A 121,896-nucleotide genomic window follows, 5' to 3' on the forward strand; every position below is an offset into this window, starting at 1 on the left:
CACTTTTAGAATGATTTTCATTAAAAATACACAGTTAATTCTGGGGATCTAATGTACAGCATTATGATTATAGCTAATAGCACTGTATTGTATACTTGAAAATTGCTGAGAGTAGATCTTAAATGTTCTCACCACAAAAAAGAAACGGTAATTATATGATGTCACAGAGGTGTTAGCTAACTCTACTGTGGTAATCAGATTATTGCAATATATAAGTGTATCAAAATTAGCATGTTTGTGCACCTTAAATTTACACAGTGTTATATGTCAGTTATATCTGAATAATACTGGAAAAAAATACACAGTTAAGAAGCTAAGGTTCAAAGGTACAAAACGTTTTAGTTCCTGGAAGAATTCGGGCATGGGACTCTCATTCTTTTGTGCTCCTAGGTAAACGAGGCTCCCCTCCCCCCACCTGTGCTTTATGAACTTGCGTGGTTTTTAAAGGCCAGTTACAGGATTTGTGCATGTGCACATATGTATCTGCTCAGAGCTGCTCTCCACCTCTCCCTACAGACCTGGAGACACAGAAAGACCCCCTGGGACTGGTGTCACAGGGAAAACCCTTCATTAACCTGCTCCCCTTCAGAGGAAACCGAGAGGTGCTCAAACCCCATTCCAGCCAACACAATGCACAGAATGAAATTGGTAGGACTCCGTTTATGTAGCATTCCTGAAATAAGACAACTATAGAGATAGAGGACGGATCAGTGGTTGCCAAGGATGGCGGATGGGGGACAGGGGTGGGTATGGCTGTAAAAGAGTGGCATGAGGGAGGCTTGTAGTGGTGGACTGTTTCTGTATCTAGAAGCTACACACGTGATAAAATGGCATGGAACTACACACACACACACACACACACACACACACACACACACACACACACACACACACACACACGGAAGCACGTGAACTCTGAATAAGCTGTGTGGATTGTTCCAGTGTTGGTTACCTGGTTTGGGGTTGTACTGTACTTACGCAGGATAGGACCTTGGGGGAAACTGGATGAAGGGTGCATGGAACCTCCCTGTACATTTCTTTGCAACTTTCTGTGAATCTGTAATTATTTTAAAATGTTAAAAAGGAAATTGGAAAATGAAGGAATCAAGCAGAGATCTAGTTATTCAGTTTTTTTTTTAATATTAACTACCTCCTTTCCTTTAACTCACTTATTTACATTTTATTCTGCTTTTTCTGTACAGTACCTAGCACATAGCAGGTTCTCAATAAATGTTTGTTTCATGTAATTATGCCTGTAGAAACAGGTTTTATTTATTCATAATGATAACCTTGTATTTCTGTATTTCACTTTCTCATATATTCTAGAGTTCTCAAGAGCAGAGCCTTCTTGCCAGCTGTCAGAGCCCCTATTTTGTTGGAGTGGCCACCCTTGTCTTGACTCAGGGAATGTGACCCTCTCAGCAGCTGCTGGTGAAGTCTTTTTTTTTTTTTTAAAGGAATTCCTTTATTTTTATTATTTATTTATTTACTTATTTTTATTTTTATTTTTTTATTTTTTAATTAATTAATTTATGGCTGTGTTGTGTTCTTCGTTTCTGTGCCAGGGCTCTCTCTAGTTGTGGCAAGCGGGGGCCACTCTTCATCGCGGTGCGCGGGCCTCTCACTATCACGGCCTCTCTTGTTGCGGAGCACAGGCTCCAGACGCGCAGGCTCAGTAGTTGTGGCTCACGGGCCCAGTTGCTCCGCGGCATGTGGGATCTTCCCAGACCAGGGCTCGAACCCACGTCCCCTGCATTGGCAAGCGGACTCTCAACCACTGCGCCAGCAGGGAAGCCCCCTGGTGAAGTCTTGATGGCTCTAAGCCAGTGGTTCTCAACTAGGGGAGATTGCCCCCCCTCAGGAGGCATTTGGCAATGTCTGGAGACATTTTTGATTGTCACAACTGGAGGTGGGTATGGGGTGCTACTTGCATCTAGTGGGTAGAATCCAGGAACGCCGCCAGATATTCTGCAAAGCACAGGATGGCCCCTACCACAACAAAGAATAATCCAGTCCCAAATGTCAGTAGTGCCTCAGGTGGCTCTAAGCCAGTCATAGAGCAGCTAGGCCTGCAGTTGGCAGAGGCAGGAGCACATGACCCAGAGCCGTCCAGCGAGCTGGGAGGGGAGGTCTGAGACAGGCATGGTTGAGCAGAAGGCTCCTTGTTCCCATAGACCTACATAGAAGTAACTCCTGCCAATTAACGTCCTGTCTCCACCTAAACCTGCAGCCAGGCAGCCAAGCTGCTGCCATAAAAACCAGCAGGGAGCTGCTGAGAAACCGAGGGTGGTGGAGTGGAAAGGCTGTATCTTTGTTAAGGTGGGTGGGTAGACAATATAAGGTTCTGGAGCTGCCTGCCTGCAGCAGCTTTTCGTATGTGAAATGTAAAATAGCAAAGTCTCCTTATCTTTTAAAGCCAGTTGAATTGGGGTTTCTGTTACTTGCAGCCGGCAAAGGCATCCTCGCTTCTGTGTCTCTATCCCCCGTTGCCCTGTGTTCTCACCACTGGCGTTCTTCTTGGAGGCATAAGCTGCCACTGAGCAGCTGTGCTGTCGTTTATTAAATATCCCTCTGTTTTCGACCATTTAGATTATCCCTGATCTGTATGATTATATAAGTACTGTAATTATTATGCTGCTAATGTGCAATTATTTTGTCTGTAGTGTTTTTTTTTTTCTTTCCATATTTGCCTTAAGAGATCTAGGCATGGGATAAATGCAATCCAGTGGTCGTTGATTTGCTGGAATACACTTCTATTTTGGAATGTTTTAGAATTACAGAAAAGTTGCAAAGATAGGATAGTTTTCCTCACTGTTACTATCTTATATTAGCATAGTACATTTGTCAGAACTAAGAAGCCTACCTTGATACGTTACTATTAAGCAAACTCCAGACGTTATTTGGATTTCACCAGTTTTTCTACTAATGTCTTTTTTACTATTACAGTGTGGTCTTTGGAACTGTGAAATTGTTGATGTTTATATGGTTGAATTCTAATATTTGTTTTTCCTTCATCTCTCTTTTGTGAGTATTCATATGTCCTTCATGCATTTGACAGACTTGGTAGACGTGCTCTGAGGCTGGGTCGAGTGCAGGAACTCTAAAGCACTGGGATCATGGGCCCCAGGAAATCGGACACAAGGTAGAGGTTCTGGGTTTGGAAACGCGCAAGCACACAGAAGCTTGCATATGCTTTCAGGAGGATTGCAGACCTCTCGAAGCCCATCTCTGCTTCCTGGAATAACAGAGGCTTCGTTTGAGAAGGGCAGACAGCCCCAGAGGTGCCTGCCATGCACACTATGCGTGTCGTTGCCATAAGGGCTGCATGCTCATGTGTTTGCTATCACTAGCCCAGGTACATCATACAGCAGCCATTGTACAGTGATTTGTGGAGAACCTTCCACATGCTTTCTCTAACTCTTCCCAGCCTCATACCCAACCCAGCATTAAACTGTGGTGTGCAGTCACTAGATATGAGCCCCAAGTACTGGGTAGGTTTCACATGAAAAGGGAGGTGATGGATGAACCTCAAAGACACTGTGCTAAGTGAAAGAAGCAAAAGACAACACGTTGTATGATTCGACTGATAACACGATGTCCAGAAAAGCCAAATCCATAGAGGTAGAAAGTGGATTAGTGGTTGCCTGGGGCTGGGGGTAGGAAAGGGGAGTGACCGCTAATGGGTACCAAGGGTGTGATTGGGCTGATGGAAATGTTCTAAAACTGGATTATGTGTTACACAACTAAGTAAATTTACTAAAAATCATTGAAATTACACATAAAATGGGAAGATTTTATGGTTTGTAGATTATACCACAATATAGTTGTTTTTAAAAGTCTTTTAAAGTGACTCTGTTTTTAAATTCAGGTGGTTGCCTTGTCTTGGTAACTGGACAGACCAGGCTATGTAAATTAGACTTAGCAGCCTCTAACCGTGCAAAAGGCTTCTGGGCTTCTTAAAACGTTCATACAATCGCCAGGGACACTTACCAAGAAGCCACACGTTAACATTGCCCAGGAGTTTGGCCAACTGTAAGGGGAGAGTACTACCATGTTACAACCTGGTAATCATTACTAGGTTAAAAATATAGTTAGTTTCATGAAGGAAACTGCCTCTCTCAGAGGAATTTATCTTATAGAACGACTTAGTAGCACTGCTGTTTGTTTAGAAAAGTTGATGTGATATCTGATTATGTGGCAGCCTTTGGGGTAAAATGAAGTTTGTGGATAAAGGACCAGCTGATACCTGGGCCTTTCAATATCAGCATTTTTATCTTTCACACGTTTTTGAAAGAACCTCTTAAAATTGTATTATATGCTTTTAATTTCTTTTTGGATATACTAAAATGTAACATTTTCGGGACTTCTCTGGTGGCGCAGTGGTTAAGAATCTGCCAGCCAAAAAAAAAAAAAGAATCTTCCTGCCAATGCAGGGACACAGGTTCGAGCCCTGGTCCAGGAAGATCCCATATGCCGCGGAGCAACTAAGCCTGCGCGCCATAACTCCTGAGCCCGCGTGCCTAGAGCCCGTGCTCCACAACAAGAGAAGCCACCGCAATGAGAAGCCCGCGCCCCGCAACGAAGAGTAGCCCTTGCTTGCCGCAACTAGAGAAAGCCTGTGCACAGCAACGAAGACCCAATGCAGCCAAAAATAATTAAATTAATTAATTAATTAATTTTAAAAAAATGTAACATTTTCTTGATAGTTAAGGTTTGTATGCATGAACATGGGCATTGGTATGTTCTTGGAATGTACCAGTAACCACAGGGACCACCCGGATGTGGTTAGCCTTGATTTTAGGCATGGATGGTCTTGAGTCTGACTCGAGGCTCTTCTGTTTCACCTGTGCCCTAAGGCAGCATTTGGACTCCCTGAGCCTTGGTTTCCTCTTTTCAGAAAATGGGGACACTAAGGTCAATGTCTAGTGTGTAGTAGACACTCATATTTTCATTGTTCTTGTGGTCGTACAGAATAAATAGTCATTCAGCTTAGTGATTCTTCAAGGTCTTTTCTCTTCTGCCTGTCAGATTTTCCTCCCTCCTTTATGTCACTTCTGCTTCTGAATTGCTTCCTTAGTTTCCTCCTACTTGTGTAGCACTGGAGACTCACCAGTGTAAAGAAGCACTCAGAGTGCATGGTGACTGTTTTTCCTCTCTGCTTAGAGCTGTTCTTTGCATTCCCTTGGTTTTGTGGCTGGGTACATGAAGTTGCTGGAAATGAAATGTTATGAACAGATTAGAGCAGAGCCATCGAGCTTTTTGGGTAAAGGGCTAGGTAGTAAATATTTTAGGTTTGGCGGGCCATAGGGTCTCTGTTGCAACTGCTCGACTCTGCTGTTGTAGCTCAGAAGCAGCCATAGGCGATACCTAAATGTGGATGTGCCCGCCTGCGTTCAGTAAAAACTTATTTACAGAGACTGGAGGCAGGCTGGATTTGGCCCTTGGGACTTAGTTTGCTGACTTGTGATCGATGTCATGCTTGTTTGTGTACTGTGTTAACACCACCAAAGCGTTTGCATCTTCAGCTTTCATTGTAGTTTGTATTAGCTAGGATGCAAACCTGAAAACACCCCAAACATGTACAGAATTATTGATTTCCAGGTATGGATGTCATCATGTTCCAGAATTTGGTATTTGTAGTACCCAGTGATGTTAGAGGTTTTACAAATTCACGTCACGTGATTAGACCTTGTTCCATAATTAATAGACACTTAATACTGGGCAGATGTTAAGAATAAGAGAAGTTGATTCAGGGTCAAGATCTTCAGCTATATCTTCTTGGCTACCTTGTGCGATACCTACAAGACAGTTTTCATATGTGTATTAACAGCTTTTGGATGTACATTTAAAGGCACAGGTGAACTTACTTTTGGGTTGAAGTTAAGTTGACCCAAATCATTGTGCTGTTTGGTCTTGAAAGGGAGCTCTCAGAACGCATGTCTATACTGATGCCCCTGGAAAGTCCTCGCTCTTGCGGGGCTCGCATGCCAGTGGTGGGATATGGGAAAGTTGCTGAAACGGGGTTAGGAAGGTGGTGAAAGACGTTAAGTCACTTCAACAGTTAACTTAAAGATTTTCCTAGCAGCCGGTGCCCGAAGCTGTAAGAGAGATTCCCACCCCAGGTTCTCGGATTCCACTCCAGCAGTGGTTCTCAGCTAGGGGCGACATCTGGAGACTTTTGGTTGTCACAGCTTGTGGGGAGGGCTTGGTACTGACATGTAGTGTAGTAGTGGCCTGTCTGCTTCACCCTGCCTCTGGATCCTTGCGGGCTGGGGGAGTTCAGGGTTCTGCCAGCATCGGCACAAGGGAGCCGGGCCTTTTCCCTGGACTGTCCTCAGCTTTGCTGACGGGGCTGCGAGGAGTGCCATGGAACGGGAACCACTGTGCAGCAGATGTGCTTCGTTTTTGTTATTTTAGCAGCTGAGCGGTGTGTTTAAATAGTATGTCTTTAGAGAAGATTTACATATACTTTTGGAATGCCCATACAATGTTGTAAATTCTTGTTTTAGAGTTTTAGAAATGAATTTTTAATTATTATTATGACGAAAGAAAAAAGTGAGTAGTTACTTCCTAATGGTTGGGTGGTTTGGGATCTAAAATGATGAGGCTGGAGCCCACAGTGGCCAGCTCTGCAGAGCTCTTTCACATTGTGACTTTTCCTCAGGAAAGGCACGTAGCCGACCTGGCAGTGCTTTGCTGGCCGTGGATAGACTGACTGCTTCAGAAGGCATCTCACATAAATCATTCTGTGATTGGTCCGGCCCAGGTCAACCCGCGATTGCCATCTCATTCACCTCAGCAAGACACCGGAAGCCAAACCGTCTCCCCTCCAATATCATAAACCTCCAAGATGTCACCATGCAGATGGCATTTGACGAAAATGTCAAGGATTACCAAGAATAGCTTCTTGCATTCCCACGTACTTAAGGGAGAAGGACAGAGTACCATTTGCATTTTAAGTGCCACCTCGGTGGCCAGAACCAATAATTCCTGTTCGAGCAACTCTAAGCTCTATCTTGGGGCTTTAGACATACTTTCCATTTCGAAATAAGAACTCATGTACTTATTTTACCTTGAAAATTATTAATAGAATTCTTTTTCTTATGCCATTTATCACCTGGCTCCTTTAAAACTATGGATCACTATAAAGTTTTATATGAACATGTAACTGATAAAATCCTTGTTTTTCCTGAGTCATTGTCAGCATCTCAGTTGTAAATCCAGTGCCAACTCAGTAAATATTTGGAATCCAAAGTCTGCATTTCCTTCAGCCGAGCTAACTTTTATTTTGTTATGTAAAGTAGAGAAACAGAGACGTTCTTTCCGTCTGTTTGGGGTGCTTAGTAGCCACTCTTTCATTGGTTGGAGTGGGTGTCATCCCTTTTTTTGCACCAGTGAAAATAACACCCTAGCACGTCATTTCGGGGAGGAGTGCTACTTCTATCATTTTCAGTAAAACCATGTGGATTAATCCCAACCAGGTTGTGGGGTAGGAGGAGGAGCTAAGTTCTTCCTGGTTTTTCCACTGTCCTGAGCTGCGAGGTTAGTTTGTGGCCTACTCTCCAGACTTGTGGGTAGTTCAAAGTCAACTTGGATTCCACAGGAGCTCCTCACTGATTGTGGACCAGAAAACAGAAGCATGCCTTTGCGTCTTTCCTCTCTTTCCCGTGATCTTTTTTATGTTTCACTGGTGTTTGGTTGCTTTACCTCTCCACCTGGAGTTAAAGAAGGTGCCTTGACCTATTCCAAATTACTAAAATAAACAAAAATTGGGAAATTTTCCGAGAAGCAAACCAATGACATAACGGTACCGCAGGCATACGAGTTACTGGAATTGGTTTTGTGAAACAGTTGGCTGGTACTGTTTGCAAAGCTGGGTTTTTTTTCTCACCAAAAAGGTAGCCCTACGTAAAGTTAATTGTTCCCGTATTAAGTTCTTTTTTCCTCCCTTGAAAGTAAAGGTGAAACAGAAGTGTGACCTTTAGGCCATTGTTCTTTTGATAGTCAGGTCTTAGACTTACTGGAAAGATGGATCAAAGTCAGAACTTTCCAGAAGCAGGGAAAGGAAGGTGCTGGAGAGTGTTAATTGTAGCACAGTTTGTTTATAAGGGAGCAAATGAATACTACGTATGGTGGTCCCTCCATGGTAACTACCTCCACTCCGGTGGAATTGTGCAACGACACAAAACGTCACCATCTCCAGTCAGGATTACTGAAGCCAGATTTCTTTCTTTTTTAAAAATATTTATTTATTTATTTTGGCTGCATTGGATCTTAGCTGCGGGATCTTTTAGTTGTGGCCTGCGGGCTCCTTAGTTGCGGCATGTGGGATCTAGTTCCCTGACCAGGGATCGAATCCGGGCCCCCTGCATTGGGAGCATGGAGTCTTAGCCACTGGACCACCAGGGAGGTCCCTGAAGCCAGATTTCTGAAACACCTCCAGGAACTGTGAACAGCGTTGGAACATCAGAGGCTTGAAGCCACAGGCAGCATGCCTGTTCCGAGGGGGGTCTTGCACCTCACGCTCCCGCAAGCATTGCAGCCTGAACGTGGGCCGTCAGCAGTCAGGCGGCCGGGTCCCTTCTGCCTGATGACATCTCTGACCACGGAGTGCCAGCCAGCTCAGAGTTAGATCGTTCTTTCTTTTGTTGAGCTGGCCTGGGGGGCAGCTTCAGTTTCACCTTTCCCTCTGGTCCTTGTCAGCTCTCATTAGGGTCCATTAACATTTGCCCTTATTTGGGTGTCCATAATGAGCACACCACAGTCCGGTGATGTTGAGGTCACCTCTCCAGTTTGTTTTGTGTTCATCTCTGCGGACTACACTCTGGGTCCGTCCATCATTTTGGGGGCGTGATTTTGAATCCGCACACCGTCCTGGTTCCGTTGCTCTTGAGTGCCTCGTTGCCATGATTTTGTCATTATTTTCGTTTTCTGAATGTTACACATCTATTTATGCTGTTTTTTTAATATATATATATATTTTTTAATTAATTAATTAATTAATTTTATTTTTAGCCGTGTTGGGTCTTCGTTTCTGTGCGAGGGCTTTCTCTAGTTGCGGCGAGCGGGAGCCACTCTTCATCGCGGTGCGCGGGCCTCTCACTGTCACGGCCTCTCTTGTTGCGGAGCACAGGCTCCAGACGCGCAGGCTCAGTAATTGTGGCTTACGGGCCCAGTTGCTCTGCGGCATGTGGGATCTTCCCGGACCAGGGCTCGAACCCGTGTCCCCTGCGTTGGCAGGCAGAATCTCAACCACTGCGCCACCAGGGAAGCGCTATTTATGCTGTTTTAAAAGGCATAGTTTTGGAACTTCCCTGGTGGTGCAGTGGTTAAGAATCTGCCTGCCAATGCAGGGGACACAGGTTTGAGCCCCGGTCCGGGAAGATCCCACATGCCACAGAGCAACTAAGTCCGTGCGCCACAACTACTGAAGCCCGCGCGCCTAGAATCCGTGCTCCACAACAAGAGAAGCCACCGCAATGAGAAGCCCGTGCACCGCAATGGAGAGTAGCGCCCGCTCGCTGCAACTAGAGAAAGCCCGCACGCAGCAACGAAGACCCAACGCAGCCAAAAATAAATTAAAAAAAAAAATTCTAAAATGCATAGTTTTCTTCAGAGAGAGGGAGGGCAGCATGTCATACTCTTTACCCATGATGAGTATAACATCAGGTAAAACCCTGAGGTCTTAGCCACAGAAATGCTCTCGGTTTTATATTAATTTAAGGTGGTATATATATATATGTCTCCCCACCCTAGGAGATTCTGATCAGCAGGGCCCAGGAAGCCCCGTGATATCCATTTTCTTCCCATTTTTAAAGATTGAGGTAAAATTCACATAACGTGAAATTAACCACTAACCATTTAAAATGGTTAATTCAGTGGCGTTTAGTACATTCAGTGTTGTGCAACTACTACCTCTGTCTAGTTCCAAGATATTTCCATCACCGAAAAGAAAACCTTATACCCATTAAGCAGTCACTCCCCATTCCTCCCTCTTTCCAGCCCCAGGCAACCACTGATCTGCTTTCTGTCTCTCTGGTTTGCTGATTCTGGACATTTCTTATAAATAGAATCATAGAATGTACGGTCTTTTGTGTCTAGCATAATGTTTTAAGGCTCAGCCATGTGGTAGCACGTATCAGGACTTCATTCCTTTTCAGGGCTGAATCCCATTTCATTGTACGGATAGAGCACGTTGTGTTTATCCCTTCCTTTGTTGATGGGCATTTGGGTTGTTTCCACCTTTTGGCTCTTGTGAGTAGGGCTGCTATGACACGCGTGTACAAGTGTCTGTTGGAGTATCTGCTTTCAGTATTCTTGGGTATATACCTAGGAGTGGAATTGTTGGGTTATATGGTAATTTCATGTTTCATTTTTTGAGGAACCATCAAACTGTTTTTTTCCACAGCAGCTGTACCATTTTACATTCCCACTAGCAGTGCATGAGGGTTAGTTTCTCCACATCCTTACCAACACTTGTTATTTTCTGTTGTTGTTTTTTGTCTGTTTGCTTTTTTGAAAAAACGACCATCCTCGTGGGTGTGAAGTGGTATCTCGTTGTGGTTTTGGTGTGCATTTCCCTAATGGCTGATGATGTTAAGCCTCTTTCCATGTGCTTTTTGGCTGTCTGTATATCTTGGAGAGATATCTGTTCAGTTCCTTTGCCCATTTTTTCATTGGGTTGTTTGCCTTTTTGTTGTTGAATTTTAGGAGTTATTTATATATAACGAATACTGGACCCTTGTCAGGTATGTGATTTGCAACTGGTGTCCATTTTTGAGACGTTCTCCTGGTGAGTTCAATAGCAACCAAGCTCAGGAACCACTGATCTGGACCAGTGATTCTTGGGGCTTCCTGCAAAACACCTGGGAAGCTTTCTGAAAACAAACAAACAAACAAATGCAGCCCCTTGCCCCCTAACCATGGGGTTCTGATAAGCCCCCTTTCCCCCGCAAACAGACAACTACCTGGTGAAGCAGTAGTTTAGCTAAGGTGACTGACGACCTGACTGAATGGTTAGGCGTCATCAAAACAGAGAATCCAGCAGCTCCATAAAGGATCAGCCGGCATCAGCTCCCTGCTCCCCTTTCTCCAGAATGTTCTGTGCAGAGCATCACGCTCACTCACATTACAGGATGGCCTGGCCTGCCTGGAGTACCACCAAGACTTGCCATGTCGTCAGGCCTCTCAGGAGGTGACATGTCATCCGCCTGTTTCTCCTGTGCCCATGGTAAGGGCACCTCAGCGTTCGTGTGTAAGATGCTGAGCTGTGCGCTTACTGTTTCTTTTTGGTTTCTTCTGATGGAGAGAGCACGATTGGTGCTTGCACGCGGTGTTTCCGCTTTAATCACGGTAACGTGGAATGTTGCAGTTTTCCACTCTGAAGAAAGATATCGTCGGTCTGTTTTCCCCCTACCTCCTGACCCTTAATTCCAAAGGAGGCTGAGGGCTTGGCTCAAAACTGCGAAGGTGGGATGGTCGTGGGGTGGTTGGTGGAGCTTTCTAGTCGAAGTTCTCATCTGATAGGAGGCTGGGCCTGGGGGCAGGAGAGGGTGTGCTCCCTAGGGTTCTCTGCGTCATAGGACTCTCTTCTTCCGCTGACCTGGCATTGTTTCCCACAGCATCCTGTATCACTCTGGCGGGTCCCTTCTCGCCCCTGGGTTCCTGGGGGCCGAGGCCCCGCCCCGTTCTTCCTTCCTGCACCTTCTCCATTCCGCCCCCTGGCCTCCCCCGCCCATGTCTCCAGCTGGTCGAAAGTGACTTACTTCCATACACACTTTGGGAACAGCGTAGGGACTCCTAAGAGCAGGTTTTGATGGGCAGAAAAGCAGAAGAAAAAGGTCACCTCAAAGGGATTCAGTTCCATAGAAGTGCGCGTGTTTTATTAAATTCCAAGTTAGGGCACGTGGTATATTTTGCTGGGCAGTTTCTATAGGATCATTTTACTTCAGTGCTGCATCACATTCACCCTTAGAAAGAAGGCAAAGGAAAGTCTGTTTCGAATAATCTCCTGGTCAGCTGTGTGTCTCATGCTTAGCACGTGCTCTGTGTACCAGTTTTAAAAATTGATGACTGTTTTAGAACCACCGTCTCCCTCCGAAAAAGGAGAAACTGACCCTGGGATGAGCGTGGCATTTTACTCTTTGCCACGTGCAGAAGCATATCGTCGTGAAATGTTTTTAGTGCATGTATTTGGCTGGCAGTTTTCCGTTCTCTCCTCTTTGCCAGACTGTACACTGTCTGGGGCCTGCCCTCATCCCTCGTGTTTCCCAGAGCTTTTCTTGCACTTGCCAAGTGGCAATGCCATCACCCACCCCTGGGCTGAATAAATAGAGTTCTAAAGATATTTTCAATATTCTAGGTGGAATTCTCAGTTTGAAAAGCAGATGCTGCTTAAAGTAACTGATCGTGTGCTTCCCGTATATAGTTCCTGACTCCGCTCACCTCCCATCTTCCCTCTCTGTGGAGATGCCCCCGCCCCCCAGGAGCCGGATGACTATTTACCTGTGAGAGCTTCACTTATACAAGTTGGCTCAAGCCAGACTTCACGTTATAATAATCTAAAGAGCATTTAAAAACTACTGCTGCGGGCTTCCCTGGTGGCGCAGTGGTTGGGAGTCTGCCTGCCAATGCAGGGCACACGGGTTCGGGCCCTGGTCTGGGAGGATCCCGCGTGCCGCGGAGCGACTGGGCCCGTGGGCCACAATTGCTGGGCCTGCGCGTCTGGAGCCTGTGCTCTGCAACGGGGGAGGCCGCGATGGTGAGAGGCCCGAGCACGGCGATGAGGGGTGGCCCCCGCTTGCCGCAGCTGGAGGGGGCCCTCACACAGAGGCGGGGACCCAACACAGCCAAAAATAAATAAATAAATCCAAAAGTTAAAAATAATAATAATAAAAAAAAAAAACAAAAAAAAACTACTGCTGCTCGTGCTCCCCCACAAGTCAATGAGGTCCAACTTCCGGGGTGAATCCAGACGTCCCTGGTGATTCTCCTTGTGGCCAGTGTGGAAATCCGCTGTCGTACGGACCCCATCTTGTTCACGGTAATGAATGATATTTGTTGATGATTTCAATCCCATGATAAAACTCGGGCAGATAAGCCTTGACGTTAGAAACCAGAAACATTGAGGTTTGTAAAGGGGAACGAAAGGTTGAATAGCTAGCTATAAATGCCGTTGTATTATTGCTTTGGAGCAGTGACGGGGCCTCAGGGTTTGATGTTCTGCTGAACCTAAAAATCACTTACGTTTATGTTGCATCGCTCCCTCCTCTGAGCTTCCATCGCCCTCTGCGTGCCCCTACCATTGAGGGAGCTTGTCAGGTAGTGGCAGTTTGTTACTTATTTGCTCCCTGGCTGAGCTGAATTCCTGGAGGTTAGCTCCTGGCACTTGGCATCTCAGATAGCTTTCCTGTAGTGAGCATTGAAACAAATGAATAGCCCTTTACAAATTTCATAGAGCTTCTCCTGTGGTGGGGTCCCCAAGCTCTCTTATCCTTAGCCAAGATTACCTGCCTGCGACCACGGGCACCATTTATACCAAGCCTCGTGCCTAGCTCTGCGTGGCAGGAGCTCCCTGTGCATCCCGTCTGTTGGCTGGGCCACGCTCCAGGAAGGGTTTGCCCACCTCTGCACCTCACCTTGGCGTGGTGCCTACAGCCTCAAACACCCACCGGGGCTGAGCCCCCAACCAAACTGCCAGATGTCAGAGGTCACAGGGGGTGGTGGGGACTGTGGCATGCTAGTGAGTGGCCCTTCCTAAGGGGATGGCCCTCATCAGCTTTAGCCATTTTTGTCTTTGGGGACTCTTATCCCCATGTGCCAGCTCTTCCGATTTCTAAGGGAGTTAGAAATTCAGGTATTTGAAATGAAATCTGCTGAGGTTAAATGTTGGAAATCCACTGGGGTTTCGGTAGAATATCCGAGGGCCAACACTGCGAACCAGATAGAACACAGCTGCAGGCCGAGTTGGCCCTGGGACGGCCTTGGAGTCATGTGCTTCCAGCTCTCGCTGTCTGGTTTGCCCTTCTTCTAGACAGAGAGAAGCAGGAACCCGGGAAGAATTCAGTGATGGCCGCACGTGTCCGATGGGATCATGGGGAGAGGAGAGGAGAGGAGGCCACTTTGGGTTCTGGGTAAACGCTCTCCCATACAAAATGGCTTATTTTATTTGTATAGACATACCACAGCCCCCTCCAGCTCTCTACCTACAGTTACTGTTGTGTTTGAGTGTCTTCTGTATCTAGTCTTTTTTCTTTTTGTAAGTAAAGAAACCAAAATGTGGTGATATATCAAGTAATTTTATAGCCACCCTTTCTCCCTGACCAGTAACCAAAGCACTTCCAAGTTATTCCCGTGTCTTATTAAACACACTTTAAACATTATCCCAGGTAGACCTCACAAGGAGGGGAGTTCTGTTTTGCTGTTTGCTCCCTCGTCCCCAGTGCCTGAGCAGAGCCGGGCATGTGGTAGGTCCTCAGGGACTAACTATTGCATGATTGTTGGTGGGCAGTAATTTATTGGGTCCCATCCTTATTGTTGGCCATTTGGCTTGCTTCCTTTTTCCTGTTATTGTACCTAGTACTGTGATGCCCCTCTTTATACATTAAGCTCTTCACCTATTTTAGGTCATTTTTCATAGGTGTTGCTCTTGACATTTGGGCGTGGGTGCTTCTTCGTGGTGGGCTGTCCTGGGCACTGTAGGATGTTTAGCAGCGTCCCTGGCCTCCGCTTACCAGACCCAGCAGCACCTCCCCTCCACCCTCGTGACAACCAGAAATGTCTCCAGATACTGCCAGGTGTCCCCGGGAGGCACAGTGGCCCTTGGTTGAGAACCACTGTACTAGTGGGATTAGTGAACCAAAGTGTCAATGTATTTTAAGATTTTGAACCTTAAAATATATGCTGCTCGGAGAAAGTGCTTCAGTGAGCTGTTGTCCGCTGCCTCTCTCTACCCCATTTCACCCAGCCTCCTTCCCCTGGGAGATCAGCATCCTCCCACTTCCCTGTGACTCTCTGGAGCAGTGCTGTCCGATAGAACATTCCGTGATGATGGACATGGTCCACGTCTGCCCTGTCCAGTATGGCAGCCACGAGCCACATAACATTTCTTGAGTATTTGAAATGTGGCTAGTGCAACTGAAGAATGAACTTTTAATTTTAGTTAATTTAACTTTAAATAGCCACATGTGACTAGTGGCTTCCTCAGTGGACAGTGCAGGAAAGCCCCTCTCTGTGGCACCCCCAAATCACCCACCCTTTCTCAAAGTGGCCCTGATGAGAATCAGATCAATAGCAAGTCTTGAGGTGCCTTCTCCTTGGTTGGTGTTTGGTTACTGTTGAGTTCAGCTCCTTCTTTTGTTACCTTCCAGCATCCCAGTTAGTTAGGAAAGCAATCTAAGGAAGTAAAGCCTAATTGAGATATGAAGGAACTGGGCTGCCCTCTGGCCCCCTAAGCCTGCCTGGAATGTGTTTGCCTGTAAATCCTAAGGGGCCTGATTTGGGAATTCTGACTTGCAGGAGAGACCCGACAGGAGGATGGAGTTTTCCCATAACTCAATCTGTTTGCTTCCTACTTTTCTAGAAGTTTCTTCCCCACTGGCCTATATAGATGAATTCTTCACCTCTTTATCCCTCCCTTTCGCCCTCCATCCTTCTGTCCATCCTTCATCCATCCCTCTGTCCACCTGTCCATCCCTCCATTCTTCTGTTCATCCTTCATCCATCCATCCCTCTGTATATCTTCTCTCCCCCCTCCCTCCTCCCTCCCTTCTCCCTCCCTCCCTTCCTTCCTTCCTTCCTTCCTTCCTTCCTTCCTTCCATTGACCCATCTACTGATCCAACTGTTTATCCGTCTATCCATCCCTTCATCGATCCCTTTGTCCATCCTTCAGTCCATGCATCCCTTCCTCCATCCATCCTTCTCTCTGTCATTCTTCCCTCCATCCTTCCGGCTCTCCCTATCACTCCATCCCTCCTTCCATCCATCTGAGCACAGTGCACTCCTGCTGTAGGGTCAGGGTCTGTGCCAGGTACTGGGGAGGCAAGACCTCTAGGATCCTTGACTTCATGATGTGCACAGACTAGTTGGGGCGTCTGAAGACACTTGCCCTTCGATGAAGATTCAGAGCAGAGTCTTGGGAGCAGGATTGCCTGGGCTTGCGGTGAGGTAGTCTCTGCAGGGAAAGGGGGCTGTGGACACTTGGAGTGAGATGAGTCAAGGTCACTTCAGGGTTGAGAGCACTGGGCTGGTTTGGGGAAGGATAACAAAGACAGAAGGCCTGCGTCATTGCAGGTCATTCTCTGCGATTGGATTGCTGGGCCATGATGTCCCAAAGCCGGACAGGCAGAGCCCTTTAGTCTTCCTTGGTTTCTGGTCCTGGGGAGAACTCCTTCCTTCACTTGTGTCCCCTCTGCCATCATGAAGCAGACCCCAGGCACATGAGGGGAGCAGTGTTCCAGCGATCGAGGGGCCAGTCCCGTTTACCTTAACGGCGCTCTTTGGTGACAGTTCTGAGCTCTGCCCAGGTGGGCTCAGGTGCCGAGTGCTGGTGGCTTGGTCTTGGGGATGTGCACCGACAAGTTTGACAGAACAGATGTATTTCAGAAAAATCGCAGGTTACTTGTTCTAGGTGTTGCTTTCCATTTTGGACACAGCAGCCAGCGGTCCAGCCCAGCCCGACGACCCCTGCTCCCCCGGCCAGGGCTCCAGGGGGGCGCGTGCAGCAGCTGTCGGTGTCCCTGTCAGCAGGGCTGAGGGGACGGTCCCACGGGCTTCCTGGTGGTGGGAGGAACCTCGGGAGAGGGCTGGAGCGTGGGTTCTGAGGGAATGAGCTGGAACCCAGCCCGCGGCCGGCCTGGGGGCCTGCACGTACGTTTCAGTGAGGGCACTTGAGAGGCTCGGTATGGATGTTAATGGCCTTCTAGAGGCTTTAGGGTCCAGAATGTTTAGCCAGAGTGGCGGGGGCATGCGAGGAAGGAGCCCTGGCGCTGGCGTGCGGATGCTGACCGCTCCGGCTTGTGGCCACGCGGTGGGAAATTTCGAGTCACTGTTGTCACGCAGTGTATTTACTCAGCTCCTCCAGGTGGGAACCTGGCTTCTTTTCAGTTCTGAAGGAGAGTTTGGAGCTCACTCTTAAGCCACTTCAGGAGGCTGCCCAAGTATTGTTACCCACAGTTCCGCTCTGAGGAGGTTTTAAACAATTCTTATGACTTGATATTGAGCAAAATGACAGAGTCCCTGCTCCAGTGCCCGCAGTTTGGAGGGCAGCTTCCTACGTTACGGGACATCCTCACTCGAGCCAGTAACACCCAGCCTGCCTCGCTCGTGCCTGTGGTCCCCGCCCGAGCTGGCCCGGTAGGGAGGCTGCCGCAGAGGCAGCGATGACCTGTCCTGCCTCCTTGGACAGTCTCAGGGGAGCCCTGCGTTGTAGAGCCTTTACAGTGAGAATGAGTTTCCTGTCGGGCGGGCCCACGTTAGTGCAGAGGTGCCCCCCAAGACCTTAAGCTCACCGCCTTCCTGATGTCACATAGAAGGCAACCCAGCAGGGTCCCGGAAACGGCAGAAGTGGTTACTCCTGTTACCCTTCCCAGAGCGTTCAGCTCAGGTGTCCCCTCGCCATCAGCACGGGCCTGGTGAGTGTATTCACTGCGACTCAAGGACCTGCCCCCGTCACTGAGGCCCAGCGCTCCTCGGGCCTCGACCTTTCCTGCCCAGCCTCTGCTACCCCGTCCTGCTGTCCACTTTCTCTGTAGCCCGAGGGACCTTCCTCCGAAACATATCTGATGCCCGCGTGCCCGCCTCCATTCCGCAGGCCTCCCTGCCGCCTGCAAACTGCAGCCTTGCCCTTTGTCAGGCCGGCCCGTGCCTTCAGGGGGCGGGGGGGGGGGGTGGAGAGGCTTCCTTTCGCCTCACCTGTTCTCACCCCTACTGCGTGAGGCCTGGGCAGGTCCCCTGTCCTCCCTGGGCAGGTCAGAAGCGGCCTTGGTGCTCCTCTCTCTTGGGCCTTGAACCCACCGCCAGTGAAACCGGTCCTTCCTCCAGGGGCTGTGTGTGCTCTCTCCCTGGTGCCTCTTGCCCTGGGCAGGGAGCTTTGGGAACAGGGTTCCCGAAACTGGACTTCCCGGACAGGCAGCGTTTCGTGTATATATGAGGGCAGCATTTTGGGTATATGTGTAAACATGTTTTTCTAGGGAGGAGATCGATGGCTTATCTCAGATTCCCAGAGAGATCCAAGACCTAAAGGAACCGCGAGCACTTGCCATTCCCTGCATCCTTTCCTGGCACATGTTTCTTCATCAGAGCTTGATGGGTGTCTGAATGTCTTAGATGTTCAGGTATTTTCCCCTCTGCTTTTGTTCATGGATTCAGATGGCGATATATGCAAAGAGGCATCTGTAAAGAATGGAATTCTCATGCCCAAAAGAAAACAGATTAAGTGACTGCTAAAAAGTTGTGTGTATGTCTGGGTTTTTTTGGTGGGGGGAGGTAATTAATACAAAAAAGGGCGGTGATGAAATCCTTTAGCTCTTACTCTTAGAAGCCTGGCACAGGACTTCTGCAGCTGGGAGCAGTACGCAGGGGAGAGCTCGACCTCGGCAGTATTTGCAAAGCTGAAATTGAGATCACAGAGCCCAGAGTTCTGTGCCGTCTCTGCCGCTGTATGCCTGTGTGCCGCTTGGCTGAAAGGATGGCCAGACTGTTCCGGGTCGCCTCCCCCTGTGATGCCATTTCTAAAGAATGTTATTGTTGGGCCTCTTTGCTCTCCTTGGCCAGTGGGGTTTTCCTCTCCTATTTCAGTTGAACTTTCTTCTTCCGTCAATTGTTACTATTTCTTTTTTTTTTTCCCCCAAATCCTTCCTTAAAACCTCCCCTTTTAATTTTTAAATATCCCTTCCTGTCTGTGGTATTCAGTAGTAAGTTAAGAACCAAATTTTTATAACACTGTATTTTATTCTTAAAGGAGTATTTTAAGTCCCTCTTCTATTGTTTTGGCCATATTAAAAATAAGAAGATGGTCAGTAACTTCCCAAACTGTAGTCTCCTCTGAGTTATCATCATTAGCAATTTGTCAGGAGAGTAAGGAGGATAAAAATTATTTAAAAGCGGAATATGGTACGTATATGAGTATTCTTATAGCAGTAATACAGCATCTTTATTTCCACTCTTTTCCTCAGGGATGGTGGCAGGAACCCTTTCATTTTTGCCTGGAATCCCTCCTCCGAGCTCGATGGGAGTGCAGAGAGCCGCTGGTGACCCGAGCAGGCTTTTCCCCTCTGGTCTTGCCACTTCTTAGGTGCCCGTCCCTGAACTCAGTTTCCTCCTTAGGTAAAGTGGGGGTGGTTATGAGGGACCCACCTTTTTAAAATTGTCGTGATGATTAAAGAAGTTTCTCCCGTCCCTCTGAGCACAATGCGGGCTTTGCCCTGGGGGCTGGCGGCTGCGACTGCACACTTTCAGCGGTGTCTGCAAAGCCTACAGGTGGTAGGCGGCAGCCCTGTGCAGTAAGCACGGTGGGCCTTGTGTGACTGGATGCAGCCACCTACAGGTATACCCTGGAGCGTTGCCTTGCCAAGTGCTGCTCCGGAAAGTAGGAGACCATTCTGCATCACATGTGCAATGGAAAGAAAAGTGTCATGACATAGGATGTACGTCCTACCCTTGTGAGGTGTGATGTGCTCCAGTATTTTCTTTTTAAACCAAACCACTGATTGGGACCTACTCAATCAATTTCACCGCCCAATAATGGGCTGTGGCTGTAGCATGAGAGCGTGACGTAGAGTAATGTGACAGATGAATGCAGAGGGTTGGGAATGATGGTTTAGAGAATGTTTCAATATGTGTCCAGCTATTTGGAAGACGTCCGGGACATTGATCAGCCATGACTTAGAATTTGTGGAGCAGAATCGCCAGATGTGTGTTTAACAGTTTAACGTGAGTGAGATGACAGTCACCTTACGTCCTTGGATTTTGTTTTCTTCTCCCCAGTGTTTCATATGACTTGGAGTCCTGACATTGTTTCTTCCTACTGTAAATGAAGTACTTATTAGGAATCTCAATGCGTGTGTGCATTTTTTTTAACACAGCTTTTAGTAAGGTGTAATTTACATCCCACAAAATTCACCATTTTAGTGTAGTTCAATGAGTTTTAGTAACTGTATACAGCTGGACGACCATCACCGCAATGTTCGGTTTTAGAACATTTCCACCTCCCATCCTCCACTTTCCCACTCTGGTCCCTGACAGCCACTGATCTGCTGATCTGCTTTCTGCCTGTGTATTTTGGAATGCCTGCTTTTCTGGTTCGTCTTTGTAAAAGGCGGGTTCCAGAAGTCAGACTCTCCTGGGAGTTGCCGTTTCTCCACCCACCCCTGCTGAGAACCGCATTGGCTGGGGTTCTCCCTGGTGGCCAGTCGGCCTGGTCGGGAGACCAGGGAGGAGGAGCCGTTGGGGTCCATCGGGAGGGGGCTAGGTTCTGAGGGCTGGTCTGTGCATGCTTGGGTGGGCGCGGGGGCTTGGAGGGCAGCTGCGGAGTATTGGGAGGCCCAGAGCTGACTCTGGGTCTCCTTGCGAGGGCCCTCCAGCCTGCACTGGCTCTCCTTCCTTAGCGCTGTGCATCCAGGATGCCATTCGTAATGCGACAAGCCAGCCTTTCCTATGGCGCTGGTAAACAGATCTCGAGCACCTGTTCCTCCCGTCCCCGAAGAGGAAGCGATGCATCCGTCACGCAGCAGCCCACTTTCTTGGATGCAGTCTCTCAAGCCTCAGACCTGCACACCTGCTCATGAGCATATTCTGTCGAGGCAGAGACGTGTGAGAACAGCTCTAGAACTGCCGTAGACACGTATTTGGTGGCAGGCTCCATTCGCCCTTAATCGGGTCGTGTCTGTGACTCACCCTGTGTGTGCAGCTGAGCATCTACTGGGGTGCGCCCTGGAGCTCTGTGGGGGCAGGTCAGAGCGGGAGGAGATGCCATTCTTGCCCGGAAGGAACAAATGCTATGGGAGATGCGATGTGAACAAATAACCACGTTCTGCTTAGAGTTTTAATAACTGTCCCAGGAGGAGAGAGAAAGTGCTGAGGCTGGCCCAAGAAAGGACAGCCTACTTCCTGCTGGGGTGGGCTGGGTCTGGACAGGAGGAATCTGGGCCAAATCTGGGAAGACGCATCAGGATTTGAACAGGAAGGGGGCGGGAGGGAAGCATGGGAAAGGGAAAGAACGCTCCAAGTTTGGGAATAGCTGTTCCCGCGGGGCTTGCTGGGAAGGCGGATGGGCAGCCAGGGGCGGAGGGAAGGGAAACAGTTCCCTGCGGGATGTTTTGTGGTCTTAGAAACCTGACTCTTTCCAGATCCCCACCAGGGGCTTGTAGAAGGCGGTGTCTCAGGCTGGCTGTTTCTTAAGCGGTCTCAGCCTCAGCCAGTGGACTTTGCCGTGGTCCTTCGTAGAATCAGACTGTCAGAGAACGAGGTGAGGTCCCGGAGCTGTGCTGTCCAGCGTGGTAGCCACAGCCAGATGGGCAACTGGGCACTTGAGATGTGCTCGCAGTGTAAAACACACACCGGCTTTCAGAGACTTCATACCAAAAAAGGATGTCAAATATCTCATTTATAATTTTTATAATCATTACATGTCAAGTTGATAGTAGTTTGGATGCACTGTGTTAAATAGAAAATATTATTAAAATAATCTCACCTGCTTATTTTTACCCTTTTAAATGTGGCTACTGGAAATTTTTTTTTAATTAATTAATTAAGTTTTGGCCGCGTTGGGTCTTCGTTGCTGCACGCCGGCTTTCTTTTTTTAGTTGCCATCAGCGGGGGCTACTCTTCGTTGCGGAGTGCGGGCTTCTCTCATTGCGGTGGCTTCTCTTGTTGCAGAGCACGGGCTCTAGGGTGCAGGCTTCAGTAGTTGTGGCACGTGGGCTCAGTAGTTGTGGCTCGCGGGCTCTAGAGCGCAGGCTCAGTAGTTGTGGTGCACGGGCTTAGTTGCTCCGCGGCATGTGGGATCTTCCCGGACCAGGGCTCGAACCCGTGTCCCCTGGATTGGCAGGCGGATTCTCAACCACTGCGCCACCAGGGAAGCCCTAGAAATTTTTTAGTTAAGTATGTGGTCCTCATTGCAAATATTTCTATTGGACAGCACTGCCCTAGAGAATTCTTTTTACTAACTGGGCTGAAGTTTGTTTTTATTTTAGTCTAAGTTGTATCATTAGAGCCTATATTTGAGGTGAACAAAGTGTGTTCACTTATCTCAGGATTGTGCACTTGATGGGCTTGATGAAAAATTCTTTTTCTGTCATTTTCAAGGTGGAAGACCGTCCTGGATGAGGTGCTCAGGCAGGTGACTGCGATCGGGTGCCCCTCTGGCTGTGGTTTCCTTTGGGTGGTAGACTTGCATCTTGGCCTGTGGGCAGCTTGCTCAGCCCTGCATTCTAGCATCTCAATCCCAGGCTTTTAAACTGTGTTCCACTCGTGCAGTATTATACTGCTACATCAGAATAACACTGACATTCCCCCAGTTTTTAGAGGAAAAAATAGCATGGAAGGAAAATGCATGTTTATGGAGTATGTAGTAAGTCCCCAAAACCTTGATATTGGTTACAGCCTTTCAGCCCCACCACCCCATAGTAAAGATGAGAAAACTGAGGCACAGCCAGACAGTCATTTGCCCAGGCTCCTCCTCACTAGTAAGTGCTTAAAGTATAGTTGCCTCAGTTGCAAGTTTTTCCTCCCATGACGTTTTTACAAGTTGTTGCAGTGTCTGTCCATTGTCAGCATGATTCAACAAAACATACACTGTAGGACTTCACACTTATTCAGTCACCAGCTCGTGGTCTTTGTCAGGTGTTGTGACTTCGGTTCACCAGTGTCTAAACCCGTGTGAGACCCGGTAGGATCGCTGGTGAGGTGGAGCCCCCAGGAAGTTTGCTGGTCATCCGAAATACCTCCTAGATTGGTTTACCTTTGGACACTTTATTCTTTGCTGGAGGAAAGAACATCTTGCCAGGATCTCTCCCCTGTCCACCCTGGTCTCTCCCTTCCTGGTGGAAAGGCCCACACTCAGGAAACCATAGTGTAGATGAAAAGTGGGCTTGGTCGGTAGAGGATCAGAACAGAGGATGTGGGAGGTCTTCAGGGACATTTCATCACGCTCTGTGAACCACCTTTCTCCCTTGCTAGGAGGTATCTGCCTAAGGAGAGCTGTTCGAGGGAGGGATGATCCCGTAGCACCTTGGCCTACTGAGCCCTGTTTTTCTTACAATTTAGGCTTTGAAAGCTCAGTCAAATTCTAGTCTGCCCTCTTCCAGTTGTTCCTTGACTACTAGTTGGCTCCGTTGTGGTTTTTATATGGTATAAGTTTCTGAAATTGGCCTGATTAGTTTATCAAACAGTTTAATGAAGGCCTGTTGTATGTGAGGGCTCTGGCTCTCTAAAAAGATGAATTAGAGAAACAGCATCCTTTTTCTCAAGGAACTCACAGACCAATAGGGGAGGCAGGCATATCAAATAATGATTACAGAGTGATAAGTGCTGTCACTTATTACAAAGTGATAAGTACGCGGACTTCTCATTGTGGTGGCTTCTCGTTGCGGAGCTTGGGCTCTAGGCGCACGGGCTTCAGTAGTTGTGGCTCGTGGGCTCTAGAGCGCAGGCTCAGTAGTTACGGTGCATGGGCTTAGTTGCTCTGCGGCATGTGGGATCTTCCCGGACCAGGGCTCAAACCTGTGTCCCCTGCATTGGCAGGCGGATTCTTAACCACTGCATCACCAGGGAAGCCCCCAGACTGATAATATGTAATTAAAAAAAAAAAAATTCCTAAGAAGACAGTCTTTTCACACGGAAACCACAAATGTAATTCAAGAACAATTCTAAGACTCAACACTAAAATCGGTCACTCATGCTACAGTAATACACTGAAATGTCAATGGCAATGTTTAGACTGAGTTCTAGGTGTGATTACTCTTTACCCTAAATTCTAGAATTGAGACTAGATGACAATTGCCAAATCAAGTATATGCGTGTTCTATAAATAATAAATGTGATTATTTGAGTGACTTTTCAGGACTAATGTGGCAGGCTTGTGGTGTATTCGTTGCTGTTTTAACCTTGCTGTTTTTGTGTAATTTCAGGGAGTTCAGGGACCCACTCACTGCTAAGTGAGAACCCAGCTCTTGGGTGTCAGTGTTACACCATTGAAGTTGGAGAAGCACTAGCGCAGCAAACAGGGTCTAATTCACCACGTAAATAACCACAAACAGCCTGGGGTCCGTGTTCTGGCGGGCTCTGAAACTCGCTGTGAACCAGGTGTGTCAGAAAAGGTGAGGGAGTCATCATAATTTCTTGAGGATTAGTTTGGAATGAAATTGAGATGAATAGTATCCTCTCTGAATTGCATATTAAAAATAAGCGTGAGTGGGAAATATAGAGATTATCTTGTTCCAGGAGACTGGAAAGTATAGTACAGGCACCATAGGATTACCCTGGCCTCCTTTTGATAAAGAAAATGTGTTCAGAACCAGTGTTTACACGTAGACACAGAGAACAGAGTACTGGTTACCAGAGGGGGAGGGTGTGGGGGGAAGGGCTAAATCACAGGATGTCAACTGTATGGTGATGGATGGAAACTAAATTTTTGGTGGTGAGCACGCCGTAGTGTATGCAGAAGTCGAAATACGTTGTACACAGGAAACGTAGTGTTATAAGCCAGTGTTACCTCAATTAAAAAAAAAGTCTCACCATTAGAAAGATTGTGTATCATCCAAATAAATTCATTTGCCTTCATGGATTGAATAAAAAGAATCAGTGCTCATACTTTGCTCTCTTCTCTCTGCTCTCACCTTCTGCTGCCCACGTTTACTTTTCTGCAGTTCAGGGTAGTCAGTGTCAGATATTCCAGCCCCCTGAGCGTGGCCGGGACGGAGGACATGGGTTCTGAGGCACTGGGCCACTGCCGCCGGCTCCACCCGCTCTCAGCCCTGCAGTCTCTCGGTGGCTGTCTGCTCGGCAGAGTGACGGCCTCCCCAGGTGTCCACGTCCTACTCCCTGGAACCTGTGAATATGTTACCTTCCATGGCAAAAGGGACTTTGCAGATGTGACTAAATAAAGGATCTTGCAACGGGGAGGTGATCCTGGATGATCTGGGTGGGCCCAGTGTAATCTCAAGGGTCTTTCTGAGTGGAAGAGGGAGAACCAGAGAGATGGCATCCTGAGAAAGGCTCTACCGGCCGTGGCTGGCTTTGAGGATGCAAGAAGCCGCCGCGGATGCCAGTAGTCTATCACGGACGCTGGTTTTAGTTCAGTGAAATCAAACGGACTTCTGACCTCCGGAGCTGTAAGGTGACAAATGTGTTGTTTCATGCCACCAAGTTTGTGGCAATTTGTCACAGCAGCATAAGGAAACTAATAGGGTCTGAAGCAAGTCTGTTGCAGGTTGAGGGGGAAGCAGGAAGGGGAGTGGATGGAACTGGTCTCCATGCTGTAACTAAAGAGGCTGCACCCAGCCAGCATGACCCCGTGAGGTTGGTCGGATCACCCCCATTTTTTTTTTAAATGTTTATTTATTTATTTGGCTGCACCGGGTCTTAGTTGCGGCGTGCGGGATCTTTAGTTGTGGCATGCATGTGGGATCTAGTTCCCTGACCAGGGATCGAACCTGGGCCCCCTGCATTGGGAGCGTGGAGTCTTAGCCACTGGACCACCAGGGAAGTCCCCACCCCCATTTTAAAGATTAGGAAACTGAGGCAGGCCCAGAGAGAGAAGGAATGACTCATGCAAGGTCTCATGGAAGTAAATGGCTCTCTGGGAACTGGTACTGGCTGAGATGGCCCAGTGCCACTTCTTAAAGAGCCCCGCAGGATGCAGCAGGCAAAAGGGAACAAAAAGAAGCCCGTGTCTGTGTCCTCCAGCATTCTCTCCCTTCTTATGGACCAATTCTGGTAAGAACGGCCAGCAAACCATATTCATGTCCTCTGCTGAGGCCAAGAAGAGCCGTTTGTGAAGCGGGGAATCTACGGTGGGAAGATCTGTGCGGGGCGGTTGCGGGCAGGGAGAGCTGGCAGCTCCGGCTTGGTGTTGCTCAGATAGGAGGAGACCGGTGAGAACTGGCCGCGTGGGGGCCTTCACGTCCCACTGCAGAGCGGACTTTGCTGCGGGAGGACACTGGTGCCCGGCTTCTCAGCTCATCGCACCCTTCCCCCACAGCCTGAAAATGCCGGGGAGCTTACGCTGCACTCCCTACCTGCTTGTTCTTTGAAAGTGAAGCCCGCTCGTGCCATGCAGATTTGTCCCGAGCCCTTGAACAAATGCATTCAAGATATCCCCAGAGGGTGATGAGAAAGGCCGTCTCTCACTTCACTGGTAGGAGTGTGTGCTGATGCTAAAGCACCTTGGCAGTGTACATCAGGTGTTTGCTGTGAGCTCACGTCCGTCATTTACAAGAAAGAGCAGAAAATTGGAGCATACCTAAATAGATGACTTGAGGTGCCTGGTAAAAAAGTTATGGTTTACTGCATGTGACGGAAGGTTCTAAAGTGATAGAAAGCGATGGTGACAGAGACTTAAAGGACATGAGGAAATACACAAATGAAAAAAATTAGTGTGTGAAATTGTATCTAGTATGATATCAGCTGTGGAAAATTGTAGGAAAATAAGCTAAACCATGAATCCAGGGCTTCTGGATTATAGGTGATTTTATTTCCTATGCTTTATACTTTACTGTATGAATTTTGTACGTTGACTTCACAATAAGGAGAAAAGACCTTCATATCCTTCAACCCTGTAAATTTACTTCTGAGAATCTTTCAAAGAAAATAATTGTAAATACAGATTACGAGCTATATGCACAGAGATGTTCCTTTCGTCATAGTTTTTTAAATTGAGATGTAATTCACATATACCATAAAAGTCACTATTTAAAGCATGCTGTTTACTAGTTTTTAGTATAATCACAAAGTTGTGCAACCATCATCCACTATCTAATTCCAGAACATTTTTATCACCCCCTAAAGGAAGCCTAACCCCTTAGCAATCACTCCCCATTCTCTCTTTATCTCCAACCCCTGACAACCACTGATCTACCCTCTGTCTCTATGAATTTGCCTGGTCTGGACATTTCTTGTAGATGGATGCATACAGCACGTAGCCACTGTGTCTGGCTTCTGTCACCCAGCACAGTGACTTCAAGGTCCATCCATACTGTAGCATGTGCCAGTACTTCATTCTTTTTTTATGGCTGAATAATATTCCATCGTATGGATAGACCATGTTTTATTTGTCCATTCATCAGTTGATGGCCCTTAGTTGTTTTCACGTTTTGGCTATGGCGAATAATGCTGCTGTGGACATTCTTTTGTGTGGACATATGTTTTCGTTTCTCTTAGGTATACACCTAGGTGTAGAGTTACTGACCCATATGGAAACTCTGTGTTTAACTATATATTTGAGAAATTGCTGAACTGTTTTCCAAAGCAGCTCTCATGAATATTTACACTAGTGGAAATTAGGAAATAGTGTAGCTATCAATAGTAAGAGAGTGCTTAGGTAAAACATATTAATCCCCTTAACGAACTGTTTGTAAAAATGCAAGTTATTTATTCTTAGACCGGGTGCTGGGGGTTCAAAGGCAGCTGAGACAGGGTAATTGTTCTCAAGGAGCTTTATCTATTCAGTTGTTCCAGGTGATGTTTACAAATAATTTATAACAAGCGGGGACAGAATACTTAGGCTATAGTGTTAGGCCATCTTGAGTAATTTTTGGAGAGATTCAAGGTATGAATTAATAAGTAAACGTGTTACAAAGTTAAGTGGAAAAGGCAGGGGAGAAGATTGTGTATACTGTATGATCATGACTATGTCAGAAAAAGACGAATAAAGAGAACACATAGAAAAAAGATGGAGGAAGACACATCAAAATAGGAATAATGGTTGTTTTTGAGTGGTGGTGTGCATGCACATTTCTCTCCTGTTTAGGTGTATTTCCTAAACTTTGTGTAATAGAAACAAAAATACCCCGGGGTCTGTGTGTGGTGACCGTGGGAAGGAGTTGGTGGGAAAAATCTAGCATCAAGTTTTTGGGGAGATGAGAACTCAAGAGCCTGGACTGGCGTGCCTGTGGGTGACAGGACAGTAAATTTAGATATCCTCGATGCTCTTACTGAAAATCATGCCAAAATTTGTCTACATACAATGAAGTTACAGCTATCTGGAAGTCTGGAGGGTGTGTCATCCTGATAAATAGGTGGCTGAAGCAGAAGCGCAGCGTAGATGTTTCACGGTGTAATGGATGAAGCCAGGGAGTGGGTGTTTCTCCCTGCTGTCAGCTGCTTCCTTTGCTGCCTTCTTCCTGCCCAGGGGCCCCCTGTCCTTGCCTTCTAGTTTACCACTTCTGTCTTTTGGGAGCTGGAAAACTTCTTCATTGAGCCTGTTCGAACTGCTGTCAAGTGAGTAAATGGTCTCCAAGTGTGAGCCCTGTGGACAGAGGAGATCAACAGCAAGGACTTGATAACTTCTTGCTCGTGGTGCGAGCTGGACTCCGGGAGGCGTGACTCCTCATCTGCTTGCTTCGAAGTACTGATTCTGTGGGTGATCATGCGAAGTCCATGCTCTGCTTAGAGAAGTGGAATCAGAGACATACGGATTCTATATCAGGCCAAAGTAAAATTTACCAGAATGGTAGATGTGTCAGTTTATTTTTAGAAGAAAGAGTATGGAAGTGTTACTTTACTTACTTGCGTTGTTTATTGGATAGAAAATTGAAAACTATGAACTTGCAATAGTTTTATAACATTTGTGAGTTGTAAACTAAATGAATTGGGCTCAGCGGCGCTAGAAGGTCAGGCTTCCCACATATATATATACATATTTTTAATTAATTTATTTTATTTTTAGCTGCGTTGGGTCTTCATTGCTGCACACGGGCTTTCTCTAGTTGTGGTGAGTGGGGGTTACTCTTCACTGCGGTGCGTAGACTTCTCATTGCGGTGGCTTCTCTTGTTGTGGAGCATGGGCTCTAGGTGCGCAGGCTCAGTAGTTGTGGCTCACGGGCCTAGTTGCTCTGCGGCATGTGGGATCGTCCCGGACCAGGGCTCGAACCCGTGTCCCCTGCATTGGCAGGCGGATTCCTAACCCCTGCGCCACCAGGGAAGCCCTTCCCACCTATATTTGTCTAGTAAATGAGATCATGTATGTCAAGATGCTTAGAACGTGCCTGTGCTTGGGCATCTTTCTCTAGGCTCATACGTGAATCTAGAATAGCAGAGTTGTGCTCGGGACTCAGTTTATCTTCAGGTAGCGTTTGTTGTGGCTTGGTCCCATTCAGGACTTGAGTCGCGCACAGCAACCTGCCGTTAGCTGTTTGACTTGGAACCACGCCGCCACCACAGCATTCCTGACCTGTAAAGGAACTGTGCTGCGGACGCTGGTGTTCGGGGCTGGGACCGACACTGTGCAGTAGGCTCATCTTGTGATGTCCTGGCGTTTGGAGCACATCGTACTTGAGAGGATTTGCATGGTGTGTTCTACCTTCTGTATATGTATTTCTGTTTTGATATTGACTCTGACTTCTTAAAACCATTATGTTTAAAACGAGGATGAGTTCAGTCAGTGCCGTTCTGATAGTGTTTATCAATTTCTAAAAGCTACTGGGAGAGACAGCTTTGTTGTCGAACCAGTTTGGGGAAATAGCATGTTCAGAATTCATACTGGCCTTGTGGGGCTTGGCGTTGGTTGTGGTGTCTCACTTTCCTGGGGCCAGAGACTGGAACAGAGATGTGGGAAGACTGAGGTAGTGAAATTTAGGTTATCAGCTTCCCATGCATACCAGTCAGTGTGCATTTATAGAGACAACTGAATACATAGCTGCCTGGGCTCAGACGATTATAGGGGCGGCTTGTTTCATGCCACAGCTGTCTTGTCAATCAACGTGATCATGGGGTGTAGGGGCGGGGGAGGTTCTACTTAAACCCATCTGGAAAACCTTTCCTTTATCTATCTGTGTCAAGCCAAGCTTTCCTTGATCAGATTTACTTCAAGGAGAAATGTCTGTAGACAATGTGCTTTTGTTGTTTTTCTCCAGAAAACAAAGAGGATCCTTTGCAGTTTCTGATTCCTACTGTGTAAAGAATACAGGCAGTATTTAGTAGGCATCTCCTGGTATTGTCACCATGCTTGTTTGGCTTTTTGCCTTTGGTCAGTGGTTAACATTTAACTCCTTCACTTATGACCACTGGTAGATGAAACTTACAAATACATTTTAGATACATTTAAGCTGTAATGTACAGAAACTGAAAGTTGTGAGGGGGGAACATTTGTCAGGGAATGAGAACAACATAGGTGCTCTCCGGTTGTTGTGGCAGAGCGACATTCCATTGTCATCACCTCATTAAACATACAGCTTGGAAGAAGATGCTTGTTTTACCTGTTTTGTAACTGTCAATATCTGTTTTTGCTGGTATTTAAAGTTGCACTGTGAGATAGTAATGCTTTTAACTGTGAGTGTACTGATATTGTTACTGATGATTATTTAGGCAAAGCCAGTGAGTTAGTTTTCCAACCAAATAGTTGGAGCAAAAGCAGTCAATTAGATAATAATCTTGTATTGAAACTGAATTCTAGAGTCGATTCAGCAAACTTACATGAAATTGACCTCACTTTCAAATTTGCTTTCATAATTTTATTTTGCAGGATAACAAAGCCATTGACCTTTGCCGATTGTGTTGGGGATGAACTTCCTTTAGGATGGGAAACTGTATATGATAAACAAATTGGAATTTATTACATGGACCACATAAATAGTAAGTAGAGTGCCACACTTGAGTTGTTACATATGAATGACTTTTCACATTGATCCCAGGGATGCTAGGAACTCTTTTTGTAGAGTGAAACAATTGTTACTCTCCAATGCGGCATTAAACTGGGTTTTTATAAATGTCATCGGAAGTGTTCATTAGCTGAGTTCTTCAAAAAGTGAAACAGTTGTGTAGCTACCTGGCTTGTGTGTTGCTCAGGCCTGCATGGAATATGTGGAATGCAGAGTTTGAATACCTAATAGAAGGAATAAATTTCCCAGGCAGTTTCAGTAATAGAAATCTCTCTCAAAATGGGAAGGGTGTTTCTTGCAGAGTGAAGTTTACAAGTTCTTGGAACAATAAATGCCCAAGTGGTTACCTTAACTTCACTTTGTCTTATCGCTTTGATTTTAACTTTAATATACCAAACCTTTTGGAGCTTTGTGAAGGGAGAAAATGATGTAAAGACCACAGCTAAAATAATGGGTCCTTGACCATCCAGCCTTCTTGGTAGAATTGTTGGGAGCAGTGGTTCTCATCTGGGGCCGGTTTTGCCTCCCAGGGACACATGGTAGTGTCTGGGGCATTTTTCATGGTCACGCGTGGGAGAGGTGCTCCCGGCATCTGGTGGGTGGAGGCCAGGGATGCCGCTCACCCTCGTGCCGCGCCCAGGATGGCCCCCCGAAGAGGCTGAGCCACCTGGAGTGTCAGTGGTGCCGAGCTGACGCACTGCTTCACGTGCAGCATTTGGTTCCAGGCCTTCTCTGCCCCGCGCTCCTTGCTTTCTGCCGCCTCCTCAGCCTTCCTCCATCGAGGACCAGCTGGGGACCCATTTCTCTCTCAGATTCACATTTCTTCACTCCCCCCTTTTCGTTCTAGCTGCCTAGTGTTTCTGTCATTGTCATTACTGCTGGGGATACGAAGTTCCCCTTGGTGTGCTTTCTGTCCTTCAGTTTGTTGAGTGCCGGGGAGGCCAGGGGCGGGGTGCCCAGCATGTGAGTGACGAAGCTCCTTCCACGCTCAGTCCCACGGCTCCTCCTGTCCCCTTAGTGTGATCGACCCGGGCTGGTATCTCTAGGGCTGATTCCTGCATTGTCACTTGCCAGCCGGCCTCCGGAATTCAGCATTTGGAACCCTGAATGGCGCGGCGTCCTGGCTGGGTCCTGGGGCAGGGGAGTTTCCGATCCGTACACTCAGCCTTCACGTGACTGCGGCTCTTACCCAGGGATTGGGCAGGGGGGTGAGTGCCGCCCTGGCCCTGCTGCCCTCCCCGGCGGTTATACCAGTGGCAGGAGGGCTTGCGGGTGTGTCCACCGCCCTCCCTCTGGCCTGGCTGGCCCGGTGCCCCTGGGCTGTGTGCGGCCGGGCTGTCTGGCCTTCTGGGCCACCTTCCCCGTGCTGTGGGCCTCTCTGGGCCCGGGCGGCAGCGCTGAACGGCACAAGCATCCGCCTCACACAACCTTTTTGGAAGCCGCCTGCCTGCCGCCGAGGCCCAGGACTGACCCGTCCTGGCTCGTCTCTCGTAAACCCCGCTTGCTCCTCCCTCTGTGTCCCCTTCTTTGCCGCTGGTGTGCCTTGCTCTCCTGCTGGCTGAGTCACAGCAAGTGTCACAGAGCACCTCTGTGTGCTGTCCACTCTTGAGGCCCTGGGGACACAGGAAAGTGAGACCCAGGCTCCACCCTAAGGATTCGACATGACACGCTAGACTTGGCCATGAACCCGAAAACCGAATAATCACCACGGACTTTCTTCCGGCCCCCTTGAGTATAACGGATGACCCAGCACCGTGGGGGATGTGGCTGAAGACATCAGCTCCAGGGTCATACCACCTCCTGCCTCTGAGACCTTCAGGGAACCCAACTCTTTTTTTTTCCCCCAGGAACAAAAAAGATTATTATTGTAACAATTTGTACATGGGCCAGAGACCCCATTCCAGAAAACTTGCTCCTGAGAATCTAACTCTCGATAGCACAGCTTTAAAGCTCTCTAAAGGCACAGAACCTGAGGAGTCAAATATTAAGTTGGAACTGTGCAGATTGACGGTGAGGTGAGGGTACCAGAGGGGCCCTGCGTGGATCACCTTCAAGGTTCCCAAGACTCTCGGGTGCACTGGACAGAGTGCGAACGATGCCTGTCGGCCGGGGCGAGTTTCATGGCTGAGTCAACGTCAGAGACATCCGGGCACTTATAACAGCTGTGACTCTGCCCGCGCCCCCTCAGCCCACTGAATCTGGACTCCCGGGCTAGGTCAGGACCCCGATTTTTGTTGTCTTTGTTTCTTATTTCCCCATGGGAGCTTTTAAGGCCCAGAGAGGCTTTCTAGGAGGGGCCCTGGGGTAGCAGTGTGAAGCGGGGTAGGGGATGTTGCTGGGAGGGGGTTTAAAAAGGAAGGACTTACTTGAAACATCCTAGCAGGTGCTCTTGTGTGTATGGGGCAAAGATGACCTAAAATTTACATTTTTAACCATTTTGATGCACAGAACCATTGAGATGCACAGAATGTAAAATTCACCGTTTAAAAGTGTGCAGTTCAGTGGCATTTGGTGCATTCACAGTGTTGTCCAGCTACCACTTTTATCTAGTTCCAGAACATTTCATCACGCCAAGGTACAACCTTGTGCTTTAAAAAAGGCCACGTGTTAGAGAATCGGAGGCAGAGTTGGGAAGGTCACTTTGGTGAACGCACGGAGGATGGCTTTTGGTGGGATGAGGCAGGCAGCCTGCGTGTTTTTGGAGAGAGATCGTGAGGGTCTGATTGAACTAAGGGGAGAAGGAGAGAAGGCGTATGTCAGCCACTATTATACGCAGGGGCGGGAATTGCCAGTTCTGGATGACCCATGGAATATTCTGCGTGGGGAAAGGAGCAGGAGTTCTCTGAGGGCGAGTCCCAGGTTGGCTCAGTGGGTAGATCCAGATGAAGGCGCTTACTCCGAGGGGCAGGCGGGAGAAGCAGGCGCTCGTCAGCGTGGCTTCCTTTGGTTTGCTTTGGTTTGTGTAGTGAAAGGGCGCTGTGTGAGAGTGAGTTCTGCTTTGGACGAGTGACTCAGAATTACTTTGCGTCCGTCCAGGTGGAGGTGCCTCTAGGAGGGAGGAGGAGAGAAAGGATGGGCGCTCAGGGGAGAGGCTGGAGCCGGAGGTGGGCATGAGCCCTTACGGGAGCTGGTAGAGTGAGAGAGCCAGAGCGGAAAACGGGGGATTTCTGGGAAGTCCACGAAGAATGCAGAAGGACGCCGTCTGGCGTGGGAGGTGGGAGAAGGGGAATGAGCCAGTCATGGGGACAGCAGAGCCCACAGCAGCCCGGCTTGAAGAAGGCAGGGAGAGGAAGGTTGGACATGTGTCTTAGTTTGACAGGGATGAGCTCCTTTGGGTTCATGTCCACCAACATTTACTTAGAGTGTGAAAAGTTGCCTGGTACCGTCTTCCCCTCCATGGAGCTATTGCCGTGTCTACAGAGCTTTCTTCTCGTCCCAAGCATGGGTGTGTAAATAGGAGGTGATCCACATTCTGGGAGGTTCGTTGTATAGACGCTTCCATAATGTACCTCCTGGTAGTTAATTAATTTTCTTATCGACGAGTCACCTAACTGCATGATTATTGGTCAACGTAAAGATTTTACTTTGAAGTCCCCTATGTTCTTACCCTTCCAATTTCAGAGCTTACCCAGATTGAGGATCCCAGAGAACAGTGGCGGCGGGAGCAGGAACGGATGCTGAAGGAGTATTTAATTGTAGCCCAGGAGGCCCTCAATGCCAAGAAAGAAATCTACCAGATTAAGCAGCAGCGTTTCGAGCTGGCCCAGGAGGAATACCAGCAGCTGCACAAGATGTGCGAGGACGACGGCCGCTCGTACACCAGCTGTGAGTTGACCGTCCCCCGCGGTTAACACGCGTGGCTTCCAAAGCCGTCTCTCTGCTAGGCTTTCTGCAGACACTGAGCTTGAGTCGGGCAAGACAGCTTCCTAAATTTTCTAATTGCAAACTGTTAGGTAGTCAGCCTTCCATGCTGGAATCCGGTGGTCATTCACTACCGCTACTTCAGCAAATGTTGATCAACTGCCCACCTTGTGCCCAGGCACTGCAACACGGGGGAGCCCAAGAAAGGAGAGGCTTCCGTGAGGGTGGGGAAAGGAGAAGATAAACAAGCACGTTTCAGGTAGTGACACAGAACAACCTCCTGACTTCTGTTTGTCAGCGTGGAAAAGGGCTTCACCCAGAGATCTCTGCCGTTATTCCTGCTTGTCTGGGGTGATCCCTGGGAAGTCCGTACGCTGGTTTTGTTGGTCCTGGATGGAAAGATTCAGGAGCCTCCACACATGTCAAGCCCCTGTCTCTTTGTAGCATACTTTCTTGGGCAAGACACTGAAGGTGGGGGAACTCAGTATAACGCGGGGAATCAGGGGAACTCAGAACTCACTGTCTGCCCTTCAAGTGAGATGGGTGCACACTGACGTCTTCCAAAGGGAACCCCTCCGAGTTTTGGAGCCTGCCAGACGTGGCCTCCTGTTTCAGGAGGACTCAGCAGATGCTCAGGAATTGAAGGAATCAGGTGCCGTCGCAGAAGCCAAAGCCTCTGGTTACTGACCCAGTCAGTCACTGCCTGAGCCGGTCCCTTCCCGACAGAGTTGTCACGCTTAACCGCCCACTGCAGGTGCTTGCGGCCATGACTGTCCCGCGTGCCGGTGAGCTTGGGGAGAGCGTATGAAGTTGGTACTGCTAGGTTTTATTGTATAAAAACCTAAGTCTGGTTGAGACATGGAGGGACTTACCTGTGACGTGACTGCCATGTTGCAGGCTATTTGGCTCTGGTGACACAGCTTTGAACGTTAAAGATGTGGTCAAAGCTTTATCCCGTTTTGCAGGTCAGAATGGAGTTGAGGCCAAGGGGTCAAACATCTTTTTCACTGCAGCATACAAGCTGTGAAGAAGAGAGCGGTGGGGGTGGGCTTTGCCCCCTGTAGCAGGAATTGAGATAGCTGTGTCTCCATGTGCCATGAGAGAATGCAGGCTCAGGTATGATGGTATGTTGTTTCCAGGCTGCTTCATCTCTTGTTCTTCAGCTATTGGTATGTACTAGGTTTTTTTCTTGTTTGTTTCTTTTTAACCGTCCATCAGAATGTGATGGGTCAGCTCAGTGCTAGTTTTTAGAAAAGTCTGGTCTCTTCCTAGTTTTCTTTACTTGTAATGTCTTTCTCTGATTTTGGTATCAGGGTAATACTGGCCTTACAGAATGAATTGGGACGTGTTCCCTTCTCCCCAGGCTTTGGAAAGTTCGTGTGGGATTGGTATTAATGCTTTCTTAACAGTTTGATAGAATTCACCAGAAGAGCCATCTGGACCTGGAGGTCTTTGTGGGAATGTTTGTAACTACAAATTCAATACCTCTAATAGATACAGGGCTAGTCAGATTTTCCTGTTTCTTCTTGAATCAGTTTTGGTATTTGTGTGCTTCAAGGAATTCGTCTCTTTCATCTAATCCAAAAATCAGTAAGCTTTTCTGTAAAGGATCAGATAGTGTTTTAGGCTCTGTAGGTCATATGATCTTAGATGCAGCTACTCAACCCTGTTGTTAGACTGCAAAAGCAGCCAGAGATGATACCTAAGTGATGTGTGTGGCTTGTTCTGAGAAAAGTATAAAAACAGTAACAAGTTGGATTTGGCCCACGGGGAATCCGCTGAACGCTGATCCAAACTGTCAAATTTATGAAGTTTTTCGTAGAATTCCTGCATGATTCTTTCAATGTCTGGACGCTGAGCTGGTGTCCTTTCTCTTATTTGTGATACTAATAATTTGTGTCTTAATCACCACAGCTCAATGTTTATCGATTGTGTGTAGCATTACAGCGAACTGGCTTTTGGTTTTCTTTTTTTTCCCCCCTATTTCTTGTCTGTTTTCTACTTTATTGGTTTGTCCTCTTTATTATTTCCTTCTTTCTACTTAGTTTGGCTTTAATTTGTTCTTCTTTTTCTACCTTCCTAAATTGAGAGCTTACACCATTGATTTCAGGCCTCTCTTTTTTCTCACATAGCCTCTAAAGGTATAAATTCTCCTCTAAGTACTACTTTAACTGCATCCCACAAATTTTGGTATTTTCATTTTCAGTCAGTTCATAATATTTTCTCATTTTCTTTGTGATTTCTCTCTTGACCCATGGGTTTTTTGAAAAGTAAGTTGTTGGGGGAATTCCCTGGTGGTCCAGTGGTTAGGACTCCTCGATTTCACTGCTGAGGGCCCGGGTTCAGTCCCTGGTCGGGGAACTAAGATCCTGCAAGCCGAGTGGCATGGCCAAAAAAAAAAGTAAGTTGTTGGAACTTTTTAAAGGTATCATGTTGTTGATTTCTAATTTAATTCCATTGTGGTCAGAGACTAGACGTATAAGATTTCGATCTTTTGATATCTATTCAGATGACTTTCATGGCTCAGCATATGGTCTCTTTTAAGTGATCTCATGGACTTGGTGCCTCGAGGTCACACTTGGCTAAAGCATTGGCTTATAACTGTTTCTGAAAGCATATAGTTAGCGATTCTAAACCTTTCCAAAAGTTACTTGGTAGAAGTAGATTGAACCATATAAAATTGTCATTTTTGTAGCTTAAAAAGGCCCAGGGCTTCCCTGGTGGCGCAGTGGTTGAGAATCTGCCTGCTAATGCAGGGAACACGGGTTCGAGCCCTGGTCTGGGAGGATCCCACATGCCGCGGAGCGGCTGGGCCCGTGAGCCACAATTACTGAGCCTGCGTGTCTGGAGCCTGTGCTCCGCAACAAGAGAGGCCGCGATAGTGAGAGGCCCGCACACAGCGATGAAGAGTGGCCCCCACTTGCCACAACTAGTGAAAGCCCTCGCACAGAAACGAAGACCCAACATAGCCATAAATTAAAAATAAATAAATAAATAAAAATTAAAAAAAAAAAGGCCCAAATATTGGCAATTTCATATGATTCAACCTAATAGAGTATTTCTTCCCAGTAGCCTGTAGGCACCTCATCTGTTCCATGGTCAGGTTTGGTTAGGTCTCCAAAGAGGCTTTCCAGTCAGTCTTTCTAAGATGGGAGAAGCACATATCAGAAAAACCTGGCAGGAAGTTTCTTGCCAGTCATTGAAAGGACAAATTTCATCAAGAGAAGGTGTGTCTTATGTACTGGTTACTGTACTGGTGCAGCCAGGACTTCAGTTGCAGTGAGTGTGGGGACTCGGGACTGGAGCGCTTGAGGATGCAAATACAGGAGGACGTAGTTGCAGCCTATCAGATTCTATGCCCAGCCCGAGGGGAGGAGTCCCATAGCAACGTGGAGCCTAGAGGGTAAGGGCATCCAGAACTTATAGTCCCCTGGAGCTGGGACTTCCCTCAGCATCAGTTTTTGTATTTCCACGGGCTTTTCACTCCATTGACATTTGGGCAAGTAGGGAATTGCACTCAATTTCATTCTTCCTGTGCTCTGTAGAATTTTATTAATGCCCCGTAAAAAAGAAACACTTGAGATGCTGTCTTTGAAGTCATGTATGAGGAAACCTTGAGTCAAGGAAGGTGATGACTCTGTGGTGTTGACCTGAGATCCTACCATGGGACTCCACTCCCCAACCCGTGAGAGGTCCCTGCATAGACGCGATCTCTGCCTCTACTCGTGCAGGTGGCATTGGAGGCTAGCTTAGGCCGTTTTCATGAAGGGCTGGAGATGCCAGTGGCTCTTGCTGGAGCCTGTCTCCTCAGGGAGAAAGACTACGAATGGAAGCTAGGAACTAATTCAAGCATTTTATCAAGTTGCTGCTATCCCTGGGGTTTTTGATCAAGCTCTTTCAATTTGCCATGTAACCTGAACTTCATTGAGGATCATTCTGTTAGATATGACTCAAATGAACTATTTCTGGCCACAGGCTGAAGTTCAAGACAGTGATCCTGGTGGCTTGTGCTCTAACAGATGTCTCCTACGGAGGTCCGGGCCCACATCAGGAGCTGCTGGTGGCAGGATCCATGGCACACCTGGGCTCCAGTTGGCCACCTGGGTCTGGCACCACCCAGATCGCTCACATTGTTAGTCATCTAAAGCAGGGCTCCTTGCTCGGGTACTGGGAACAGAGGGAGATTTGGACTTATTTCCCATTACTTCCTTCATTGACAGTGACTCCGAGTGAAGGGAGCCAGCATCGAATGGGCTAGTGTTTTCCTGCATTGTTGTGATTGCAGCATCGTGAAGCATTGTAACATGGTAATGTTATTTTCGGTGTACACACAGAAACAATATTGGGTAGGCTAAGTTACTCCTCGAAGGTTACATCCCTAGTAAACGGTAGACCTTGGATTTGAACCCAGATCTTTTTGTGTAGCTAGCCTTCAGTGCTGTGAAGTATTTCCGAGACAGGGAAGAGTCAGCTCAGAAGAACTGATCGTGGCTTTGGAACAGCCTGCCCTCCCATTGTTCAAGTTACCTGGAAATAAGGACCCATTATAAATTGACAAGTTGTCTGGCAATTTTACAACACTTGAAGGGGCACGTGGAAGGCAGAACGCCTTGTGCTTCTTGATTTTCTCGTGGCCCATGGTGGGATCACTAAACTAGTCATTTAGTTTTCAACAGATATTTCCTTAGCGCCTGGTGTTGGGGACACGATTTATCCTGAACGGCTGATTGTAGGGGAAAATGAGGCAATAATTGTAAACAGAGGAATTCACTAGAAAGTCATTTCCAATATTGGAGCAGAAGGGCGTGGGGGAGGGCAAGGGGAGGGGAAGTGCTCTCTTGCACACCTTTCACAGATTTCCCCCTGAGTTATGGAAGTCATCAGAATAAAACTCTGTTCATTGGAGAGGAAAGATTTTGTGTCAGTATTGGGCCATCTGGTGCCTGAGAATATCCAAGCCTTAACTTTTTTGTCTCTGACCAAAACAAAGTCATGCTTTGCTGGATTTGAGCACACATATCCCCATGAGACTAAGACCCCAACTCTGCTTTAGTTCTGTTCGCTTATGAGCTAGCTGCCTGGGGCCCAGTCCTGTCCAATGCTCTGTAGAACCCTGGCATGGAACTCTTCACTACAAAGGACTCAGTCTCTAAGACACACCCAGTACTTTCTCTGCACCTCCATTTTGTAGAGTTTTCTCCTACTTTCTTCACTGCAATATGTTCTTCTGTTTGCCTTCTTTTTAAACACTGAATACATTCGTTATTTCAGAAACTTTTTTTTCATTGTTCCTGAGAAACTCTGGCCTCCAGATGCGTTCAGATGAAGTATATGACCAGTTGCAGGACCTTTTAGAAGGAATTCTTGCTTGGGGTAAATTATAGTCTGAACCACAGGTCAGCAAATTTTGGCCCGCAGGCTGAATCCTGTCCACTCTGGGTGTTTTGTAAATAAACTTTTATTGGGACCTAGCGAGGTCCATTCACTTACCCATTGTCTGCAGCAGCTACGGTGGCAGAGTCGAGGAACTGAGACAGAGAGTGTATGGCCCACAAGGCCAGAAATATTTACTCTTTGGTCCTTTGCAGAAGAATCTGCACCAGTGGTTCTCAACCCTGGCTGCACTGGAGGAATCTCCCGAAGGGCTTTCGAAAACTCTTCTGTCTGGGCCCCACTGCCACCCCTGGAGATTTGGGTTTAATTGGCCTTGGCTGGGGCCAGACACTTTTTTTTTTAAAGCTCCCCAGGGGATTCCCAGAGTTGCGATCCACTGATTGTGATCCTTTCTTCCAGCAGCAGGAGTATGACTTTGTTACCCTGGCTCCTGGGAGCTCCCAGAAGCCTACAGCCAAAGTCTCTTCGGGTGCCTGGGAAAGAGTCAGCCTTATCTCCGGTGAGAAAGCGCTGACCCGCCCTGCATTCCTGGCCCGGGCTGGCTCGGGCGGTGGGGAAGCTTGACCTTATCAGTCCTCTGTCCGGCCGAATTCTTTCTGAGGCTCCAGGCCCATCCCACAAAGACTATCTTCCCTTGTTTCCCTGGTGAAGATTTCTCATCTCCTGCCTAGCTGAGGATAAAGGCCACAGTCCATCCATTCAGCCCTTCGTTTTCCTGCACACAGGCATGTTGGAGCAGGCAGGAAAAAAATGGCTCACGTAGCATCTTCCCAGGTATTAGTTGGCAGGACTCAATCTCGAAGGTTGTCGCAGAGCACACATTTTTACCACATCTCCTCATCTGCCCTAGAGAGGGACTTCTTGGTTTGGATTTGGTGGGCTCTTGTGTTACTTCTGTAGGTTACCTCTCAGTGGGCTAGTTAGATTTTTTTGTTCCTTTGCTTCTGGTGCCTTTAAAAAAGAGGTCATGCCCTCTTTAGTTGGCCTCGGTTGTTTACAGGCATGCCTTGGTCGGCTCTGGTAATTAGTACCTGTCAGCACGGAACTGTCCAGGCTTGCTGTCCTCTGTGCCGGAGTCCTCCTGGGCTCCCTCGAGCAGCTCCGTGCGGTGCCGACGCCTGGAAGGCGCACACCTGGTCCCAAGGAGCCGTCTGCCTGCCCAGAGGATGCCTTTGGAGAAGGACTACCCTCTTTTAAAGCATGTCATCCGCCTGGGGCGATCTTGGGTTCTCACGGTCCAGAGGAGGCCTGTGTGTAAGAGGAGACGGAGACAGGGACAGACATGGACACATTTCCCCCTTTTACTAACCCATAAAATCGAAATCCAAAGTAATTACTGGGGTCTGCAGCATTTTGAGTGCTAAATAACACAGATTGAGTTCTCCTGTTGTGCACCGGGGAGCCAGAGGGCCATTTCTTCTTAAGTTGGAAAAGCTAATCTGACCCACAGGAGCCCAAGTTCTAGACAGAAGTCCCTCTTTGACTGATGGCACAGTGTAGGTCAAGTCACTACACACTGAGCCTTCATTTATAAAGTGGGGAAACATAATCGTCATCTCTCATAAAGATTTTATGAGGATAGATGAAATAAATGTGACAGTTACCCTATAATAGCAAGGTATAGTAATTTACATTGGTGAGGTCCAGTTAAGCTATGACCTTCTTATTATATCATCCAAAGCCAATGCTGTATGCCTGAGCGGCCTCCTTAAGCTGTTTAATAGCTCTGCCCACTCAAACTCTTCAAGTGAGAAGAAAGCTTCAGAGGTGAAAGTCTCGTATTTATCCTAAACCTTGAGATTGGAGACGTGTCTTAACGGAGGAAGATGTTTCTTTTTCTAAGTGTTGTGGTGTACGTGCCATTAAAAATGGGGTCCAGAGTCTTGAGCTTTTCCTTGGACTCCACAAACGGGTTCCATTAGACTTACTGGCAGACATCAGGAACTGAGAATTTGTCTTTATAAATTGAATTATATCATTAGAAGTTCTGCCAGTGTTTATCACTCTCCTTAGCATTTGAAGATAAAATGTACTCACCGTCTTAGGTACTTGAGTTGCCTTTTCCCTCATCCCGGTCCTGGAATTTTATAGCTTTAGAGACCGTGGCAAAGGTGACATGAATGGTATCAATAAGTAAAACCTTTGACCATTTAGGATGTTTTCAGCTATAAGTAGCAGAGAAGACTAACTCCCCTCGGCCTGGACAGTAAGGCTGTCGTTGTCACTAGCAGCGTCCTCCAGGGGGTGGTGGGCCTCCCCGTTGGTGGACCGGGCAGCTCAGTGATGTTGTGGTTTATCGGGGTCCCCCTCCGGGACTGGTCCAGGCTGAGTGTCCTGGGGGAGAGGCGGATGCCCAAGTGCCTCAGGGCTCTGTTAGTTACGCAGAAGAACTGGGGGCAGGGTGCCATGTATCTGTCCATCTGTACCCACTACACCTCCAGCGTGCACTTCAAGGCTCTTTGCTCATTTTCCCTATGAAACTGCACAGACAGAAAGTTTTGGCAACGATTTCAGATCATTGTTACTGATGTTTAACGTTGCAGTTAACTTCCCTGGACTTTGGTGGTGGGGTTACTTTCTACCCGGAATGGGAAAGATCCCAGGTGGTAACTGTTGGCATTGTCTTCCTCAGCTGCAAGGTGACAAGTGGCCCCACGTGGAAGGAGTCAGCAAGCCCTAGGCTTATTTGCATGTTGTCTGGGCCCCAGTGGAAGCCCCTTAAGCTCAGGCTTGGGAAACTTAAGTCCCAGGAGTTTAATGTGGAGATTTTATAAGTTATTTCAACTTCTGCCTCTTAAGGGCATTGTTTGAGGTGTTGCTTTCATTACTGGTCTTAAATGAGACCAAAGAGTCAGGCAAGATGGAGGTTCTAGGATTTGGAAATAAACATTCTTCGTCTTAGAAAGAATTCTATTTAAAAAACATTTTACTCTGTGTTTTTGAGAGATTAGAATTCTAAATATAAGAACATTTGAGATAAATTTGGCAAACAGCTCCTCCAGATATTTATTTGCAGTAGATTCTAGTAATTTGAAATTCTGACTGGGGCTTAGAATAGTAGATTTTCCATAGAACTGTATTTTTTTAAAAACAGGAGCTATCTGAACAGCTCACATTAAGTTGGGATGTGGTTCTATTTGAGGATATTAAATGCTCTTGCTGTTTAAACCACTTGATGGCTTTCTAATATAAATTTATTTATTTATTTTTGGCTGCGTTGGGTCTTCATTGCTGCACGCGGGCTTTCTCTAGTTGCAGCGAGCAGGGGCTACTCTTCGTTACGGTGCGCGGGCTTCTCATTGCGGTGGCTTCTCTTGCTGCGGAGCACGGGCTCTAGGCGCGCGGGCTTCAGTAGTTGTGGCACGTGGGCTCAGTAGTTGTGGCTCGCGGGCTCTAGAGCGCAGGCTCAGTAGTTGTGGTGAAAGGGCTTAGTTGCTCTGAAGCACGTGGGATCTTCTCGGACCAGGGCTCGAACCCGTGTCCCCTGCCTTGGCAGGCGGATTCTTAACCACTGTGCCACCAGGGAAGCCCCACTTGATGGCTTTGAGCCAGCTTCTCCAATATGAAATCAGGAGATGATTGTAAACTAGTTTCTAGGTGTTGACATGTAAGTTACCTGTATGACAGCCTTTGGTACCCAGATCAAAGGAGTAAAAGAATGGATGCTGGCCCTGCTGATGGGTCTTCTGAGCAGGTGAAACTAATGAAAATGACCCGGAGGCAGATTACACCAGTGTGGGGTGACTCTCAGATGAAGAAAGAGGAGCCTCCACAACTCAGGAAGGGACGGGAACCAAGTCACTGCGGCTCCAAGGCCTAAGAGAAAGGAGACAGAAGCATCAAGAAAAAGGGATGCAGAGAGGTGGATGGGGTGATAGAAATTAGACATGGCGGAAATGGGAAGGAAATCCAAAAAAATGGGGATATATGTATATGTATAGCTGATTCATTTTGCTGTACAGTAGAAACTAACACAACATTGTAAATCAACTATACTCCAATAAAAATTAATTTAAAAAAATAAAGAAAAAGAAAGAAAAGAAAGGGAGAAAGAAACAGCCGCGAGCTGCCCCAGTCGCTGAGACAGTGGAGAGGGCTTGGCTGACAGTGCTTAGCACACAGCTGGATGGCTGAGCGCACCTCATTCACCCCCAGGTATTAGCCGTCTGTAATCACGATGCTGCGTCTGTCAAAAGGCTTTAAATCATGTGTGCTGCACCGCTGAAGAAAGCATTTATCTATGAGATGTGATTTAGCTAAACATCCCTCAAAAACAAGCTGCTGGGCTTCCCTGGTGGCACAGTGATTAGGAGTCTGCCTGCCAATGCAGGGGACACGGGTTTGAGCCCTGGTCCGGGAAGATCCCACATGCTGCGGAGCAGCTAAGCCCATGTACCACAACTACTGAAGCCCGCGTGCCTAGAGCCCGTGCTCCACAGCAAGAGAAGCCACCGCAATGAGAAGCCCGCGCACCGCAACGAAGAGTAGCCCCCTCTTGCCGCAACTAGAGAAAGCCCGCGTGCAGCAACGAAGACCCAACGCAGCCAAAAATAAATAAATAAAATAAATAAATTTTAAAAAACCAAAAAACAAAAAAACCAAGCTGCTTAGAATAACAGCGTGGGTGCTTTGCTTCAGCTTTCGGGGAACCAACAACGTGGAAGAATTGCTTTTCCTCAAGCCTGCCAGATACTGATACGTGACTAGAAAGTTGTCTTTTTCATTTTACAAATCTGTGGGGTTTTTTTCTTTCTTGTGTCAAAAATCGTTCATGTGGAGACTATAGATATGAAGAGAGTGAATATAAAATCTTTTGCAATGAAACCATTGAGAATAGCAGTCAACTTTTGGGTTCTTTTCTTCCAGTGACTTCCATGGGTGCGTGCATTTTAAAAGGAAGTAAAAATGGGTTCATACTGTATGTACTGTTTACATAGTTAGAATAGTTTTCTATACCATAACCGTACCCCTCCCCCCGTGTGTATATGGTTTTTAACCCTAGTAGTCTTGCAGTTGAAGTAAACAGAGTTTTGATTTACCTATAGCCATATATTTTATTATGTGGAAACACGTAGAAGGGCCTCATGCAAAAATCAAACATCAAGATTCAAGGTTGTAAAATGTTAATTCTTCAGGAGCCAGCGCCAACTTGGAAGTCTGAGACTGAGAATTAACTACTTAATATGGTGAATCAGAAGTTCGTATCTATGTGTATTTATTTACTTTAAAGGATCCATTATAAAATAAAATATTTTCCTTCTGTTTAGCCTTCTTTGGATATTCAACAAATACAAAGTACGACCCATACCAAATTAAAGCAGAAATAGCAAGTCGTCGGGATAGGGTGAGTAAAACGAATATTTTCACAACTAGAAGCCCCGTATGTGTTTTTATGTAACATCACTTATCATGGTTCATTTTATGGTGGCCAGTGTGTATAACACCCATATTTTAGTAAGATTTTCCATTTCATGAATTATTACCACATTTGGTTTTACTTTCCACTTTTTTTTTTCCGATAGGAAGGGAAAAGTTTCATTTTAAAGCCTCAGCCCATCTAACAAAAAATCACCTGTATCCCTCAGTGTGTTTCATGGGGCTAGATTCACCCCCCGTTTGGATAGATTTGGTGACATCGGGGCCCGACCTCAGAGGGCTGCTTCCCTGTATTAGTGGGCTGCCAGCCCTGTCCCTCAGCAGCTTTAGCATCTGCTGTTCTTCCCTGGTGGCTGTATTCCCAGAGAAATCTTGCCTACGATGGCGTTTGACCAGAAGGTGCCGGTGCTCCTTGCCAGTGGTGCCGGGTTCTTTGTGTGCCACCATGTTCCATCCCTTCAGCCCCTTGTCTTGGGTGTCTGGGAGGGGGGACGGGAGACATCTTAGAGGCCAAGCCTCCCGTCCTGGTGTCTCAGTCCCTAAACCAGGGTGTCTCTTTTAGTGCCGTGGTTCTCACATTCTAGTACACCAACGAAAAACACGTGGGGCATCAGTTCAAAGTGTGAGCTCCAGACACCCCCCGCCTCGCCCCCACCGAGTTTTAACAAGGCCTGGAGTGGGTCCTAGCACCTGTTTAAATAAGCACTGCAGACGACTGACTTCCAGGTAGTGGGAAGCCATGCTTTGAGCAACAGGGTTTCCTAGGTGGGATCTGTGGGTAGTAAGCAGAAGAGAGGATGAAAAAAGTATGACAAAGTTTGCTCATTGCAATGTGTAAATCAATACCTTGAAAAAGAAAATCATTGCTGGTTCCAGGGCTCCACGTGTTAGAAAGCTGTTCGTGACCCGGACCTTGTGGGTCTAAGCGAGCCGGCCCCTCTGCCAGGGCTGTTTGATATGCCAGGGCTGTTTGATATGCCAGGGATGGAAGGCCATGGAGAGAATGGGTGACCCCGTGAATTGCAAGGTAGTCAGAAACTTAGATGACAATGCTAACAACTGTAGAAATCATTTTTCACAGCTTCTTTATGTGGAAAAAAAAATGTAATTTGTCTTTAGCTTTCCAGATTAAAGCGAGAGCTGACCCAGATGAAGCAAGAACTGCAGTACAAAGAAAAGGGGGTGGAGACCCTGCAAGAGTGAGTGGCCTGCAGTGACAGAGGGAGAGTTTCCCTGCGATTTCCTGTTTGGTGCCGGGACATGTGTCCTAAAGCTTCTTGGGTGTTCACTTTTATGCTTTTATTTATGCTTATTATTTGCCAATCCTAAGGATCAGATCTCTCTTTTCCCTGAAGATACTTTGTTCTTGTTTCCTTGGGAAATAAGACCTTTATTTTATATTTACGCACATTCTTGACAGCTGTGCTGTCTGAAACACACATGGCTATTTACATTTGAATTCCTGTTTTGTTAGTTTTAGTCTCTTAAATTTTTTAATTCTAAAATTTAAATTAATTGAAGTTAAATAAAATTAAAATTTTAGTCCCCAGTCTCAGTAGCCACATCTGAAATGCTCAGTAGTCACATGTGACTAGTGCAGGTTTTCTCCACCTCAGTGCTCGTGACATTTTGGACCAGATAACTGTTTGTGGTGGAGCTGTCCTGTGCACCAGAGGTTGTTTAGCAGCACCCCTGGCCTTGACCCCCTAGATGCCGGTAGCACCCTCTCACCCAGTTGTGACAGCCAAAAATGTCTGCAGATATTGCCAAGTGTTTCCTGGAGGGCACGTTTGTCCCAGGGTGAGGACCACTGGGCTAGTGGCCACTGCATTGGGCAGCACAGATAACATTTCCATCCTCACAGTGCGTTCCGTTAGGCAGCCTGCTCTACGGGTCTTCCTCCTATCAAATTGACATCTTTACAGTTAGAACTTGATCCCTACTAGGAGTTTGGGGATGAAGTTCTTATCATTTGTGAGTGATATGAAGTGAGCAAATTCAATGAACAGAAGTTATTTTATAAATGGTGACATTGGTGGTCTGAAAGAATTAATTTTCCTAAGGAAGGGCATTGTATGCTTGTTGGTCCAAAGTATCTTCCCTTTTGATTCAGAGCCTGGTTTCACTTGCTGAACTTGGGCTTGTGCTTCATACCTTCTGTGTTGACTCTTCTCATGTGTCAGTGGGGACTGTCGTAGCTCGGTTGCTCTGACAAAATACTGTAGACTGAGTGACTTAAAGAGCAGACATTTACTTCTCACAAAATGGTGACATTGGTGGTCTGAAAGAATTAATTTTCCTAAGGAAGGGCATTGTATGCTTGTTGGTCCAAAGTATCTTCCCTTTTGATTCAGAGCCTGGTTTCACTTGCTGAACTTGGGCTTGTGCTTCATACCTTCTGTGTTGACGCTTCTCATGTGTCAGTGGGGACTGTCGTAGCTCGGTTGCTCTGACAAAATACTGTAGACTGAGTGACTTAAAGAGCAGACATTTACTTCTCACAGTTCTGGAGGCTGGAAGTCCAAGGTCACGGCGCTGGCAAATTCATTATCAGATGACTGCCTTTTTGCTGTGTCTTGACATGGTGCTGTTTTTGGGTGCGGGGCTCTGGTCTCTGGTGTCTCTTCTGTTTCTTTAAGGACACTAATCCCTTCATGAGGCCCCACCCTCATGACCTCCTCTAAATCTAATCACCCCCAAAGGCCCCATTTCCAAATACCATCCTATTGGGGGTTAGGGCTCACCATATGAAGTTTGGGGGACATGAACATTCAGTCCATAGCAGTGATCATTGGGCTAAATTGTCCGAGGGCAGCACCAGTGCCTGCTACATAGTCAGCCTTCAGCAAATGGCAGGAATCCGAGTGGCTACGATTTCTTGGTAAATGTGGGCAGCGTGCCACTCTCTCGCATCCTGTGTGCAGACACAATGACAGTGTGTCAAATGTGATTGCAGTATTACTCTTTATAGGGAGGTAACACAGAGTGTGTTTGACAGAGGTAATGATCCCACCTCATATAAAGGGTAATTAACGGGCACGTCAAACCCTGTTGTTTAACACGAGGTTGAGATTCACTTTGTTAATCACCCAGGATTAGTTTGGTTGACGATTCGTTTGTCCTCTTTTTATTAAGGACATATTATAGACACCAAGGGAGACACAATAGAAAGGTGAGCTGGGTCTTGCCTGGAGGAGCTTGGCTTTTCTGGCCCTGAGACACTGCCATGCCCCCTGCAGGTCCCCCATGCGGCAGGGTTTGGTAAGCTGTCCATGTGCTTAGCATGAGCTGCAGGCTTTTAACCTTACAGTCAGCTTTTTGCCTTCTCTACCACTACCTGTAGCAGCATGTGTGTGTGCGCATGCGCACGCATTCTCTGGTGATTTGGATCTACAATGGGAGTTCCTTTAATTATCCCTAGTCAGTACAGCTTTTTTTTTTCTTTTTTTTTTCTTTTTTTTTTTGCATGACAGAGAGTCTTTACTTTTAAATGATTTTCAGTACACCAAGTAGTAACATGTAACAAGTTCTTGAATTCCATCATCTAGTAATCTTTTAAATTTATTTTTTATTGAAGTATAATTGATTTACAATGTTGTGTTAATGACTGCTGTGCAGCAAAGTGACTCAGTTATACACATATATACATTCTTTTTCATATTCTTTTCCATTATGGTTTATCACAGGATATTGAATATAGTTCCCTGTGCTATATAGTAGGGCTATCATCTAGTAATTTTGATTAAGAGAAACTAAAAGCAGCCCAAACAATGATACTAGTATCCATTATTCTAACTCTTAGCCGGAAAGGACTGTTTTAAGGCTGGCTGCTGCGTTACATAGGTTACAAATAACTATTTACTACTTTTTCATAGATAAAGCCCCTGACCTTCAAGAAAGATTTAGGGGAAAAAAATTCATCTCTTTCTTTCTTAAGAAATTTTTTTTTTAACTACATCTAAGAAAGAAAAAGTCAGTATTGATATATATGCTGCTTGAGCGAAAAGGCATAGGAAAGAAGACAATGTATACCCATTACATTTCCAAGAAATATGAGGTAACAAGATAAAATCTTGGGACTTCCCTGGTGGCGCACTGGTTAAGAATCCACCTGCCTGGCACAGTGGTTGAGAATCCGCCTGCCAATGCAGGGGACACGGGTTCGAGCCCTGGTCTGGGAAGATCCCACATACCGCGGACCAACTAGGCCCGTGAGCCACAACTACTGAGCCTGCGCGTCTGGAGCCTGTGCTCCGCAACAAGAGAGGCCTCGATGGTGAGGGGCCCGCGCACCGCGATGAAGAGTGGCCCCCGCTTGCCACAACTAGAGAAAGCCCTCGTACAGAAACGAAGACCCAACACAGCTATAAATAAATAAGTAAAATTAAAAAAAAAAAAAAAAAAGAATCCACCTGCCAATGCAGGGGACACGGGTTCGAACCCTGGTCCGAGAAGATCCCACACGCCGTGGAGCAACTAAGCCCATGTGCCACAACTACTGAGCCTGTGCTCTAGAGCCCACGAGCCACAACTACTGAAGCCTGTGCGCCTAGAGCCCGTGCTCCGCAACAAGAGAAGCCACCGCAATGAGAAGCCCGCGCACGGCGATGAAGAGTAGCCCCCGCTCACCACAGCTAGAGAAAGCCCGCGCACAACAATGAAGACCCAACACAGCCAAAAATAAATACATAAATAAATAAATTTTAAAAAAAAGATAAAAATCTTTGGATAAGCTCTAAGTTTGTACAAAGAAGCTAGATTTGCTGTTCTGCAAAAAGTGAAGGGACCTACTATATAACATACAGAAATAATTTAATGACTTTTCGCAAGACTCTAACTCAAGCCTTGCTAAAGCTTCATATTCCATGAAGGGATTGAAAATGCCAATCCGTGCAACAACAGGCGGGTTTTTTTCTTCCTTTATCCGTTTTTGTGGTAGTTTTTGTGGATTTCTGGCTGGATGTCGCAGACAAAGGCCAAGAGGTTATCCAGGACTTCATCCCTGTTCTGCCGGAAGTAGGTCTGGAGGATGGTCATCTTCTCCTGGGGGTCCTCCCCTTCAGTGCTGCAACTGCCATGGGATCCCAGAGCCGCGGCCTCCTTGGCCTTGAACTCCTTCTCCCTCTGCAGGCGGTACCGTTCAGTTTCAGCCGGGCTGCTGCTCTGGCCTGCTTCAGCCTCCAGTTCTTTTGCTTGTGGTCCTCGCCCACCTCCTTGGCGGCCCGCTTCTCGGCCTGGAGCAGCTGCTGGATGCCCTGCAACCGACTGGCCGTGGTGGCGGCGATTCCAAGGCGGCAGAGAGTGGCCTAAATCGGCTCGACCGTCCCCTCGGGTCAGTTGACCCAGCCGCCCAAGCAGTACAGCTTTTTAAAAAAGTTTTGCTTAAACAAATCAAGCTGCATTTTCAGTATCGGCTACTGGTTTTGTTGCTCATTTTGTCCATCTGCTGTGGTGCTTCCTGGCGCAGCAATACCTGTTCTGTGATTTTACGCCATACAGCCCTGCCCGCCTCCAGATGCTGCCATGCCTGCTGGGTGCTTCTCTGTGCACTGTGGCCGTGCCCTCCTGTGTCACTTCTGCTAAAGGGCTGGATCAGAAATAAGCAGAAGCAAATCATTTAATTTGGCAGGCCTTCACAAGTTGCTTGGACTGTCCAGTTGAATTGCAGGTTGATTTCCTTCCTTCATTTGGCCACACCGTAGCTTTCTCTCTTCACCAGGGTGAATCAAGACTTCCCAGCGTCTCTAGATAATACTGACTTTTCATGCTGGGCCTCATGCAGTTAATTTAAGTCCCACTCGCTGAAGCTCTGGTGCAGATGATCGGGTTTCAGGGCGGTTCAGGAACACTGAGGTCACGCGGGATCCCCGAGCCTCAGAGGGGATCCCCGGCCGGCACGTTTCCCCACTGGCTCTGGCTTCTGTAGCAGGATTGCTGGGCCTGGTGCCTTTTCCTCTGCTTGGCCTCCATCACTCTGGCCACCTCCATTTCTTTATGTGAAGACAATGGTTATATTGCAATGTCAGCTTAAGACTGAACACTCTCAGAAATCAGAGATGTCAGGGCTCAGGTGACAGAGAAAACCCCTTCTTCCCCTTAGCATTGCTAGGAAGTAAATTCATCTCTTGTAGTCAAGGTCATTTTAAGACTAGGAAAAGGCGGCCTCAGTTTCTCCAGGTTTATTGGACGGGAAGCAGAAGCCGGTCTGGGAAGAGTTATAGCTTTACACCTGCAGCCGGAGCGGAGTATGAGTTGAGCACTTGCAGAGAGAAGGGCCAGTGCTGTTTGATCTTCTTTCTGCTTTCCATAGCAAGAATCCTTAGTGATGGTAAACAAGCCCCTTGCCAAGGGGACGGTCCTCACTCCGTGCTGGATACCCACCCTCCCCAGTGGAGGCTGAGGGGTGGCCTGAGGGAAAGTTCTGGACCTGGCCTTGGTCCTGGGCGACCCAGCCCAGCTTTCCAGATGGAGCTGCCTCGAGAGGCAGCTTCTAGTTGGTTGCTGTGTTGTCACTGCAAATGGTCGGTCACTCTGTGCTGTGACACGAGCTCACGGGAAGGAGAGGAAACAAGGGTGCTTGTGCCGTGCTTAAAACGCTTTGCCGGTGAAAAGTAGACTGATACCTTCCTCTGAGTTACACAGGCCATGTGTGAGATGAAAACAGCCTCTTTATTTATCTGGCATTACAGATTGGCTCTTGTGTTTGGATCAAATCATGCAGACAGGTATTATTTATTGAGAAATTTGGAAAACCTCTAGTAAGCATCGATAATGTGATTACCCCACCCCTACTGTAAAATCCTAACTCTGAGCACAGATAATACGTGAGCTGTTACATGTAAATGGGCTTCTCAGATATTATTGCCAACATCGATTTAAGGCAGGGACCCTAGATTTTCCTCCAGAAAATTTTCTGCTGTTCTTGCTTCCCAGAATATCCCATGTATTTTTTTCCAGAGCACCTCACCGAGAGTTTGGCTACTTATAACATTTTAAACTCGACTTGTTTATCTTGGTGAACTTTCCTGGCTAGCAAGGAAATCCATCATTACGCTTGGGTCCAAGTGAGGAAAAAAGAACCTTTTGTATTTATTTTTAAGTCTATGTATGTTGTTAATTTTTGTAGATGGGAGCTGGCCGTGAACACATTCTCTGGGTTAATGATAGAATGCGTGTGTGTGTGTATAATGTATATAAACTTTTAATGATGGAAAATGTCAAATATACACAAAAGTAGAGAGAATGGTATAAGGGAACCTTTCTGTACCCCTCACCCTGCTTCAACAACTAACCACACAATGGCCAGTCTTGTTTTGTCTGTCACACGGCCTCATCGCCCAAGCTCTTACCGCATTATTGAAGCAAATCCCAGAGTCATATTTCATCCATAAATGTCTCTCCTAAAGTAACGGACTCCTTTTGGAAACATAGCTATGATACCTGTGCCGCTTAGTAGTAATCTCTTAATACTGTCCTTTGTCCAGCAAGTGTTCCCATCTCCCTGCTTTGTTTGGGTCCGGGTTCCGACAAGGTCCCCACCGTACGTTTGATTAGTGTGTCTCTTAATCTCTACCCTCCTCTCCTTTTTTCTTTTTTCCTTCCTTTCTTCCTGCTGACATCTTATTTGTTGAAGAAGCTACTTTGCTTGTCCCAGAGAATTGCCCTGATACTGGATTTTGCTGCGTGAACGTGCGCGGCGTCATTTAACACGTCCCCTGCTATTTATGTAAACGGGTGTCATTAATCCGAGAGGCTTGATCTGACTCAAGTTCAGTTTCATTTTCTTTTCCCTTTGGTCAGGAGGTGCACACTCTCTGGTTGTGTCTTTTTTTGTGTGGTGTGAAGATCATCAGTGGGGTCTGGCATTGTCAGCCTGACAACATCCATTTATAATGTTTCCCGTCAGCTTTTCACCTAATGCTGTGCACGTGTAGACACAAGAGGTTTCAGGATAAGTTCTCGAAGGTGGGTTTGCTGGGTCACAGGGTAAAGGCATTGGTCGTGTTCTTAGATATTGCCGAGTTCTCCTCGGGAGGGTGGCACCATTTTGCATTCCCACCACTAGTAGATGTGTGTTCCTGTTCCAACCGCGTGGCCAGCAGAATGCGTTGTCACTCACGCTTTTGCATTTCTACCAGTCTTATGGGTGAGAGATAGTGTGTCTCAGTGTCGTTGTAATTTGCATTTCTCTTGAAGCCCTTTATAAACGTCCTCAGAAAACAGGAGCAACGTTTACAAGTCATGAAAGTCTTCAGAAAAATCAAACTTTTCCAGTGAGAGAGCTACTGGGTATCGCGGCCCCAAGGTTTCTGAAGCTTGTTTTGAAAAATTATCTTCATGTAACTCATGGCTAGCACCCAGGGCGAGGGGGGAGGAGCTAGAATGAGAATGTCCGCAGCTTCCCAAATGGGTGATGCCCAAGGACGTGCTGGATGCGCCAGTGGGTGGGGGAGAGCTCCCTCTTTAGTGACGCTAGACCTCCTGGGCGTCTGGAATGTTCCTCCTGTTCGACTGTGAGGTGTCCTGCAACCGGGAAGCTCGTTGAACATCACTTCACCCTGAGTTGCCCACGCTTATGTGCCCCTGGGGCTTCTTCCCGCCGTGCCAGCTGTAACGTCCCCGAGTGCTGACGTGGTGGCTCCTCGTCCTCACAGCAGCCGTGGGGGATCTTGTAAAGTGTCTCCGCTGCGTGGCCCCTGGTGGCTCTCTCACTTAGAGTATGATCCAGACTGCAGATGAGTCGGCCCCCGTCCTCACCTCGTTCCCCCAGTCTCCCCCTCACTCACCTGCGTCACCCCGCGCTGGAACTCGCAGCTCCTTGTGCCTGAACTCTCTCCCCAAGTCTCTCGTGCCTGTCCCCTCCCTTCCATAGTTCTCTGGACGAATGACATCTCGCCAAGGTCCCTGCTCACCACTGTATCTAAAAAGCAGCCCTCTCCCCACCCTCTATCCCCGCACCTGGCTTCGTTTTCCTTGAACCACCAGTTGCTGCCTGACCCGGTGGTTTCTTTGTTGTCGTCTTGTGTCCTCGCCTAGTGTCACGCTGTGCGAGGATGCGGACTTGGCCTGGTTCCCTACTCGGTCCTCGGGGTGCAGCCAGCTCCGGGTGCAGGGCAGGGCTTGGCGGGGTGAGGGGACCAGCCCGGGGGCCGTGCGGCACTGCTCCTGGGACACCGGGACCCCCTGGGCCAGGGCTGCGAGCATCGGGGAGGTCACTGCATCGGCCCAGGCGCCTTCTTATTAACTGCCCTCTAGCGTTTCCTTCTCTGCTTCTTACTGTGTTACATTGTGTTTTAAGAAATCCTATTTCTATCACTGCTGCTCAGATCACAGAAAGGGGTGCTCGTTAAACGTGCCAGTACCCGCTTTCCGTGAGGTGTGTTCTTAGCCCCTGGCTCAGCCTCTTTGCTTTGAGCCTTTTAATTGCTTGAGGACATTCTCCCGCTTTGGGATGCTGTGATGAAGTTAAGCCCGTGCGTCTCCTGCAGTAAGAGAGAGTGACTGCACGCTGCGGAGCGTCCGATACCCCACGAGGCAGCATCAGATCTCGGAATTAGCATTTTCTGTCCGAGGGGATTTAGTGGTTTCAGAAGAGAACGGGATTGTTCACAGTTAGCGCAGGCTTAGACCAGCAGTATCCCATTACCGTGGCACAGAAGCTACAGCCCGTGCTAAAAGGCCAGCGCTCCTCACATAACAGTAAAACATACAGAAATGGGGGCGGAAACAAAAAGAGCGTTGTTCCCGTCATGGGACGGGTCTGGCGTTCCACGCAGGACCGGCTGCTGATAGAAAGCTGCCGGAAGCTTTGTGAGGTTCGTCCGAGGCCCCCTGCCAGGGCTGGTGATGTAAAAGGTAGAGTTGTAACAACACTTCTCATTCTTGGGGGTTGTAATGTGTGGTATTAACATGGAATATCTTTCGAGGCCTGGCAGCCCTTTTCTTCAAGATGTGGGTTTAAGAATCCATTTGGTTTTACTTTTGTCAGACCAGTTCTCTTGACATCTTTTTTTTTTTAAATTAATTTATTTTATTTATATTTATTTTTGGCTGTGTTGGGTCTTCGTTGCTGCGTGTGGTCTTTCTCTAGTTGCGGCGAGCGGGGGCTACTCTTGGTTGCGGTGCGTGGGCTTCTCATTGCAGTGGCTTCTCTTGTTGCGGAGCATGGCCTCTAGGCATGCGGGCTCAGTAGTCGTGGCTCACGGGCTCTAGAGCACAGGCTCAGTAGTTCTGGCGCACGGGCTCTAGAGCACAGGCTCAGTTGTTGTGGCGCACGGGCTTAGTTGCTCCACGGCATGTGGGATCTTCCCGGACCAGGGCTTGAACCCGTGTCCCCTGCATTGCCAGGTGGATACTTAATCACTGTGCCACCAGGGAAGCCCTTCTCTTGACATCTTAAGTTGAACAACAATTATGGACACTTGAGGGCAGTGGGAGGGGGAGGTTGATGAGAATCATCTTGAAGATGCCTTCTTAGCGGTGTGCGGTCAGCATTTGAAGCTGTGCCTTCTTTTCTCTCTAACCGTTTCTTTCAAAGGCAGCCAGTAAAGAGCACCAGTTTACTTTGGGACAACATCTGACTGGCTCTGTGGGTGGCCCTCAGATCTGACACAGTGTGAGTTTGGAGGCCTTGACCCTGAATGTACTGCTAGCCCGGCAACAGAAGCAGATGAGTGTGGTGTGAGGGGCCTCAGTGTGAAGCTCACTGTGCCTCTTACTGGCTGTGTGACCTTGAGCAAGTCACTCAACCTTCCTGAAGCTGCTGCAGAATGTTGAGGGGTGAAAAGTAAAGGCTGTGTGGTCTGTGTCCTGGGGTTTTTTTTACACTGGGTCTTAGTCCATTCAGGCTGCTATAACAAAGTGCCATAGACCAACTGGCTTATAAACAACAGAAATTCATTTCTCATAGTTCTGGAGACTGGAAGTCCAAGATCAGGGTGCCAGCATGGTCAGGTTCTGTGTCTGGTAAGAGCCAGCTTCCCAGTTCACGAATGGCCATCTTCTCGCCGTGTCTTCACATGGCGGAAGGGGCAGGGGAGCTCCCTGGGGCCTCTTTCATAAGGGCACTGATCCCATTCATGAGGGCTTCTCCCTCATGACCTGATCACCTCCCAAGGGCCCCGCCTCCTGATCCCGTCACCCTGGGCATTAGGATTCCAGCACGTGGGTGCTGGGGGGACAGAAGCATGCACATCACGTCGCACTGCGTAATAACTTGTGTTCTTACTAATGCCACCTTTTGTTGAGCCCTTGTCAACTTTCCGTCATCTTACTTGAGATGTATAAGCACTGTTTTGAGCTCTTAATTAAAATTAAAAAAAGGAAAAGCTCTTTGGCAGTCACAGATGTTATGATTTTCTTCATGTAATGGAATATATTGATATTTTAGGAAGTACCAAATCATTGAGTATATCCTCTGAATTTGACCAAAGTTTTAGAGGGAATTTGGAAAAAGGGAGAAAACTCCCAAATAAGTGAATTTCGCAGATGCAGTGGAAGAGGGTTCCTGTCCTTTGAAGTTTTTGTTACATGATGAAGCATATGGACCCTATCTTGGCCACTCTGAGCAAGAGTGCACCCAGGGGGTAGCAAGGGCCATCGCTGCACCTGGTGATCCAATTCGGACTTGACAACTGGGAGATGTAGGTTTGAATCTTGGCTCTGCCAGATCTTAGCTTGTCCTCTTGGGACATTATAAAGTCTGAGAAGATTATGCTCATCTCATAAAACTGTTGAGGGGATTAAATGAGATGACAGACATGAAGCATGCAACAAGACTCTGTCACCTAGTAGTGGGTGCTTGATACACTGAACTATTTTAATATGCTATTTATATAATTATATAATTTAAGCAAATAATATGTACTGTATAAAATATGGCTATATAAGGTTATATTTATATAATAATAACTTTTTACATAATTATATATTCTACAATAATACATAACTGTTTTTAAACAATAGTGTTTCAGAGATTCCTAGAACTTTGAGATCATCTTCTCTAATAGCTTTCACACTTTCTAACAGTGGAGTCTTTTCCCCTTTCCTTCCCCTCAAATGACACCTTCTGTGGAAGCAGACTGTCTGAGACGGAGCACAGGGAGGGGCTTGCCGCAGCAGGGGTGAGGGTCCCCGAGCCCTGTGTGGGTTCTCCCTTTACTCCAGCTCACCACGCCAGGACACCCTCGGGGCAGAGTGAAAACAGCTGCTCTCGGTCAATCTTCATTCCTTTTCGAGGTCTCAGAGCCACCTGGGTGGAGCTGAGGTCAGGGCCCAGGTCCGTGGCCTTAACGTTGAACTTTCGCTCTCCGAGGCGCTTTGCAGTGTCTGCCGATGAGGGGCATTACAGGGTTGCTGGTCCCTCTCCCTGACGGGAATCGGGGCCCGTTTTCCTCCAGGTAGCGGCCATTCCCATTGTAGATGCTGGTGCCTTGACAGGCAGCTGGCGCAGTGCCTGGCTTTACTGATGGCTGCACTTAGGCTCTGTAGCTGCTGAAAGCTATAAGGAAGTCACAACACCTAAGTACGAAGCTGGAGCTGATGTGGTTAGCATCTTACGTTGCGGCCTTAACAGTGGGTGTGTGTCTGTACTCTGTGACCATTTGATTCGCACTGATGGTCAAGGAATTGAAAACATTTTGTTCAGCGCAGTAGAGTTTCATTTCTCTACGTGGGTGTCAGTGTCAGGTGACGATCCGTTTGCTGTATTTCTCCTTCTGGAGGAGCCAGTAGGCCTGGTTAGCAAAGGCATTGGTCATTAACTGTTACAGAGAAATCACACTTTTTTGGCCTTGGGTTTTTTGTATGGAAATGATGTAACCCTTTTCTACAGACTTCATCAACCGATGTGGGTTGTGGTTTGTGACATTAAATGAGATGTATTGGAAAGCCTTTTATCAGAAGATGGATATAAGGAGATATTATTACATAAATGAGTCTAGATTCTCTCTGCAGGAAAAGCTGGGCCGCTTCCTTAACAGATGCAGTGCTGGGAGATGGATGGCCTTTGTTCCTGCCTTGCATTAGAGACTCCTGGTTCTCCATAGAACAGCCAAAATGGAAAAACACATGGCCAGGCCATGTTGGGATGTAGGGGTGTCACCATTCAATGTGTGGGGTCCCCCAGTGCATCTGTATCCGCTCTCCAAGGAAGAGGACTCGGGACCAGTTTTCATAACTATTTTGTTTGTTGCAGATGGCAATCATAGCAGTGCTGTTGAGCCCTGAAGCCCTATTCCAAAGGGAGGGAATGATTTCCTGCTTGTTCTCTCATTCCAATGGTGCTGATAGCTCAGATCAGCTCTGGTGCTGAGTTTTGCTGTGAGTTGTGACATTTGTGGCCAGGAATTTGTTAATGATAATCAAGTACTGGAGTTGGTGAATTTTTTTTTTTTAATTAATTAATTAATTTATGGCTGTGTTGGGTCTTGGTTCCTGTGCGAGGGCTTTCTCCAGTTGCGGCAAGTGGGGGCCACTCTTCATCACGGTGCACGGGCCTCTTCACTATCGCGGCCTCTCTTGTTGCGGAGCACAGGCTGCAGACGCGCAGGCTCAGTAATTGTGGCTCACGGGCCCAGCTGCTCCGCGGCACGTGGGATCTTCCCAGACCAGGGCTCGAACCCGTGTCCCCTGCATTGGCAGGCAGACTCTCAACCACTGCGCCACCAGGGAAGCCCTGGAGTTGGTGAATTTTTAACTTTTTCTCCCATGAGTAAGTAGACTGAGCATTATCCTGATAATAATAATCAGCACAGACATTATATGCCAGGTCTCTGCCAAGTAAGCCCTTTTCTTACATTTCTCATTAAATGGGAGGGACATTTTTAGTGTCTTCATTTGAGGCATGAGGAAACTGAGGTTTAAAGAGGTGACGTGTCTTGCCCAGGGTCCCACTGTAGAGCTGGAGTGTCACTTGTACTCACCAGCATGCCAGGATGCTCTTGTGAGTGGAACATAAAGGAGTTTGGGCTGGCCGTTAAGGATCTGGATTTTCGGGTAACGTGGGGGAAGCAGTTTAGAACTAGAATCTGTGTCATGGTGGATCTGGAACCTGAAATGCAAGCTGGTGACTTTCCAGAGAAGGAGTTCATTCTGTTTCTGGACCAAAGTCTCTTCTTCAGCCCCGAGGGCTTCCAAGGCTTAGGACTTAGGTATGGACGATGTGACCAAGGACGAGCTACAGGAGGCTGCCTGCTCTTTGCAGGCCAGAGCCAAGCCTAGTCTCGGTCAGCGCTCTGCTTCCACCACCCAGAACCAGGCCGTGTGCGCCCAGGGGTGGGCTGGCTGGAAGGAAGGATGGATGGAAGGAAGTTAGCTTGAATGGGAAGCATGAAGGAAGGATGAATGGATGTTTGAATAGAAGGGGAGTAGTAGATTGAGAGAGTGATAAATTAGAACCAGAATAAAAGAAAGAAAGACAGAGGAGCCATAAGAGTTTCCAGCTTTTGTACAGGGTGTCCCTGTTGAAAGTTCACTACTTTTTGCTGTTTCCCATATATTCTTCTTGTACACAGATTTCATTTGTATGTTTATTTGATAGACATTTTTGACCACTAAGCCAGATGCTGGGGATAAACGAATAAGACATGATCCTGCTGTCAGAGAGGGAAGTTTAAAATTTCAGGAAATTTTTAGGCCAGTGAACTCGTTGCCTAAGCATTAGTAGAGGACACGGGAACCCTGCCTGGAACGTGCTCACCTGCAGAGGATATGCTCGTGGCGCAAAGGGAGCCATCCACCACCAGTCTCATCTGGTGTTCACCACAGACAAGGAAGGTCTTATGGGATCTTTATTTTTCTTTGTCAAAACATTGTTTTTAACTGCTTCCCACCTTTCTATGAAGCTTTTAAGTTTTAGGTTGTTATTGTTTAATAGAATGTTGTAATCTCGCATAGAATGACTCATATTTCTTTTCGAACCAGGATTGATCGTAAGATGTCAAGTGCTCACACCAACTACAAACTGGATGAGGCGCAGGCTATAATGAGCGAGCTCAGGACCATCAAGAAAGCCATTTGTACAGGCGAGAAGGAGAGGCGGGACCTGATGCAAGTAAGAGGCCCAGGTGCCCTTCAGAGCCCACGTCTGTCTGTCTGCCCACCTGCTTGTCTCTTAACTTTATTTAAAAATTTAAAAATATATATATATGTATATATTTACTATATATATTATATATTTATTATATAATCATACATATTTTAAAGACATACATGTATGTATAATATATATGTATATATGATATCTTCTGTATATGTGTGTGTACATATTTATAAATATTTTAAAATATGCGTATTAGTTTCCTAGGGCTGCCATGACAAAGAACCACAAACCAGGTGGCTTAGAACAACAGAAGTTTATTCTCTCCGAGTCTGGAGGACAGAAGTCTGATAGCAAGGTGCGGCAGGGCCGCGCTCTGTCTGAAGGCTCTAGGGGAAGCTCCGTCCTTGCCTCTTCCAGCTCCTGGGGGCTGCTGGCAGTCCTTGGTGTTCCTCGGCTTGTAGACGTATCACTCCAGTCTCTGCCTTTGTCATCACATGGTTTCCCCTGTGTCTCTGTGTATGAATTTTTTTCTTCTTATAAGGACACCGATCATTGGATTAGAACCTGCTGTAATCCAGCATGACCTCATGTTAACTTGATTCCTTCTGCAGGCCTTCCTTCCAAATAAGCACACATTCCAGGTTCTGGGGGTTAGGACTTCAACATATCTTGTTGGAGGACACAGTTCAGGCCACAACAATGGGTGATACATTTGTATTGTTAAATAATCGAAATAATTCAGCGTCTGTTGTAAGAGTCTTGCTGTCACCCCGTTCTCTCACCTCCTGTAGCTGCTTTTATTAGCTTCTTGTACACCCTTCCAGTGTTTATACAGACATTTGAAAGTGTGAACACGTGGCCAGCTGCCCTCGCAGAAAGCCGGGCCTGTGCCTGCTGCCCCGCGGTAGCTTCCGCACCTAACTCTTAGGCCCTGTACCTTTTCCCGTCTCTGCACTCAGAGTTCCCTCCTTCCTGGATATGGCTGCACAGTATTCCACCATGAGGACAGACTTTTTTTCATTGTAGCTTTATATTGCTTTATTTTTTTGCCCCTTGAACTCCTGTAGTTTCTGTTATTTTTAGAAAAAGCTGAGTTTTTGCAGAGACCCGTGCCGGGCTCCTATGCCGGGCTCCTGCTCCGTGCCGGAATGCATCTGATGCTCTCTGTTGTGGCTTCTCTTTTCGGCTCAGCACACCGAGTGAGCACCTGGTGCTGGGAGGCATTTGTCTCGATTCTGTAGCACGTAAGACACAGAAGGACATGGGAGCAAAGCTCAGACTCGTAGGCCGAGTGCAGCAGGCGCGCACATGACTGCCTTGCCCGGCGGTGCTTCCTGACGTCACGGGCGTGAGGCTGGACTGTCCCTAGGCTGCTCGTTCAATTGCAGAGTACCAGACCCTACCCCAGGTCTCCTGGATTAGACTGTCTGGGGTTGGGACCCAGAAATCTGTATTTTCAGATGCCCTGTATCTCCAGGTCATGAGAGGTCAATGGTCAATTGTTAGATTTTCTCCGAGGCCTGGTAGCAAGGAGAACAGCTGCCGTCTGCCGAGGCCTCTGTGTGCCGCGCTGGGCGAGGCGCTCTGCGGACATCACCCATGTGATCCAAGCCCAAACCCTGGCGTGAACCAGGTGGTACTTCACCCCAGGGACACGGAGGCCTCGCCCGGGACGTGGAGCTGGTGTCCCTGCCCCGTTCTTTCTGAGAGTGCAGAGCTGGCCAAGCCACCCCGTTGCCTCGAGTGGGTTCCCCACCACGGAGGCTGGCGATAGAATTTCTGGAAGAAGCTTCAGACCCCAGCATCTTCTCTGAGACGCTCCAGGGAGACGCACAGGCAACGTCTTCATCTAGTAAAATCAAATAAGTTGTTTCATATGACTGTAGCAATCTTGGCCCATTCCAAGACGCCTTTGTCTAGATCCAGAGGCAGCTACCTGGGGTACACTGCACGTGGGCGTCTAGCGTCTGCAGGAATATCTGCTGAACGTGAATGCATTCCCAAGTCTTTTATTTAAAAAAATTTTTTTTCATGTTTTCCTGTTTTTTTTAAGATTTCTTTTTATGGGGGTATAGTTGCTTTTCACAGGTCTTTTAAAAATCTTAGAATATCTGATTTCTCTTTAACTTTCACCCAAAAGGGTTCCCTGTACCAGAATTTATGCTTACTCTAATTTTTGGCAAACTGACATCCATATAAGATGACTTTTGACCCTGTAGCATTACGACTGAAAAGCCAGGTTATAAGAATATGTAAATATCGTCTGGGAGCTGTTTTCACATTCTGTGTGGTACTAAAGATCTCAAGGCGGCATTCATCTCTGTTGGACTTATTTATTGATAGACTATTTTGGATGGAAATACTTTCCCCCCTCCCCTTTGCTCTATTGAGGTACACTTGACAACTAAAATTGTATAAATTTAAGGTGTACGTGATGGTTTGATATACACATCTATTGTGAAATGATTGCCACAATAAAATTAGTTAACACATCCATCACGTCACACGGTTACCTTTCCTTTTACATGGTGAGGACTTGTAAGATCTACTCTCTTAGCAACTTGCAAATATGCGCTACAGTATTGCTAACTATACTCACCATGCTGCGGACATGAGGTTCACGAGATCCGGGGACTTATTCCCCTTACAGCTGGGACTTGGTACCCTTTGACCAGCGTCTCCCCATTTCCCCCAGCCCTCCAGCCCCTGGCAACTGCCTTTCTACTCTCTATTTTGAATTTGGCTTTTTTGGAGGGAATGCTTATTTTTTCTTTAGGAAACACAAAGGTTTAAAAAACAGTAAAAATGGTACCACAGTTGTTCTCTATATTATTCACATGCTGCCAGGAGGACTCAGTTGCCGTCTGATTTAAATTACTACGAGCTTCATGAAAGGTGCATGTGCTGATCGACATTTCTTTTTGAATCTCATGAGAATGGAGTTGGGGCCGGCCCGCTCTCCAGTGATGAAGCTGCCGACCTGGAACAGGAAGAAAATGACCGCTGTGAAAGGGAAGAGAAGCGTCGCCATCGCTGCTCAAGTCTCTTGTTTCATTCTGTTCCAGAGCCTGGCCAAGCTGACCGATGGCTTCAGGAATAGCTGTTCTCTTACCGACCCTCTGCAAGAGTTCCCTCCCAGTGCAGGCGCGCTGGGCGAGTCTTTGCCTCACCAGTTCTGCGATGCTGGGTCTCAGACCGAGGTCATCGGCGAGGTACGCTCATTGGGCAAGGGGAGGAACCGAGTGTGCCCAGAGAGAAAAGGACTGCTTTCGTGTGGCCGTCACCCATTTCTTTAAATTTTCCACTTTCCCTTCAAAAATGTTTTGGCTTTTGTGCCATTAAGTTTGAAGAAAGAATATTGTTTTTCACATCCAGCCATCTTGAAGGTTCAGGGGCCTGGGAGGCAATTGAATGGCTTGTTACCTCTATCCTTGTGATTCGGATTCTTAAAAAAGGCAGAATCCTTTTGAGAGTTGAGTCTAGATGTTTCTTGGCAGACATATGACTTTTTAGAGCATGGATCAGCTAACTTTTTCTGCCAAGGTCCAGATAATAAGTGTTTTAGGCTTTGCTGGCCATGCAGTCTCTGCCATAGCTACTCAGCTGTGTTGTCATAGTGCAGAAGCAGCCGTTGGCCATATGTGAACGGGTGGGTGGGGCTTGTTCCAGTAAAATTCCAATAAAACTTTATTTACAGAAAGAGGTGGTGGGCCGGATTTGGCCTTCGGGCCATAGTTTGCTGAGCTTTGGCTTAGACCAGTGATTTTCAGAGGCTTTGTGGCTATGTCACTCTTGGGTTATACTTTGATGCTATTTCTTATTCTTCTAAGAGAATGTCAGGAAATTGAATTGAATTGAAATTAATTTTGTTTGGGACTTGGAAGAATTTCATAATGCCCCTTTTGATAATTAATAAAGCCTGGAGTTAGCCACAAAAACAAAATTGGCAACCATCATTTGAAGCAGGGTGGTGACTACTTAAAGACACTACTGTTGTAATGTCATTGAGTGAAGTTTTACATTTATTTGTTACAAATGGAAAAACAGTTTGGATGGCTTCTTTTTCTTAGGGCTTACTAAATAAAGATGAAATATCAATGGAATGCAGAATGCCTTCCTAAAATTAAATAAATAAAAAGAAACAAAAAGAAAGGAAAACCATTGACTAAAAAACTCTGGATTTTAAATAATTAGCTGATATTTTAAAATGTCGACAAATAGTGCCTCTTTGAGGGGAGTATAATATAGGAAATAATGCCTCTGTGTCTTGGATGTCCTGAACTGCCCTGTTTGCTGTGTTCCCCTCATTGTTCTCAAAAGTACACTTGGACATTTTTTGACTAGGTATCTTTGGTTTAAAACAGAGAAGAATCTGTAAGTCAAAAATATCTGGCAGTTTTGCCTAAAGATTTTGGCATGAGAGAAGGAAAGAAGTATGATACTTATTGAATTCCATGAATAATTCATTGCTGCTCAACATAAGGTTAGAATTAGAATTTTTAGAGACTCTTAACTAGTTTGAGAGCAACAGGTAAGATCGAAGGTTCTGTAATGATTTAGGTAAGACTTTCTAAAAATGTCAGGTGGGAAGTGGCTGGTTATACAGCTATAATAACTTCAGCAGTAAATTATCATTGTTTATGAGTTTACTGGGACTGGCCCTGGCAGCTTCATGGCTGTTACCTCAACTTAAGTAGTGGTTTCCATCTTCTTTTGACTGATGAGGGGGTCAAGGTGCCAGGTTACCTAAGGTCATGTAGCCAGGAAGAGGCAGGTCTGGGTTTGAATCAATGTCTCTGATCCCTAAACCTCTGTGTTTTCTACTACATCATGTTATAGAAAAATATATCAAAAGGGTATAACTGCATTAGTTAGCTATTGCTGCATAACAAAACATCCCCAACCTAGCATTTTAAAACAGCACACTTTTATTATCTCACATTTATACTGTGGATCAGGAAACTGGGCTGTGTCCTCTGCTTCAGGGGCTCTCAAGTAACTGCAGTCAAGGTGTCAGCCAGGGTTGCAGCCTCATCGGAAGGCTTGACTGGGAAGGGTCCACTTGCAGGCTTACATGATTGTTGGCAGGATTCAGTTTCTCACAGGTTGTTGGACTGAGGGCTTCTGTTCCTTACCATATAGACCTCTCTAGCACGGCAGCTTGCTTTGTCACAGTGTGGAAGCCAAGAGAGTCTCCAGCAGGAAGGAAGTCACAGTCTTTTGTAATCTAATCACAGAGATGACTTCCCATCATCTTTGTTGTATTCTGTTGGTTAGAGTCAAGTCATGGGTCTAGCCCACTCTCAAAGGGAAGGGATTTCACAGGGGATGAATCCCAGGAGGTGAAGGCCATTGGGGGCCATCTTAGACGTCTGCCTACCTCACGTAGTTATCACTTTGAGTTAGTTTTGTGGGATGGGCATTGATGGAATCAAACATGCTTTTGGAGCCCACGGCTTTGCAAGCACAGATTTGTAAGCAGTACAAGCCTAACGTTGGAATTTAGCAGTTGGAATACATGTTGTAGGGCTATGTAGGATCCATGAAGCAGGAACCTGTTGGATCTGTTTGGCTGTAGGCTTTTTTTTTAAGTTAAAATGTCCATTTTATTCTCACAGAAGAGTGCAAAATCAGAGCTTAGAGGTTCATAAATAGCATTGAGAAGAGGTTTAAGAAATGACATTTATTTGTCTTGATGATGAGTCAGCTTTAAGGGTCTCTAATGAACAAGGTGACAAGTAGCTCATTTCCATTGTAGAGAGTTTCTGCAGATGCGGTGCTGCAGCCTAAATGCATTTATATTGAGGACACTGTGGAGAGAGGCCTTGGGTGAGGCTACTGAAATGTGTAAAATCGTGACACATCTCATTGGCGAATGCTTAGTCTCGTATAAGGCATTTCTTCTTGCCATTCAAGGCGATAAAGATATAAGGAAATTCCCCATTGACCTGTCTCAAAACTCGTGTCAGTGAATTCATCGCCACTCATACAAGTAGAATATTTCCAAATATTTGTCGACACGAGGTCATTTAAAAAAATAAAGACTTAGTGGCCATAAGATATGGCCGAGTAAGGCCAGATCTACAGATGGAGCCGATTTATTGAAACTAGAGTCATATATTTCCAGGAATGAAGGAAGAAGTAATCAAGGTGAGCTGCAGTTACCTCTCATACAGGTCTTGTTTGTTTTGTTTGGGAATTTGTTGGCTTCAGTGTAATTGGTATGAAAATATTTAGGTACAACTAGTGATCGCATCAGAGCTCCTCATTTCAACTCTTGACTCCTCAGGTGAGGCGTCCAGTCCCAGGCTTTTCCGTGCCTTCCTTCCGTCCTTTCACCTTTGATTCTTTGACGGACTGCATAGCAGTCGAAGGAGTCCCGTAGCCAACAGCTCACACAGCTAGTCTGTCTTCTTCAGATCTTGTGACTTTTTAGGAGAACACCATTGTTTTTTGTTTATTGAGGAATGAGAGCATATACTACACTAGGCGGGATGAATTTTTTTGCTTTTGTATCAACTTTGAGGAATTCCCTATTTCTCTTAAAGCTTAATTTGTTGTTGTTGCTTGGAATCGCACAATAGATGAATATACTTCCACTGTTTTTTTAAAAAAAATCCACCAGTGTTGGGACAGCAAAAGTCTTCCCAGCCCCACTCCCAACCTCCACTGACCAGAGGTGGCAGCTGTTATTTGGTGTGTTTCCTTCCAGACCTTTGGAAAATGGAAATTGGGAGGCAAATTAAAATATTCTTCATTGTTGCTGGAAGTTTAAGTGAATTTTCTATTTTGAAAATATGTTTTTAATGTGTCTCCCCCATTTTTTTCTTTCTTCTGTTCCACAAAGTTCGTCTTTGATGATAAAACAAGGCTTGTGGACCGAGTCAGGCTTAACTGGCAGTATGAGGAAGCCAGAAAGAGGTAAGAAGCTCCTTTTTCAAACCTTGCCTCCTGCTTACTTCCTTTCTCCTGTGGAAAGTGGTTTTGCGGAGTTCCAATGTGTGATTTATCCACTTCTTATCAGAAAGCAGTGTCTGATAGAGTACAGAATTAAGGTTCCTCATTTATGTGTAGCTTCTGAATACATGTGACAAAATTTCATGTGCATTAAAATGTGAAACTCTCAATATTGCAAACAGTTATGAAGACGGGATTTAATAAAAACAGAGACTTTTCCGGCTCTCCTTATCCTCTCAGGTAGCTCAGAACCCCCTCCCTGCCTTCCGACTGAGCATCAGTCCCTCAGACCAGCTTAAGCAAACCTGGTTTTTGAATATGTGGCTGCTTATTCCATAGGTCAACAGAAAAAGCCACGTATCTTGGGTTAAAAGACAGTTTAGAAAGGATTAGGTCAACGGGTGATAGCGGTACCTAATCTACATCACTTTGATGGAGAGAATTGAAAGTCAGTCGCTTCTGTTGACCTGTGTTGTCCATCACCCGCCTTCTGAAAATCGGGACTTGACCTTGTTTGTGCATTTTCAAAATGTGTCTTTCCCTCCCTCCTGGTCTCATCCGGGATTCATGGGCGGCACTGCCAGGCGGCTGCCGGCCTCGCAGGCACAGTGTTTTCAGCCTGTCACCTTTCTCCCCATGTGCACCGTGTTCAGTATTCTGACCCTGCCCTAGCTTTCATGTTCTTTTTTTAGGGACTTTCTCTCTTTTGTGCCTTCTGGAAAGAGTCTTAAAACCAAATTATTTCAAAATATGTGCTTCGGAAAGCTGTGAAGCCTATCTTTTTCAAAAAGTTTTTTTTTTTAATTCTTTTTTAAAAATATGGAACGCTTCACAAAAACGTTTCTTTAGTCACATATGAACTGCTGTCTGGGGGCGGGGGGAGGAGGCACGAATTCCAAGCAGGGTGAGGGCGTAGTTCTGGAAGCGAAATAGTCGGGCCCGCTCAGTATGGTGTATCATTCAGGGATGTCTGGAAATCCGCTTTGTTACCTTTTTAGCAAATGTAAAAATAGCAACAGAAGCAGATCATCTGACTCCCTGCTGGAGGGCCGGCTTGAGCTGCTGCGGCCTCTGCCCAAAGCCCCTCTGTCCGGTCCTCCCGGCTCTTGTTCTTCACGATGTCCTTGATGTGCTCAAGGCGGGCCCTGCACTTCCACGCAGACCGCTTCCCCCCGCACCTGCTTCCCCGGCCTCACGCATCCCTTCTCAGGAGCTCGCTGGCTGGCGATCGTCAGCCGCTGCTGTCTCTCCTCAGTATTCCTCGGCTCCTTCCTGCATGTTTCTGCTGCATTGTGTGGGTATGGGAATTTGCTGTGTTGTATTAAACTGCAGAAAATTGACGGTTGCTACACTTAACATCATTGTTACTGTTCTGCTGTGACATTTACCAACCACAGCAAGTGATTTCTTTGTTTTCCAGAGATGTCGGTACAGAGTGAGTAACTTTTTAAATATCGAGATAATACATTTGGGGGGAAAGTCCATTATTTAAGAAAATTATGCAGGGGAGGACACTGCACTTCATCAGTATCTTCTAAATGGAAGGAGTATTTCAAGGTCACCAGAACCTTGTTAGGAAATGCACTGCAGCTGCAGAGGAGGGTCCTGTCCCCAGCGCTTCAGCCTCTGTGGGACAGTAGGGGCTTCTCAGAAACGCCTTTCTGGGCTGCGTTGGCCGCATTTAGAAATCAGAGATGCGTTGTAAAGACGTCCTGGGTTGGCTCACACAAGCACTGCCTTGTTCTTTTCCCACTAGCACAATGGTTCCCAATTGTGGGGTGGGGAATGGGGGAGGGGTACGACGGCCCGACTTCACCCCCCCGCCCCACCGGTGGACTTCTGGCCATGTCTAGAGATGTTGTTAGTTGTCACAGCTCTGGGGTGGGCGCTCCTGGCATCTAGTGGGTGGAGACCAAGGACGCTGCTCAACATCCTACAGCGCACAGGACGGCCCCCAGCAGAGAGTCATCCAAATTCACTAGTGCTGAGGCCGAGGACCCCTGCCCTGTGCTGGAGGACTGTGACGTCTTAGCCGGGCCATCTCTGCCTCATTTCCCCATGGCAGATCTGTGTGGGTGACCCCAGCAGCTTCACACACACCCCGCAGCAGTGGGCAGAGAAGCTGCTGGAAGGCTGGGAGATTATACTTCTGCCCAGCACCTGCCCTGTTCCAGGTATTTCAAAGAAATTCTGGGTTTATGTGATGTCATAAAGACATATGGTCTTTGGGACTTCCCTGGCGGTCCAGTGGTTAAGACTCCATGCTTCCAGTGCAGGGGGCGCGGGTTCAATCCCTAGTCGGGGAACTAACATCCCACATGCCGTGCAGCTCGGCCAAAAAAAATTTTTTAAATATGGTCTTTAACCTGTTTGGGAGATAAACTCCCCCACAGCTAACAGAAATATGTGAGGATGCCAGTGGTTCTGCCTGGGGGTGGGGATACCCCAGGCAGTATCTGGGGGGGGGGCGGTGTGCACACACACTACATATATGTATAGACACAGGGTTCAGAAACATGCACATATATGCTTATACATCTATGTACACATAAATAATACATGAATACATTGTTTTTGTCAAAGATGCGATCACTAGACACGTCCCATCTTATCCTCCTCTCTAATCCTACCTCTCACCATTAATGATTTGCTGTGAAACCTTCCAGTTTTTACCTAAACATTTAAATAAATTAAGCTCAATATAGTCAAATACAGTATATGATGCATAGCTTTTATAACGGTTATAGCCGTCTTCTACGGATGGACATCTAGATGATTCCAGTTTTTCCTTTTCACAAATGGTGCACATCTATTTACAGTCCCTAGCCTTGCAGAGATGGCTGTTTCCTTCGACAGATACATAGCAAGGAAATGTATGGGTCTAAAGACATGTACATTCAAAGTTCGGATAGATACCAGTGAATCGTCTTCCAAAATAACTTATACACTTTACACTGCCACCGATGGCGATTGAGAGCCCTGATTTCTGTGTCTCCTCATCATCGTTAAATATCACCATTCTTTGTAAATTTTACTGGAGTGATGGGCAAAGACGTTCTCTCAGTTGTCATGTGCTTTTTCCCTGGTGAGAATGGTGCACTTTTGCAGTGATGGTGCAGTTCAGCATAATTTTGTGTGACTTTTGGTTAGTTAAATTGCCAGGTCTGAATTTTTTTTCAGACAAGTGCTCCTTTCAAAACATGTTAGATCCCATCATCCGCTCAGGGGTGGGGGCGGGTTTTGCGCCCCCTCGGGGGATGTTTTTGGTTCTCGTGACTGGAGAGAGGGTACTGCTGGCATCCGGGGGGGGGGGGCCAAGGACGCCGCTAAACAACCCACAGTGCACAGGACGGCCCCCACAGCAAACATGTGGGTGGCCCAGAGTCTCTTTTTGCCTTCGAGAAACCGTACTCTTGAGCTTCTTATCTTGCTCCGAAATCCCTACTGTGTGTGGACATCAGGGGCTCAGGAGCAGGTCTTCCACTGACTCAGGGCATTAGCCTCGTCGGCCCCCTTGCATGCCAGGCCTCAAACCTGCCAGGCACGCTCCTGATTTAGTGCTTGGAGTTGGCAGAATAATGCTGCCCCAGATGTCCTAATCCCCAAACCTGTGACTCTTTGCCTTCCATGGCAGAAGGAACTTTGCAGCTGGCCTCAAGCTAGAGATCTTGAGATGGGGAGATGACCCTGGATTATCTAGATGGGCTCAATGTAATCACAAGGGTCCCTATAAGAGGGAGAAGCAGAGAAGGAGATGTGAGGGTGGCAGAGATCAAAGTGATTCAGGGCCTCGAGCCAAGGAATGTGGGCAGCCCTTGGAAACAGCTGCGAAATGGATTCTTCCCGAAGCCTCCAGAAGGATCACAGCCCTGCTCGCCCATTTTTGACTTCTGACATCTGGAACTGTAAGGTAATCATGTGTGTGTTGTTTTAAGCCACCAAGTTTGTGGTAATTTGTTACAGAAACAAAAGGAAACTAATACAGTGCCCTTGGCCCTCGCTGTTTCCTCTGCCTGCAATGGAATGCTTTGCCTCAAATGGTCACGTGGCCTCTGCTCTCCTTCTGGTCACTGTGTCAGAGACACTTCTCTGATCATCCTGAATAAAGTTGCCCTCCATCCCCACCCCCATCACCCTGATTCTCCCAGCAAATGTAATCACCCAACCTGTTCTGTACTTATGTGTTTGCTTTTTTATCGTCTGTCTTTCCCTGCGAGAATGGGAAGCCCATGAGGGCAGGGGTTTTTGTCTGTTTAGGTCATTGCTATAATTCCAGCAGCTGAGTACCTGGTGAATATTTATTGAATGAGTAAACAGGGGTCTGCTTTGGTCACACTTAATCTTTGGCCTTCACCCCTGCGAGTGGGCGAGTGGACAGAGTCCTGGGGCCCAGTCAGCTCCAGGCCAACTGCTGTGTTCCTGGCTCCCTTCCCCAAGGCCCTCGTCCTGGTGTGAGCCTTGGGATATTTCCCCTTGACTTAAGAGGAGAAAGGGCATCTAGACATGCATGTCTTTAGGGATCTGACGGAGGCAGGGCACAGTCACCTCATACATCATCATTCCAAGCTCGGCTTATGCTTCCTGGGCCTTCATGGTCATTGGAAAGGGCTTGTGGTCTTGGACCCCCCTGTAATGCGTCCTGTTCTTGGGTGTTGGAGAAAATGGCATTGGAGCTGGGCCCTGAGGGATGCTGGAATTCCGGCTGCCCATACGTTGAGGAAGGGCTTTCTCAGTCCAGGGGGAGCAGGGATCAGGGCGGAAAGTTGTATAATGGCAAGTTTCTTAGGGGTCAGGGAAGAACGGCCCCTGAGAGAGTTCTCTGGGGCTCGCTTTATGGTCGACCACTTAGAAGATGGATCTCAATTTTTGATAATCAGTTCGGTGCTTTCATTGGACCTTCCCCTGCTTAAAAACATCCTTGAAGCGTTCTTGTTGTTGCCAAGTCGTTGATTACAGCACCCTGTGTTTGGCAGTCTGGATCTGGTCCCCTGACGTGGTGGCAGTACCTGGCTCCAGTCCCCGTGGGGTAATCATATTTGGCCTCCAGTCACTGAAATTGCTTACAGTTAAGGCTTAACTGGAAAGTGAGTGAGTTCCTGACTTGTAACCTACTCAGCTGTGGTCCTACAAGTGCCAGCCACATCTGGCAAGACGCTAGACTCAATACCCCTTGTAGTGTGGTCAGGACAACCCTACGATCCCCGCTCCTGGTATACATGTGACAGTTAGGGAGGGTCAAGGTCATAAGGTGTCAGGAGCATAGCCACCCAGCACCAGGTCAGGGATTTTATTCCAGTTGCCTTTTCTGGGTGTTTTTTCAGACTGCCTCTAAATGAGACACATGATTAGAACAGCGTAGACTTGGGAAGGGAGCAACAGCAAGCAGGTCTTTGCCAAGAACTAAATCTAGAACCAACGTTAATGTTCCAAAACCTGAGTAATGAGGACCACAGTCAAAGCACAGTGGCTTTGAGGTTCTGTCCAGGGACTCTCCACATGGCCACCTCCATGACCAGCATCATTGGAGAAGGGTGTCCCACATACAGGAAAGCATCATGTCCCCCCGTTCACCCACCAGTGCGTGGAAGAGAAGGCGTCACTTCTAAAGGCAGTGTTAGCACAGAAAAACGCATCCTTCCCTGCTCTTCCACTCCAAGGCTTTCATTATTTTAGTGCCACGTTCAGCGTTCTGTCTTTTTCTTCTGCTGCCCCACCCTTAGACGTCAGTCTCCCAGCTCCCATTTCTGAAATCATTCCATCCTGCGAAGTTTAGCTTTCCTACCCTCTGCAAAACCTCCTGGGCTTTGCTACTTCTAAGTGGAGAGAAGTTGAAGCACTTATGTATTTCCTTGTATATCTAGATTCGAGATTGTTTCTCAGAGTTGGGAAATCGTCAAAATGCAATAAATGTTCTGGACAATGAGGGCTTCATGTACATTCAGATTTAAAGGAAGTTTATGGAAGTGGAACTCATAATTCCAAGCAGTGGTATGATTTCTAGAGAATTCTCTAGACCAAACCACCACTATCATGGTGACTAGTTTTGTGTTTTCAACTCTAGGTCATGTGAAATGTACCCAAACAACTGCTTATTCCTTTCCCTTTAGGAACATGGCTTTGGATTCCCAAGGCAGACCTTATGATAGGAATGTTTTCACATTATTGGTTAAAAATTTGAGAATTTTTCAAAGCCAGTTTGGAGGAGCTAGTCTTCTTGAAGCAATCCTGATGACGCAGATGGCTCCTTATTTTTAACCTAAGAGCACTTGTTCCAGAAACTGGAACTGTACAGTGCACAAACTAGCTGTTTCCATGGAAACACTCGCGTTCCTGATAGGAACAAAACATTCGGCCCGTCCGGTTTCTCCGTGTCTCAGTGTTTGTTGCCAGGATGGGCCCTGCTGTTCTTCAGTTGTCACTGGTGTAGTATTAGGGTTCCAGCTGAATTTGACCAGTCCCTTGGATTTTCCCTTCATTTCTCTAGTGACTGTGTGTTTGGGTTTGGGAGTGGGGCATGGCTGTGAGAAACAAAGGAACGCATCTTCTCCATTCAGGCCAAGAGAAAGAAGCCTGGAGACGATCTGCTTTTCATTTAAAGAAGTCGCTCTCTGAAGATCTGTTCGTTCAGAGGGGACAAGATGTGAGGGCAGGGAGGGATGTTGGGGTATTCGTAGGCCCTTCTTATGCCACACTTCTAGATTCAGACTCCGTGAATCTCCAATGTAGGATAAAGAGTTGAGCCGAATGGACACTGGTTTATCGATATTTACTTCAGTGAGCTGAAGTGATTTCACCGTCCATCTGACTCAGATCTCAGCTGAGACTTTGGTGAACTTTTGCTTTTCATTTGAATGGATATTTGCAAAAAAAGAAAACTAAGGAGAGAAAACATAAAAGTATCAAATCTGTAGCTGTAACTGACATCTGAAGGCACGAGGCTCCAAGCTGGCACCGTGTCCTGGAACATGGCATTGGGATCCACCACGTGCCATCACGACCAGTCAGGGCCGTGGCTTGCCTGGAGTTCCATTTCTATTCCAGAAAGCAGCAGTATTTTAGGAACATGCGAATTTATATTGTAGGTCACAGAATTTAGGTATAAATTCAAATACCTGGGGATTACTCTGGATATGTAAAATATGCCTCAAAACTGTGTAATGTTAAAAGTGCATTTTCTTCTTCGAAAAAGAAGTCATATTTAAGATTTCCATGTGAATTGTAAGGGTCTGAGCAGTTTCTGCGGCATAAATGCAGGTTTCCATTCATGGTTTAATGGTGCCTGGGTTGTAACAGAAAAGGTGTTTGGGCAAAAATAGTAAGGGAAAAATGATTCATATTTGACTTCTGTCTACATTAGGCCTGTTCAGGGGGATGGAATTTAGAAATCACACAATAAATATGAGACCAGAATGCTTGATTGAGGACTTGCTTTCATTTCTTCACTATCCTGAGCACAGGGACATGTGTTTTAAAGCCTTTAAAGGCATTTGTGAGAGGATATATATATATAAGCCATAAAAGGGATTACCTATCAAAAATAAGAATCAGTAAAGAATACAGCTGACTCGCAGGGAAAAAAAAACCCTTGCCAGTTTTAAATTGATCTCGGTTCTCTTTATTATTTTTTTAAATTTATTTACTTTTTTTTTCTTTTAATTGGAGTAAAATTGCTTTACAATGTTGTGTTAGTTTCTGCTGTACGGTGAAGTGAATCAGCTATATGTATACCTATATCCTTTCCCTCTTGGACCTCCCTCCCACTCCCCCCCATCCCACCCATCTAGGTCGTCGCAGAGCACCGAGCTGAGCTCCCTGTGCTATACAGCAGGTTCCCATTAGCTATCTATTTTACACATGGTAGTGTATTTATGCCAAATCTAACCTCCCAGTTCGTGCCACCCTCCCCTTCTCCCCGTGTCCACGTGTCTGTTCTCTACGTCTGCGTCTCTATTTCTGCCCTACAGATAGGTTCATCTGTACCATTTTTCTAGATTCCACATATATGTGTTAATATACAATATTTCTTTTTCTCTTTTTGGCTTACTTCACTCTGTATGACAGACTCTAGGTCCATCCACATCTCTACAAATGACCCAATTTCATTCCTTTTTATGGCTGGGTAATTGATCTCGGTTCTCTTTAAAAATGAACTTGGGGAGTTCCCTGGCGGTCCACCTCTTAAGCATCCAGTGGTTAGGACTTGCTGCTCTCACTGCCGTGGCCCTGGGCTCAGTCCGTGGTCGGGGAACTAAGATCCCGCAAGCCGCGCAGCACAGCCAAAAAAAAAAGAACTTGGAAAAGAATTTTTTTTTTAACAAACTGTAGTCGTGACCTTGCTTTGTTTCCATGTATTTAATTTCCCTGAAAAGATATTTCAGAAGACAGCCTTTCTGGAAATGGTTTTTCCTGTATTACCCAGAATTGGAGTGATGGCGCTTGCAGGAGTGGGGTTCCAACCTGCACTACGCATCAGCTGTTGGGCGTGGGTGTAGAAGGAACATCGTAACTGCACATCTGTGTGTGGTCTGAGGCGGAAGGTCTGTTCCCTGCAGTAACCCTAACACACGAAGGGTCCGCCTTGCAGGTGGCTCGTTTCCCGGCCAGCAGCACGGTAGACAGGGCTTATTGTTTTAAAGGTAAAGCCATCCCACCTATTCCTTGGCAACTGTACTAGGAACCGCTGAAGGAATCCTTTTAGAGCTTTTGGCTCCCAGTACAGACAGACAGACAGACAGACACGTGCTTCTCTCAACCTGGCTGAGAGCATAACCCAAATGTCTACCTCCGGAGTATGGATCTAGAGGAAGAAACTGCACTTTCCAATATATGCCAGTATCCTTCTAGATTCTTAGGTACCTCTGAGATGAGTATGCAGTCATTCACATTGTTGTGAAATTTAATTATTAAAAGAGCACTGTTCTTAAGCACAGTGTGCTTGCCTAGTACTCAGTACAGCCCAAACAACTTCTCCAGATGGGTTACATGAAGTCAACTTCATCCAGATTGTTTCTGCTATAGAAGTCATCCCTCACCATATGTCCTTATGTGTTTTTCTTGTGAGCTCTGGAAAGTTACAGTACACTGTTTAATTCTGGCCACTGTACTATTTCTTTTATGCTCACAGTGGGCAGACCTTTTGAAATTTGCCCTTTGCCTCTCCTCCCTCTCATAATTCAGTTTTTTCCTTATTCTTTTTTCTGATAGTGGATATTACCTGAGATTTTCCTGGAAAGAGTAGGACTATCTAGGACTGGATCTCCAGCCTCCCTCAGCAACTTGAATGCCCGTGAAATGGCAGCTAACCTGGAGCTGGCCAACTCAAATGGAATCTTGATCTCCTTACATGTAAACTTCAGAAAACTCAAAAGGAGTGCTTTTAAAAACATGTCTGCTTGTAGTATGAGAATTATTAGTATATATTACCAGGTAATACTGCTAACTTTAGTTGGGCTCAAATAGGCTTGCCTGTGGATCAGATACATTGAAATGAAAAATTATGAGGACCCAGTGCATTTGCTCATTGTACATCTCTTTTATATTTATTCCTTACCTTTGACTTGGCTTGATCTACAGTAGAATGTTCCAGAAATTTCACTGGGTCTGACATCTGATTTGGCGCTAATTTATGAGTCTGCTTGGAGTGTTTCCTTGGGCTTCAGTTATATGCCTGCCATAAATTTAAATTACACTAATTGGACAGAGGTGGACGCTTAAGCCCAGTTGGATTCCTAACCCTGTTCAGCTGCATCTGTCATTAGTTTTTTCAGTGACATGATTTGGCACCATTTTCCAACACATTTTCAGGAAATTAGTTTTAAGTTAGAAAAGAACTTGCCTAATAAAGCTGCTGACATTCAGCTATTTTCTTTACCTTCTTGGGGAACTGGGCTTGAGTAAAATGTGTGCATTTAAACTATAACTTGTATATTCTTTTCTCTTCATGACTGGGGGTTATCCGATTGGTTTGGTACTTGAAGAAGGAGTCTTGCCCAGTCCTACAGCCAGGCTGACTAGTCCCGTGCTTATGTCTAGTTCAGGAAGAGCGTGGATTGGTGCAGGGCTGGCCGACGGCCCTTAACACGTGGACCGATGCCAGCTGACTGGCAGTATCTGCAGGAAGCACAGTGTTGAGAAGGATTCTGAAGTCTGGACCCAGCAGGAAGGATGCCAGCTTTGATTAGTGACATGTGCCCTGGGCACGGGACGGCGCAGTCTCAGAAGCACTCTTGCCATTCCTGTTTTAGTGAGGATCATCCCATCCGTGCCTGATGCAAGCCTCTAAGAGCTCCAAGGCCAATTAGCATCCTCCAGACCAGGCTGCACTGCCTGAAAGCAGAGGGTGTCAAACAAGCATCAAAACTCCTAGAGGGCTTGTCAAAACCCAGGTTGCCCAACCCCAGTCCGCAGAGTGTGGCATTCAGCAGGTCTGGGGTGGGGCCTGAGGCTTGCATTTGTAACAAGCTCCCAGGTGATGCTGAGGCTGCCAGTCAGGGACTTCACTTTGAGAACCGCTGCCTTAGAGGCTAGAGGGCTATGTGCACCTGCCACTTAGCTGGCCTCACAGCTCTCTGTCACCTCAGAGAAGTCTTTGGATTTTGGTTTTGGGCCCTTGTGCCAATATCTGTCCTCCACAGCGGTGGGTTCTGGTCAGGTCTGGAGTTCCTTGTTTCTGCCCGGAAACAGCCCTCATCCTTAGCCACATATAAACTTAAAGGGCTTAAAACATTCTACTCCTCCTATGAAAGGATGCTCTGAAAACACGTCACATCTCTTTCACTTACTCTGCATTCAGCACCACCTCAGGGCACCAGTCTGTCTGCCAAGCGGGCACGCGGACATTTAGGCACACGGGGAGTGACGAGAGCCATAGTTTTACACCTTGAGGATGGTCGTGCTGACACAGTGCAGCTGGCCGGTTTGCATCCACGCAGATTACCCCACACCACGTCCACTCTCACCAGGGCTGACTCCCATTCTTTCATATACTTGCTGGCGTGTTTATTCTCCGTTTCATGCATTTAGCTTTTGTTGAGTATCTGCTCTCTGCCAGGCGTTTTGAATTTCATGCGTGGTCAAGGCCTCTGGCACTATACAGAATCCAGTGATGGGCGCATTTCTCTCCTGGGGTTTTCTCAAGGCGGGCTCAGGAATTAGGCACGGCAGAGAAGGCAGGAGGCCAGAAGCATCTCTCATGTGTCCAGCACGGTGTTTAGCTACTGCAGAGGGAGGGGGCACAGAGAGAAATGAGCCGGCTCCATCCCGCTCCAGAACGGTACACAGAGGAGACAGCACCGTGCACGTGGGCGAGTTGGGGTCTGCCAGCCTTTTGGTCAGTTCTTTGAAACAAACATGATATGGTTACTGTCATCCTGAATCTCATAGGCTGGGGCGTATGTCGCAGAGGACTTACACATCATTTTTGTTACACCTCATTTCCAGATCCTTTATTTTTGTCGTGTGAGGTTTTACTCAGTGCAATCATTCCAGTATTTATCGGACTGAGTTTCTAGAATCCGTGTGATGGTGCTGAGGATGTGTGAAGACGATGTTTTTTTCATCAAGTTCATGGGTTTTTCTGTGTCCCTCTCACGCAGAGTCTCAAATATCCAGCAGCAGCTGGCCCAGTTTGAGAGCGAGTCCTGGCCGGGCATGGCCGAGGCCGACAGGGACCGGCTGCAGCTCATCAAGGAGAAGGAGGCCCTGCTTCAGGAGCTGCAGCTCATCATTCAGCAGAGGAGGCCGGCGGAGGACGTGGCGCGGCTGGAGGAGGAGCGACGGCGCCTGGAGGAGGAGATCCAGCGCTCCCGGGCCACGTCCGTGCAGGGCGCCACGGAAAGGTGGGCTGGCCGGGCAGGCGGGGCCGGCTTCCAGCGGAGGAGCAGCTGGCAAAGCCGAAACCTTGTTACTCAGGCAGCCACGGCCCGGCGGAAGGTGGAGGGAGCCGGTGCCTGCCGTCCGCAGGGGGTGCCCAGGGCGCCTGCCGTCCGCAGGGGGTGCCCAGGACTCGGAGGCTCCCGGTCCCTATTACGAGTGGGAGGTGGTCGAGAACCGGATGGAGTAGGGAAGACCCGGGAACCCACCACTTAGACCCCGCCCACTCCCGCTGCCGGTGCCGGGTGCACCCGCCCCCTGTGTTTTCAGGACAGCGCCCGGGACAGGTGTCGGGTCTCCAGCCAGCAGGGGCCCGGAGGCAGGTGGTGGTCGGCTCCGTGACCACAGAGGAACCTCGTTCCTGACGTCAGCAGCATCTCCGTTTCCGCAGTCTACCTCTTACTTTTATCTCCGACTTTGATTTCTCGCCAGCAAAGCCTGCCCTTTTGGCAGCAGGAAGTCTCCGCTCTCTCGCGTGTCTGTTTCTGAACGTGCGTCTCTTCAGTTGGTCTTGGGGCTCTTTCCCAGCGTGGGACACATGAAGCCAGCACAGTTCCTTTGTCCTCTGTTGCTCGCCCTTTCATTGTGTGCCCTGTCTCCTGGTTTGCATTTGCTGTGTGTGATCACAGATTGTTGTGTGATCACGGATTGTGTGGAAGGCTGGGTCTGCTTTCCACGTTGCACAGCTGTCAGAAGTTTGGGGATATTTGCTGAGCTTTGGAAGGCCCACCGCCCATTTGATAACATACTGGCTCCTTAAAATTCACTGTGTTACGAGGATCATAAGCTGTATCTCTGTGAGCATTCCCTACGTAGAGTTTAATAGTCACCTGAATTATTTGGTCAGTACAGATGCCCTTATAACGATTATTTCATCGAGTGTTAGGACTGTCCTCTGTTTTTGCTGGGGGTTGTCTCTGCTTGGATATTCATTGTTAATTGACAGACAGACAGGTCTGTGTTGTGTCCTTAGGGGCTAATGTCAGTGCTGGAGGGAAGCAATGGTGATTGGAGAGTCCAGTGCATAGGAATGGGCGGAGAGCATGTTAGTTTGCCTGACGTGGTGGAGTGCCCCGTCACCTTGCTCAAAATAAACCCAGAGTTTATCGCTTCTGACTCTGCAACGGGACTGTGAAATGGAAGTTTCATCTGTGCTCTTGTGCTTTTGTATCGTTTCAGCTTAACATCACCTTCCGTTCTCCCCATGCTGTTTTCTTGTGTATGTTTCGGGTCAGAGGGCCTGAGAGTTCTGGTTGGTTTTCTCTTAAGGGGCGTGGATTCGGTCCCACGAACACCGCATGTCCACCACATGTACCAGGACCCCACACCCATGTCCCCTTGAGTGTTTCTGCCCTCGCCACGTGGAAATCCAGAGTGCAGGAGTGCTGTGGTCCCAGGGCACAAATCCATGGAACCCCATGGAGCTGGTTTTACCCTGATGCCTGGGTTCAGGGCCTGGGTCACCCAAGCTCGTTCACCTGACAGGGTCTCTTGTGGAACCAGCCTGGGAGCTGCATCCTGGGGCGCAGGGCCCTCAACTGGGACTGAATTGGCCCCAGGTGTCTCCTGAATCTGGCACTACATGGCCTTGGGCAAGGAGGGCCGTGCACAGGTGCTAATAAGCACCTTTCTGGCCAGGTGATGGGGCCAAGTGCCCCATGAGTGTTCCCTCGGCGGTGACGTTCTGGGCCTAGCGGATGCGGGCCCGTTTCTTCCTGCCGCTTGGGGCCCGGAGGCGGGGGGCTTTCCCTGGGAACAGGCTGAGGGCGTTAGAAGAGACCCGGTCTGGGAGGAGGGAGCCAGGCAGAAAGGTATGGAGGTACGCATCTCAGGGCTGACGTGTGCCAGCTGTTTGGCCAGGCCCAGTCTTTGCCCGTCTTGGTTTCAGTGGCATCATTGTCAGATGGAAAGTTTGAGCCAGGTTAGTGAGTGTTACTGGGGATTGGGGGGATGCAAGTTTTTTCCTCTTTCAAAGGAAAGAGCAATTGTTTTGTAGGGTGCCTACTTGGCCATGTGTTAAACTGCCATCATTTTGATTTGTAAACGAGAACTGCTTTGTTCTAGAAGCAAACATATTCATTTGTACATTCACTTAATAACTATTTATCGAGTGCCTATCCATGTCGGGCTCTATTCTAGGCAGTGGGCTTAGCGCTGTGGGAAAAAATTTCATTTTAGAAAATGAAGTTGAAAAAAGTAGGAAGAAAACTACCTCCAACACTGTGGCGGTTGCTTTTTTATTTTATTTGTGTGTTTTTCTGTTTTGTTTTTTTTTTTCACACACACACACACACACACACTGTATTTTATTTTTACAAGAGATAAATAGACTGACACCAAGCATTGTACATGGATGACCACAACAAAAGCAACAATGATTGCAATTACCAAACACGAAACACACTCATACTATGTCATAATATTGACATTCAGTCCAGTAATCCTCCACTGTAACAGCTCCTTTACTTTGCAGTGAAAATTGATTTCTATATTCTTTGCCTCTGAGTCCTTGTGGGATTTTTTTTTTTAATTCAGACAGAAAGTCACAAAAATTATACTCATCCTCATCAGTTCACTCAGTCCCATGTAATTAATTTTTTTTCATCTTGATCTTTTGTTAGCACTTTTATGAGTTCATCAGTTTTTCATTAGAGTTCTGAAAATGCTTATTCATTCAGTTCAGCAGTACAGTCAGTTACCAGAAACCTGTACTTGTCAGAGTCTTTTCCATGAATTTCTTGAAGATGAAAGCCTTTTATAGGAACATATTTGCAAAAGCATCAGAGTACACCCAGAACTGTCTGTAAATGACAAAAGACTTAAAGATGACCACTGTTAAAGATTTGATGAAAGTTCATAATAATGCAGTTGACAAGAAAATTAGTTATTTTTGAGATACACATTTTAAAGTAATAACTAGGATTATTACTTATAACATTATACCAGAACATATAAGATTTTTAGAAATTTCATGTAATGTCTGAAACATTTATATTAACATATTTCCATACAAATACAAATATAAGATTTTTAGAAATTTCATATAATATCTGAAACATTTATATTAACATATTTCCATACATATTTCCATACAAATACAAATATAAGATTTTTAGAAATTTCATGTAATGTCTGAAACATTTATATTAACATATTTCCATACAAATAACCCAATGAAAGTTTAGTATTAGTTGTTTGTTTTTTTATACTGCAGGTTCTTATTAGGCATCAATTTTATACACATCAGTGTATACATGTCAATCCCAATCGCCCAATTCAGCACACCACCATCCCCACCCCACCGCAGTTTTCCCCCCTTGGTGTCCATATGTCCATTCTCTACATCTGTGTCTCAACTTCTGCCCTGCAAACCGGCTCATCTGTACCATGTTTCTAGGTTCCACATACGTGCATTAATATACGATATTTGTTTTTCTCTTTCTGACTTACTTCACTCTGTATGACAGTCTCTAGATCCATCCACGTCTCAACAAATGACTCAATTTCGTTCCTTTTTATGGCTGAGTAATATTCCATTGTATATATGTACCACTCTTCTTTATCCATTCGTCTGTTGATGGGCATTTAGGTTGCTTCCATGACCTGGCTATTGTAAATAGTGCTGCAATGAACATTCGGGTGCATGTGTCTTTTTGAATTACGGTTTTCTCTGGGTATATGCCCAGTAGTGGGATTGCTGGGTCATATGGTAATTCTATTTTTAGTTTTTTAAGGAACCTCCATATTGTTCTCCATAGTGGCTGTATCAATTTACATTCCCACCAACAGTGCAAGAGGGTTCCCTTTTCTCCACACCCTCTCCAGCATTTGTTGTTTGTAGATTTTCTGATGATGCCCATTCTAACAGGAGTGAGGTGATACCTCATTGTAGTTTTGATTTGCATTTCTCTAATAATTAGTGATGTTGAGCAGCTTTTCATGTGCTTCGTGGCCGTCTGTATGTCTTCTTTGGAGAAATGTCTATTTAGGTCTTCTGCCCATTTTTGGATTGGGGTGTTTGTTTCTTTAATATTGAGCTGAATGAGCTGTTTATATATTTTGGAGATTAATCCTTTGTCCGTTGATTCATTTGCAAATATTTTCTCCCATTCTGAGGGTTGTCTTTTCGTCTTGTTTATGGTTTCCTTTGCTGTGCAAAAGCTTTGAAGTTTCATTAGGTCCCACTTGTTTATTTTTGTTTTTATTTCCATTACTCTAGGAGGTGGATCAAAAAAGATCTTGCTGTGATTTATGTCAAAGAGTGTTCTTCCTATGTTTTCCTCTAAGAGTTTTATAGTGTCCAGTCTTATATTTAGGTCTGTAATCCATTTTGAGTTTATTTTTGTGTATGGTGTTAGGGAGTATTCTAATTTCATTCTTTTACATGTAGCTGTCCAGTTTTCCCAGCACCACTTATTGAAGAGACTGTCTTTTCTCCATTGTATATCTTTGGCTCCTTTGTCATAGATTAGTTGACCATAGGTGCGTGGGTTAATCTCTGGGCTTTCTATCTTGTTCCATTGATCTATGTTTCTGTTTTTGTGCCAGTACCATATTGTCTTGATTACTGTAGCTTTGTAGTATAGTCTGAAGTCAGGGAGTCTGATTCCTCCAGCTCCATTTTTTTGCCTCAAGACTGCTTTGGCTATTCGGGGTCTTTTGTGTCTCCATACAAATTTTAAGATGATTTGTTCTAGCTCCGTAAAAATTGCCATTGGTAATTTGATAGGGATTGCATTGAATCTGTAGATTGCTTTGGGTAGTATACTCATTTTCACAATGTTGATTCTTCCAATCCAAGAACATGGTATATCTCTCCATCTGTTGGTATCATCTTTAATTTCTTTCATCAGTGTCTTATAGTTTTCTGCATACAGGTCTTTTGTCTCCCTAGGTAGGTTTATTCCTAGGTCTTTTATTCTTTTTGTTGCAATGGTAAATGGGAGTGTTTCCATAATTTCTCTTTCAGATTTTTCATCATTAGTGTATAGGAATGCAAGAGATTTCTGTGCATTAATTTTGTATCCTGCAACTTTACCATATTCGTTAATTAGCTCTAGCAGTTTTCTGGTGGCAGTTTTAGGATTCTCTATGTATAGTATCATGTCATCCGCAAAGAGTGACAGTTTTACTTCCTCTTTTCCAATTTGTATTCCTTTTATTTCTTTTTCTTCTCTGATTGCTGTGGCTAGGACTTCCAGAACTATGTTGAATAATAGTGGTGAGAGTGGACATCCTTGTCTCGTTCCTGATCTTAGAGGAAATGCTTTCAGTTTTTCACCATTGAGAATGATGTTGGCTGTGGGTTTGTCATAATATGGCCTTTATTATGTTGAGGTAGGTTCCCTCTATGCCCACTTTCTGGAGAGTTTTTATCATAAATGGGTGTTGAATTTTGTCAAAAGCTTTTTCTGCATCTATTGAGATGATCATATGGTTTTTATTCTTCAATTTGTTAATATGGTGTATCACATTGATTGATTTGCGTATATTGAAGAATCCTTGCATCCCTGGGATAAATCCCACTTGATCGTGGTGTATGATCCTTTTAATGTGTTGTTGGATTCTGTTTGCTAGTATTTTGTTGAGGATTTTTGCATCTATATTCATCAGTGATATTGGTCTGTAATTTTCTTTTTTTGTAGTGTCTTTGTCTGGTTTTGGTATCAGGGTGATGGTGGCCTCATAGAATGAGTTTGGGAGTGTTCCTTCCTCTGCAATTTTTTGGAAGAGTTTGAGAAGGATAGGTGTTAGCTCTTCTCTAAATGTTTGATAGAATTCACCTGTGAAGCCATCTGGTCCTGGACTTTTGTTTGTTGGAAGATTTTTAATCACAGTTTCAATTTCATTACTTGTGATTGGTCTGTTCATATGTTCTGTTTCTTCCTGGTTCAGTCTTGGAAGGTTATACCTTTCTAAAAATTTGTCCATTTCTTCCAGGTTGTCCATTTTATTGGCATAAAGTTGCTTGTAGTAGTCTCTTAGAATGCTTTGTATTTCTGCAGTGTCTGTTGTAACTTCTCCTTTTTCATTTCTGATTTTATTGATTTGAGTCCTCTCCCTCTTTTTCTTGATGAGTCTGGCTAATGGCTTATCAATTTTGTTTATCTTCTCAAAGAACCAACTTTTAGTTTTATTGATCTTTGCTATTGTTTTCTTTGCTTCTATTTCATTTATTTCTGCTCTGATCTTTATGATTTCTTTCCTTCTGCTAACTTTGGGTTTTGTTTGTTCTTCTTTCTCTAGTTTCTTTAGGTGTAAGGTTAGATTGTTTACTTGAGATTTTTCTTGTTTCTTGAGGTAGGCTTCTATAGCTATAAACTTCCCTCTTAGAACTGCTTTCGCTGCATCCCATAGGTTTTGGGTCGTCGTGTTTTCATTGTCATTTGTCTCTAGGTATTTTTTGATTTCCTCTTTGATTTCTTCAGTGATCTCTTGGTTATTTAGTAACGTATTGTTTAGCCTCCGTGTGTTTGTCTTTTTTACGTTTTTTTTCCCTGTAATTCATTTCTAATCTCATAGCGTTGTGGTCAGAAAAGATGCTTGATATGATTTCAATTTTCTTAAATTTACTGAGGCTTGATTTGTGACCCAAGATGTGATCTATCCTGGAAAATGTTCCGTGCGCACTTGAGAAGAAAGTGTAATCTGCTGTTTTGGGATGGAATGTCCTATAAATATCAATTAAATCTATCTGGTCTATTGTGTCATTTAAAGCTTCTGTTTCCTTATTTATTTTCATTTTGGATGATCTGTCCATTGGTGTAAGTGAGGTGTTAAAGTCCCCCACTATGATTGTGTTACTGTCAATTTCCTCTTTTATAGCTGTTAGCAGTTGCCTTATGTATCGAGGTGCTCCTATGTTGGGTGCATATATAATTGTTATATCTTCTTCCTGGATTGATCCCTTGATCATTATGTAGTGTCCTTCCTTGTCTCTTGTAGCATTCTTTATTTTAAAGTCTATTTTATCTGATATGAGTATAGCTACTCCAGCTTTCTTTTGATTTCCGTTTGCATGGAATATCTTTTTCCATCCCCTCACTTTCAGTCTGTATGTGTCCCTAGGTCTAAAGTGGGTCTCTTGTAGACAGCATATATATGGGTCTTGTTTTTGTATCCATTCAGCCAGTCTATGTCTTTTGGTTGGGGCATTTAATCCATTCACGTTTAAGGTAATTATCGATATGTATGTTCCTATGACCATTTTCTTAATTGTTTTGGGTTTGTTTTTGTAGGTCCTTTTCTTCTGTTGTGTTTCCCACTTAGAGAAGTTCCTTTAGCATTTGTTGTAGAGCTGGTTTGGTGGTGCTGAATTCTCGTAGCTTTTGCTTGTCTGTAAAGCTTTTGATTTCTCCATCAAATCTAAATGAGATCCTTGCCGGGTAGAGTAATCTTGGTTGTAGGTTCTTCCCTTTCATCACTTTAAGTATATCATGCCACTCCCTTCTGGCTTGCAGAGTTTCTGCTGAGAAATCAGCTGTTAACCTTATGGGAGTTCCCTTGTATGTTATTTGTCGTTTTTCCCTTGCTGCTTTCAATAATTTTTCTTTGTCTTTAATTTTTGCCACTTTGATTACTATGTGTCTCGGCGTGTTTCTCCTTGGGTTTATCCTGTATGGGACTCTCTGCGCTTCCTGGACTTGGGTGGCTATTTCCTTTCCCATGTTAGGGAAGTTTTCGACTATAATCTCTTCAAATATTTTCTCTGGTCCTTTCTCTCTCTCGTCACCTTCTGGGACCCCTATAATGCGAATGTTGTTGCATTTAATGTTGTCCCAGAGGTCTCTTAGGCTGTCTTCATTTCTTTTCATTCTTTTTTCTTTAGTCTGTTCCGCAGCAGTGAATTCCACCATTCTGTCTTCCAGGTCACTTATCCGTTCTTCTGCCTCAGTTATTCTGCTATTGATTCCTTCTAGTGTAGTTTTCATTTCAGTTATTGTATTGTTCATCTCTGTTTGTTTGTTCTTTAATTCTTCTAGGTCTTTGTTAATCAATCTTTGCCTCCATTCTTATTCCGAGGTCCTGGATCATCTTCACTATCATTATTCTGAATTCTTTCTCTGGAAGGTTGCCTATCTCCACTTCATTTAGTTGTTTTTCTGGGGTTTTTTCTTGTTCCTTCATCTGGTACATAGCCCTCTGCCTTTTCATCTTGTCTATCTTTCTGTAACTGTGGTTTTTGGTCCACAGGCTGCAGGATTGTAGTTTTTCTTGCTTCTGCTGTCTGCCCTCTGGTGGTTGAGGCTATCTAAGAGGCTTGATGGGAGGCTCTGGTGGTGGGTAGAGCTGACTGTTGCTGTGGCGGTCAGAGCTCAGTAAAACTTTAATCCACTTGACTGTTGATGGGTGGGGCTGGGTTCCCTCCCTGTTGGTTGTTTTGCCTGAGGCAACCCAACACTGGAGCCTACCTGGGCTCCTTGGTGGGGTTAATGGCAGACTCTGGGAGGGCTCACGCCAAGGAGCACTTCCCAGAACCTCCGCTGCCAGAGTCCTTGTCCCCACAGTGAAACAGAGCCACCCCCCGCCTCTGCAGGAGACCCCCCCAACACCAGCAGGTAGGTCTGGTTCAGTCTCCCTCAGGGTCACCGCTCCTTCCCCTGGGTCCCGATGTGCACACTACTTTGTGTGTGCCCTCCAAGAGTGGGGTCTCTGTTTCCCCCAGTCCTGTCGAAGTCCTGCAATCAATTCCCACTAGGCTTCAAAGTCTGATTCTCTAGGAATTCCTCCTCCCATTGCCGGACCCCCAGGTTGGGAAGCCTGACGTGGGGCTCAGAACCTTCACTCCAGTGGGTGGACTTCTGTGGTATAAGTGTTCGCCAGTCTGTGAGTCACCCACCCAGCAGTTATGGGATTAGATTTTACTCTGATTGTGCCCCTCCTACCGTCTCACTGTGGCTTCTCCTCTGTCCTTGGACGTGGGGTATCCTCCTTGGTGAAGTCCAGGGTCTTCCTGTCAATGATTGTCCAGCAGCCAGTTGTGATTCTGGTGCTCTCGCAAGAGGGAGTGAGAGCACGTCCTTCTACTCGGCCATCTTGGTTAATCCTCTCTCAGCTGCTCTTATTTGTGTTTCATCTTTTAATTCGGTAGATTTTAGAATTGCATGTAGTTTTGCCTGGAAGGGGGCTTAGAATGAGGGAATCTGATTTGTTCCAAGGAAGTCCAGTAGATTACTGCATGCTGTGCATTTGTATCCATATTCTAGTCTAGTCTCCCATCCATCTGTTCATCCACCCACACCCCTCCTCCCACACACCTCAACCACCATCCGTGTGCCCGTCTGCCTGTCTGCTGTCTGTCCGTCCAGTCCACCTGTTCACCTGTCCGTCTGCCTGTCCTTCCTCCCAGCCCTGCATCCGTCAGTCCATCCAGCCACCCACCCATTGACTTATCCATCCATCTTTCCACCCATCCATCCACGCATGCGTCCATCCATCCACGCATCCATCCACCCACCCATCCATTCATCCGCCTATCCACCCATGTGCTGAACTTCTACAGTGTATCAGGCACTGTTCAGGCGGCCAGTGGTACATTTTTAAGCAAGACAAAAACAGTCTGTTATCTTGGTGTTTATGACCTTGGATGTGCTTTTTTAGAATTTAGTCATTGACACCTCAATCAGTTTGGGGGAATTTACAGTTGAATTTCTTATTAGAAAAATATACTTGGCATCTTTGAAATCCACCAGTGGACTGTTTTTGTACCTACAGGATTCTACTTCAGGAAAAAAGAAACTGTCTCCTGATGCAGCTGGAAGAAGCCACCCGCCTAACGTCCTATCTCCAGTCCCAGTTACAAAGGTGGGTAACTTATTATCATCTTATAACGACGTGGCCGTGAACTTCACAGTTCCCTTTAGCTTGGCTTTCTCTCCCAGAACTTAGAACCTGCAGTGGTTGTAAACACTGGACAGGAAAGTGTGGATACACGATATTTTTAAGAGGAGCTGCTCATATATGATCCAAGGAATATGAGAAGCAAGTGTGACTTCAGAGTAATGAATCATTTATCGAAGGATTTTGTAACTCACAGCATCAGGAGTGTATATATCCATCTACATAGATGCACACATACCCTTTTAATTATTTTTTAAAGGCCTGAATATCTTTAAAATCAGATTTGGATGCTCAGTAAGAGCTCCAGTTTTCAAGCACTTACCGTATCGTGAAGTGTAGTGTTAAGGGCTTTCTGTGTATTATTTTCTCAGTTCTCCTCCTCACAGTGCCTTGAGGCAGGAACCGCTATCATCCCAGCGCTGGGTGAGAAGGTGGGAGGCTGGGAAAGGGCAAAGCCCGTGACCAAATCAAATGCATTCAGCTAGTCTTGAGTTTGAGCTGGAACTTGAACTCGAGCAAGAGCCCTTGGCAAGAGCCCTTGACGTTAACTACTGCTCTCTACTGACAAAGAAACAAAGGAAATATTCACGAAGGGGCGGGGGTGGGGGGGTGTCTTAAAACGCTCCGAGGTGTTGAAGAGGCGCCGCGTGAACGGGGCCCGAGGCAGTTTTGCTCCTCGTGGAGTAGACCGGAGGCTCGGCTCGCGGTGGGGACGAGCAGGCTCCAGCCGCGGGCTCCAGGCTGCTCTTCTCGTTTCAGCCTGTCCGCCAGCACCCTGACCGTCTCCTCGGGGAGCAGTCGCGGCTCCCTGGCCTCCAGCCGCGGCTCCCTGAGCTCCGTCAGCTTCACCGACATCTACGGCCTCCCGCAGTATGAGAAGCCCGACGCCGAGGGCGGCCCGCTCCTGCGCTTCGACCTCGTCTCCTTCGACTCCCTGGGCCGGGACGACCCCTTGGCGGACGCCCCGGGCCCTGCGGGCCTGCACAAACAGAGGCGCTCCCTGGACACGCCGCAGTCCCTGGCGTCCCTGTCCTCCTGCTCCTCCCTGTCCTCGCTGTCCCCGCCCAGCTCGCCCTTGGACACGCCCTTCCTCCCGGCCTCGCGAGACTCGCCCCTGGCCCAGCTCGGGGACGCCTTCGAGGTGGCGGGCCTGGGCACCCTGGACAGGCTGCGCGCTCAGGCCTCCGCCTTGGGGGACGAAGACCCGCCGGGCGCGGCGTCCCTGCCGCCGCACGGGTGCCCCGGGGACGGGGAAGGACCTCGCGAGCGAGGACCCCAAGCTTCTGCCGCTCCCACGGCTGCACGTACGTCCTGATGGGTCCGGTGGGTGCCCCGGGGCCGGGGAGCAAAGGTCTCGAGTTCAGGGAGGAAGCCGCACGGAAGCCGGCTGGCTCTGCTGTGGCCTAGTGAGCCCTCGGCTTAGGACCCGCCAGGGCAAGAGGAGGCCCGCACGCCCGCTCGCTCGCTCGTTCTGCGTGCTTTTGCCCTGGGTCCTTGAAATGTCATGGAAACTGGCAGAGTAGTCTTTCCCAGGCATTTGGCTTGTTCTCAGAATATACTTAATTGTCGAAAATGAGACAGTTCCTCCACGTTCGGAGGCTGCTAAAGAAGTACTCGGGCCTTCATGCACTCTCCAGGGCGTGTGCCCAGATGCAGCGTTCTGTGTGTGCCCGCCTCAGACCAGCCCTGGGACTGCTGTCTGGCTGTGGCCCAGCAGAAATCTCTACTTCCGTTGGCCCTGTGACTTCATCTCTTCATCCTTTGTCCTTGTACTTTTTTTTTTTTTTTTGGCTGCGTTGAGTCTTCGTTGCTGCGCGCGGGTTTTCTCTAGCTGCAGGGAGCGGGCGCTACTCTTCATTGCGGTGCGCGGGCTTCTCATTGCGGTGGTTTCTCTTGTTGCGGAGCACGGGCTCTAGGCGCGCGGGCTTCAGTCCTTGTGGCACGCGGTCTCTAGAGCGCAGGCTCAGTAGTTGTGGCGCACGGGCTTAGTTGCTCCGCGGCATGTGGGATCTTCCAGGACCAGGGCTCGAACCCGTGCCCCCTGCATTGGCAGGCAGATTCTTAACCACTGTGCCACCAGGGAAGCCCTGTCCTTGTACTTTTCAAGAACATAATTCTGTCAAGGAGGGAGTGAAAATATCAGTCCTTTCTACCGAATCGATTTGTCTGCTGCTCTTCAAATCCAGAAACATGTAGCCATGAGAATTTCATCCGTCCAGTTGGTGTTAATTCAGCTTCTGCTTGGTGCCAGCGTCTGTCAGCTTGTAGCCCACATGGAAAACCAAATTGCTGTTCTGGGGAGTATTCTGGCTGATGGCTGGTGCACAAAGCAGAGTCTGGGCTTCAACCCTCCTTATCTTCACCCCGAGTGCTTTTGTGAGCCAACCTCTAGCGACTTTAACTTCCTTAATGTTTAGAGAAGATCAGAACAGGCCTCTCATTCCTGAAGTTCAGCCCACTTAATTTGTATTTGCACAGCAAAACTGTTTTTAGACGTTCCATTTAGGCGAACACTAGATAATCTGTATAGCATAGTGGATCTCAACCAGGGGTGTTTTTGACCCCTGGAGATACTTGGCAGACGTTTTCAGTTGTCACACTTTGGAGCTGGTGGGGTGCTACTGGCATCTGGTAGGTGGAGACCAGGGGCAAGGCTCAGCATCCTACAGTGCACAGCATGGTCCCCGTCTTGGCTAGAATGATCCAGCCAAGATGTCAAGAGCGCCGAGGCTGAGAAACCCTAGTTATGTACTGTTAAGCAGTCAGCAGCCAAAGGTGGAAAGAAAACGTGAATACAAAACCAGGGTGATGTAGCAGAAATGGCTTTGAACTAGCAGCTTATACCCAGATTCTGTTCCCTGCCCTGTTGACTCACTAGCTGTGCGACCTTGAGCGCAACCTTAGATGGAGCTGAGTCTCAGCTTCTGTGCCCTTGAATGAAGTGATCTTTATGGGCTCTTCCATTCACCACCATTCTGTTACCTGTCGGGGTTTTTTCTGTGTACCCGTGCGGGTTAGTATCTATATGTAAGATAATAGTCTCTTGTAGCATTTATGTGTTTAACCAGAGATCCATTATGTTCTGCGGCAGCCCCGGGCCTTTTTGGCATCTCTATTATTTTGGTGTCTCCCCCTCTGCGTTTGCAAACACACCTTTCATATCCCCGGATACGTTATTTCTGTAATTCACATCACATGTACAGGGGAACTTTATTCACTTTGTTCTTTGTTGTAATCACAGGCTCAGTGCTCCATGTTTATTCACAAAAGAAGATACAGAATAAGGGCTGAATCGTGCATCTGTTGTTGCTTGAGCGTCCTCTTCTCTGTGTCCACCCCCCATACCAACTTTTCTTTAAAGGCTGAGATACCAGAGTGTCTGTCTACTTACTTATGCAGAAAATCCACACAAGGTCCAGCACCGCTTTTGGTCCAGGGGAAAGACTGGGTGGGAAGGAGAAGAGCTGACTTAATTGCTGATCCTGATTTCTTTATTTTTCTTTCCTACTTTGTGGTGGATGTTACAGTACTTCAAGCTTCTTAGACTGGGAGGTCTTTGCTTATGGTGTGGTCAGATACTGCCACCTGGTGTTGCGTTCATATATGACACTCTGAGTAGAATACGAACTAGAGGTACCTGACTTAGTGAATGGGTCTTGGTAAGTGCTCTCGCAGGGCTGGGTTGGGTGAGCAGCTTCAGGCATGGACACAGGGTGACTCCTTGCCTCCCTTGATGCTTATGAAGCCTAGAGTCATCGCAGCTTCATAAAGTTGGCGAGGATCTCAATACTCGTTATATTAACCCCACCCCTCATTTATGACGCCCGAGGTCACGTAGTCCCCTCCACTCTCCAGTCTAAGAACAGTACAGTCTAAGTTTGACTCCAGCAAGCTTTAGCGAGAAAAATTTTTAGTAACATAAAATTCAGAATTGCCCATTGTGTTTTAAATCAACCTGAGGGGACAGAAGGTGGGGCAGGGGAGTGGGGAAATAAACTGTCATCTTTAACCGTTTTTACATGTTTACTACAATTTTATCTTCCCCACATTTTAAAAGTCAAATGTGTCATGATTTTGAAATCAATTCCTATTTTCATTTCCCACTGGTATTTGCTAATATCAGTCCGTAAATATTTTGACCTTGTTCATCTGTTTATTGATGTTTTTTATTACATTCATACCCTGTTTAAAATTGTTGGCTTAAATTCTACAGTTCTTTCACTTTGTGCTTTTTTTTTTTTTTTTAATCTCTTTTCTCATGCGGCTCGACAGAAACGTTCACTGTAAGTGACCTTGGACTTCTCCTTCGCCTTGCTGGTCAGGCTGTGCCACATCTTTGTGCAGTGAATCAATGTATTTAGGATGGTCAGGGTGTGGTCAAGAAGGGCATAGCTCATAGCTGTGCTTTAATGTAGCTCAACAGCTGCTCTTATTATTGTTGTTGTCGTTTGAACGGTATTCATCCTGGCTATGAAAGTTGTGTAAGAACTTTTCTAAGAGCTTGACGTATTTTTTTCTTCCTTGCGTTTTTTCCCAGACTTTAACGCTTTCATTATTTTAGTATGCCAGCTGGCAGCTTCGCCCACGGTGTGATTTTCCTTATACTTTCCTCCCTTTTGTCAAGCAGCGTTGCTGTCCTTAGGTCTCAGTGTCTGTGTGTCTGTGTTTAATGATGGAAGGGTCAGAGGTTTCTGAAATGAATGTGTGGAAGCTTGTTTATTCCTTACTTCACTGGCGTTGCTCCCCACTTTCCGTCTCGTTGCCTTGAAGCCCAAGAGCAGACGGTTGCGGTGTGTACTGGGGGATGTGCCGTGTGCTTTCTTTCTCACCCAGGGCAGGTGCTGACCGTACCTCCTTCTGTCAACTCCTGCATCCAGTTGCTCCGTGAATGTGCTAAGCCCAGGATCACTGAGGGTTGATTCCCCCATTTCCTTTCTCTCTTCATCCACTTTCATTGCAATGAGAGAGAAATTTTGTCAGTCACACCACTGGGTTGCCTGGAAGTTACCTGGATCGTTGTGCGGTGTTACTTCCTTAAAGGCGTGCAAGGCCGAGTGTCAGGGCTGGGAATGGGAGCAGTGAGCCGTTGTGTTTGCTGGGGTTCCATGCAGCAAACTGAGGGGTTCTCTCTGCAATTCAGAGCTGGGGGCTCAGGGTCCTTCCATGGGGGCGGGGGTGACGAGCAGAGCTGGACTTGGGAGTCGTCATCTACGATCTGAGAGTCGGTGCCTCCGGCCACCCCAGGACGGAGCCAGCTTCTGCCCCTGACCGAGGTGGAGCCGGTGGCCCCCACGCTGGGTGCTGCAGACCTTTGAAAGGTCGGCTTTTGTCTGCCGTTAACATCGTGAGACCAAAGGCCACAGCCCTGTCTCTTCTGTACCCCGATGAATGTGTTTGGGTTTAATTGTTGCTGTGAATAATAATTTGGCTGAAAAGAGAGATGGTCATTGGTGGACTCGCTATTTCCCTCAACTCAGGGGTGCACAGGTGTCTAGATTTTCAATTTCTAGAGCTTAGATGGCCGGAGAACATAGAAAGACAAGAGGGGCCTGCATTATTAATAAGAGGCATTGTGATGCCAGAGTGAGGCTCAGTTTGGGGCTTCGTGGTTTAAGCCTGTGTTCTAACCGTGTGTGCCTCTCTCAGAAGCGTTGAGGTTCCTGTGTCCGTCGCCACATTTAGCAGCGGGAGGCGACATACCTGTTTCTATTGCTTTTATTAAAAGGAGCTTGTTGCTGTGAGGGAAGGAGTGGAAAGAGTTGATGAAATGGTAAAAGAGACAATGTCAGTGGTTGTCTTGGGCTCTTGGTTAAAATAGATACAAGACAAAAATAAGCTGCCCAGTGATGGTCCTTTCTAATCCCAGGAGACAGTTCTGGAAGCCAGCCTGGCCCCAGGGCTGCTGAGGAGGGCGCTGCAGTTAGAGCGGCAGAGGGGTCATGGAGACGTTGGCAGAGGCCGAGTCTGGGTGCCTCTGTGTCCTCTGACTTGAAAGTCACTCCATCTTGTTGGGGGTTATTTGATGCTTTTTAAAAACTCTGTCTTCTGAGTATAAAGCAGTGTAGCCTATGTGCCTTGTATAAAGTATGGAGAATACCAAGCAGCGTCAAGGAGGAAACACCCCCCTCCCACTTCTCGGAGAGCGCGCTGCCATCCGCGTGCAGGCGAAGTCTCTCTCCCGGGCTTCCCGTGTGACGCTCTCTCAAAGGGCCACGCCAAAGGCCTTCCCGCCACCTTCTGACCTGTGCGCTCATTAAGGAGGTGAAAGGAGATTGATGATCATTTAAAGAGCTTTTAAAGAAGTAGCCAGAAGCCTGTTTCTTCCATTTTCCAATATAAGAAAAGACTGGAGCAGAGTGCATGTAAACACACATCTGCACACGTGCTGGCCTGTCTCTGTCCCTTCGTGCCTTTGTCTCTGCTCTGCCCTGGGCTCCCGCGCTGTCGCCTCCTGAGCCCGGCCGTGTCTCTCGCTTGCAGCAGTGACCCCCCGAGAAGACAGCGCCCAGAGGCTGGAGCGGAGAGTGCGCTGCGTGTCTGCCTGCCTGTCCGATTACTCGCTGGCCAGCGACAGTGGCGTGTTTGAACCTCCCACCAAAAGGTTAGAAGCTGACCTTCTGGCCTCCCTGGGCTGACTTCCCAAAAGGCACCCCTGCCGAGACCTGTCTGGCTTGACACTCTGTGTGTCTCCGGGGTGCAGCTCTTCTGGCTTCTCTCCATGCAGGAGGGGGCCCTGAGCATCCCCACGGACCCCCTCTCCTCCCAGGTGGCGTCTGGGGACTGGCCTGGCTTCGGGCATCTAGGACGACTGCTTTCTCTCCGGCCCCGGGGGTTGGAAGGCATGATCCTAGTAGAGCCGGAAAAGGAGAACCAGTGTGCGAGAGAGACCTGCTTTTCTAGAAAGGACGTTCGCTAGAAATGGATGTTCCCCCCGTCCCCTTTCCTTAGCTGGAGGAATCACTTTGCAAGGACAAAACCCCTTGTGGGCTTTATTTTGTTTGAGACCTTTGATGTCATTTTTTCAGCTCAGATATCTGTATGCATTTCACTTGTCGCCTTTTTTTTTTTTTTTTTTTTTTGGCTGCGCTGCTCAGCTTGCGGGATCTTAGTTCCCTGACCAGGGATCGCACCCGCGCCCCCTGCAGTGGAAGCGCGGAGTCTTAAACCACTGGAGCACCAGGGAAGTCCCCCCTGCAAAGCTTTTAAAAGTATATGTTTTTGAACGTTGTCGTGAATATCACGTGTGGTTTTGAGAGGTATTTTCTCAAAAAGGCCACTTCGTCAGCAGGTACCCTGGGAGGTGACGTCATGGATCCTGGGGACCTGCCGTGCCCTGTCAGTCACTTAAAGCATTTATTTATGTCGCAACTTAATAAAGCCCTTCTCAGTTAGAAGCGCCCCTAGTGTGAGAGAGCTTCTGCGGAGCCCGAGGTAAGCAGGTCCCCTCGGAATAACGCGGTGCCTTTCCGGTTGTGCTCAGGAGTGAGGACGCCGACGAGCCTGTGCCTGGAGACGCTTGCGGTAACGAGGGGCCCCAGATCCATGTTGGATTCTTGTGAGTACAGAAGGCTCCTTCCCTGTTGCTCGTAAAGACGACGGGTAGATTGGGGCCCGCCCGGCGACTCACACCTGCACACACAGGCCAGGAGGCGTGGGGGGACCCGCGTGATCCGGCTGCTTGTCCCTGGCCTGGGGACCCCCGGGCCCATCTCAGCGGTCTCAGGTGAAGGGACAGAGGTGGCAGGAAGGAGAGATGGGCACGAGCGGCTCCACTGCCGTCCTCCAACACCGAGTCACAGCCTGGGACTGTCACCCCATGGGCACGGTCAGGCCCTCGGGGAAGTTCCCGCCGGAGCTGGGGTAGCCAGGTGCTGTGCAACACTAAGCGTTTTGGTTTCTAGCCGCAGTGTCTGTGAAGGCAGCAAGCAGCAGTGTTCAGGCGAACGAGGCAGGATGTTCACATCCCAGCAGCTTTCTTTTGCTCACCCTTGTCATCCTAGTGTTGCTCGGCACTCGTGACATTCGGGCTGGGTCATTCTTGGTTGGGGGCCGCCCTGTGCCCTCTGGGGTGTTGAGCAGCAGCCCTGGCCTCCACCCACTAGATCCAGTAGCCCCCCCACTCCACTCCGTGTGACAGTAAGAAACGTCTCTCGACTTTGCACAGGTCCCCTGGGGGTGGGGTGAGGACCACTGCGGTAGTTCAAGCAGGATTTCTCCACCGTGGGGCATTTGCAGCCTGTGAACGTGCATTTTATTTTCTAGGCACGACAGTGCCAGCGAGTGTCTCCTCGTAAACGTGCTCCAACTGAAGAACTTTGCCGGGCTGGTGGTGAAGGAAGACTGCAAAATGTAAGCTCCCGCGCCGGTGGGGGCCGTGTCCTCCCCCCGGGCCCTCCTCCACACGGCACCACTGGCTGACCTGCTGCACGTGGCAGTTTGGGGAGGGAGAAGACTGTCTTGGAACCTGAATTTAGAATAAAACGCCAGGGAATGTCTGTCTGAAATCTAAAGGACTGTAAGTTTGAAGAAGGGGCTGGTTTATTATTTGCGGCAGGTGGAGTTACTGGAGCCAGGCTGGTTATGTGCCGTGGCCATGCTGACAAAGTGCCGGGTGCCCGTCATCAGCAGCGTTGGGGCTTAAAACGTCCATCCTGCTGCCGTCCGGCTGAGCTGAGTCGCCCGCAGATCTGGGCTGTGTGAGGGGGTGCCGCCAGGCGGCCCTGACCGCATCCCCTGCCCTGTGCCCACAGCAGGAGCTCATCGAGAGCATCGGTCGCAAGCTGCAGGTGCTGCGGCAGGCGCGGCAGAGCCTGCGGGAGGACATGCAGGCCAACAGCGCGCTGGGGGACGAGGTGGAGGCCCTGGCCAAGGCCGTCTGCAAGCCCAACGAGTTCGACAAGTTCCGCATGTTCATCGGGGACCTGGACAAGGTGGTGAACCTCCTGCTGTCGCTGTCCGGCCGCCTGGCCCGCGTGGAAAACGCCCTCAACAATCTGGACGACGGCACTCCTCCCGGCGATCGGGTAACTATGGCCGAGGCTGACCTGGAAGGCGGGGCGGGGTGTGGCTTTCCCGTGGGGTGTGGAGCAAACCGCCCAGAAGCCTCGTTCGGCCGCTGCGGCCGCCTGTCTGCCTCGTAGCGCAAGATGCTGTCGAACGCCCAGGGCTCGCTCGCTCGCTCCCTCCTTGTAGCGGGGTGGGGGTGGGGGGGCCGCGGCGAGCGTCCGGGAGATTGGACATCTTCTCCTATAGTCCCACGATCGCTGCTAGTGTTGGTCTCTTCCTAGAACGTAGTCTCTGTTTGTAACCTCTCCCCACCGCCGGTAAGTGGGTAAGTGGAGCTCACCCACTGCCTGACGAGCCATCGGCACTCAGTGACAGTGGCGTTTGATGATGACTTTGTTGCTGTGACTTCACAAGAGGGCCGGCAGTGTCTAGAACGAGTCTAAGAGCTGCTCTGCTTTCCTGCTCCCTTCACAGCAGTGCAACTCGGGACATTTCTTAGTGGGTCTGCATTTCCGCTCTTTGTGCGTGCAAGACACCACCTACCTTACTGGCTTTACTACTTCATAGGTCACGTAGCAGTAGTACATCTAGTTTGCCGCTTTGCACGTAATAGGCCTTCAAAATGATCATCTTCATCATTAATAAGGCACCTTAACTTCTCTACAAGGGAAACAGAAAAGGCACCCCTCCCCCTGGACTCCAGGTGAGAGTGGTTTCAGGTTACACAGGAAGATCCTACAAAGCGCGTGGCTTTGAGACCATGATCTTTTGTGCTTAGCCAAGTCGTTAGTGACTATCATGGAAGAACGTATTGCATAAGGGTTGAAAAAGCATAAGGGTTGAAAAAGTAACTGGGGCTTTGGACCTCGATCCCCTAGGGCTACGTTTGCATTCCATTTTGCTGTTCTTGCCATCTTTGCCAAATTTATCTGAAAGGACTTAGGAAAATAACATGAATGGGAGAGACTTACTTGCATGTAATTGAAATATTAAACTCTCAAGTATCGATATAAAGGAAAAATAATAGTATTGTCTTTGCAGCTCAACTCATCTTTATCTCCCTTTGCTTGGAACTGACAAAGGCTTATTTAGAATTGGAGGAAGTAGAAGCAATCACACACTGGGGACCATGCCCGTGGTCCTCCTGGGGACCTGGCTGCATAGCTCTTACTGCATCCCTAGGGGGTCCGTGTTACGGAGGAGGAGCAGACAGGCTCTTTCCCCCTTGGCTGTGTGTGGTTGATGCAGCTTCACCTTCCTGGACCCAAAAGGAGTGTTCAGTCGCCACGTCCAGGTGCAGCACAGTGGGCTAGCCTCCAGTGTGGCCGGTGCTGGATGAAAATCTCCGTGTCAGGCAGCCAGGGCTTGGGAAAGCTGCAGTTTGCAGAGACAGGCATGCTAACGAGTGAAAAGACGTGGCCTCAGGCCGTAGGAGGCTTCCGCTGTCTTTCCAGGTAGAAAAGGAGCACGTGGGCAGACGCAGACACGTGAATCCCTCCCTCCCATCAGCAGCTTCTAGTTGCCAGGGAGCCCAACTGATCTTAGTAGCCCGAACCGTGGTTCTAGAATCAGTTGAGGTCTGTTTCCCTCTTGGTTGGAATTAACTGGCTTTACCTTGCCTCTTTCCATGAAAATACATTCTGTCTTTGTTTCACAAGCACCTGAAGGTCAAGGTGTCCCCCGGAACAGGTGACCCCGAAAGGTTGTGCAGTCGGGGGCACTTCCCGGAAGCCTCCCCCCAGGAGCAGTTTCTGCTTTCAGCCGCCGTTTAATAGCAACTCATCTTTTCTGAGCTCTTTCTGCGGACCAGCGTTCTGCAGAGCACTCCCGCATCCTGGACGCTCACGCGCGGCCGTGGGTAAATGTCCAAGTTGCCAAGTGGCGGAATAAGGGGGCCCTGCCGGTGTCAGAAACTCGCACTGAGGACAGGGCGTCCGTGGCATCTGCCAGCCGACACTTGAAGACATTGACCGCGTTCACCTCTCCCTCTCTCAGTTTTCATTCAAGTTGGAGAGGGCAGGGGAAGTGGGTGCGCGCCCTGTGGGCAGACGGCGATTGTGAGTGCTGCGTTCTGGAAATGGGGGTGTCTGTGTGACCCAGAGCAGGACCCTCAGAAGGAGCGAGGGCACCTCCCCAACAGGCGCCGTCTCTCCTCCCGCCCCGCCCCCGCACACGGCCTCTGCTACGGCTTTGCTCCCAGGCTGCTGCGACTTCTGCCGGGAGGGTTTAGCAGTCCTGCCCTGGAATCTCCGTAGAATCTTCTCCTTGTGTCCCCTGGGCCACAGTACTGTCACGGAAAGGCCTCGGACACACACCGGCTGCCTAAGCCCTTTGCTCTTTCTGAGCGTCTCACAGTTCTGGAGCTTTTCGTGCCTGGATGGCTCCCGTGCTCCTCACGGCCTTTCACGGTGACAGGAGGAAGTGGAGGTGGCAGCGGCCCAGGAGCGCTAACGGGGGAGCTGGCGCTGGGGCCTCCGCTCTGCGAGGTGCCTCCTGCCCACGCCCCAGGTGCTTCTGTGCGGGTCCCTCCAGATCTCGGGTCCCTAACTCAGGTGGCGTCAGGGTCTCCACTGGACCAGCCCCCAGAGCTGCCGGGCGTTTTGGAGGCGTCGGCCGGACACCCCACCCCCCACCCCCATAGCCTGGTCCCCAGCAGGCTCGTGTCTCTCTTGTCTCTCCAGCAATCCCTGCTCGAGAAGCAGCGGGTCCTGATCCAGCAGCACGAGGACGCCAAGGAGTTGAAGGAGAACCTGGACCGCCGGGAGGGCATCGTGTCCGACATCCTGGCCAGCTACCTCAGCCGGGACAGCCTGGCAGACTACGCGCACTTCATGAGGATGAAGTCAGCCCTCATCATCGAGCAGCGCGAGCTGGAGGACAAGATCCACCTGGGCGAGGAGCAGCTCAAGTGCTTGCTGGACAGCCTTCCGCCCGAGAGAGGCAAGTGAGGGGCGTGCCCCCCCGACGCCTCCCTGGCGGGGGACAGCAGCCGGCCCTTCAGCTCCGGTCCCTAGGAGGCAAATGAAAACCCCAGCCTGTATTTACGTCCTGGAGAGAGAATCCCTCCCAGAACTGAATGGCCGTTAGAAAAGCAATAATCTCCGTGGGTGCGTTTGGGATGACTTATTTAATGTCTTAGTTTCCCTCCTGAATGCTGAGCAGAGTGGCTTCCCGTCAGCCCTTGCCTGGAAGCAACCCCACATGGCGCCCGGTTCCGGTGAACGGTGAGTTCCCGAGTACAGACTGGGCTCTGGTCCCAAGGGGCGCGCACGTGGTCCTTGCCAGCTCGGGTCTGCCCTTCCGTCTTCCCACGCTGCACCCCTTCCTCCGCTCAGGAGGGAATGAGCGCGCGTGTCGGGCAAAGCCTGGCGCACGACCTCTCCGGTGGGTCACTGGAGGTGGCGGCTGCCGGCTTCCCCTGTTGGTCCAGAAGTGTTGACCATTCATCGTGTCTGTCACATAAGGATGATCTCCAACCCAGCAAAAATCATGATGATGATGATACTTTAATAACACTCTACAAAGCTGAAGGGTTTTCCACGTGGTTAAAAACCAACTGTGAAAAGAAGAGCTTACATGTTGGGTTCACTCATTCTGAAATTGCCACTTAAATAGCGTTCGCACTTTAAAACATACACAAAGCGGACAGATGGTTTTAGGACTTCCCGGCTGACATCACGGTTCAAATGATATTTTCCTGCAAAGAGAAATTACTTGGCTAAAACCGTGTCCAGTAGTAACGTGCTTGCTAGGCGTTTTTTTCTTAAGGCCGATAAGATATTTCTTAACTTACTTTTTCCCCAGAACATTTATTTTGCGTGTGTATGATCCTTAATTATAATTGGCAACTTCTCTCTTTTTGCCTCTCTCAATTTGTTACCATGCCGTAAGGGCCACATGCCGTTTAAGAACCGTTGCTCTGGTTTCTCAGAGGTCCCGGTGGACCACAGAACTCCTAGACCCAATCTTTTTCTGCCACAGAGTATACAGCTCCTGTACCCTTTTTTATTGGTTGAAATTGTGAGATTGTAAAGAGTCTATTCACTAAAGAAAACACTGTCAAGCTGTCATTTTCCAGTGGACAGATCACAGGCTAGGAGAAAATACTTGCAAATCATCTATGTGACAAACCATTTGTATCCAGAATGTATAAAAACTCTCAAACTTAACAGTAAGAAAACAAACAGTCCAATTAAAACGGGGGCAAAAGTCTTAAATAAATAGACACTTCACTGAAGAGGATATATGCATGGCAAGTAAGCACATGAGTCGATGTCCAGCCACCAATGGCATGGTTCTCACATACTTATTTTTAATCTGATCACTGTGGAGTGGTGTGTTTCGTCACAGTGCTCATCTGATGAAATGTGTGGTTAATGGCGGGAGAAGCCCTAGGATAACTTCACGTTGAGGTGATATGCGGACTTTGGTTTGATCTGTGAGATCATTTTACTCCTCATTTCCTCTTACTGCTATAGAAGAAGTTTTCCAGCGGGGGGGTGGGGGCAGGGAGATGTCCCTTTGTCAGCAGTGGCCGCCACCTTACCAAACACAGACGCACACAAATGTCTTAAAGGACGCTAACGGGTCCACGCTCCGCCAGCCAGAGGGGAGACTGGACTCCCGGGCTGCTGCAGTGATCTCCGCGCACCCGTAGAGGGCGCCGACCTGGCAGGCGTCAGTGATGCTGGCAATAAACACTCCTTTGGCAGCCCACCCACGCCAAAGGAGAAATGCCTTTTCAACGGTTTTTACTCTTATTCAATTAAGCTATTCCTGACTTGAAAACTCCCTCTTCTGCCAACGAAGTGTCCTTGCCACGTGGTGTGGGTCACTTGCTGTGAAAACGGATCACGTCAGGAAAGGTACAGCTGGCTGTCCATGGACCACCCCCCGCCCGCCGCCCCTGCTTCCTCCCTCGGGGAGACAACCACGGTGATTTCAGTGTGTTCTTAATTTTCACAAAGCTTTTACCTGTGATTCTTTCCCTTCAAATACAGTATTGTGATCATTTTGATGATATGTCTGTAAAATGTGAAAATAGAATTTGTGTCTGTATCCAGCTTTTTGGTGTCTTTTGAGAACTTTCTCTTCTACATAGCAATATATAGTGCTCTACTGTCCTTTTAACGAAGCACATAGAATCACAACATTCCCGTTTGCCTCTTAAATGTCTGGTTAGTGGGGACCCAAAGATTGCAGTAAGTCAATGTACATAACTTTGTATATAGTTATGTTATTGCATATAAAACCAATCCGGTGCTAATGTTTTGCCCTTGGCATTCTTCGGTGGTGGCTGATAGCTCACCCTCGGTCATAACTCAGCTGTGGAATGCTCTGTATAGCGACATTTCAGTCAGGGGCGTTGCCTGTGGCTTCTCTCCTGCAGTCCACTCTGGAAAATGCGTACAGATTTCACACTCAATACTTTCACTTATGTCTCAACAGATCATTCTGCTTGACATTCACAAAATAAATGGTGTCTTTCAGTGAACCGAGCATGTCTTTGATTTACATCTTTTTTTTTTTTTAAGAATTGGAATAGCCTTACCATATATCAGATTCTTCAACCATTGATAAATTGTGGGATTAATTCTATGTACGTATGTATGTGACTATTTCTGCCAGTCTAGTAAAGGCCAATCAATTTGCAGTCAGGAAAATATCACAGACACAGACCGTATAAGTCAGCACCTGCCACAGCAATGCTGCATAACAGCCACTATAAAATCTCAGCAGGGTCCAGTGAGACGTATTCCGTTAGCTCATGAGTTTGTAGATCAGGCTCTGCTCCACATGCCTGTCAGTCATCTTCCTCCCGGGACCAGGAGTTTGGCCTGGGCAGGTCAGTGGCAGATGCGTAAGAGGACAAGCCCAGCCCCAGCCGTGCTTTCCTTGTCTCTGGTCAGAGTGCAGCTGCTAACCTTCCACTGCAAGTCCCACAGCCAAACCCACAGTCAGAGGGTGTGGCATGTGCTCTACCCCTTTAGTGGAAGGAACCATAAGTCACGGGGCAGAGTGTGGCTACAGGGAGGTGTGAAGAATTGGGGCCATTGATGGACCACACCACCCACACCAGGGTCCGATACGGAATAGCACTAAATTGTCCAGAACCCGAAGCCAAGTTCCTGGAGCAAAGCCAGCTCTGTCACTTCAGGCGTATGGCTGTGAGCAAGTGCCAGCCTCTCCAGCCTCAGCTTCCTCCTTCGTAGTTGGAGGAGAGCTGTTGTGAGAGCAATTGAGCTGATGTGTTAATGTGCTCAGAACCCGTGCCTGGGTCAGAGGCGTGCCAATGGAAGCGTCCACACTTCTGCTGCCATCACTGTATTCTGGATCTGGAGGAAATGCCTTCCCTGCATCCAATCACATCTGTCGGAACCACCCAGCACACGGTAGTTGCTCCTGATTGGCGGATTAGAAACGTTTCGGTTGTGCAGCAGGTTGGTGGGATTGGAAGATTAACCAATTGAGAGGGAAGGATTCTTTTTTCTTTTTTAACAAATTTATTTATTTTTGGCTGCGTTGGGTCTTCGTTGCTCCGCACAGGCTTTCTCTAGTTGCAGCGAGTGGGGGCTACTCTTGGTTGCACTGCGCGGGCTTCTCACTGCAGTGGCTTCTCTTGTTGCGGGCTCTAGGCGTGCGGGTTTCACTACTTGTGGCACGTGGGCTCTAGAGCACAGGCGCAGTAGTTGTGGTGCACGGGCTTAGTTGTTCCGCAGCATGTGGGATCTTCCCAGACCAGGGCTTGAACCCGTGTCACCTGCTTTGGCAGTTGGATTCTTTTTTTTTTTTTAATTACTTATTTATTTTTGGCTGTGTTGGATCTTCGTTGCTGAGCACAGGCTTTCTCTAGTTCTGGCGAGCGGGGGCTACTCTTCATAGTGGTGTGCAGGCTTCTCATTGCGGTGGCTTCTCTTGTTGCGGAGCACGGGCTCTAGGTGCGCGGGCTTCAGTAGTCGTGGCTCGCAGACTCTAGAGTGCAGGCTCAGTATTGTGGCTCACGGGCTTAGTTGCTCCGCGGCATGTGGGATCTTCCCGGACCAGGGCTCGAACCTGTGTCCCCTGCATTGGTAGGTGGATTCTTAACAACTGTGCCACCAGGGAAGCCCAACACAACTAGTTTGAACTTTGTTCTGTAGACAGTAGAGGACACCGTACAAATACAAAAACCATAAGGGAATACTATGGGAATACTATGAAAAATTATATGCCAATAAATTCGACAACCTAGAAGAAATGGACAACTTTCTAGAAACATACAGCCCACCAAAACTGAATCAAAAAGAAACAGATAATTTGAACAGACCAATCACTAGAGATGAAATAGAATCTGTAGTTTAAAAACTCTCCCACAGGGCTTCCCTGATGGGGCAGTGGTTAAGGATCCACCTGCCAGTGCAGGGGACATGGGTTCAATCCCTAATCCGGGAAGATCCCACACGCTGCGGAGCAAATAAGACCATCTGCCACAACTACTGAGCCCATGTGCCACAACTACTGAAGCCTGTGTGTCTAGAACCCAAGCTCCGCAATGAAGAGTAGCCCCTGCTCACCACAACTAGAGAAAGCCCGTGCACAGCAACAAAGACCCAGTGCAGCCAAAAATAAAATAAATAAAATAAATAAATTTATTTAAAAAAAAACTCCCCCACAAACAAAAGTCCAGGACCAGATGGCTTCATAGGCAAATTCTACCAAACATACAAAGAAGAACTTATACTGATCCTTCTCAAACTCTTCCAAAAAACTGAAGAGAAGGGAACACTCCCAAAGACATTCTATGAAGCCACCATCACCCTGATACCAAAACCAGACAAAGACACCACCAAAAAAGAAAATTACAGGCCAATACCTTTGATGAATATAGATGCAAAAATTCTCAACAAAATATAGCAAACTGGATCCAACAACACATAAAAAAGATCATACACCACAACCAAGTGGGATTCATCCCAAGTTCATAAGGATGCTCAAACATATGCAAATCAATCAATGTGATACACCACATAAACAAAAGTCAAAAACCACCTGATCATCTCAATAGATGCAGAAAAAACATCTGACAAAATTCAACATCCATTCATGATAAACACTCTTACCAAAATGGGTATACAGAGAATATATCTCAACATGATAAAAGCTATTTATGACAAACCCACAGCCAATATAATACTCAATGGTGAAAAGTTGAAAGCCTTCCCACTAAAATCTGGAATAAGACAAGGATACCCACTTCCACCTCTTCTATTCAACATAGTATTGGAAGTCCTAGCCACAGCAATCAGACAAGAAAAAGAAATAAAAGGTATCCAAATTGGAAGAGATAAAATCACCATTATATGCAGATGACATGACTCTATATGTAGAAAACCCTAAAGACTCCACACAAAAACTACGAGAACTGATCAGTGAATTCAGAAACGTAGTAGGATACAAGATTAACATACAGAAATCGGTTGCATTTCTTTACACCAACAATGAAATATCAGAAAGGGAATGTAAAATAAACGATACTTTCCAAAATCACACCCTCAGGACTTCCCTGGTGGTCCAGTGGCTAAGACTCCACAATCCCAATGCAGGGGGCCCGGGTTCCATCCCTGGTCAGGGAACTAGGTCTCACATGCCACAAGTAAGAGTGCGAATGCCGCAAATAAAGATCCCGCATGCCGCAACTAATGATCCCACATGCCGCAACTAAAGATCCTGCACGCAGCAATGAAGATCCCGCACGTGGCAGCCAAGACCCGGCGCAGCCAAATAAAGAAATATTGAAAAAAAATGCACCTCCAAAAATAAAATACTTAGGAATAAATCTGACCAAGGAGGTGCAAGACTTGTATGCTGAGAGCTGTACAACGGTAAAGGAAACTGAAGATGATTCAAAGAAATGGAAAGATAGCCCATGCTATTGGATTGGAAGAATTTATATTGTTAAAATGACTACACTACCCAAAGCAATCTACAGATGTAATGCAATCCCTATCAAATGACCCATGACATTTTTCACAGAACTAGAACAAATAATCCTAAAATTTATATGGAACCATAAAACACCCAGAATTGCCAAAGCAATCCTGAAGAAAAAGAACAAAGCAACAGGCATAGCTCTCCCAGACTTAAGACAATACTACAAAGCTATAGTAATCAAAACAGCATGGTATTGGCACAAAAACAGACATATGGATCAATGGAGCAGAACAGAGAGCGCAGAAATTAACCCACACACCTATAGTCAATTAATTTTTGACAAAAAAGGCAAGAATATACAAAGGGAAAAAGTCTCTTCAGCAAGTGGTGCTGGGAAAGTTGGACAGTTGCATGTAAATCAATGAATTGAAAACACACCCTCTCACCATACACAAAAATAAACTCAAAATGGCTTCAAGACTTAAACAGAAGACGTGACACCATAAAATTCCTAGAAGAGAACACAGGCAAAACATTCTCTGACATAAATTGTACCAATGTTTTCTTAGCTCAGTCTCCCAAGGCAATAGGAATAAAAGCAAAAATAAACAAATGGGACCTAATCAAAGATACAAGCTTTTGCACAGCAAAGGAAACCATTAACAAAACGAAAAGACGACCTACAAAACGGGAGAAAATATTTGCAAACAACGCAACCGAGAAGGGCTTGATTTCCAAAATATATGAACAGCTCATACAACTCAACAACAAAAAAATAAATGAACCAATCAAAACAGGGGCAGAAGACCTAAAAAGACATTTCTTCAAAGAAGAAATACAAATAGCTAATAGGCACATGAAAAGATGCTCAAAATCACTAATTATTAGAGAAATGAACATCAAAACTACAATAAGGTACCATCTCACACTGGTCAGAATGGCCATCATGAAAAACTCTCCAAATAACAAATGCTGGAGAGGATGTGGAGAAAAGGGAACCCTCTTACACTGTTGGTGGGAATGTAAATTGGTACAGCCACTTTGGAGAACAGTATGGAGGTTCCTTAAAAAATTCAAAATTGAATTACCATATGATCCAGCAATCCCACTCCTGGGCATATACCCAGACAAAACTCTAATCCAAAGAGATACATGCACCCCTATATTCACAGCAGCACTATTCACAATAGCCAAGACAGGGAAACAACCTAAGTGTCCACTGACAGATGAATGGATAAAGAAGATGTGGTACATGTATACAATGCACTAGTACTCAGCCATAAAAAAGAACAAAATAATGCCATTTGCAGCAACATGGATGCAACTAGAGATTATCATACTAAGTGAAATAAGTCAGAAAGAGAAAGACAAATACCATATGATATCACTTCTATGTGGAATCTAAAATACGACACAAATGAACATACCTATGAAACAGAAACAGACTCATGGACATAGAGAACAGACTTGTGGCTGCCAAGGGGGAGGAGGTTGGGGGAGGGATGGAATGGGAGGTTGGGGTTAACAGATGTAAACTATTAAACATGGAATGGATAAACAAGGCCCTACTGTATAGCACAGGGAACTATATCCAGTATACTATGATAAACCATAACGGAAAAGAATATAAACGGAAAAGAATATAAAAAAAGAATGTATATATATGTATAACTCAAGCACTTTGCTAGTTTCTAGTAGTCAGATAGATGTTTTTTCTGTGAATAGAGGGTGCTGAGTCCAGTTCCTTGAACAATGAGTATGTCTTGGCGATTACATTATTGGCGTATGGAACGGTATCTGTGCCAATTTCAACCTCCTGGTTTATGCATCACCGCACCACGCTTTTGCCCGTAAGCAGCCATAAGTGTGTTTTGTAAATGTGTGATGGTGTTCTGTTTGTAATTCAGTTCATGGTTGGCGAGTTTTAGATTCCCTTTATAAGTGATATCTTATGATAAGTTTCTCTTGCTGTCTAACTTATTTCACTCTCAATGACCATACATAAGTCCCCCCGAGTTGCTGCGACTGGCCTCATTTCATTGATTTCAGGGCTGAGTAATATTCCGTTGTCCTTAAGTACCAAATTTTCTTTCACCATTTTTTCCTTCCAAGGACTATTAAGCTGTACCCAAGTCGAGGCTGTTGTCAACATAGCAGCAGTAAACGGGGTGCCTGCGTTCTGTGGATTTATGGTTTTTCCAACATATAGGCCCATGAGTGGAAGCGCCCTATGCTTTGTAGCTCTGTTTTTTAGATGTTTTAGGAAACACAGCACACTTCTCCAGAGTGGCCGTTGGCAATTTACATTCCCCCCTTCAGCGTAACAAGGCTCCCTTTTCTCCTCTCCTTGTCCTGCATATCTGGTTTTTACCCTTTGTGAGGATGGTCCTTTTTTCTGATTCGAAGTGATACCTCTTTGTAGTGTTGATTTGCATTGCCCGCTTCTTTGGTTGGCCAAAACGGGCATATGCGTTTTTCCTGAATATATTCTGGAAGTTAAATTTGAGAGACAGCTTTTTTGTTTTAATTGATTAATTAATTAATTTATTTTTGGCCGTGTTGGGTCTTCGTTTCTGTGCGAAGGCTTTCTCTAGTTGTGGCAAGCGGGGGCCAGTCTTCATCGCGGTGTGCGGGCCTCTCGCTATCGCGGCCTCTCTTGTTGCGTAGCACAGGCTCCAGAGGCGCAGGCTCAGTAGTTGTGGCTCACGGGCCTAGTTGCTCCGCGGCATGTGGGATCTTCCCAGACCAGGGCTCGAACCCGTGTCCCCTGCATTAGCAGGCAGATTCTCAACCACTGCACCACCAGGGAAGCCCCTTGAACAGTTTTGTATTTAAAATTTGTCTGTGGGGACTTCCCTGGTGACGCAGTGGTTAAGAGTCCGCCTGCCCATGCAGGGGACACGGGCTCGAGCCCTGGTCCGGGAAGCTCCCACATGCCGCAGAGCAACCAAGCCTGCGCGGCACAACTACTGAAGCCTGCGCGCCTAGAGCCCGTGCTCGCCCGCAAGAGAAGCCACCGCAATGAGAAGCCCGTGCACCGCAACGAAGAGTAGCCCCGCTCGACGCAACTAGAGAAAGCCCACATGCAGCAACGAAGACCCAACGCAGCCAAACATAAATTAGAAACTAAAATAAAATTTGCCTCTGAATAACTTTGAGTGAATTTGGTATCAGTTGTAAAGTTTGCATCTACATTCACTTCATTCCAAATGGTTTCCAATTAATTGTTCCTTAACTACTTTTAGAAAACTTTTGGGATAGAGACTCCATTTTAGTTTGAATGTCCAGTTTAATGGATTCAGCAGTCCTGTCAGTAGGGCACGCTGCCTCCAGTGACCTGTGAGGGAGGCGCGGCCTGCACTTCCTGCACTGACCACAGGGTGGCGCCGAGTTCGCCTCTCTGACCCACAGCGCATGCTCGTTCCCTGCGAACTCGATTGTGAGGGCAGCTGAGAGGAGTTGAGCCTCCTCAGGCGCGGGGGCGGGGGCGGGGGCGGGGGCCTTCGGGTAGGACGCCCGGCTCAGCGTCTCTGCTGAGAGGAGCTCGGTCTCCGTCTCCTTAGGACTCGCTGGGGTTTCGGCTTCAGGACAAAGTGGGGCTGCGTCCACGCTGACTAGGGAACTAGGTTTCCTGAGGACCCAGGTGATGCCTGAGGAAAAGGTGAAGAGACGGTGAGGAAAAGTGGGGAGAAGCTTCCTGTGGGCGACTGACCGTTGAGGGGGTCCGTCTTCGTGTGAGCGAGGGAGGGCTTGGTGTGGAAAGCTGGGTTTTTGGTCAGGTTTGTGTGCAGGGTAGCCAGCATGAGTTATGGGGCGTCCAGTTTTCCCAGCACCATTTATCGTGGGGAGTGTCGTGCTCCTTGGTGTGTCCTTGGTCCCTGTGTCATAAATTCACCGACCCCGTCCGTGTGGGTTGAATTCTGGTCTCTCTGTCCTGTTCCTCTGGTCCCTGTGCCCGTTTTGAGCCAGTTCCACACTGTTTTGGTGACTGTAGCTTCTCAGCAGAGTGTGACGTCAGGGAGGGAGATGCCTCCAGCCCGTTCTCTTTTTTCAGGGTTTCTTTGGCTATTTGGGGTCCTTTGTGGTTCCCCACAGATATTAGGAGGATTTGCTCTATTTGGGGGGAAAATACCATGGAATTTTGGGAGGGATTGCATTCACTGAATCAAAAAGAAACAGATAATTTGAACAGACCAATCACTAGAGATGAACTAGAATCTGTAGTTTAAAAACTCTCCCACAGGGCTTCCCTGGTGGTGCAGTGGTTGAGGATCCACCTGCCAATGCAGGGGACATGGGTTCCATCCCTGATCCAGGAAGATCCCACATGCTGCGGAGCAACTAAGACTGTGTGCCACAACTACTGAGCCTGCGCTCTAGAGCCCAAGAGCCACAACTACTGAGCCCATGTGCCACAACTACTGAAGCCTGTGTGTCTAGGACCCGAGCTCCGCAATGAAGAGTAGCCCCTGCTCACCACAACTAGAGAAAGCCTGTGCACAGCAACAAAGGCCCAGTGCAGAGTTCTCAGAGCTCCCGGTACGAGCTTCTTCCCTTGGGTGGATTCTTGGCTTTTCTCCCAGCATGGCCCCCAAACACCAGTTTTCACTTCCACCCCAAGCAACGAAACCGAAGAAACTGAGACGGACTCCTGCCTCCAGGCCAGAGGAAACGTCTGCTTCTCCGAACTTGCCGAAGGAAGAAGAAGAACAGCACGAAGCAGTTGAACATATTGATGAAGTACAAAATGAAATAGACAGACTTAACGAACAAGCCAGTGAGGAGATTTTGAAAGTAGAACAGAAATATAACAAACTCCGCCAACCATTTTTTCAGAAGAGGTCGGAATTGATCGCCAAAATCCCAAATTTTGGGGTAACAACATTTGTTCACCATCCACAAGTGTCTGCACTGCTTGGGGAGGAGGATGAAGAGGTGCTGCATTATTTGACAAGAGTCGAAGTGACAGAATTTGAAGGTAGTAAATCAGGTTACAGAATAGATTTTTATTTTGATGAAAACCCTTACTTCGAAACTAAAGTTCTCTCCAAAGAATTTCATCTGAATGAGAGTGGTGATCCATCTTCAAAGTCCACTGAAATCAAATGGAAATCCGGAAAGGATCTGACAAAACGTGCAAGTCAAACGCAGAATAAAGCCAGCAGGAAGAGACAGCATGAGGAACCAGAAAGCTTCTTCACCTGGTTTACTGATCATTCTGATGCAGGTGCAGATGAGTTAGGAGAGGTCATCAAAGATGATATTTGGCCAAATCCATTACAGTACCACTTGGTTCCGGACATGGATGATGAGGAAGGGGAAGGAGAAGAAGATGATGATGATGAAGAGGAAGAAGGACTGGAAGATATTGATGAAGAAGGGGATAAGGATGAAGGAAGATGAAGGAGAAGATGACTAATGGAACACTGATGGATTCCAACCTTCCTTTTTTAATTTTCTCCAGTCCCTGGGAGCAAGTTGCAGTCTTTTTTTTTTTTTTCCTCCTTCTCCTCTTGTGCTCAGTTGCCCTGTGTTTGAGGTCTCTTTTCTCCTTTATACCATGGCTCACAACTTATTTTGGGGGGAAATACCTTGAGCAGAATTCAGTGGGAAAAGAATCTCTACCCCTTTCTGTTCCAGATTCATTTTTATCCCTTCCTGTCTCAACAAAAACTTTACGGAATCAACACCACCATGCTCTGTGGGAAAAAAGAAAAACCTTCTGCTCCCTTAGCTCTGCTGGAAGCTGGAGGGTGCTAGGCCCCTGTGTAGTAGTGCATAGAATTCTAGCTTTTTTCCTCCTTTCTCTGTATATTGGGCTCAGAGATTACACTGTGTCTCTATGTGAATATGGACAGTTAGCATTTACCAACATCTATCTGTCTACTTTCTCTTGTTTAAAAAAAGAAAAGAAAAACTTAAAAAAATGGGGTTATAGAAGGTCAGCAAAGGGTGGGTTTGAGATGTTTGGGTGGGTTAAGTGGGCATTTTGACAACATGGCTTCTCCTTTGGCATGTTTAATTGTGATGTTTAACGGACATCCTTGCAGTTTAAGATGACACTTTTAAAATAAAATTCTCTCCTAATGATGACTTGAGCCCTGCCACTCGATGGGAGAATCAGCAGAACCTGTAGGATCTTATTTGCAATTGACATTCTCTATTGTAATTTCGTTCCTGTTTAGTGTTATATTTTTCTTTCTGTTTCACTGGAAAGGAAAGATGATGCTCAGTTTGAAACGTTAAAAGTGTACAAGTTGCTTTGTTACAATAAAACTAAATGTGTACACACACACACACAAAAAAACAAAGACCCGGCGCAGCCAAAAATAAAGTAAATAAAATAAATAAATTTATTTTAAAAAAAACTCCCCCACAAACAAAAGTCCAGGACCAGATGGCTTCATAGGCAAATTCTACCAAACATACGAAGAAGAACTTATACTGATCCTTCTCAAACTCTTCCAAAAAACTGAAGAGAAGGGAACACTCCCAAAGACATTCTATGAAGCCACCATCACCCTGATACCAAAACCAGACAAAGACACCACCAAAAAAGAAAATTACAGGCCAATATCTTTGATGAGTATAGATGCAAAAATTCTCAACCAAATATAGCAAACTGGATCCAACAACACATAAAAAAGATCATACACCACAAGCAAGTGGGATTCATCCCAGGTTCATAAGGATGGTTCAACATATGCAAATCAATCAATGTGATACACCACATAAACAAAAGTCAAAAACCACTTGATCATCTCAATAGATGCAGAAAAAACACTTGACAAAATTCAACATCCATTCATGATAAACACTCTTACCAAAGTGGGTATAGAGGGAATACATCTCAACATAATAAAAGCTATTTATGACAAACCCAGAGCCAATATAATACTCAATGGTGAAAAGTTGAAAGCCCTCCCGCTAAACTCTGGAATAAGACAAGGATACCCACTTCCACCTCTTCTATTCAACATAGTATTGGAAGTCCTAGCCACAGCAATCAGACAAGAAAAAGAAATAAAAGGTATCCAAATTGGAAGAGATAATATCGTCATTATATGCAGATGACATGACTCTATATGTAGAAAACCCTAAAGACTCCACACAAAAACTACGAGAACTGATCAGTGAATTCAGAAACGTAGCAGGATACAAGATTAACATACAGAAATCGGTTGCATTTCTTTACACCAACAATGAAATATCAGAAAGGGAATGTAAAATAAACGATACTTTCCAAAATCACACCCTCAGGACTTCCCTGGTGGTCCAGTGGCTAAGACTCCACAATCCCAATGCAGGGGGCCCGGGTTCCATCCCTGGTCAGGGTACTAGGTCTCACATGCCACAAGTAAGAGTGCGAATGCCGCAAATAAAGATCCCGCATGCCGCAACTAATGATCCCACATGCCGCAACTAAAGATCCTGCACGCAGCAATGAAGATCCCGCACGTGGCAGCCAAGACCCGGCGCAGCCAAATAAAGAAATATTGAAAAAAAATGCACCTCCAAAAATAAAATACTTAGGAATAAATCTGACCAAGGAGGTGCAAGACTTGTATGCTGAGAGCTGTACAACGGTAAAGGAAACTGAAGATGATTCAAAGAAATGGAAAGATAGCCCATGCTCTTGGATTGGAAGAATTTATATTGTTAAAATGACTACACTACCCAAAGCAATCTACAGATGTAATGCAATCCCTATCAAATGACCCATGACATTTTTCACAGAACTAGAACAAATAATCCTAAAATTTATATGGAACCATAAAACACCCAGAATTGCCAAAGCAATCCTGAAGAAAAAGAACAAAGCAACAGGCATAGGTCTCCCAGACTTAAGACAATACTACAAAGCTATAGTAATCAAAACAGCATGGTATTGGCACAAAAACAGACATATGGATCAATGGAGCAGAACAGAGAGCGCAGAAATTAACCCACACACCTATAGTCAATTAGTTTTTGACAAAAAAGGCAAGAATATACAAAGGGAAAAAGTCTCTTCAGCAAGTGGTGCTGGGAAAGTTGGACAGTTGCATGTAAATCAATGAATTGAAAACACACCCTCTCACCATACACAAAAATAAACTCAAAATGGCTTCAAGACTTAAACAGAAGACGTGACACCATAAAATTCCTAGAAGAGAACACAGGCAAAACATTCTCTGACATAAATTGTACCAATGTTTTCTTAGCTCAGTCTCCCAAGGCAATAGGAATAAAAGCAAAAATAAACAAATGGGACCTAATCAAAGATACAAGCTTTTGCACAGCAAAGGAAACCATTAACAAAACGAAAAGACGACCTACAAAACGGGAGAAAATATTTGCAAACAACGCAACCGAGAAGGGCTTGATTTCCAAAATATATGAACAGCTCATACAACTCAACAACAAAAAAATAAATGAACCAATCAAAACAGGGGCAGAAGACCTAAAAAGACATTTCTTCAAAGAAGAAATACAAATAGCTAATAGGCACATGAAAAGATGCTCAAAATCACTAATTATTAGAGAAATGAACATCAAAACTACAATAAGGTACCATCTCACACTGGTCAGAATGGCCATCATGAAAAACTCTCCAAATAACAAATGCTGGAGAGGATGTGGAGAAAAGGGAACCCTCTTACACTGTTGGTGGGAATGTAAATTGGTACAGCCACTTTGGAGAACAGTATGGAGGTTCCTTAAAAAATTCAAAATTGAATTACCATATGATCCAGCAATCCCACTCCTGGGCATATACCCAGACAAAACCCTAATCCAAAGAGATACATGCACCCCTATATTCACAGCAGCACTATTCACAATAGCCAAGACAGGGAAACAACCTAAGTGTCCACTGACAGATGAATGGATAAAGAAGATGTGGTACATGTATACAATGCACTAGTACTCAGCCATAAAAAAGAACAAAATAATGCCATTTGCAGCAACATGGATGCAACTAGAGATTATCATACTAAGTGAAATAAGTCAGAAAGAGAAAGACAAATACCATATGATATCACTTCTATGTGGAATCTAAAATATGACACAAATGAACATACCTATGAAACAGAAACAGACTCATGGACATAGAGAACAGACTTGTGGCTGCCAAGGGGGAGGAGGTTGGGGGAGGGATGGAATGGGAGGTTGGGGTTAACAGATGTAAACTATTAAACATGGAATGGATAAACAAGGCCCTACTGTATAGCACAGGGAACTATATCCAGTATACTATGATAAACCATAACGGAAAAGAATATAAACGGAAAAGAATATAAAAAAAGAATGTATATATATGTATAACTCAATCACTTTGCTAGTTTCTAGTAGTCAGATAGATGTTTTTTCTGTGAATAGAGGGTGCTGAGTCCAGTTCCTTGAACAATGAGTATGTCTTGGCGATTACATTATTGGCGTATGGAACGGTATCTGTGCCAATTTCAACCTCCTGGTTTATGCATCACCGCACCACGCTTTTCCCCTTAAGCAGCCATAAGTGTGTTTTGTAAATGTGTGATGGTGTTCTGTTTGTAATTCAGTTCATGGTTGGCGATTTTTAGATTCCCTTTATAAGTGATATCTTATGATAAGTTTCTCTTGCTGTCTAACTTATTTCACTCTCAATGACCATACATAAGTCCCCCTGAGTTGCTGCGACTGGCCTCATTTCATTGATTTCAGGGCTGAGTAATATTCCGTTGTCCTTAAGTACCAAATTTTCTTTCACCATTTTTTCCTTCCAAGGACTATTAAGCTGTACCCAAGTCGAGGCTGTTGTCAACATAGCAGCAGTAAACGGGGTGCCTGCGTTCTGTGGATTTTTGGTTTTTCCAACATATAGGCCCATGAGTGGAAGCGCCCTATGCTTTGTAGCTCTGTTTTTTAGATGTTTTAGGAAACACAGCACACTTCTCCAGAGTGGCCGTTGGCAATTTACATTCCCCCCTTCAGCGTAACAAGGCTCCCTTTTCTCCTCTCCTTGTCCTGCATATCTGGTTTTTACCCTTTGTGAGGATGGTCCTTTTTTCTGATTCGAAGTGATACCTCTTTGTAGTGTTGATTTGCATTGCCCGCTTCTTTGGTTGGCCAAAACGGGCGTATGCGTTTTTCCTGAATATATTCTGGAAGTTAAATTTGAGAGACAGCTTTTTTGTTTTAATTGATTAATTAATTAATTTATTTTTGGCCGTGTTGGGTCTTCGTTTCTGTGCGAAGGCTTTCTCTAGTTGTGGCAAGCGGGGGCCAGTCTTCATCGCGGTGTGCGGGCCTCTCGCTATCGCGGCCTCTCTTGTTGCGTAGCACAGGCTCCAGAGGCGCAGGCTCAGTAGTTGTGGCTCACGGGCCTAGTTGCTCCGCGGCATGTGGGATCTTCCCAGACCAGGGCTCGAACCCGTGTCCCCTGCATTAGCAGGCAGATTCTCAACCACTGCACCACCAGGGAAGCCCCTTGAACAGTTTTGTATTTAAAATTTGTCTGTGGGGACTTCCCTGGTGACGCAGTGGTTAAGAGTCCGCCTGCCCATGCAGGGGACACGGGCTCGAGCCCTGGTCCGGGAAGCTCCCACATGCCGCAGAGCAACCAAGCCTGCGCGGCACAACTACTGAAGCCTGCGCGCCTAGAGCCCGTGCTCGCCCGCAAGAGAAGCCACCGCAATGAGAAGCCCGTGCACCGCAACGAAGAGTAGCCCCGCTCGACGCAACTAGAGAAAGCCCACATGCAGCAACGAAGACCCAATGCAGCCAAACATAAATTAGAAACTAAAATAAAATTTGCCTCTGAATAACTTTGAGTGAATTTGGTATCAGTTGTAAAGTTTGCATCTACATTCACTTCATTCCAAATGGTTTCCAATTAATTGTTCCTTAACTACTTTTAGAAAACTTTTGGGATAGAGACTCCATTTTAGTTTGAATGTCCAGTTTAATGGATTCAGCAGTCCTGTCAGTAGGGCACGCTGCCTCCAGTGACCTGTGAGGGAGGCGCGGCCTGCACTTCCTGCACTGACCACAGGGTGGCGCCGAGTTCGCCTCTCTGACCCACAGCGCATGCTCGTTCCCTGCGAACTCGATTGTGAGGGCAGCTGAGAGGAGTTGAGCCTCCTCAGGCGCGGGGGCGGGGGCGGGGGCGGGGGCCTTCGGGTAGGACGCCCGGCTCAGCGTCTCTGCTGAGAGGAGCTCGGTCTCCGTCTCCTTAGGACTCGCTGGGGTTTCGGCTTCAGGACAAAGTGGGGCTGCGTCCACGCTGACTAGGGAACTAGGTTTCCTGAGGACCCAGGTGATGCCTGAGGAAAAGGTGAAGAGACGGTGAGGAAAAGTGGGGAGAAGCTTCCTGTGGGCGACTGACCGTTGAGGGGGTCCGTCTTCGTGTGAGTGAGGGAGGGCTTGGTGTGGAAAGCTGGGTTTTTGGTCAGGTTTGTGTGCAGGGTAGCCAGCATGAGTTATGGGGCGTCCAGTTTTCCCAGCACCATTTATCGTGGGGAGTGTCGTGCTCCTTGGTGTGTCCTTGGTCCCTGTGTCATAAATTCACCGACCCCGTCCGTGTGGGTTGAATTCTGGTCTCTCTGTCCTGTTCCTCTGGTCCCTGTGCCCGTTTTGAGCCAGTTCCACACTGTTTTGGTGACTGTAGCTTCTCAGCAGAGTGTGACGTCAGGGAGGGAGATGCCTCCAGCCCGTTCTCTTTTTTCAGGGTTTCTTTGGCTATTTGGGGTCCTTTGTGGTTCCCCACAGATATTAGGAGGATTTGCTCTATTTGGGGGGAAAATACCATGGAATTTTGGGAGGGATTGCATTCACTGAATCAAAAAGAAACAGATAATTTGAACAGACCAATCACTAGAGATGAACTAGAATCTGTAGTTTAAAAACTCTCCCACAGGGCTTCCCTGGTGGTGCAGTGGTTGAGGATCCACCTGCCAATGCAGGGGACATGGGTTCCATCCCTGATCCGGGAAGATCCCACATGCTGCGGAGCAACTAAGACTGTGTGCCACAACTACTGAGCCTGCGCTCTAGAGCCCAAGAGCCACAACTACTGAGCCCATGTGCCACAACTACTGAAGCCTGTGTGTCTAGGACCCGAGCTCCGCAATGAAGAGTAGCCCCTGCTCACCACAACTAGAGAAAGCCTGTGCACAGCAACAAAGGCCCAGTGCAGAGTTCTCAGAGCTCCCGGTACGAGCTTCTTCCCTTGGGTGGATTCTTGGCTTTTCTCCCAGCATGGCCCCCAAACACCAGTTTTCACTTCCACCCCAAGCAACGAAACCGAAGAAACTGAGACGGACTCCTGCCTCCAGGCCAGAGGAAACGTCTGCTTCTCCGAACTTGCCGAAGGAAGAAGAAGAACAGCACGAAGCAGTTGAACATATTGATGAAGTACAAAATGAAATAGACAGACTTAACGAACAAGCCAGTGAGGAGATTTTGAAAGTAGAACAGAAATATAACAAACTCCGCCAACCATTTTTTCAGAAGAGGTCGGAATTGATCGCCAAAATCCCAAATTTTGGGGTAACAACATTTGTTCACCATCCACAAGTGTCTGCACTGCTTGGGGAGGAGGATGAAGAGGTGCTGCATTATTTGACAAGAGTCGAAGTGACAGAATTTGAAGGTAGTAAATCAGGTTACAGAATAGATTTTTATTTTGATGAAAACCCTTACTTCGAAACTAAAGTTCTCTCCAAAGAATTTCATCTGAATGAGAGTGGTGATCCATCTTCAAAGTCCACTGAAATCAAATGGAAATCCGGAAAGGATCTGACAAAACGTGCAAGTCAAACGCAGAATAAAGCCAGCAGGAAGAGACAGCATGAGGAACCAGAAAGCTTCTTCACCTGGTTTACTGATCATTCTGATGCAGGTGCAGATGAGTTAGGAGAGGTCATCAAAGATGATATTTGGCCAAATCCATTACAGTACCACTTGGTTCCGGACATGGATGATGAGGAAGGGGAAGGAGAAGAAGATGATGATGATGATGAAGAGGAAGAAGGACTGGAAGATATTGATGAAGAAGGGGATAAGGATGAAGGAAGATGAAGGAGAAGATGACTAATGGAACACTGATGGATTCCAACCTTCCTTTTTTAATTTTCTCCAGTCCCTGGGAGCAAGTTGCAGTCTTTTTTTTTTTTTTCCTCCTTCTCCTCTTGTGCTCAGTTGCCCTGTGTTTGAGGTCTCTTTTCTCCTTTATACCATGGCTCACAACTTATTTTGGGGGGAAATACCTTGAGCAGAATTCAGTGGGAAAAGAATCTCTACCCCTTTCTGTTCCAGATTCATTTTTATCCCTTCCTGTCTCAACAAAAACTTTACGGAATCAACACCACCATGCTCTGTGGGAAAAAAGAAAAACCTTCTGCTCCCTTAGCTCTGCTGGAAGCTGGAGGGTGCTAGGCCCCTGTGTAGTAGTGCATAGAATTCTAGCTTTTTTCCTCCTTTCTCTGTATATTGGGCTCAGAGATTACACTGTGTCTCTATGTGAATATGGACAGTTAGCATTTACCAACATCTATCTGTCTACTTTCTCTTGTTTAAAAAAAGAAAAGAAAAACTTAAAAAAATGGGGTTATAGAAGGTCAGCAAAGGGTGGGTTTGAGATGTTTGGGTGGGTTAAGTGGGCATTTTGACAACATGGCTTCTCCTTTGGCATGTTTAATTGTGATGTTTAACGGACATCCTTGCAGTTTAAGATGACACTTTTAAAATAAAATTCTCGAACCAAGATGGCGGAGTAGAAGGACGTGCTCTCACTCCCTCTTGCGAGAGCACCAGAATCAAAACTGGCTGCTGGACAATCATTGACAGGAAGAACCTGGACTTCACCAAGGAGGATACCCCACATCCAAGGACAGAGGAGAAGCCACAGTGAGACGGTAGGAGGGGCGCAATCAGAGTAAAATCAAATCCCATAACTGCTGGGTGGGTGACTCACAGACTGGCGAACATTTATACCACAGAAGTCCACCCACTGGAGTGAAGGTTCTGAGCCCCACGTCAGGCTTCCCAACTTGGGTGTCCGGCTACGGGAGAAGGAATTCCTAGAGAATCAGACTTTGAAGCCTAGTGGGAATTGATTGCAGGACTTTGACAGGACTGGGGGAAACAGAGACCCCACTCTTGGAGGGCACACACAAAGTAATGTGTGCATCGGGACCCAGGGGAAGGAGCAGTGACCCTGGGGGAGACTGAACCAGACCTACCTGCTGGTGTTGGGGGGTCTCCTGCAGAGGCGAGTGGTGGCTCTGTTTCACCGGGGGGATAAGGACACTGGCAGCCGAGGTTCTGGGAAGTTCTCCTTGGCGTGAGCCCTCCCAGAGTCGGCCATTAACCCCACCAAAGAGCACGGGTAGGCTCCAGTGTTGGGTTGCCTCAGGCAAAACAACCAACAGGGAGGGAACCCAGCCCCACCCGTCAACAGTCAAGTGGATTAAGGTTTTACTGAGCTCTGACCGCCACAGCAACAGGGAGGGAACCCAGCCCCACCCATCAACAGTCAAGTGGATTAAGGTTTTACTGAGCTCTGACCGCCACAGCAACAGTCAGCTCTACCCACCACCAGAGCCTACCATCAAGCCTCTTAGATAGCCTCAACCACCAGAGGGCAGAGAGCAGAAGCAAGAAAAACTACAATCCTGCAGCCTGCGGACCAAAAACCACAGTTACAGAAAGATAGAGAAGATGAAAAGGCAGAGGGCTATATACCAGATGAAGGAACAAGAAAAAACCCCAGAAAAACAACTAAATGAAGTGGAGATAGGCAACCTTCCAGAGAAAGAATTCAGAATAATGATAGTGAAGATGATCCAGGACCTCGGAATAAGAAT

At 47.0% G+C, this 121,896-nt stretch overlaps 1 protein-coding gene and 3 pseudogenes across 5 annotated transcripts; 3 read left to right on the forward strand and 1 right to left on the reverse strand.

Annotated features, from left to right (window-relative positions):
- Positions 1–29,349: 29,349 nt before the first annotated feature.
- On the forward strand, positions 29,350–100,980 carry LOC309652126 (protein WWC3-like). 2 transcript variants are annotated; one of them, XM_082445643.1, is made up of 16 exons: positions 29,350–29,505; positions 30,678–30,787; positions 34,435–34,638; positions 45,336–45,412; positions 46,564–46,643; positions 60,367–60,496; positions 63,550–63,696; positions 67,332–67,405; positions 79,036–79,278; positions 89,027–89,116; positions 89,912–90,456; positions 95,633–95,753; positions 96,633–96,707; positions 97,415–97,501; positions 97,903–98,175; positions 100,840–100,980. In XM_082445643.1, exons 2-15 carry the CDS (start codon positions 30,772–30,774, stop codon positions 98,087–98,089), a joined length of 2,076 nt encoding a protein of 691 aa, XP_082301769.1. In that variant the 5' UTR covers positions 29,350–29,505; positions 30,678–30,771; the 3' UTR covers positions 98,090–98,175; positions 100,840–100,980. The 2 variants fall into 2 exon arrangements, with proteins under 2 accessions (XP_082301769.1, XP_082301770.1); XM_082445644.1 differs by lacking the exons at positions 29,350–29,505; positions 30,678–30,787; positions 45,336–45,412; positions 46,564–46,643 and having other exon boundaries at positions 34,501–34,638.
- On the reverse strand, positions 50,359–54,648 carry LOC309652701 (V-type proton ATPase subunit G 1 pseudogene; annotated as a pseudogene). Its single transcript has 2 exons — positions 54,403–54,648; positions 50,359–50,750 (listed from the first exon to the last, which is right to left on the reverse strand). The product of its transcript is annotated as a V-type proton ATPase subunit G 1 pseudogene (transcript).
- A 10,672-nt stretch (positions 100,981–111,652) lies between the features above and the next one.
- LOC309652775 (protein SET pseudogene) lies at positions 111,653–112,471 on the forward strand (annotated as a pseudogene). Its single transcript has one exon. The product of its transcript is annotated as a protein SET pseudogene (transcript).
- A 6,816-nt stretch (positions 112,472–119,287) lies between these two features.
- Positions 119,288–120,109, forward strand: LOC309652134 (protein SET pseudogene; annotated as a pseudogene). The gene has a single exon. The product of its transcript is annotated as a protein SET pseudogene (transcript).
- The last annotated feature ends 1,787 nt before the right edge of the window (positions 120,110–121,896 follow it).

Source organism: Balaenoptera physalus (genome assembly GCF_965194825.1).
Source record: "Balaenoptera physalus genome assembly, chromosome: X".
Classification (NCBI taxonomy): domain Eukaryota; kingdom Metazoa; phylum Chordata; class Mammalia; order Artiodactyla; family Balaenopteridae; genus Balaenoptera; species Balaenoptera physalus.

What these genes read in the sequence shown, in the direction of transcription:
- LOC309652126 (XM_082445643.1), top strand. An exon ending in GTGCAGGGCGCCACGGAAAG is followed by an intron (nt 79,279 to 89,026) that starts GTGGGCTGGCCG and finishes TTGTACCTACAG; the next exon opens with GATTCTACTTCAGGAAAAAA. An exon ending in GTGAAGGAAGACTGCAAAAT is followed by an intron (nt 97,502 to 97,902) that starts GTAAGCTCCCGC and finishes CTGTGCCCACAG; the next exon opens with CAGGAGCTCATCGAGAGCAT.